At 41.9% G+C, this 143,389-nt stretch overlaps 3 protein-coding genes across 10 annotated transcripts; 2 read left to right on the top strand and 1 right to left on the bottom strand.

The window, feature by feature from the left end:
- Positions 1-2,739: 2,739 nt before the first annotated feature.
- CKAP4 (cytoskeleton associated protein 4) lies at positions 2,740-11,029 on the bottom strand. The gene is made up of 2 exons (XM_055808533.1): positions 10,547-11,029; positions 2,740-5,868 (listed from the first exon to the last, which is right to left on the bottom strand). Exons 1-2 carry the CDS (start codon positions 10,907-10,909, stop codon positions 4,537-4,539), a joined length of 1,695 nt encoding a protein of 564 aa, XP_055664508.1. The 5' UTR covers positions 10,910-11,029; the 3' UTR covers positions 2,740-4,536.
- Positions 11,030-17,636: 6,607 nt separating this feature from the next.
- TCP11L2 (t-complex 11 like 2) lies at positions 17,637-34,230 on the top strand. 7 transcript variants are annotated; one of them, XM_013299073.3, is made up of 11 exons: positions 17,637-17,987; positions 20,726-20,854; positions 22,840-23,009; positions 24,245-24,380; positions 25,332-25,452; positions 26,177-26,397; positions 27,334-27,470; positions 28,455-28,642; positions 29,967-30,148; positions 30,909-31,081; positions 31,617-34,230. In XM_013299073.3, the coding sequence occupies exons 3-11, from the start codon at positions 22,874-22,876 to the stop codon at positions 31,859-31,861; spliced, it is 1,539 nt and encodes a 512-aa protein (XP_013154527.1). In that variant the 5' UTR covers positions 17,637-17,987; positions 20,726-20,854; positions 22,840-22,873; the 3' UTR covers positions 31,862-34,230. The 7 variants fall into 7 exon arrangements, with proteins under 7 accessions (XP_013154527.1, XP_013154526.1, XP_013154531.1 ...); XM_013299072.3 differs by having other exon boundaries at positions 17,637-18,089; XM_027786634.2 differs by having other exon boundaries at positions 17,638-18,089; positions 24,248-24,380.
- A 2,911-nt stretch (positions 34,231-37,141) lies between these two features.
- Positions 37,142-119,131, top strand: POLR3B (RNA polymerase III subunit B). Of its 2 annotated transcripts, XM_055807224.1 has the most exons (28): positions 37,143-37,290; positions 38,616-38,648; positions 41,032-41,088; positions 41,174-41,238; positions 41,737-41,812; positions 44,914-45,014; positions 48,548-48,639; positions 49,853-49,970; positions 50,992-51,100; positions 58,776-58,898; positions 60,377-60,493; positions 60,970-61,104; positions 66,614-66,775; positions 70,078-70,278; positions 71,332-71,494; positions 73,472-73,625; positions 75,631-75,705; positions 76,487-76,585; positions 81,016-81,143; positions 88,057-88,266; positions 90,125-90,283; positions 91,726-91,843; positions 93,505-93,647; positions 104,548-104,651; positions 105,522-105,688; positions 107,948-108,061; positions 113,660-113,833; positions 118,601-119,131. In XM_055807224.1, the coding sequence occupies exons 1-28, from the start codon at positions 37,219-37,221 to the stop codon at positions 118,728-118,730; spliced, it is 3,399 nt and encodes a 1,132-aa protein (XP_055663199.1). In that variant the 5' UTR covers positions 37,143-37,218; the 3' UTR covers positions 118,731-119,131. The 2 variants fall into 2 exon arrangements, with proteins under 2 accessions (XP_055663200.1, XP_055663199.1); XM_055807225.1 differs by lacking the exons at positions 105,522-105,688; positions 118,601-119,131 and having other exon boundaries at positions 37,142-37,290; positions 113,660-113,797.
- Positions 119,132-143,389: the final 24,258 nt, after the last annotated feature.

The following is a 143,389-nucleotide window of genomic DNA, read 5'->3' as shown; positions in this document are numbered from 1 at the left end:
AAGATATATACTGTGAGCTTGCAATATGTTGTATGCTGGATATTCTGGAGAGGTTTTGCGGTGTGAGCAAGCAGACAATACTTTTTGCTTTGGTGTCCAAGGCAGAATTGCTGTTTGAGCATCCTAGGTCAGTGTCAGATCAAATGGGTTCTTGGGAAAAGAAAATGGCTTTGCGTGCTGTTGGACCATCTCATGCCAGGATTTACAAATAAGTGTTGATAAAGTCCTGCGTGTAAGTGTTCTGACTCAGCACCTCTGACACGGGTGGCTATCTGTTCACGGCTGGCAGAAGATGACAATGACCAGGACACACAGCAGGGGCAGGGTAGTAGCACCGTGAGAGCACTGTGAGGACCAGTGAGGATTAGCATCTCACAGTGCTAAATATACAGCTGATACTAAGACCAAGACAAAACCAGCCACAGCTTCCCCCTCCCTAAACACCTACAAACTGAGCAGGCGACACAACAGGCCGGGGACCAGTTACTAGCAAAAGGGCTAAACCGGGCAGAGTGAGCAGGAGTCGCTTCTAAAATCAGCCCGGCACCGGCTGGCGGTTTTTCCAGGGGGACGGTGTCATGCAAGGCGGGTACGAAGGAGGGTGCACGAGCCGATGCCGCCGCCGGGCCCGGCGGAGGGAGGTGGGGGCGCAGGCGGGAGGCGCCAGGCGGGACCCCGGCCCGGGCAGCCCGCCGCGAGCCGCCTGCCGCGCCGCGCCGCCGCCACCGGGGGGCGCCCGCCGCCGCCCCCGCCCCGCCCCGCCAGCGGCACGGCGGCAGGTCACCCGGCCGGTGGCGGCGGTACCGGTGTCCGTCGCACCTGCGCGGCCGCGCCGCTGCGTGCCCCTGCGGCACCGCCGCCGGTAACGCCTCACCCTCCCCTAGCTGCCGGACGGGCTCGTCCCTGTCGCAGAACAGCCCTCCGGGGAGTCGAGGGTCCTTCATTTCTTTCACGCCTCTTTTCCCTTCCGCCCCCTCTCCACTTTTCTCAAGCCTAAGCAGGCGCGATTGTTCAGTCTCTTCTTTTCCTAGACATTTTACCTCTGATCATCATCATTTTGCTCTTCGAGAGTCTCCCCAGCTCCACCACAGCTCTCCTGGTGCCCCAAACCGAGCAGAGCCCGTCCCTGGCCCCGCTGCGCAGAGCCGAGCGCCCACACCAGGACCTTAGGCTGTGGTGGTGCGTGTCCATCTCAGAAAGCCTTTTCTGCTGTAGTCCTTTAACTTCTCTGCAGCTTTGTTTACACTACCAGCTGAGTTGCACCAAATAAGATGGCAAAAAGACTAAATCACTCATCCATGTGTTAATAAAATTTCTAACATACGCGTTTAGGCCACCAGAAAATTCTTCTTGCTCTTACGCATTGTTCCACTCGAGGCAGCGGTAGAAGCCCTGCTGGGAGAAGTCCCTGCAGCAGCAGCTGCCGCCCAGGATTTATCTCCACCACGTCCCCCAGTGCAGCTCTTTGGGCAAGGCCTTTGCAGTGTGATCAAGTACTCAGGGCCTCAGGGTTAACGGCTTCTCCATTTACAAGATGAGAGCTGCAAACGAATACAAATGTTAATGCACCAGCTCAATCAATACCTCAGCAATCAGGTAGACAGTTTCGGTTTAAGTTTGTTACTATAACAGCGTGTTATTGATAAACGACTAATAACGTGAAAGAAGATTGGCAACAGAGACTATGTCTTGCTTGAGACCTTCTCCGCTGCTTTACTGTGAAGTGTTAAGAACAGCGGTAAAGAGCAGCACTAGGACTGGATGTGCTCTGTGAGCATTTATGAGGGAATTAGGAAGTGTTTGTGTTTGATGAAATTGTCAAGCCAAATATAAAAGCTGAACCTCCAGTCCGCCAAAGGATCCTTGTCATTATGCCTGCCTCCAACCATATCACTATTACAGAAAACTATTATTCTTATTTAGTGAAATAAGTAATTTCAACAGCTTGCTATAAAAATTTAAGATACTGGAAGCGTAACTAGTAATTCTTCATTTAATCTTTGAGTTCAAATGTGGCCCAGCTGCACTGCTGTAGCCTCTTTAAGTTTTCTCATCATGCAGCTACTACCCTTTAAAGCCAGCATGCTCACAGCCAGCTTGTTGTCAACAGGTTATATTGAATCTCTTTTTCATGGAAAGGCTTGTGTGCTCACCTGTTTTGTTACATAAGTTATCTAGTAACAGGGATTACCTACTTCTATGAATTTGGCCTCGGGAATTGCTAGCACATCATGATGCCCATACTCTAGAAATCACCCTTTCCCAAACTTTCAAAAGCCAGGCATCCATCATGAAGATAGTATCAGTTTATGGGCCTTGAAATCCAGCATTCAAAGCTATGCAAAAGCAGCAGCCACTTTGGAAAGGTTATGTAGGTTCATACTGTACATTATTTCTGTTCTACGTGCTTTAGGCATTGAGAAAGTCTTACCAAGGCATTGCTGGCAGTGTCTGACATAGCATTCATTCATTACATAAATGAAGTATTTCACACCTCACAACTATCGTCTTGGACTCCTGAGCCTGGTGTCAGCACAGCTGCATTGACCCGACTCAAATCCTATTTTCAAGAGTTGGTCCATAACTGCCACAGGAAGGAGTGCCTCCATGTTCCCCTGCGAAGGCTGAGCCCAAGTGCAGGGCTGGGTTACAGCTGGTCCTTCCCCCAAGGCCCTTCCTCTACCCCACTGGCAGCACCCCAGGAAATGCAACGTCAAGTAAGCAGCAATCAGAAAAAGGTGCAAAGAATATTCCAAATGTTTATTATGTATTAAAAATACCGCAAATAAGCCATACAGTTCATTTCACAGTAACCTAAACAACATTGTTCAAAATTTGAGAAGTCAACAAAGAACAGTGCAGTTCCAACAGTGACAACAGTGACCTTAATGCCGTGGGTCCCTCTTTCTTTGCCAGCAATTCTTCCCTGCTTACAGTGGGTACAACACTAGACATGGTTTGGGATCTTATTTACCTAGGAGAACTCCTTTTCATCTGTGCTGTTCCCACAAGCACACCACTTCTGGGAGGTGCTGTTTTTAGGAATTCTTCTTCTAACATAGCCAAGGATCTGGCTAGTGCAGGCTGAGGTGGGCATGATGTCCATAACCTATTTGCAAGCTACCTGTGTGCAGACTCCTTTACCAGATCTTTGGATAAAGTTCAAAAGTAAGCTTGAAAAGGAGGGATATTAGAAATCCTTTCCAAAAAGACAGAAAACCAAGAAAGTTCCATGAGAAAGTGGTTTTCAAATGAAAATCTAGAGAATTATGGTACTTTTTCCTCACTCTCAGCCAGTTCCTAGAAGGATCCTTTGCTACCAATGCCCCAGGCAGACACCCAGTGACAACAATGGTGAGAAGAATCAGGCACCAAGTCCTGAATATGTAACAAGACTTCAGGTCACTGTCACCTGTGTGAAAACTTGGAAATGTATACATCTTAGAAGCAATTCTGCTGATTTCATGGTGGTTTTCCCCCTTGTGTGTTTTGGAGTGTACTATTACCATCAGCATGCTTGCTACACATGGAACACAAGAGGTACGGTTTTAGTCCTTCTCCTTCCTCATTCAAATTCGTTGTCGTTTTTACAGAAAATCCTGTATCACAGACAAATTAGGCCTTTCCAGGAAAGACACAACTTCATCATGTAAACAGTCCAAAAATACAACACAAATATTACTGTACCCTCTTGAAATCAATCCCATCCTTCAGGTGTCCCTTCTAAGCACTGATCTTCTGCACCAGCAGCTCGGGATACTGGCAAAGGCAGCTGTGACCAGAAAGAATGAATCTCTCCAGCCATGTAGCAGAACACCTCTCTCAGGTCTTAGCCCCAAGCAATGCCACTTACCTCAAACCTTCCTTTCGGGGGGTGCAGCTAGCCCCTTGTTAGCTCTGTGGTACAGATTAAGGACTCACGAAATACACTACATCTCAGCTGATGCCTGGTAAACTGACTCCATGGCTGAGTCCCAAACTGCAGAAACGGATGAGTTGCTTCAAACCCGGTCTACACTTAAGTTTACAAACTTACTGGTCAAAACAGTTCAAGATAGGGATGTAGTTTTGTTCATTTGTTTCCTAAACTAAAACATACCAGTAAAATTCTCAGTGTGTACAGCAGTATGTTTTTTGTACCAGAACAGCTGTAGCCCTTCCGTGTGGGCTATCTAGTGTCATAGTGTGAAACACCTTCATGCCATTAAATATGTGCCCATGCTAACAAGGCTGTAGTGCCTTAGTTATACCACCACAGTTACAGCGGTACAACTTTTTAATAGAGAAGACGAGCCCTTAGAAACTCCACCCCCAACTAAACTCATGTCTTCTTAAAACAATTTAAAACAAACAAACACAAAACCACCAAAAAAACACTACACAAAAGAGAAATAAAGGAAATAAGCAGAACTGTCTCTATTATTAAAGTATTCTTATTCTCTTTGGAGGTATCAAATTGCTTTTAAAAAGAGTAAAAAACTGGGCATACAAAAGCCATTCTCCTTAATCCATTATTTGCACAAGGAGCACCGCTGCCTAAACTTTTTCATGTATTTTTTCTACTTTCACAAACAACCTTTCCAGATCATTCCTCAGGTCATCTATTGAGCTCTTCACAGATTCCAAGCTGTTCTCATTATTTTCAATTTTCACTGAGTAGGAAACTAAACTATCCACTGCAGTTCTTATCATTTTCAAATCGGAATCAACCTGGCTGACAGAAGATCTCAGTTCATCTACAGAGCCTTCCACAGAAGAAAATTTTTCAAGATAGCCTTGAGAATGTCCTTGACCCGTTTGAAGACTCCCTTGATCTAACAAAGTACTAATTTGCTTCTGGACATCCTGAAGAGCACCAGCAGATGGCAGGTCACTGATGCTTCTCCTCAAGTTTTCCACGTCATTGTACAACGAAGTCTGTGATTCACCAAGATTTTTCAGAATGTCTGTGACTGAAGTTATGTCCATATCTGAGATTCCCTGAAAAGCAGTAACGCTTTGCTCTAGGGTGCTGAGCTTATTCTCATACTCTGCCTCCTTCGAAAGGAAAGATTGCAACTTTTCACTGTTTTCAGCAGCAACAGAAGTTAGAGATTCCAGGCTGTCTTCTATGTGCCTCAATCGAGACTCCAGTCCTTCACTGTTCTTCCCAAAAGTTTCTAACGCTTTTCTGAAGAGTTCATTTTCTTCCCATTTGTTGAGGTCAGCTTTAACTTGCAGTAAATCTTCATCGAGTCTTTTAATGTCACTAGGGAGCTGCATGATAGAATCCTCAGCTCTCAGAACTTTCTCTTGTAAAGCTTTTAATGAAAGGTGTTCAGTATCCGCAGCCTCTTTGAATTTCTCATGTTCTTGTTTGAGGTTGACTAGCTCTTTCACTTCAGTATACACATCAGACTCCATGGAGTCTATTGTACTTTTCAAGGTCTCTATGTCCTTTTCTTTGGTTTTCATGGACGCTTGCATCTCATCAAAAGCATCTTTTAGCACCTTAATTTCATGTTTATAGACATCTGCCTCTTCCAGTGAATCAACCTTTGCTTTCATACTGTTGATTTCATCTTGGCTCCTTTGCTGGACTTCAGTGAATACAGCAATGTTATCGTTTATAGACTTGGTTAGCTCTGTTAGTCTCTCTTCCACTGTGTTTTCCAGAGATGTGAAGTCTCGTTCCCTTGCATCCTTCACCATGTGGATGCCATCAGACAAGTCTTTCAAAATTTCATTTTGCAGCTTCTGAAGCACTTCACTGATCCTGTTTATTTCACTCTCCCCTTGTTTAACAGCCTTCTCGGTAACCTCCTGCTTCTGCTGAGTAATTTTCATCATGGATTCAAATTCTCCAAATGTGGCTTGAAGGGAACGCACCTAAAACAGAAATCCACATGTTTAATACTTAAAACTTCATCCTTACCTACATCCTCACCTTTTGTGGCTAAAATCCTTATGGCTCTTGTAACCATATGAAATTATCTGGTCACCCTGCAATCCTTCATGCTCCACACCTGAGGTGACCCTATGACATACAGATACAGGAGGCACAAAAAGCCCAGCATCTAGAGCCTTACAGCTCTATAGATACATCCATCTTCTGCTGAGGATCCTTGGCCTCACTGACCTGCCACAGATGATCCAGAAAATCCATGGAAGTGAAAATCAAACTCAGATCTCCAGAGTTTGCATCCAGACCCCTGAGCCATTTCCCCCCTGTACGACTGCTGGTCATACAGGCCACAAGTCCATGAAGGAGGAAAGGGATGGGTAAAAAAAAACCTAAAGAACATCTGGCATCAGTTTCTGAATACAGAAAAGCTGGGATTAGACTATAGCAGGCAGTAAGACCCAAGGCCAATTCCTGAACATGAAAGAAGTTCACAGGAGACAAGAAAGAGTAATGGGAAAAATTAGGGGGAAAGGGGAGCTGGGAATGGCTGGGGAATGGGAGCTGTAATCATGACACTTTGCTGCTCTTAGACACCAATGGAGACACAGCTTTCTTCTTAACTACTTTCTAAGATAAAAAACATAGAAATGCTTTAAGGCTTTAAATACTTAGTACCTCATTATTCACGCATGAGAACACCCACATGCTCTTAGTGAACAGGGGTACATGTATGTACTCAGGCAGCGAACAAAGCCATAGCAGCTGCCAAGGGGACTGACTTGCATCTGTCTCAGGTTAATGCAGAAAGCTGTTACCACTGGATCAGGTATGCTATTAAGCTTCCCAAGTACAAAAACTGTCTTTACAGTTGGGTTTAGCTGTAGCAAGAGCGAAAAGGTCAAGGGGTGAGTGGCTGCCACATTCATTTACTCTTGCATTTAAAGGTAAGATCCAGGCCAGGGAAGCACGCATTACTTAATTTTGAGGCCAAGCAGAGTATGTCTCAGGACTGTGAAGAAGGCTCTGTGTGTGTGGGGGTTGTGTTTTTTTAAACTTTGTAAAGCAGTGTAAGCACTCCCACTAGCTGCAACAGGAATCCATCACGTAGAAAATACCACAAGGCTTTGGCAGGATAGCAAGTGCTGAGTAATGCATCTCGCCTTCCCTCACGCTACTCCTTGTGTCTGAGTGGTACATTAATCAGTCATGCCACATGGGTTACCATGTTTAATGATTAGATATACAGCTGGAGGGGTGGTTTTATTTTATAAATAGAAGTAAGTATATTTTATATGTTCTTAGAAAGAAATATACAGAGCTTCTTTTCTTTTTAACTGAAGGAGGCTCTACCAGTTCCCAGTCAGACTCTAAGCCTAGAAATTATTTTCAAAAGACCTAACAGACTTACTGACTAGAAATTCAGTTATTCATATGTATTTTTGTAAGACTAAATCCTGGCCAAATCCTCCCTGGTCTTCACGGAAGTCTACACTGTGTAAGGATTGCAGAGTTTGGCCATGAGACTTACTCTTGCCTCAATAGATCCCCACAGTTTTAAGAATGCTCATAAAGATGACTTATTTTTTCCCCCTTCTGTAAAAAGGTTTGTAATGACTTTATGTCCCCTATACTTGTACTCTCTAGTGTTCACATACGAAACTAGAAATGAGGTAAAGGGTGGGGAGGAAGCAGGTGATACTGCCATACATATTGCAGCAGGGCACCAGCCATGATACTGACTTACCAATCCCATTTTCATTACATCTTAGCTGTTATTCACTCTGATTTTCTCCACACAGACAGCTTTTTCTGTATCGCTATAAACAGACTTCGGAAATCTAGAAGACATATACAGGGAAGTTCTTCTCCCCCTCTTATGAAAATGTATTTTCTTTGACACATTCCAACCAAATCACCAAATTTGTATTTGCAACTAAGCATCTTCAATTGTTAGTCTATGAAAAGGCATCAGAAATGGCTAGGAGAAGTTGCAAAGGGCCAGGTCTCTGCTGCTATGTTTGACAGAGATAGATCCCACCCCTCTGCAGTGGAAGTACCTTACACCTGCTCCTCCACTGCATTCAGGCAATGCCTATGATGTTAACTTGAAGCTATTTTCCTATACTTCCAGCTAGGCCAGCCACTTGAAGACCGGAGAGCTGTGACATAATAAAAATGGACTGGGGTCTTCAAATTAGACCAGCTTCTAGTCTGATCTGTCCTAACCAAGTGCCACTGGGGCCCAAAGCAAAACCCTTGCACAACAAGGGTAAAATTCACAACTTCAAAGTAGTAGTTCATATTCACTACACAGTTGGTTTGTGTGTGCACCTACGTGCAAGTTTGCCTGTTCAGTGTTCATGGCTGGCAAGGTTTGAAACCATTGCCCTTGAAAGGTTTACCATCATAAATAGCACATAAAAATATATCTATTGCTAACAACTATGTCTTCTCTAAGTGGTCATGCTATCTTGTGTTTAACCACGGAACAACTTTGGCCTCTCTGAGGATCGTTCTATATTAAAGACCAAACTTACGTATCATCTCCTTTCTCTTCCTATTGCTGATGTGTAAAGCAGATGAGCTTATATAACACACACTCCTGACAGGAGCTCTCTGCAGTAAAAGACTGAAGGGCAAAGCCAGTTCCGCACAGCAGCCTGCGCTGATGGCCCTCTGTAAGTACCATGCAGGACCCTGCACTTCCATAAAGCAATGAAATACAGCCTGGTCTCCTCTTCCTCAAGTATATTCTTCGTAAAGACAACACAAACCACAGCAAGCAAAGCTTTCAAGGGTTACACCGAAACTATGTGTGATCTCTTTCCCCCACCTTCCATTCTTGCACTACTTTATGTCTAACATCAGCCATCTGCTATACGCAAATAAAGTTTCAGTTCTCCTTGAAACCAACTGTTTATAAACTTCTGTTATATACCTGTACCCTAGAATACATAACACCTGCTTAGGATTTTCTGCAATGACATGGAGATGGGAGACAGCAAATTGTACCCATACCTATGCTTGGAAGGGCTTATACATTGCTCATACACCTGGGTTCTATAGTCCTGTATTGTAAATTTAGGTCCTGCATGCCCTGTGACTGCAATTTCTTCTTTCCTACAAAGAGTCTGTAAAAATGCCTTAAAAACTAGGAAAAAACCACAACTCTTGCTAGTTCAAATCATGCCCCAGCCATCAGTGAATAAAACCCCCCAGGACTTAAAATCAGGTTCAGAAACAACACGATAGCCCTGGATTTTACAACCCCTTTCCCCTCTCATGTGAGTTTTCTTTTTCTTCTTTGTTGTAAGGGAGGGGAAACACCGAGACTGATCCTACAAACTCCACGTGTGCAGGCTGCCGTGCTTCTGGGATCACCACAGAACAGCCAGAGGATCTCTGCCAGCGCACATCCCACCATCCTGTCCCCCCACTGCCGGCCTGGGCCCGAGCTTGCAGGGAATACAGGGAATCTGCATGGCACACTGTGCAGAAAGCCGTCAAGCTGAGACAAGAATTTCCTTTCCTTTGATCCGACTGAGTTGTAACTTTACATACTGCTTTCCAACCTATTTACCTATACCCTAGACAGGAACTTGATTATGTTGATGATATGCCTCACAGATGTCATTTTTAAAGGGTTTAGGTACTCTAAGCCATATCCAGATGGACAGTGCTGTTTCTGAAACTCTAGCTCAGGGGCTAATAAGGCCAGAGTGAAAAAAATGAGGAAAATTAGCATTTCTTTCACTTCACTTGAGCTACACCCTTTGCCAACAACTTCACAGCTCTTCTGCGATCCTGGACTGCTGTGGACACTCTCGTTCCCTTGGCCGGAGGCAGCAGCAGGAATGTGGAGGGCAGCACACGGCAGGATCACCGTTTCTGGCACGGTCTTTGCTGTTTGCTGAAGCTGGCACGTTTCGGTTTTTAGAGCACACGGGGATGTTGAGGCAGGTTCCTGCCACATTCCAGATGTGCTGCCACACCAACTCCCTCTGCACGCACATCTGACCACTCGACGTGTTGACAAAGAGCAGCCCACCGGCCACACTCAGTTTGAAAAGATTTGCGGGAGTCGAAGACGTAAAATTACCGCCAGCAAGCTCTCGAAACTGCAGGTCTGCACTGCTGCCAACACGTAAGCGTGCTGACTGCATTACATAAAATGGCTTCGCGCCCAAGCCCTGGAAGAGCGAACCAGGCAAGGAGCGGCTGCGGCCGCCGCTGCCGGCTGTCCCGGGGTCCGCCCCGCCCCGCCCCGCCCCGCCCGGCCCCGCTCGGCGCTCCCTGCCAGGGATTTCTCGCTTTACCGTGGCCACGTCTGCAGGCGCGCGGCAAAGCGCGGCCCAGGCTCGGTTTGTCCCTGTAACGCCGCGGAAGCATCATTCACGGAGCGAGAGGCGGCAGGCGGCAATGGGACGCGCTTGCTTTCCCGCAAGCCGGGCTATCCGAGAGCTGCGCGGCTGCTTATTTAAAGGGGTTAACACCCCCCGTTACTCCCCAAGCAATTGTTGGCCCCCGCCCCCCCAAGCAATGCCGAGTCCCTGACGGTCCCCGCGCCCCTGCTCGCCCTCCCGCCCGCTGCCGGCGCCGCCACCGCGGAGCGGCCCTGCGGGTCACCCCGCCCGCCCCCGGCGGTGCCCGGCGCCGCGCTACCTTCTGCACCACGGCGTCCAGGGTGGCGGCCAGCTCCTGCCGCTGCCGGCCGGAGGCCTCTCTCTCCCGGGCGCTGCGCCCGACCTCCTCCCGCAGCTGCCGCACGTACCAGCCGGCGGGCAGTGCGGCGCCCAGCACCACCGCGGCGCCCAGCAGCAGCGCCCAGCCGCGGCGGGGGCCAGCGCCGGAGCGGCCCCCCCCGGCCCCCGCGGCGGCCCTGCCGCCCCGGCCGTGCGCCGCCGCCGCCGACTTCTTCGCCGCCGCCTCCTCGGCGCCGCCGGCCTGCGCGCCCCTCTCGTTGGTGGCGGCGGCGGCGGCGGGCGGGCTGCCCCCCTTAGGGCCCCGGTGCTTGGCGGCCGACATGGCGGGACGCCGCCGCCGTCGTGCGTGGAGCGTGAGCAGCGGGAGCGGGCGAGGGAGGGCGGGATGGAGGGAGGGCGGCGGCGCCGGCGGCCCGGGCAGCGCCGCGCTCTCCGCCCCGCCCCGGCCCCCGCCCCGGGGAGCCGCCACGCACACGGGGACGGCCCCGGTCCCTCCCGGGGGGAGCCGCCACGCACACGGGCTCGGCCCCGTCCCGGAGGAGGCAACGGGTGGGGGAGGGCGGGCAGCCCCCGCCCGGCCCCGGGCTGACAGACCCTCTCCCGGCCGGGGCAGCCTCGGCCACGGCTGCCCGCGGGACCCGGCCCGGGGGTCTCAGGGCGGGGTGGGCCGGGCCTTCCCCCCTCGCAGCCCCGGCGCTCAGGTGTCCCCGCGCCCAGCCCGGTCCCGCTGCAGGTTTTCAGTTCTGGTGGCAGAGCGCGGCGGGCTCCTGCCTCCTGCAACTTCTGCTTTGCTTGTGATTCCGGCTGAAACGACTGCAGCAAGCTCCAAGAGCAAAGCGTGGGGAAAAAGTTGTTGCCTGCACACAGAACCGCTCCGCTCTGCTTTTAGTGCCTCTAGAGCAGAGACTTGGCACCAGGCTGGTCCCTCAGGCACACAGCAGTGCCTCTGGGTTTCACAGACCGCTTTGCCCGAGCACACTCGGTCGGGGCTGGGAGCTCAGCACCGAAATTCCCGGTGGAGCCTTCGCACTCCGGGCATGCTCTTTTGCCTCACCACGTCGGCATGAGCCCGCTGCCTTCATCTTCCCAACAGAGCATGTCCCGGCACAGTTCAGGAAAGGCTGAGCCGGCCTTCCCTGCCGTCGGCTCCAGCTAGGGCCTGCCCGGCTGCGCAACGCAGACCCGTCGTTTGATCTTCGTGCTCTCAATTTTTCTCCTGCTAGTAAGAAGGCAGATTAGAAGGAGGTGGGAGCTGACTGATTTGGATATGCCAGCAAGAAAAGGAGAGTGGGGAAGGAGGGAGCAAGGCAGATCAAAGAGGTAATTTCTTAATCACTGATGGCTTACAGGGAAGGATTTTTTGTAACACGTAAAGTTGTCCACACATGCACAGTGCAAGGCCAAAGCGTGTCACTGCATCTGATTTTTGTAACTATAGGTTACAATTCGAGAAGTGAGTCATAATTTTTGCAAGAAAGGACTGGGGCATATTTTTTTTTAACCTTAATAGGTACATTGCAGGCAACAGCAATACAGACTTCTTCATATACTAGCTGATGGAGTACATTGCACTTGCATTTGCTTGACCTTCTTCAGTTCTTGAGCCCTCCCATGCCTTTAGTTCTTAAGTTGCCCAAGCTGATGTCTTGTTCACCGCTTCATGTGAAACTGAAAACAAGACTTATTCTCCTGCCCAGAAACTGTTTCATGAGTTGCCTGAAGATTCAAAAGCAAGATACATACTAGAAGTTGCTGTTTCAGTTGGTAGAAGAGAGCTTGCAAGGAGCTGGAGTCTGCATGTTGCAGGTGGCTTCCGTGAGGCACTTGAACCCAGAATTCTGGAGGTAGGTCAAGTGTTGTAACAGTGTCCAATGTAACAGAGTTTGTATTGAATAATCCTATAATAAAAACATGCTAATAATCTTCTTCACTGCGTGGTCCCCACACTTACCCACGTTTCAGACAAATGGAACAGAACAGAACTGAATAGTTCCAGTTGGGAGAGACCTGCAATGATCATCTAGTCCAACTGCCAGACCAATGAGGCCACTCAGCTTCTACCACTACCTTCCTCCTATCCGAAAGATGTGCTGAGTAGCTAGGGTATCAGGATGGACTCTCAAGTACTTCTGAAAACTGTCTTTCATTTCATTACAAGATGATCAATGAACAAAGTAAGCCGATCCCTTATTGTCCCTTTCTTTCACAATTACTAATACCAGAAAGGCTTACATGGTAGACTTCTATTACTGCCTCTGTCTCACGTTCTCTCAGAGGGTTCATGACGAGGATCATGCAAAGCAATAATGGATTTAGACCTGGGCTGAAAGCAAACAACTGCTAGATAACCAGTAGTAATGGTGGCAGTTTCAAAAGGATTTGCTATTTGTTTTTTTAAGAACAATGCAATGAAAAGTTCTTGGCAGTTAGCTTCTCCCTTAGACTCTTTTTCTGTATGTTTATGTATATCTTTATACCTAAAGCTAATTTAAAAGCCTGTATCAAGTTTGTATCTGTTAATATTTGCTCATATTAAAGATCTGTGTGGGATGAATGACAATTCTGTTCAAGACACAGAGTCATGAATGAAAATAATGCTTTAAAGCTCTACCAGGGCTTCTGGGCAAGGATCTTACACATGTAGCTTCAGTGTCTCTAAGACACAAAAAAGTTAGTAGCAGCAAGTTCTTTCCAGTTCTGCACCTAGGCTGCTGAACTGCTGGTGCAAATTTATTTCCTTCTTATGCTTTTATGTTATACTGAAATGCATCACTTGCCAAAAGTAACTCCATGAGTGGAAGTTCATTACATTAACATGCAACCTATAACTCCTTGCAAGATAAAAGCTTGAGGTGCTAATGCATCTTTTTCTCCATTTGATTACAGCAAGAAATCAAATCAAGTTTTGTCCTGGAAAACATTTTGTTTTCTTGGTCTTTCCTTTGATTCCCAGCACTTTTCCAGCACCTTTTTTTTTTTTTTTTTTTTTTTTTTAGTAAATTTTAGGTTGAATAGTCTTAGATGGCACATCTTAAACCTAGGCAGGATCGCAGCCCCTAATGTCAACCGGCAAATCCAGCTCCGTTCAATACTTCTGCCAAGATTTAGGGTGAACCAAACTGTTTGGTCTACAGATGGTGTTCTAGTCAGTAACTACTAGCATGGTCGATAGAAGGAGAATTTATAGCTGATTGTCTCTGACATTTTGTCAGCGCAATCCTATAAAATGCACAGATCAGAGGTCAAAAATCACTAGCTGAAGAGGATGCTGGCATGACTGCAGGTTATGGATACCACAACAGAAGTTGTTTAGCAGATTGTCCTGAACCTAACAAGTAGTGAAGGTCTTGGATAGGGTCAGGAGGTTGTCTTAAATACATCCCAGAAATGGCTAGAGGTGATGGATGGATGGGGGGGCGGGGGGGGCGGCGGGGGGGCCTTGCCCTGAAATGTAAGAGGGACCTCAGAATACTCTGTCCTCCTCAATACCGTGCGAGTACAAATCTTCAGCAGCAAACAAACCACCTTGTGAGGGCTAGAATAGCAGAGTTTCCACAGTAAGCATCTAGCCACAGCCTTAGCTGTCTCATACTTTATGGTTAAGTGTCTCATATTTCTGTTTAGGAAGGGCTTAGAAAGGCCAGGATTTGTAGCAGTAACCTAAGACCTAGGATTTTAGCTCTGAAGCTGTTTATGCAGTTTACCATAAAAACTGAGCCATATGGACGTTACCAGAGACAATAATCAAAAGGATCATCAATGTTAAGCATCAAGGGATGTAAAGTTTCAGGTAGTAAGGCAGCATAGGTAATGTCATACCGTTTCTCTTCCAGCTTGGCTGTGACAAGGAAAATGTTAGTGATGGACTAGCCAAGTCTTTTTCTCACCAAGGAACCAATACAAACTATTTATGACCAAGAGCACCACTCTGCAAACAGCTTCTCATTGTGTTTGACACAGTGGGTCAAACTTTATTTCCTACCCACAGAAAGACAGACCATTAGTGCTGAGGGGAGTGTGCATTAAGAATTTGCTGAGGTGATCAAGTAGCTAGGCACTGCAGACTGGTGCAGCTGGGGAGTTCAGTGATTTATCGTTTTCTCTCAGAAGTTTCAACAGTCTTTTTTGCCTCTGTGAATTTGAAGCCAAATAGTTTGGTGGGGAGAAGTAGCAATCCTGTTTGCCTCTCATAAGACTTATTTCTCCTTGGAATTCAGGAAACTCCACAGAAGAGCAAGCTGAGAAATCATCCTTACACCTGCCTTGTAGACTTTTTTTTCTTGCCATTGAGCCTATTATCAAATCTGGGCCTGATGGTCTCAGTCAACCCAGAGTCTTAACATCCATCTGTTAGTGCTACAGCCAGTCTGCCTGGCTCAGTTATTAGGATTAGGGCAAAATATCTTGTGACTTCAAGTTATGTTTTCAACTTAGTTGTCATGGGCCTTGGTGTAAACAGTAACTTGCCTTACCCTTTCCCTCTCCTCCCACTCTAATCATCGGTTAGCCACATACTGGGACATTTCTGATCTGTGGGGCTAAATGCAGCTGCATGTCTTACTCAGTAGCTGCATTGCTGTTTGCTGGGTAAAGCACTGCATTAATCTTATGCTTTATTGTCTCCGCCAGTTTTACTGGTAACAGTAAAGACAGGGTATGAACTAACTTGCTGCAAAGGCTGAGCAGAAACTAGTCCTTCCTTTCAATTAACAGTGCTTCTGTAGTGAAAGGCCAAGAATTAAGGCCAACTTGAGACAATAGTCAAAATTCCAAATTTGTACCCTTTTGCTGTTTAACCCCAGCCAGCAAGTAATCATTGCACAGCCACTCACTCACTCCCCCCAGTAGGATGGGGGGAGAGAATTAGAAGAGTAAAAGTGAGAAAACTTATGAGTTGAGATAAGAACAGTTTTTATCAAAGGCCAAAAAGGCCTTGGCTCTGGGTGAGCACTACTCAGCAGTAACAAAAACATCCCCCTATTATCCACACTGTTTTCAGCACAAATCCAAAATATAGCCCCATACTAGCTACTATGAAGAAAAATAACTATCCCAGCCAAAACCAGCATATACTTGCATGTCTTATATAAAAGACACAAGGACACTGATCTTCTTAATTGAGCAAAACAAATTTAAAGGCTGTACAATTATTTTCCTGGCTGACATTGTGGAAGACACAGACAAAAAGTAACAAGTGACATTTCTCTGTGGATAAAGTCTCCACGGTAGGTAATCTACTTCAAGATCCATATAATGGCCTACAGCTTCAATCAGGAAGGAGTTGAAACCAAAAAGGAGGTTAAGTGCTGAGTACTGCAGTAAGTCTAACTTACTCTTGGCCTTTGGACTGAAATCTTGAAGCATGTCTTTGGTGCCCCAGCTATATATACAGATGCACATCTCAGATATATATATAGATAGAACAAGCTAAGTACTTAAGAATGGGACCCAAAATAGCTGGTGTGCTGTAGGAGAAGGGCACTGCTACACCTGAAAAATAGAAGTTGTTTTTAAAGCCATCCCTTTCTAGAATTCCATCTCTTATTTTGTGGTGTAGGGTGATATCCCTGAGAAACTTTTTCCTTTAAAGTTGATCTTTCATATAAATGTTTAGAAGCTATTTTAATTGGTAACGCTGGGGCATCCCTTTACCTCCCTGTGCAAGCTACACCACTGAGCATCACAGGTTTCCGCAGTTGCTGGTCCATGCAGACAGCACACAAAATGGACCCTGAGTCACTGACTCTGGTGTGTGCTGCAAGTAGTCTTTGTGCAGTTCTAGATTATATAGCTGATTAATTAATAAAAGGAATCATCAGCCATCATAGCAAAGACCAGAACTCAGGTTTCCCCCATCTTTCAGATGTCATTTAAGCCAAAATGGATATAAAAAAAAATAATAAATAATGTCCTTGTAAGTGAAAACAGTCCTGTACCAGGCAGTCCCTCTGTACGCCATCAGAGTCTTCTCCAAAGCTTTTATTGAGCTTCTCTCAATTGTCATTGCCATGCAACATGCACAAACTGGGGCGAAGTAGTGCAAACACAGTTATTTAAAACATCGTCTTCTTTATGGAAGCTATCGGATTAGGCTGTTTGACTTAATCCCATTTAATGTCTCTGAAGGCTGGGCTGAGTGGCAGGGCTGACAGATGCTCCGTGTTGCTGGGAGCAAGTGCTCCCACTCAAGAAGGGCACTTGGCACTTGCGTAGCCAAAGTCCCTTCCCTGCTTCAAGCCCTTGCTTTTATAGCAGTTAATATGACCTACAGTGAGCTTTGGTCTGCACAAACGCATCATCTCATCTATCCCATACAGTCCATCACGTGTGCTAAAGATTATTCGCAGGAAGGGGAGCTCTGTGTCTTCATGACAAGCAAGGCTTGATTTAGTTAGCTTCTGCCTCAGAGATGACTGCCAAGGTTTTGCCCTCCATGCTTCCTGGTAGGTGAGGCAATAGTGGCACGTAACTCCTGTGACAGGGTGAGGTGATGACCCTGACAGGTACTGCTGGCCCAGCGGCACGTGAAGCTGCCCAGTAGCCAAGGTCAATACAGCAATAAGCGAAGTATTTGTAATGATAGTGTTGTACTGCTTCACGCTGCATTCCTCAGTGGGCGCTCAGCAGGCCTCCTGACACCACAGCCGTGGGCAAGGCAGGTGACTAAGTCCAGCACAGTCCTGAGTGGCACCCCTGAGGCTAAGATGGCGCGGGGGTGGGCAAGATGGCGGGGTGGAGGGGGCGCCTCACCCCCCGCATTGAGGTACTAAGGAAACCGGGGCAGAAAAGCTCGTGGGGACATATTTAAAGCCTCGCTGGCAGCGCAGTGATCAGAGACGGGAAAATACACCCTGAGGAGTGCCACTGCCGCTGCCGCAGCCCCTGGCGAGAACGCGCTCCCTCCGCGCCCTGCGAGGCCGGCGCGTCGCCCCTTCCCCCGACGCGGCTCCGGGGCGGGGCTAACGCAGAGACCCCGCCCCCGCCGGGAAGGGGCGGGGTCAGTCCGCATCGACGCGGCTCTTCCGTAAACACCACCCAGCCCATCCCCCGGCCTCCCCCCCGCCTCGGCAGGGCCCATTCAGCGCGGGGGAGTCCGCGGAAGCGTCTTTTTTGTCCCCTTATATTTCTCCCCGCTTAGTGCTCGGGACCGGGCAGAACGAGGAGACACGGGGTGTGTCTGCGGGAATAGGCGCAGGCTGATCCAAGTCCCTCGGGCTCGCTCGCCGTAAACAGGCAGGAAAAGGTTACCTGCCCCCCACCCCCGTCAGTAGCAGAGGTGGACGCGCCCAAGGAAGACACTAATAGTCCGGACTGGGTACATAAATCCGGGGGGCTGTTTAAAGCCCCGGTGAGCGCTGTGGAGGAGGGTGAGGTGTTGCTGCTGCAGCCGTTCGGCCGTGGTGAGTGACCTGAGTGAGCAGTGGCTGAGCTGCGCCGTCCGACGACGGTACTGTACGGCACACGGCTCGGTGTTCAGGCACGTACAGGCCATGAGCTGCGGGGTGAGTCCGGGTCCGAGCCGGCGCGGGGGCCGCTGCCCTCCCGTGCGGTGCGGGTGGCTGGGAGGTGGCGGGCTGGCGCTCCGCTGCCCCGGTGGAGCTCCTGCCGCAGCAGGTGGGTTTCGCAGCCCCGGCTCTGAGTCTGTAGGGCACCCCTTGCCCCGTGTCTCTGGGGCTGTCTCCGTCCCTTAGTGACTGGTGTCCGCCGGGACGGTCTCTCACGACGGACGCAGCCGCGAGCTTCCCCCCCGCAGCCCCGCTCCAGCAGAGCAAGGGCATCGCGGTTCCTTCCCCGGGGCGTGCGAGGCCGGGACCCGCGGCGGCGGGCAGCCGGGCTCGCCTTCCCCCGGGCTGGCAGAGAGAGGGTTCCCCCTTCCCTTCTCCCTTCCTCCCCCCCGGGCCTGTCCTTGGAAACGCTGTTTGTTTTGGTCGGCGAGTGCCAAACTCCTGCCTCTGGCAACTGTTAAAAACATGGGGCCGGGGGAGGAGACGGACAGCGAAACAGATGGAGGAAGAGGAGGAGCCGCTGGCGGCGGTGCCGCTCCCCCGCGCCCCGCCGACAGGAGCTGGCGGGGGAACGGGGCGTCGGGGACGTCCCCGGCGACCCTTCAGGGGGTTGTGGCCCCTCGTCACAGCCCGGGTGGGGGGAGCGTTGCCAGAATGTCCGAGGTGTAAGTAACTCCCGTGGCACCCACCTTGCGGGATGCGTGCTCACCTCGCTCTTACCTAGGCATTTTTAAGCCTTCATCAAGACAAGCCTATGTGTAAAGGGAAGAGCTGCGGAGCTAGAAAGCCAAAGGAGTGAAATGTCGGCTGTAAGCTGTGAAAGATGAGGCGTGAGGGGATTCCGTAACTCTTAACAAAGGTTCTTTTCTGCTCCTGTGCTGTGAGTGCTGACAAAGGTGGAGTCAGTGAAAGGGAAACTCGAGCCCAAATGAGATTCAGTTGGTGCCAGCTTGAAGATAGTAAGGATGTAAACCCAGCAGAGTAAACAAAGTTAAGACATTTATAGTGGTAAAACTAGACAGAGCACTTTAAAAGTGTGCATGGATAGAGATACTTACTTGAACAATGCAGAGCTGTGGAGAAACTTTCCTTGAAGATGCTATCTGAAGAAAAAAACCCTTCTGAACTTTTCCCCTTAGGTGCTTCATAAAATAACTTCTAAAACAAGCCTTCAGGAATAAAAAGCATGCTTGTGCTCCTTCAAACTAATCTGATCTTGCAATCTTGATCAGTTCCAAGTGAATGATCGCTGGGTGATGTGGTTGACAGTAGAAGTGGAGGATGCCTTTAGGTATCTACAGTATTATATTCATTGCATCTTTACTAAAAAGAAAAATCCCAAACTGTCTTAATTAGCAGCAGAAACCATGATAATTTATTTCTTCCTTGGTAAATTAACTGGAATCTTGGGTTTTGTACATTTTACAAGATATTTTTAGCTTGGTCTTCCATTTAGTGTTTATTCTTAAAAACTGCAAAATAGTGCTGATTGAAAGAAAGCTAACAGGGCAATGAAGCCCACTGTGAAGGTATCCATCCTAATGTAAAAGTAAACATCAGGCATTTTAATGCAGGAAGAGTAAAGCAAACTGTAACCACAGGGTGACCCTGATAGGTAGGCTATTAAGCTGTGTATTAAAACAACAGCCTAATATGTAATACTTAATGAAGATGATGGTATTGTGTATTCAAGGTGGTGAGTTACAAAGGTGTTGGAAGGCTAAAGGGCTTTCTGAAATTTTTACTTGGGCATTGTATTAATCTAAACTTAAAATTACATGTGAACTTGGCCCTTCATTTGTGAGAAGCTCTATGCTGCCTACAAAAGTATAAGGAAAAGCAGCTATTCCAGTGTATGAGATATATATATATAAAATGACTAAATAACTCAGTTGCCTATTGTTGTAACTAATTAAAAGTGCCCTTTTTGGTTGTACTTCCTTTTGATATGCTCAATTAAGTTTTTTAGCTGTTGGGCAGCAAATTTGAAAACTGTAGATGACATATTCCAGATTCTGCTTATGTATTCATGTATGTTTACTTTTGTGCTTGCTGCCTTGTTTTAACTTTAAAAGTTAGAATTTAGCAGTAATGTTATGAATCTGCAGAATATGCCCATTCTTCCTTACCATTACATTTGAGGAATCCTGGTAGGAAATGTATTACTTTAAGGCAAAGATTGCAATGTTTTTTCAGTGTGTCATCTCCTGTTACATTGTTGAAACTTCTTACTTAAATTAAGCCTTCTGAAGCACTCTACTGACAGCTGTGCTATCTGTGTGTGTAAGAACAGGTATGGTCTCAGAACATCAAAATATGTCATGGGCCTCTTTGAAATGCGAGTATTTGTTGCCAAAAGATGCTTTGCTGGGAATAGTATGTAGAGACTTAATATATTTAGAATTTTAATTTCTACTTTAATGATTTGATTTTCTTGGGAATCAAGATTGGGATAGAAAATGGCAATGCTGACTTGCCTCCGTGCCTGATTTGGTACTTCTGTTAGGAGCACCTTGCAAATCTGAATATTTATTACAATTATCATAGTAACGGTTAAGAGGAAGTTCTTGAAATTATGTATAAATTTTGGGGGGTTTTAATGGTCATTCAACTTCAGTGTTCTTAACATCTAGATTGAAGCAGTAGACGCATCTTGAAGCGCTTATACTAGCAGTGACTTACAAGACTTTTTGGGCCAGTACACTGCTAACAACATTAATAAAATCTTTCGATGGACCACATGCAGCATTAACCTTTTGGAGGTTAGTAGTTGGGATTTTTTTTAATAAAAATAAAGGACATCTTTCTTGTGATTAAAGCCTGGAAGTAGTGTTCTGATGCTGATCCGGAAACAATAGTGGGAGGGTAATAAAGCTGTGCAGTCTCTGTGGGATTACTGTATTTGAGTGCTTCCACATCAAGAACCTGGAGTGTGTTTGACAATTAGGTTACTTGTCACAACTAGTTTCTAGTTAGTGGTAGCTTTAAGATCTGTCATGCAGATGTTAATTGAAGAAATAGTTTGACTCTTCTGTAACATTAACTAGTGACTTATTTCTAGTTGTAACTTAAATACAACTTCCACACCAAAAATCTCAGCCTTTTTTGTTTTCTAGGTTCTCTTGCAATTCTCAGTCTTGTTTAGTCAATACTGCTTTAAATGTATGCTTCTTTTCAATTGCTTCATAGAAATTACAAAAAATGCTTTTCTAGTAAGAGTTATGATGTTAAAGATCACAACTAATGCTGTAAGCCTTGAACTCATGACCTCTATATCCTGATCAAAAGTCTTACTGGTTTCTCCAGTAAGGTAATAAACTGTCAGCTGTGTTCTTGCTGATGTGCCTAATTCTTTTCACAAAAAACAGCATAAAACATAAATAAGGTGCTCAAATGCATCCCCTTTCCTCTTAGGAGAGGAGGAAGAGTAAACATACACTTAAAAAAATGTTAATCACCTCAGTTAACAGGGGAGTACTCATCAGTGTAATACTTCATCAGGTTATAAAGGCCTGTTTAGGATGAGCTGGTAGCCAAAAAATGAAATGCTCTAAGCTGTAACTAGGTGCCAGCATAAAGAAATATTCATTCTTACTCCCTTTTGTGTCTCTTGACCCAACAATATGTTGATTCACCTAAGTACACACAAAGATCACCCTTTTGCTGCCAAAAGTGACTTTTCCAAAGTTCAACAGTTGCAAAATGCTGTTTTTCTTGCCTGCTGAAGTTGATGCAATTTAATCATAAATGAAGTTGCATTACTTACACTTGCTAACAAAAAGCATTGTTGGCTATGTCCCTTCATAAAGTCTACTACAGAATGCTTCATGGCCATAATTGAAGATGGACAGCTACTTTTGGTATCTGGGCCAAATTCCTTTGGTAGCAATTACGGCTGACTTCCAGTTTCTCATTTTAATATGGTTATGAACATATTTTTCACTTCCTGTCATACAACTATTAATCATCTCTATCACAGTATGCAGCTGTTCATATTCTCTGCAGTTGCAGATTATCTTCCTGGGAGGCAGTTTCTTTATGTGGACAGAAGCACTATGGAGCATGACACTTCTCAGTATTGCTGTGTATGCTGAATGTAATGTTAGTGGCTCAGAGTTACTGTTTGACTTGGAAACCCCATCTACCCTCATCTGTATGAAGAGTAATTTTGAGGTTTATGCCATTGTTGATCTGATTCTGAGCAAAGACCCACCTAAAGCAGCAGGCTAGAATTTCAGCTGTGCCCTGTCAGAAATGTAGTATTCTGAATTATTTGCCTGTTCTCCCACAGCAACTTTTATGTTTGCTTCACAGTTGTTACACTCCGTGCAGTCAGTTTGTGGAAGGAAGCTAATTGCTAAACATCACTTGGTGAAGTTGAGAGGGGGTGGGGATGGATGGGTATGGTATCATCATAAGACGCCTTTACAGACATGGAGAGCTTCCAAAACTGACAAGCCACTTTACGGGTTACTGTGGGTAGTCTTTCTTTAAATATAACCAATTTACAGACTCTCTCTAACATAACCATTAAGGTATGAAACAGAAGAAGGTACAAAACCTTCTTGCAGAACAGGTGTAGTTTGTTAATAACTGTGTGATTCTGCATGTCAGGCCAGATTCTTTCTGTACCACCCTTTTAAGAAGGCAGCTACTTGTTCTTAATTAATAATATAATGATCAGTATCTGACTTTGAGACACAAACAAGTAAGTGTTGGTTTTATGGGAAGTTATTTGTCTTTCCAGGTCTTGTTTACTGTAGCAGCTACAGTGAATCAGAATGCCGCTCAATGATGACCAGAACAGTGATTCAGATTCTTCACGCCTCTCTGAAAGCACAGCTTCTTCTAGCGACTCTGAATATTCAAGACAAAGCTTTAACAGTGATTCTTCAAGCAAACCCAGTTCCCCAGCGTGTAAGCCTATTTCAACCTTACATGCATTGTGCATAGACAGATAAGGCTAACTTATCTCATTTCTCTTTGCTGTCATGGGTAGAACCTGGGATTCTGAATCTCTGTTTAAGAGTATTAAGAGAAAAGCATGGCTTTCTCTCTGCTGTGAAGCAGTGCATCTCCTTGTGTGTGGAACACCACCAGCAGCTGTATCCGTGGGGGTCTCCCTGTGCAGTCCTTCAGAAAGTGTAAGAAAAGTGTGCCACCATGGACATCCTAATCTTGAGCTAATCTTGATGTTGGTAGCAGTTTCCCACTCAACCAGACACTGCTTTGTGCAAAAAGTGGATTTTTTTCTGTTTGCTCCATATGCTTAAAAACCTGTAACTTACAGATTTATAATATCACATTGTTACATTAAATTAATCTCAATTTCACATTTTTCTTTCGTAAATATTAGCATCAAACAGAAAAACACACACACTTGCACAAGGACAGTATTTTGAGTAATGATAAATAAAACGTTGGTTAAGATGTGCTTCATGTTCATGTCTGTAAGCATTCTCAGACCACCTGTACTTTTTAGCATCTAAGTGGAGTCTTACATTAAAGCAAACTTGTTAGTGGAACTGCTGTTGGCAGCTGGCTCTTTGTCTTTATTACCAGTCTTCAAAGGCTTAATTCAAAATACTAAATTGAATGACAGGGTTTAGAAACTTTGGGAATTTACTCTTGCTTTTCAATGTTGTTGTTAATTGTAAAAAGGGAATGTAACTTACGATGTATCTGCTATGGAACATAAGTGGGGGGTTCTCAAGTCAGTAGCTTCAGAACCTTCTCTACAGGTAATAAAATGCCAATATAGGCATCATGTGTTCACAGTTATAATGGACATCTGGTATCTGTTACTGCCCATGCTTTTGGTCTGGTGGATGTTACAGAACAGTAAATAGGCAATCTGTTGAATGCAAGATCCTGTTTTAAAGAAAAAAAGATATCATAGTTAAGATGTAGAAATATGAAATTGCTTTTCAAAATGTTATGGGGCTTGGGTGGTATTACCCACACACACCCCTGATAAGCTGGGAGTTTCCTGAGTTAGTGTTTTTAGAAGATATAAAGACCTGGTAATCCTACGTTGTTTCTACTAGAGTACTAGACTCTACTTAGCAAGCAGAGCAGTAAAACTTCTAAATATTTTCAATGGCACTTATCAACTATAGTTATCTGGCTTGAATTGATCTTATTTGTTCCAGCAGCAAGCCCTCCTAAGATTACTACATTTGATGAACTGATGGCAGCTGCAAGAAATTTGACAGACTTGACTCTAGCTCATGAAATTGCTGTAAATGCAAACTTTTGCATAAAACATGATGACTTACCACAGAACAGGTAAGAGCCTGAATTTTGCAAAAAGCAGCACTGGGGTTGGGAAGGGGGGAGAACAAACGGAGCAGCAAATAAAAAAAAAAAAAAGCAAACAAAAACCCTCAAAACATGTTGGGAAGGCTACAGATTTTTATCCTGCACCTCCAGGTGTTGCTGTCAAAGCTATCTTGCTTGGAACAAGTGTTGCAATCCAGCTGAGCTGATATACTGTCTTGGAGCATATTGCTCTGTCTTAAATGTCACGTGGAAGATAAAAGGCTACTGCAATATGAATGCTCATAGTGAAGATGAGCATCAGTCTGTTCTGTGTAGTTCCAAGCCCTGTGGAAAACATGAATGGTGGCCTTCTATATTGTTGTATGTAGTAGCCCATTGGTACCACAGTGATAAGAAGATAGAGGTCATCATGAACATAGCTGTAATATTAGCCCCAGAAGTGATGTGAAAATACCTGGACATCCAGAGGAAGTAAGAAGTAACCTCCCTAATGTATGTAGCTAAAATGCTCTTGCTTACAGACTTAAATTAAAAATTTAAATGCTTAAAAATTACCTTGGTCTTTACTTTGAGAAAACTTACATCAAAAACCGAGGTTTTTTAATTGCCCAAGTCCCTTAACTGGTAATGTCTTATATGACAAAGCACAAAGCTTTCTCAAAAACTCTTCTAACTTGGTATGTTAAGTACTATGGATACAATTTCAATAAGGAAAGGTAATATCTCTTTACCTACATTGGAACTGCCAGCACCACTTTATAAAATACAGGGCCTTTAGGAAAGGCTTGTCAGTCTAGGCCATGTTTTGGGAGCTGATAATCCACAGCCCAAGAAAGATATGGTTGCAGGGCACAACAACTGGTGAGGTGTTGTGTGATCAGGTAAATGTAAAATACTTTTACCAAGGATGAAAGCCAGTTGGGAGTCTTTTCTGTATCTAATTGATTTATGCCACAGCTTTGCAGGCACAGTAAAACAAATTGTACATGAGGCGTTTTGGGATCATTTGGAATCGGAACTGAATGAAGATCCTCCAGAATATGAACACGCTATCAAACTCTTTGAGGAAATTAAGGAGGTAATGTTCCTCCTCTTCTGCACCTCAGTATTGTTTTGTCATCTTAGGTCTGAGAGTCCCTTACTTCACTGAAGGGCCTGCGAACTCAGCCAAGCCAACACTTTCAAGTTCTTTCTTTTAAGTTGAAGCCATGATTATTCAGAACTGCGAACAGGTGTTTATTTATAGTATATTTATATTAACTGTTAATATGGCCACACACACAGTGGCATATCTACTCAGGTTTCATTGTATGGCTGTTTGTTGCCAGTCAGCTCATTTCTCAAAGCTTCACATCTACTAGCCTCTTTCCAGCCACACACTGTGAGTTTAGGGCATAAACAGGAATACAAATGTGACTGCATCTGCCCGCATAGACTTTGTGCAATGATCATAAGGGAGCATACAAACCTTCAATCCTGGTACAATACTAAGTCTTTCAAAATTTTAAGTTAGTAAATGTGTGTTTTACAGGGCAGCTTCCCAGTTTTTGAAAGTCTCACTGTTGACACGCTTTCTGTTTTACTGGCTTTGAGCATTTTTGCAGAAGTCTGCGATCCTTTTAACAGTCCTTTTTTTCCCTGCTACCTTAGATAATGTTCCGTCTTAATGTGTCTTGTTATAGTCGGTCAGCTAAGTACACTTGACGTTAATATTAAAATCTTACTTCATGTTGACTAAGTTGTTTGGTTTTTATTGATAAGCTCTTCATTTTCTTTTCTTTTTTTTTCTCCCCCTACTTTAGATTCTTCTTTCCTTCCTGACTCCTGGAACAAACAGGATTCAAAATCAAATTTGTGAAGTTCTAGATACAGATCTTATAAGACAGCAGGCAGAACACAATGCTGTTGATATTCATGGGCTAGCTAACTACATCATCAACACTATGGGAAAGTTATGTGCTCCAATAAGAGACAATGATATAAAACAGTTAAAAGCAACAGACAATATCGTAGAATTACTGAGGTTGGTATTTGGGTGTGAGTTTTGGGGTTTTTTTTAAGAGTAAAAACCTCTTCTCTGAAAGACTACTGGATAGTGGAAGAGGGTGTTGAAGTCTTAAATTGTGTCAGTTCACATAACACCTGTTCCCAAACCACTGGAAAACTTATTTTTATACAGAAATATTGAAGGGGAAGAGCTATGACATACTGATCAGAATACTATGTGTATCTCTACTTTATAATAAAATGGGTAGAATGCATAAATCAAACACTACCAACTCTGAATATCAAAGCCACTGAACAACAAAAAATGCACTCTTGCAATAATGTGTGTTTCAGAACCTGGTTTTTTTTTTCAGTCTTGTCCGTCCTTACAAAATCTAAGCAGCACATTTGTACTGTTTCTTCTTGAACTGTTTATTGTGTGCTTCCTCTAGGAGGCCAAACTGGGTTTAAAATCTCTTTACTAAAGATCTTTTTACCTGAACTTGAGTAAAACACTTGCATAAAAGGGCAGTTTACTGCTCCTTAGTACACTGAAATATTAAGAGTAAATGGTGGTGGTAGTTCTGATATTTCATTGCAACTTGGATCATATACAGGGACCAAAGCAGCTGGCTCAGAAGGATTGTTTCTCTTGGTGAAATTACAGTGACTATAAGGTTAAAATCTGTTCATTTAGGCTGAGATGTACCAATCGGTATAGTTCTTGAAAACCCTTCTCTTTCTGTTACAGGGTTGTAGCACTTAGCTATATTTGTCAAGCTCTCTGTACTTAATACAATGCTCCTTCAAGTATCCTGAAAGATGGGTAACATGTCTGTTACACTGAAATACCAATGAAGGAGTTTACTTCTCCCAGAATTGAAATTAAAGTACTAATGTTTGTGTACCTCGTATGTGTTGGTTAAAATCAATAGACTATTGTAATGGTCAAATCTTAAATTCTTCCTTTCAGACAAATATTCCGTGTTTTGGACCTGATGAAAGTGGATATGGCAAATTACACAATTCAAAACCTTAGGCCATACCTTCAGCGTAATTTGGTGGACTATGAACGAACAAAATTCCAGGAAATTCTTGAAGAAACACCAAGTAGGTATCATGCTATATTTTAAACTTTTTTTTTTAAAAAAAGAACTATTTAAAGACATGCTATAACACCTATCAATTGTAGTTAATTTAGAGGAAAACTTCAATTTCTTGTCTGGATCTAACTAATGCAAATATTCTTTGACAAGCAAGCTACCAATGGGCAATTGCTTAACTTGCTATAAAGTATGTTTATCTGTAATCTGGGGTGCTTTCAGACACATTTGTATTTGCTAAATAGGTCAGTATCTGAAAGAAAAAACCTACAGTGGTTCTTTCTGTCTGGAGGCAGAAGCCCTACACGCTGAAAGATGAGACTTTATATCTTTTTGTATGCCTTAAGTAAATATGTAAAACCAGTTCACGTGCCTGGAAGCTGGAAGGGACAGGATCATTATTTTAATAAACAAAAGGCAGGCTCTGAAAAAAACTTAGATGATGCAAAGTCAGCTTGATCCACTGTTACAGGTTTTGTGTAATATGGCTAAACATTGTTCAGGAAAATTATTTTCCGGGAAGAAAAAGTAAGCTTACTAACATCTGGGGCAGGGGCTTCTAAAATAGGAACCCTGAGCCATTGATATGGCCTGCAGCGTCTACATAGGTAGTCTGAGGAAGAACTCCTTAAAAGCATTTCATTTGCTGTTAATACAGTTTATCTCCCTTCACCTCTACCTTGCAGCCTCCCTGAAGAAGGGGAAAAAATGCTTTGGGATCTCGGACTTTGAGGCTTTTTTTTAACCCCAAAATCTTGGCTGAAGCTTAACAATTTGGGTTTGTACAAGCTAGCTGGAATATTAAGGTGACCAATGGAAAATATTGGTGGGAAAAAACGAGGGAGAGAATTTACGTGTGACTATCCAGCTGTCCACTATGTTTAAATCTTCAGAAGTTCAATATTCCTGTTTGTGTAAAACTTTTTTCCTCCAGGTAGTGTTTATTTTGATGAAAGCATGCAGTAAATCTGTTTTGATTTGCAATGCTTAGGTGCCCTGGACCTCACCACAGAATGGATAAAGGAATCTATGGAAGATGAATTGTCATCCGTTTCTGATGAATCTTCATCATCCCCTGGTGCTGACGGTAGTTCTAAACCAATTATTAGTCCTATACTGGTGCTAAACAATGGCTACTTGAAACTGTTACAATGGGATTATCGCAAAACAATTCCAGAGGTAAGAAAAGTATTTTAGTGTCTTCAGATTTCTAGCTGTATGAAACCATCAGTGTAGTATAATAATCCTGACAATATGTGAAGTATTCTCTTGCACTTAACTATCTGAGTAATAAGTTTAGAGCATATGCTAGTTCCTGAAATAGGAGATGGGCATGCCAACAACTAGAAAACAAAGCAAAGGTTGTTTTCCCTCTTTCCAATCATAGTCTGCTCCATCCTAAGAGCAGACTTGGCCATGATCAAAGGTGGGCCTTGTCCTGACAGCACCTGGGCTTTCTGTACTTCTGAGAGAACTGACTATAGCATCCTGTTTTCCTAACAGCAGCATGAATTGGTGGGATTACTCTTGCTTTAGAAACAGGATCAGTAAAAGCTTAAAGCCTTCTAAAATAGATATTCACCCTTTCTCAGTGTTCAGGGTTTTTTCTCCTCCAGCTCCTGATTACTGACCTCTGCAACCTTCCGTAAAGCCAATTTGAAATTGGCCATCAGTGAGGGCTAAAATTGGTATCTGCAGTGAATTCCCTAGCTGTACTTAGGGTGGCCTGGCAGAGAATTTGCTGAATACATGGGGATACTCATAATGCTCTTAGTGGATGGAAGGGGAACCACCTTATTGCCTTCCTTCTAACAGTTTTGAGTAAGAGCTACATACAGGTATCCTCTGATGGATCTAGTTTGTTATACTATGAAATTACTGCCAAACAGTTGAATGTTAATGCCCCTGTGCTTCTCAGTGATTTAGTTAGGATGAACTCTTTCTAACCTAAAATATGTCACTCCAACCTATATCTTGCTGTGGGAATTACATTCTTGGTACAATCAAATGGCTTTTTGCCTGTAGCAGGCTATGTGTCACTCGCAGAACCTGCTCTGGTGGTTGAACTGGTGGTTGTCATGCACAGTTGTTCATCAGTTACAGATTATGCCATTTTTCAAAGGACAGCTAAATCCAGAAGACTTATTCTGTTTGTAACCTTGATCACCACAATGTCCTCTGGATCCCCTGAGCATTCTACGTCATGGGTTGAACTGCTCGGTGTAGATTTCTGTCAGCAGTGATGAGGAATAAGATGCAATTCTCAGTTTCTTCTGCACTGGAGGCATTACCTTTCTTCCTGGCACAGGCTTACTTCTGGTACTCGTACATAATGCCACTTTGTGCAATACTACATATTCAGGGAACCTCAGCTGCTGTCTCCTGCAACTTTGCGTATTTGTCATTAAAAACATTAATGCTTCATGGCTAGATCCTATATCTGTCCTTTTCACTGCCTTTCTCCCTCCGTATTCCTAAATTAGTATTATTGTTTCAATTCTAGACTCTAATAACAGATGAAGTTCGTCTTCAGGAGTTGAGAGAAAAGTTCAATCAATTAAAAATTGTAGCTTGTATTTGTCTCATAACAAACAACATGGTGGGTGCAGCAATTGTAGATGTGCCTGATTTTGCTGACCAACTGAAAAGGATCTCTGTTCCTCTTCTTGAAGGCATGAACAAGAAGTAAGGCCTTGTTTTTATCACTCTTTGTATTTTTTACCAATAGGAAATAGCAGGTGGATATGAAAACTTTTGGAAACAATTAAAATGTCATAGCCAATGCTTGTTAATGATAGGAAGATACAAAACTTTAACAATTTATATCTATATTCCCTTTACAATAGAAGTCCACTGTATGTTAGGCATATGGTGTCAAAAGCTATATTTTAATGAAATCTTAATCTTGATGTTAGTCTACAGAATTTGCAGCCTAGTACTAAAGTTCATTCATATGCTCCTAATACTGGAGAGACTGTGGCAATGCATTCACTAAATTGTCTTGTCAATTGCTTCAAACTTGTAGTTTAGCTACAGCTTAAGCTGTTTGGCTGCCTATTTCTGCTGCCACATGGACTACAAGAAAGTCTGATGTGATCTGAAAGGCTGTCTCAAAATAATTTTCCACTCTGCTTTTCCTCGTGAAATGCTATGCATGTGGCCCAGAAAAGCGCCTAAACATAAGGGCAAAGTTAAATGGTGTCACTGCTGCACACTTGAAATAATTGTTATTCAAACAGGGAAAAAATTAATGTAGTATTATTATCCAATGGAGATTTGCCCTGTAGATGTACATAAAGCTGCAAAATCAAAAGATAACTTTTCTAAATTCTCATATTGCAGAGAGCAGGTTGGAAGTAAAAGGGAAAGGAGACAAGGCAGGTCACCTTACAACCTATGCTACAGAAACTGCAAAAGTTAACGCTTTGCTCTTTCTTTCTTCCAGAACTTTTGATTTGAAGGAGGCTCTGAATGCTATTGGTGTCCAGATTTGCAGCAAAGTGAACAGGTCTCTAGCTGAAAGAGGTCTTCCTACTCTTAATGAAGAAATGCAGAGTAATTTAATGGGTCAGATTGCTCATATCGTTGAGGAGAATAATCCTGTCAGTTCCTTGATTGGTGAGTAAGATAATAAATAACTGTCCTATTGTATGTGTCTGTAAATAAACTTATTTCCAGCAAGCTTAATCAGCTGAAACCACTTCCTCGCTGCAGTAAAATAGTGGGTCAACTAAGAGTAAGGGAATGTTGTTTACCTGTAGATGGTGTTCTCGGTATGTTGCAGAGCATGGTTAGTCACTGCTAGAAATAATATAAAGTGTCTGTACAAACAGGCCTAGACATGTTAGTCTTTTGGAGAAAAATTTAGAAGAATGAGTAATATTCAGTCTCCCTTCTGTCAGTTCTGGGTTTAAACCTAGTGGGTTTCTCCTTGGAGTCTACTTTGTATTAGGTAATTGTTGCAGCAGATTTATGCTGTGTCCACCCTGTGGGAGCCAACTTTAAGAAGCTTTCAGTATTGTTTCCCACCACAACATGGGCTTGGGAAAGAGTTGGATTTTTTTGCTGTGCTGGCGTACAGGGTGCTTACAAAGTCTGTGTGGCATCATCTTGGTTTACATTTGTTCTGTGCATACTTCATATTCAATTTCAGACAAACGAATCCAGTTCTTCATGAGAAGCTTGCTTGCGCTTCCAAGTTTTCAGAAGAATATGCCTACTATGCCAGGAGGCCTTTCTGTGATTCAGACAGAGATGGAGTATGTTGGATCTCAGTATGCAAGCATTGTAAACTTCAATAAACAAGTGTATGGACCATTCTATGCAAACATACTAAGAAAACTACTTTTTCCTGAGGCACCAATGGGGAAAGCAGAAACAGAAACACCTACCAATTAAAAAAAAAAAAGAGACCTATTTCTGTAACCCTTTTTTGCCTTCCAAGACAGTGATCTGACTTCCCCACTAACAACAGCCCACTCAATTGACTATTAGTGAGAGAGGTATTGTAAAATGTATGCAGATAGCTTTTGAAATTCACTGGATGAATTAATTTCATGGACATACATATTTTAATAGACTACATTTGTTTAACAGATTGTGTCACTTGTAAATAGCCAGTGAGTTCTTAGTTTTCATGGCAAGCATCTATAGTGGGAAAGTGCTGGCAAGGTGTGTACTGTTTTGCCACCATTAAAACATGTTATTTTTCAACTTAAATATATTTACATATAGCAATGCAATTATGATATGACAAAACAATTGTAGATAAAATGTACTGTGCTTACATTGTATTTTTGTAGAGCAACATCTTATAAAACAATTATGTTTCTGAAAAGACTTTAAAGCAAAAAAACATAGCATAACTGCTTTTGTAACCAAAACCAGGTTTATACTAGGCCAAGTTGTGGTACTCCTGCAACTACTGGAACCAGAACTTAGCCTCTGTTACATTAAGGAATGCCAGTATTAAAAGCTGGTTGGAGTGAAGCATTCACCACTTAAAGTAGGAATCATTCAGAACTTCTCAGCTGTAATTGAGATTAATGATAAACACCTAAGAAACATGGTGTCGGCAGGGGAGTGGAGTACATTTATGTATATAATGTTTATAAGCATTTTGTTTATCCAGTGGAGGTGATACTGATCTTAATTCTAATCTCTAATATGTGTATGTACTGATCTTTAATCTTGATGGGTATTAAGTATTTTTAAGTTTGGTCTTTCTGACCTTTATTCCTAAAAGCACTTGAGAGTGACCTTAAAGAGTACCACAGAGCAATTTCCCTTTTTATATTCTGTTAGATGAGTATGTTTCAAAACATACTTTTTGGGTCTGAAAGCGAAAACCCAAACGATTAGTCATTCTTGAAAATGTCTTAGATTCATTTTCACTGAGTCTGTGAAAAATACTGCAGTATTCCTTTGGAATAGGCCCCAATACTTAGTTCCCATTTAAAGCATCAAGAGTCTTGCATATAGAAAATGAACAGGCTTGAAACTGACAAATGTGGAAGTAAACTTCTGTAAGTTTACACAGGCTTTATTTTGCCTATTTCAGATTACTGGGAATAAATACTGCTGGAATACCTATTATAGACATGTTCTTGTCTATGAAATTGAATTGTAATTTACTTGAATGTGACCTTTTTTAATATATTTACCATATAGTCCTTTTAAAATGTCATATATATATAAAAGCTACATGTGGTACAAGTTATATAGCTTGGCTTTAATATTTTATACTACAATTTTTTATGAAGAGACAAAATATTGCCCATAAAAGCTTAATGTGTCACACAAATTGTGTATGTACCTTACTGTGTCTATCATAAAGGTCTAAAAAACTGGGCATTATTAGCACTGTGGTTTTGTAGTCCATTCTTAACAGAGTTGTGAACTCTTATTTAGTAAGGGAAATGACTTCCAGTCAGCTGTTCCTCAGTGTCCAAGGACTTTGGTCACATGTACATGATAAAAAATTCCTTCAAAATGCCTTTTTAGAAAAGAAATATCTCTAGTGCACTTCTGCTCTATCCCTTGTAAAAACTTTGCACAAAATAAAGTTGTATATAAATTCTAAAGGGACCTGTTTCCTGAAGCCTGAAAAACCTGAGAGAAAGGAACTCTTAGAATATAGTAACTGTGCCATTAGGTAAAACAGGCTTGCTCAGATGAATATGACATTTTGATATACAGTTTGAAATCATCAAGACAAGAAATGCATTTCAAAAGCAATTATGGGGAATTAAATCTTAGTGATTTGCTACATCTTTAGAAATACCTGAATTATTTTGAGCTTCAGCCAAAAGGGTTTTATGAACATTTGAAGGTGATTTATAATGTGATTATGAACTTTTTATCATAATACTTTATATGCATTCTATTGTAAAAATAAATATGAAACTGTAGATCTTTAATATACTGGGGAAACTGTCATACTAGTTTTTACCAGTAAATACTCAAAAAATGATAATTCATTGGGGTTTTTTGGTGATTAAAGTGACTTGCAAAGGGCATTTTATAGCATGGCCTATGTTTCAAGTGATTGTTTAATGTATCTTAATTTTTATTTAACGTTTCAAACATGGACATTGCATCTGTTTAATGTTACGTGTTGCATGCTGTTTATGCTACTGTGGCTGAAATGCACTTGCCTCTACTCTGAAGTTGTCCTTGTGAAATAAGATGCCATTCTGTAGCAGCTTTCTTTGTTGAAATACAAATATTTGAGGTTTTATATGCATTAAATTTTGTTTGTGATACCACTGGTAGTGAAAAGTCATTTATGTAAACTTTTAGACGGAATGGATTGTTCACTTCTGAAGATAGATGACCACCCTAATAATATGGTGTGACTTTCTCTAACTTCTAGGTTGCAGCTGGAGTGTAGAGTAGGGGCTTCAGCTGCACAAATTGCATTCAAAACAGTCACTTGCTGAAATCTGATTCCTTGGAAGATGGTTGTATTGGGTTTGCAGGGCAAGGATTTGGTAGTGGCAGGGCTTCAGGGGTGGCTTCTGTTTGAAGCTGCCAGAAGCTTTCCCCATGTCTGATGGAGCCAGTGCCAGCCAGCTCAGAGATGGGCCTGTCACTGGCCAAGGCTGAGCCAATCTGCAATGGTGGTAGCGCCTCTGGGATAGTGTGTTTAAGAAGGGGGCAGGGGGGGAAACCCCACTGTGCCATAGAAACTGCAGCCAGAGAGAGGAGTGAGAATGTGAGAGCAACAATTCTGCAGACACCAGGGTCAGTGCAGAAGGGCAGGAGCTTCCCCTGCAGCCTGTGGCGAAGCCCACGGTGAGGCAGGCTGTGCCCCTGCAGCCCATGGAGGTCCACGGTGGAGCAGATACCCACCTGCAGCCCATGGAGGGCCCCATGCCAGAGCAGGTGGATGCCCGAAGGAGGTCATGACCCCATGGGAAGCCCATGCTCGAGCAGGAGGACCTGTGTCCCTGCAGCAAGAGGATCTCAGACTGGAGCAGGTTTGCTGGTAGGACTTGTGACCCCATGGGGTACCATGCTGGACCGGTTCCTGAAGAACTGCAGCTCATATTGGAGCAATTTGTGGAGGACTGTGTCCGGTGGGAAGGACCCTATGCTAGAGCAGGGGAATAGTGTGAGTCCTCTAACTGAGGGGGAAGAAGCAGCAAAGTGGGATGAACTGACTGCAACCACCACTCCACAGTCGTCCTGTGCCACTGATGGGGAGGAGGGAGAGAAAACTGGGAGTGAAGCTAAGCCTGGGGAAAAGGGAGGGGTGGGGGGAAGGTGGTTTTAAATTTTGGGTTTATTTCTCGTTATCCTACTCTGATTTGATTGGCAATAAATTAAATTTATTTCCCCCCGTGTTGAGTCTGTTTTGCCCATAGTAGTAATGGCTGAGTGATCTCTCCCTGCACTTACTTTGACCCACAAGCCTTTAATTTTATTTTCTCTCCCCTGTCCAGCTGAGGAGGGGAGTGGTAGAGCAGTTTTGGTGGGACCTGGAGTCCAGCCAGGGTCAACCCACCACAGGGGTAATTTATTTAAAATTAATTTTAATATTGCTTTAAATTCAATTTAATAGATCCAGATCTCAGGACTGGAAGATGTTGCAGGGGGAGGGCTATGCCTGATCTCCAGAGTGGTGAGCAGCAATAGAGAAAGAAGAGCAAGTAAATTGTTCGCTGTCTTTTTGGCTGCAAAAACAAGAAGCATCAGAGAAAAGTACTCAGTTTAAAACTACTGAACTGTTTTATTCCCAACAATGTGTAGATAAGCTGTGGAACATCTTGCCCAGAATCTGGCACTATTAAAAATTTTTTTGTTGCAGGAGAATTGGACAACATGTAGCCAATGGCTGTTCTTTTTCCCCTTCTATGATTTTTAATTAAAGGTGACTGATGGCTTCATATTGCTCTCTTTTTAGTAGCATTATGCAGATTAAGTCTGCACAATTCAGTTGGTCTTAAAGTGTTAGCTGTATTGCATGTGCCTGGGTCAAATGTGCTGAGAATATGCTGAAAACATGATGTGGCTTGGAATTCTAGTATTTCTAAAATGACTGCCACTTGGTCATGCCAGGATTTTGATCTTTTGTAATCCCTGATTTTTTTTTTTATCCCTCTGTGAACAATTTACCCCCAAAGTTACACTCAAGAATACCTAAAAAGCATAGTGCTGAATTTTCAAATCTGTAAAATCAGAAAAATTTGCTTCTAATAAAACTTTTTCCTTTTTTTTTTTTTTGACAGTTATGCAGTAGGAACAAACATTTTGGAGTAAACTTACGGCTGAAAGCTTGTGCTATCTGATAGAGCTTAGGTTTCCTGTAAGCGATAAAAAAAATCACAAAGAACTGACTCCAATAGGTGCTTGGTTTGGAAAGGGAAAAAACTCTTAATCCTCTAACTACCACTGTTAATTTATTAAACTTTTCTATTGTGGAAGTAATGATGATTTCTGATTACATACTAACCACAGCTAACAGACCAGGCTGCAGGGTAATGGGGTCATCGGACTGAAATAGCTGCTTGGCGAGCATGTAGTTAGTTAGATGGAAGTCCATGTGGGATGCAATAGGAATTAAATGTATTAAACAAATGCTCCATGCTGACTGCCTGCTTTATGCAGTAAACTGTATGGAAATGGCCTGAAATGTTGCTACTCTTATGTTTAATGTTGGCTTTTGTGTCCAGGATGTCTGGACCCCAGACCAAACTATTCATGAAGAATCTGAGTGAGTGCAGATGTGTGTGTCCAAGTGCTATTTTTACACTCTGCTTCTAAAATGTACTTAGAAATTATTACATATGAACTGGCAAAAACTTACCATCACAGGAATTTGCAAAGATCAGTAATGTTTCTTTTTTATCTTGAACTGGAGGTGGTGAGTAGTCCCCTCTGTCACTGGGATTCTGGTGTCTGTAGCAGCAGCAGCAGAGGTGGCAACTGGCCAGAGGCGGGAAGGCCGCAAACGGTGGAAGGTATCAAAGTCCCCTACGAGGGGCGCGGGTATTGGGAGGCGGCGGGCTTAGCAAAGCCCTCGGCCCCCTTCGTGCACGCGTGTGTGTGTGTCTGTGCGTGTCTGTCTGTGTCTATCTGTGTGTCTGTCCGTGTCTCTGTGTGCGTGTCTTTGTGTGTCTGTTCACTCCTTCCGGCCCTCCGTGGGCCCAGAACCTTCGGGCGCGGCGCGGCGCGCCGGGAGGACGCGTTTGGCTGCTGCACCTCCGGTCCCTCGCCGCCAGCCTCCGCTGTGCCGTCCCTGTCGGGCTAGGATGGAGGCGCTGGCCACGGAGCTGGGGGCCCTGACCCCGGAGCAAGCGGCGGCTCCTGTGAATACGGTGGAGGTTAGCGGCGGGCACCGGCCGACCGGCCGGCGGGGAAGGGGCGGCAGGCGTCGGGCCGGGCCGGAGGAGGCTGGGCTGGGGGTGAGGTGAGGGGAAGGCGCCCACCTCCCCGCGCGCATGCGCAGAGCCCCCAGCTGTCTGCACAGGTGGCCGGGGGGCTGCAGCGCCCGCGCGGCGGCTGTGGCGCGGGGCGGCTGCGGCGCGGGGCGGCTGCCTCGCTCTGCCCGTGCCGCACGAGGCCGGGCCCGCTGGGGTGCCGTCTCGGTGCCCGGAGTTTGCCGGGGCTGAGCCCCGCGGGCGAGAGCCGAGAGGCCTCAGCCCTCCCCGGCGGTTCCGGGGCAGTTGCCTCGTGTGGGGAGGGGGAGGAGGCGGGGGCGGTGTCAGGTCCCCGTGGCTGGACCGCGCTTCTTGTGAGGAAAGAGCTCGTCGGGAGCGGAGCCCGGGAGCCCCGGTGTGCTGCCTGAGGTGCTGTGCGTGCTCCTGCACCGTGAGGGACAGCGCTACACCACAGCTGCAGCACTGCCACGTACGGCTAAATGTGAATGCCAAACCAGAATTGTGAGGTGCCGATGTGCTGTGAACATTATAGTATACGCTTTTTCTGGAGCGACCTGGTGCAGCCTTGTTTTGTGCTGTCTGGGCCTCGCCTTTGCCCTCGACCCGTTTCATCCCAAATCTGTGGGCGGTTCCCGATGCCACTGAGGAGAAGGAAGTGGGGCTGATGTAAGGTGATGTGCCCTGTCATCATCAAAGAATGAATGGGGAAACGTTTGTAGGAATCTTGGTGTGCTTACATTTGTCAATACTTTGTTTAGATAGTTTTGCTGAATCTGCCACCGTTTGAGCGCTGGTAGGTTTTACGGAGACACATGTCTGCAAGTGCTACTCCCAGGACTGATGTATTTTGTAAAGTAAAAGTTGTAGCAAGTCTTTCCTTTCTAGGAATATAATTTACAGTGTTAACAGCACAAAAAAAAAGTTAGTTCTTCTTAAATGAGGACATGGTAGTAACGAATTTTCTAAGAAATACATATTCTCACATAAATTGCTTTTAGAAAAGACAATGCCGTGTTGTGTACTGAGAAAGTATTGCATAGCACATATGGCTTACTACGATGATCCAGTTCATCTCCCTATTTTGTTTTTACTCATCTAGGTTGGCTTTGGACAGTTGTTTGGTTTTTTTTTCCCCTAGATAGAGCTCAGTTTAAATAATGTTACTGTTTAAAAATAATAATTAAGAAAAACGAAACAAAAAAAGCTCTAGCATCGTAGATGTTTGGTCACTCTTTGGAAGGATATTTCACACTGTTTTTTGTTTTCAGGAAAAATGGCGACTTCTTCCAGCGTTTCTAAAGGTTAGTGTTATGCACTCATTTCGTGGCATGAATATTTTGTCTTCTTTCTAAATTCATGTGCCCCTCTTCTAGCTTTGGCTGTTTCCCAGAATACCTGTCCTTACCTTCTGTGTGGATTTTGCAATTATTTTTTTTTCATTCCATGCAATTATGGATAAACTTATTACATAGATTGATTTTTTATTTATTTACAGATGAATTTGTGGAGGTATCTTTTTTAGAAGTTTGCATTTTTGTGTGGGTGTTCGCAATGAGCAATGTATATATGTAATGTTTCCAGATTTTTTTACTCTTTTACTGGCACACATAGACCATATTCATGGTCTTTATATAAAACTGTGGTATTAGGTTTGTTGTGTTTGTCACAGGATGTGTATAACTACAAATCTGGATTCTGCAGAGGCTTGAATATATGTATGTCTTCCCTCATGAAGTCAGAGCTTGATTGAACTCAAAGATTACTAGTGTCTTAATGTCAGTGCTACTCGTATAGTATGGAATTAGTTGAATAGCACATTTCTATATAAAATGCCATTGGATGTAATAACAGGACTAAAACAGCTGGAAGTGAGGAAGGAGAAAGGCAGTAATGAAAATTGTATCATAAAGATGGCTGGTAAAGTCTGTGATGTGCTTAGGTACCTTCAGGGAATTGCAGTCACCTCTGCGCCCGTCATCTGTCTGGAAACGTTGCCCACTTCAGCAAGGTGGTCTCACTTCGTCATTCCTTTCCTTCCCAGTTTCAATACCTGCACTTCTCTTTTTGTTGCACCCTTGAGTGTTTGATTGTGGTAGGAAAACTAAGTTCAAGTGTCAGTTATGGGTTGTGTATGTTTTCACTTGGTTCGGGCCTGTGAGGATGCTTCAGGGCCCTAATGAATCTGGTTTCTGTGTCTCTCCCAGCAACCATGTGAACTTCCATCATGAGCTTGAGCTAGTGACATTGTCTGAATTCCTGAGACTCTGAGAAAGGGAGGGCTGCTGATTGTGAGGTGCAGTTTGCCATGTGCTTTATACCAAGTGTATCCATCCCACATTATTTCCAGCCAGTGAGCCCTTTACTCTGGGGCTGCTGGTGGTGGTTGGCCTTTCTGTGCGTGTCGGTTTATTCATGCCAGCAGTGATACAGTTATATAAAGCTAATGTTGTGCATTACAGTTTCTGTGGTGGAGTTTTCTTTCAGTAATGCTGTTCATATCGCCTCATAAAAAAAATGGAAGGAATACGAGCCTGATTTCTAGGCACTAATAAATTAATAATATTTTCTTGCCTATGTCATATGATGTGCAATGTTTTTGTAAATTAGGGAAACTTTTGATCTGGAGTCATTCCTCCTTTGTCTTAACCCCCAGAGGCTTCACTGGGCAGCTGGATTTGTCATTCTAAGCTTCCTATTTCTTTCTAATAATTTCAGAATTAGCTGTTGCCTATCATGTGAACTATGTAAATATGTGTTTTCTGTATGAAGTTTGTAACATGTTAGTTGTCATAAGGTGTTTCAAAGATTAAAGCCCTCTGAGCATCTAAGCATGTGTCTCAGTATCAGCTAACACTCTTTCCTTTTCAAGGAAATCTTGCACTGTGGTTAGGATAGTTACACCTTTTATTTCTGCAAATGCAGATCTATTAACAAAATGAATGCTTCTCTTAGTATTCTTTCAAGCCAAAATATTTTTTTTCTGTAATCCCTGATCGTTTTACTTAGTATCACCCCCCTTCTTTTGATTGCTGTAAAGGCCTTAAACTTAAATCTTTGAAATACACTGTATCAACTCATTACCTGGGGAAATGGGTACTGTTTATTATGTGTGATACTACCCCTGGGCATGTTCTCGCTCTTCCTGCCTACAGATGGAACTCAGATTTCTTAGGCGTGTCCTGCCCTCCTGTGACTTTCCTTGCTTGTTAACTTCTGTTTTTCACACCCTCCTTTTCTTCCATCTCCCCTGTCTCATTGGCCCTCCCTCTCATTCTTCTTTATGCCACCTGCTCTTGTTGGGTTGCAGACAACTTCTTGACCCAAGCAGCACACATAGTCATAATTGTACTATAAATGATTAAAATTATTTCAGAATAACAGCAAACTGATAAAATACTTTGACTTGCAATGGCTCTTGTTTGTTTTATATGACTGTCAAAATTTATTGGGTGTTTATACAGTGACTAAATTACTTTTCTGACTCAAAGAACGATGACAGCTCTGGTGTAAACCTGGAAATGTACATTGTAGAACCAGACCAATCATCCAGGCACTTCTCAGAACTTTGTCAACTGAAAGAATTTAGCACAGATCCAAAACTACTTATAAATGCTTCTATCTTCTGCCTTATATGATTAATGTTATTGAAGCTAATTTTGTTTGCTGCATGTGTGTATTTTCCAGGTGAAAGGACTTGTGAAGCAACACATAGACTCATTCAACTATTTCATCAATGTAGAGGTATGCTTTCTTGGTGGAAAGAGAGTGGCTCTTAGTACTCAGAAAAGGCACATGATTCTGTTGGTTTTGTTTTTTTGCCCTCCAGATAAAGAAAATCATGAAGGCCAATGAAAAAGTTACAAGTGATGCTGACCCAATGTGGTACTTGAAGTAAGCATGAAATGATTTCCGTATCAGTAGTAGTGTGCGTACTATCTCAGGGGTTTGTTATTGTCTATAAAGTATTTATAGGCACTTGTGTAGGTATAAATCAAGAGAGTATTTTCCATAACTTATCTCTTACTTGGAGCATTGAAAGATGGGAGGATTTAAAGAATAATCGTGTGAAGCAGACTTAATAGTCAGCTGTTAACAATACCTTATGTCAGCATTCTTCTGTAATTTAGTCTTTTTGGATGACAGATGGGAGTTTCTTTCTGCCTGTTTGCAAAGGTAACCTGGGGTTTATTGCATGTGTAGTTTAAATTTTAACTAACTAGAACACAGCTCAAATACAATGACTTAGTTTGGGAAAAATGATTGCTCATTATTAATCAACCTACGTTCAGCAAAGTAACTTCATTTTTCAGTATATGTAGGATTCTGCTTCTTTCAGGTCACCTAAAAATATTTGGCTCATTGCTCATTATGGAACCGTTTGCATTACAGGTACCTCAATATCTATGTTGGGACTCCAGATGTGGAAGAAAGCTTCAATGTGACACGACCTGTATCACCTCATGAGGTATTAATGTTTGCATCTCTCTGTTTGGTCTTGGAAATGCCTTGGCTATTAACTGCATATAACTTTTTAATTAATTTTTTTTTCCTGACTTGCAAATAACTAGTCAGTGTTTCATGGTGCTGTATTTGAGTGGGTTTCCATGAAACTAATGAAAAGTACTTCTCTTGTGTAATCTTGTGGCTCTTCTTATGACAGAGCTGAAGTCCTCACACTACAGTGTAGTGTTTTTTGATGTTTTTATTAACTTCTTTTTAATATTAACCTTGCTACTCTCTGCACCCTGGGTCACTTCAGTCTCCCCTTCCCTCACAGTCATCTTTGGGAACATCTCTCTGATTTTTTGCTCACAGTTTTTAAGTCTGAGTCAGAGACTAAAAATGGAAACTTTGAGCAGAAATAGATGGAAGTTGATAAAATTACAGGAAACTTCAGAAGAACATTAGCCTTATGGGGAGTATATTTAACTACTTTGCACTGCTGTAAGCATATAGGTTGACAAATGGATTGTGTGCTTCTGCAATAAAGATGCCTGTTGGAGAACAAGTGCTTCTCTGACTGAAATCAGTCTGTTGCTTTTGGCAGGATATAAGTTAGCTTCTATACATATAAGAATATGTATAAGAAATGCATAAATTAAGATGAGATTTGAACCTTTTAGGATCGTTTCCAGGACTCTATAGCCATACAGTTCCCTTCAGAGATTGCTCAGAAACAAAGTCTTCCTCTCCTGCTGCTGTGCTTTGAGATTTATACCACTGCAGCAGAGGTACTGACAACCACTTCTGGCCTCAGAACAGGAACTGAGCTTGAAACTTGCACTCATTTACCTACGTACAGCCTGCTGTCAATGTAATAAGTCAATTCATATATCAGATGTTTTTTTCCGTGCTATATACCCTTGATACTTGGATTGTTGGTTGTTTTCCATGTTGTGTATGTGGCACGCTTTAGACTCTTACCGTGAAATACATTCTGTGCTTTGGAGAAATTCTGTAAAAACAAGCCATCTAGTGGCTGCCTCGTGTGTATAGCCACACCTGTTTCCAGCGACCTGACTAACTCCTTTAGTTTGATGGAAAGATTTTAAGTAAGGCCAATAACTCAGCCATCAACAGTTCAATTAGATGTAATACGGCACAGCTCACGCATTTTATAAATGTGTAGTTAACATTAAATCAGTATATATTGAATGTGCACAAAATGCAACATGATTTTATTTTCTTTCATATGAATGACATTGCATGCAAAAAATTTTGTGGCCAATAACTCATATGCAAGAATCCAGATATTAAAATGCTTGCTTACTTTAAAAGTAAAGTGACTGTATGTGCAGAAGAGGAAAAAATAAATGTTTCCTAGAGAATGTTGACCTTGAATTTAGAATAACCTATTCTTGCATCTCAGATATAGCCTTACTGATCCTTAACGCTAGTGCATCATTTCTCAGTTTTTTTCCATGTGTTACACACATGTGAAGGCCATAGTTATTTTCTTAAATAGTGTGCTAATAATGTCAAACCAGGGATGTGATTTAAAAAAACAAACCAGAAAGATTGGATACTCATGAGTATGTCATTACATTTCTCTGTTAGAGGCTTATGAAGTTCCTTCCCAAAGACACCTAAAATGATCAGGTTTTCATAAGGGGCTGAGTACATTGCCTATCTTCAACTAAATTTGGGAGGGTTTATGTCCTTGCTTTCCTCAAAGATCCACTCATGCCTGTCTTTTACCTCTAGGCGTCTAATGTAAGGGGAGTTACCTGAAGGAAGGTGATACAAAAATACAAGTGCTGGCCTATTAGACTGTGTAATTCTTATTTTATATCTGTGTCTTGCATGGACAGAGCATGCAAAAAGAATCTCAAAGCCTTTTTTCACCCAAGTTATATTAATGAAGCTATCTGAGACTCCTTCTCACACAGTTCTTACGGGAGTTTCAAGAACTATTCACACAGATGAATTTAAAGTAATTAGAAAATGGAAATGTTCTCAAGTTACTTTTATATTCGATAAAGATGCTTGGAGCACAATGGGACCTAGTTTCCTACAAATCACAGCTTGAAAACTGCTGGTGCACATCAGTATTTTATTACTGGAGAAGTAGTTTACTTCTTAATATGAAGAGAAGGAGCATTCAGTTTGCAAAGATTCTTGAGGCATGTTTTTCCCATACAGTTGCATCTTTAATACACAGCACAATCTTTATTGCATTTATTAATGTATAGTCGATACACTGAAAGACTATAGAACCATAAATGTACACGTCTGAATACTGATAAACGTATAATCCTGGAGCTCAAGGGTATTGAATACTCGGAGAGATCACAAATGACCTGCTGCGAGTTGCTCTGTTGTATTCAGCAAATGCAATAAACCTTGGCTTGCATGACAATACACAATACCTTAAGGGCTAGCTGCAGAGTCATAGAGAGAGATTGGAGATAGCAAACCAGAAAGCTCAGGTTAGAAATGGTTGAGCCTTGAGCTATATAATGTCCTAGATATATATATCCTGCTTCTCTTGCCATGTGAGGGATTCGCAAACAAATTCTGGGAATCCTTACAGGAAGTGATACTGTAGTGAGCCTTCTGTAAGTCATCTTTAGAAAACAGTACCGTACAGTGAGATCTGCTCATTCTGTTAATGAGGTAGTGCAGTGTCTCTCTTAATCTCGTGTGATTCCTTTCTATCAAACTTCTTATGACAGCAGTACTCTTCAGCTGTTTTGAGTCTTCATACAGAAATGTCCCTAAGCTGAGCGCTGCTCTCAGAGGCTATGGTGTAGTATGGTCTGTGTGTCAGCTCTGCTGATTAGGCCTGCTTGTTTAATTAAACAGTTTAGAAGTTATGCTCTGCAGTGCTATCCTCTGAAGATCTGCTGGCTGCTCTTGAAACATCACAGTAATTGTATTTGGGGTTTTTTTGGTTTTATTTTAAGCAGGAGACTCTGTGACACATAGTCCAGGTACCATTAAGAGCTTGGTCAAGCTTTGTTTTGCATGATTTCTTTGTGAGGACTTACAGGTGACAGGGATAACACAGGATATTTTCAGAGAGAGTCTTCAGCTTGTAAGCCAACGTGACTGTTCTCCTTTTAGTGCCGCCTGAGAGACATGACTTACTCTGCCCCGATTACAGTGGACATTGAATATACACGAGGTAGCCAGAGGATCATACGCAATGCATTACCCATTGGCAGGTAAGATGTCGTGTTGGGAAGAGTTTTTACTGCAAAATAAATGTAGGCTGACCTTACCTCCTTGTTAAAAGAAACAGTGAGCAGGCAAATCTTGAAAAGCTGTACAGGATGTGGTTGTTATGTTCTGTAATAAGATCTTGTTTTGCAAAAGCTTCTGGAAATTTGTCTTTCCAAAGAAGGATGGATATAAGGATGGATGTTGTCTGTGCTTGTACTGATACAAAACCAAAGAGGGAAATACAGGAGAGAATACTCAAGCTTCAGGTTGTGTTATTGCAAAATGAAAATAAGTCATATTTGCTTTGTAGGCAAATTACCCACTCTTTCACACATAATATGTGGATATACATCTGTGGAAGTTGGATGGTAAAACCAGTAAAGCAAGCATGGGTTCTTCTGTATGAGGTTAAGCTCTCCTTTAAAATTGATTTGGTTTAGAGCCAAGGCTGAGCTTTGTGGGTAAGTGTTGAGGATTTTTTTGCTGGTTTTGTTTTTCTAAAGCCTGTCAAATTACTTGAGGTTATTAGTATTGTGAAGGACATCTGATTTCTTAAAGAAAAAAATAATGTGCCTTTTGGAGAAAAACAAGCTCTTAACCATACCAAAAAGGCAAAATTCCTGACAGTGCTAGCATTTATTGAAAGCAAAATTGCATTTGAAAGGCAATAAAGGTGTCTGTCTTTTGTAGACAGAGTTTCTTAAAGACAAATGCTGCTGACTTTAAAGGTCAGTGCCTTACAGAGATTGTTTACTGTGTGACTATGCATCTTACCAAAGTTGGAATACTGGCAGGAAAGAGAAAATAGATATTTAAGGAGCTACACTTCTTGCAGTGAAATTTTAAGCTGTCATATAAAAAGATACACTTCAGCTCTGTCAATAGAACATGATAAATGAAACTTCTGTAGCTGTAGTCAGTTTATTGCTCTAAGTAACTTTTTAAGAAAAGTTTTTAAAAGACCATCTAAATTTGAGTCCTTTGAATTATTTTACAGTGTGTGCTGTAGGCAAAGAAAAACGTTAATGTGTGTTTTTACCAAAATGGTTAGCAATTTGTATACAAAAGACAGTACTTTAAAGGGTAAGTTATAGCTAAGAGAAGCACAACAAAAACTAGTTAGTTGTCTACATCTCTCTGTATAAAAAAAAAAAAACCAAAAAAAGATGGACTGAAGAAGACTTGTAAAGCCTCCATAATATACTGAAAAAGACTAAATTACTGCACAGCACTAGTGTGTTGCATCTTTGCATCTTACATTAAGGCCTGTTCCTGTAAATTCCTCTTTTTCCTATGAAGTAAGGTCATGGCAGGAAAAGCACTCTTCATTAAGAAATGAAGTTCTGTCATCTGACTGGTTTTAAGGGCATACATGCAGAAAATATTTTTGCTGTTAAAAGCTTAATATCCGGTTATTATTTCCATGGGGAATAATTTTCCTCCTCTATCCCTAGTATTATGCTGGGTTCTTTTTGTTGGGTGAGTATATACAATGTTCTTGTTTGATATGTAGTTCAGACTGGGACAGCAGAGCTGTATGTTCTTTCATCTCTTATTTCTGTTGTTTGGCAGAGTAACTGATAACCTATGTGTGTTAGAAACAAAAAAAAACCAGGGCAATGTCTTTTTGTCTTTAAAAAGGAAAATTTCCTTTGAATGCTTCATAGCATTCCAAATTTATGCACAGAAATTCAATAACTTTATTTTCCCTTTTTTTTATTTTCTTCCTGTTCTTCAGATAATTAAAAAATCAGATTCTGTCCTCAAAAGGAGAATGAGTTACTGTATATAATGTCTAACATTAATTGCAAAATATTTTATTGTTCACCAGTGAAATAAAGAATACATGCTTGGTGAAATCTGTTTCACTGGAGTTTTCAGTTTTGGCATTTACATACTCCATTTTGAGCTTTCTTTTGCCAATTGGTTACTGTTTCTGATATAAATAGCCAATGCATTAGGCTTATTGTGTGTGTGATACAAGATTATCATATGAAGCTTCTTATCTCTAGGAAACACTTTCTCAATGAGATGACTGAAGCAAGTAGATTATCTGTATAGAGCACTGTAGTGACAAGGTAGCTTTTTATTCTCTTCAAAAATAAAGAATTTTGAGTTCCTCAGTTTTCTTTTAAGATAAAAGAATATAAAAATGGTCAAGAAATTCAAATAATTGATAAAATTTGCATACAAGAAAGGTAACTTCATTAGCAAAAGCTTCCTACTGTTAATTTGTGTTGGAATAATTCTGAATTAAGTATCTCTGAGGTTGCAAGTAGTTCCGTAGTAGAAATCATAGATAAATTTTGTCAAAATATGTCTTAGCAAACACCTGGCACATAGGTCTTACAAAGACTGTGCACCAAGGAGTGAAATTCTGTAAGCTGGACCAAAAGTCCACTTTTTTGTAGAAGAGACTAAAGGGCTTGGAGTTCTTTTGGTAGTTGTAGTGATAAGCTGTTTTCATCTTGTGCAAAATGCAGCTTTTTCTTTGGAAGTGAAATATGTTTTCTTTCAAAAGTTTTAATGAAAAATCTGAGAGTGGGAAGCTATGTTATGAAGCTGACTGTAGAAGTCCACTTTTAAATAATAACTGCAAAATCATTGTTGGTTAGTTGTTGAATAAGCCTAGTTGAATTCCTAGTAAGACTGCAATGTAAACACAAAACCAAATGAATGTGAACACTGCATTTCATCACAGGGTGACAGAGTAATTCAGGTTGGAAGAGACTTCAGGAGGTCTCTAGTACAACCTCCAGCTCAAAATGGGGTCAGCTGTCTTTATCCTGTTAGGTCTTGAAGACCTCCATACATGGAGACTGCCCAGCTTCTCCATGCACTTTATTCCACTACTTGAATGTCTTCATGGTGAAGAAATTTTGCCTCCAACCAGTCTGTGCCTCTTTAGTTTATCTGCTTTTTTTCCCTCCCTAAGCATAGAATTTGTATTTAATTTCTTGGAATAATTTTCCACCACTTCATGTTGCTTCACAAAATGCTTGCTGCAGGCTTCTGTGCTAAGACACTAGAGAAATCAAGAGCTACTACTGGGGAAACTTCATGCCTGGGTTATGTGTTAGAGGCACTGTCTATCTGCAGCCGTAAAGTGTCATTGTGATGTGGGAAATCAGGTCTGAACTAGCTTTTCCTAATTAAAACTGGTAACTGTGGATCTGCAGTGGTGTGGTCTTCAGTGCAGACTGTACTGTTTTTGGGGACCAGGAGTCTTTGCACTAGTAGTCATTGGTCTTCGTGACTGTGCTTGTCCTGGATGCCTGTAGTAGCTGCATAAAGATTGAGTAGGAAGTCTACAGTTTCTGTCAGTAGGTGTGCAGTTTCAGGTCTGTTTTCAAACTACATGTTCAATGAAAAAAGGTGGGATTAAAGGAAAAGCCCATTGTTCGTTGCTTGCATGTGTTCTAATTACCTTAAATGTGTTTTCTTCGGTTTCTTCAGCATGGGTTTTGTTCTGAACTTGGCTATTCATATTTTTCTATCTGAATCTAAAGTAAAAGTGTAACTGCTTTTCTTGCAGAATGCCTATAATGCTGCGTAGCTCCAATTGCGTTCTTACCGGGAAAACTCCAGCAGAATTTGCCAAACTTAACGAATGTCCTTTAGATCCAGGTACATTTGCACTCATGCTCTTTCTTTCCCATCTTTACTTTTAATTTTAAATGTTTTTTAGCAAAGAAATACCCCATTGGTATGTTTCCTGCCACTTTGAAGTTGCTGTGGGAACTTCTCAAGTGTATGCTTGTAACTAAAAGAACTTGGCAGGCTTTTGAAAGTAGTAAGAAATGGTGACAGCATGGAATGTTTGTATTTTCAGAGGAGTTTTCAACCACAAAAAAAATAGACCAAAATTTTGAGAAAGTTGAAGAGTGTATATATAGTATTGTACAGTGATGTGTTACATGGGAACAAAGGTGGAGTTTGTTCATGAAAATGAAGTGAATCAGGGGAGAGTGAAGTATAATGGCGTCCTTCAGGAACTCTCACTTGCTGCCCTTTTAAAAGTAAGAATAAAGTGTTACATATTAATATTTGAAATGTAGAGAGGAGATGAAGGATTTTAACAAGCAACTTCTTTGGGTTTTATCTGCCGCTTTTGAAGCATGCGCTGGACATGTACCGTGCTTGCTTGTGATGGCAAGGGACGGTGACATGTGCTGTGCTGGAGGCATTAATAGATAGCTACAGTCTAAGAGAGGAATCTGACATGGCTCATGTGCAGATTCCTTAGATTGCCTTAGATACAACAAGGGCATTAAAATGCATTTTAAAAAGTAATGCAAAAGAAATTCCTCCCCAGAGTGCCAGAGAGAGCAATTGTTAATTATGGAAGACTTTCTCTTTCTTTGTTACCAGGCATCTGAAATGGCTGGTTCTTTTTTGATATTTATATTTATATTATATATTATATATTATAATTTATAATATGCTTTTCTGGCAAGCAATTTTTTTACCTAATTTGTAGAACTAATAATTCTATAACATCTTTTAATAAGTATGGTTACCTTACAGGTTTGTGGGTTTTGTACAGCTTTTACAGGTTTTGGTCTGCCTGTGGGTTCTTTCTGTTGAAATCTTTCCCAGATAAAGTGTTAGATCTCAAATACTATGTGTGAGCTTAGCAAAATTTCTGTTTAGTCTAGTGGAATGTTTTCGTAGTTATGACAGGTTCCACACAGGGTTTGCTCTTTACTCTTATAAGGGAGAATTTACTCTTCTGTTTTGTCCTTTGTGTACATACTGTTTACTTTCTAATAATTTATATTTAAATTAATATTGAAGAAGGTGCAAAGGTACTGACATGCAAAATCTTTCTATTTAATAGGTGGCTATTTCATTGTTAAAGGTGTAGAGAAAGTAATTCTTATTCAAGAGCAGTTATCTAAAAACAGAATAATTGTGGAAGCTGATAGAAAGGGCACAGTTGGCGCTTCTGTTACCAGGTATGGTAAACACCTATAATTACATAAAAGAGATAAAATCAAAGCTTTAGAAGGTCATAGTTGTAGTTGTAGGAGCTGTGTAGTTTTTCTTCCTAGTATAGTTTAATGGGAAAAAGCTGTAGACATTCAATGCCCCTGTCTTGCTACTGTCATTTTGTATGCTAAAATATCAATTCCATGATCAGTTAGTACAGTATTCCCACAAAAATAAATCGAAGTTGCTCATATGCTTCAGGGTTCATCTCAGACTAGGAAAAGCAAGATCTAATTTTTAACATAAAGCTGCACTTCCTAACCAATGGTATTTGGTCTCATTTTGCAGCAAGTAACATGAAGTTACTGCAGTAGAAATTGGATGTAACCTTTTGTCTGACTAAGTCAAACTGGTGTGAAAGCTTTTAAAGGCAATTGAGAAGGAAACAAAAATCTATGTTTTTGTAGTACAGGAATTACTGAAAATGGCAAGGTAGTCTAAATTTGGACCTTCCTCTTTGACTAAGTTTTATTTGTATTTGTTTGCCTTTTTGTTTTTAAGCTGCCTGCTGGTATAATGTGCTTGTCACTATTCAGTGGGAGGGCTGTTTTTTCTTCCCCAGAAGTCTCATGCGTCTCTCTCCTAGCTACTTTACTGTTCCTCAGTAAGCCTAGATGAGGTTAAACATACAATACAAAATACTGTTATCTCGTTACTGCTGTTGCCACAGTATTTGTGTGCAGTTTGACCTTGCTGGTTACATCCAAGTTGATGATAAAAGCATGCAAAGATGATTTTGAGAAGTACAGGCTTCTGTTTGCTTAAGTTGAATATTGACCTTCCCCATCACAGGTGATAACACCCTATTACCTTGGAGTTATGGGGTGATGTCTGGCTGTTTTAATACAATTTTTAAGAGGAGAAAGTGGGATTAATTCAGCTGCAAGACTGCTCAAGCTTGAGAAGTTTTTTTATACAGAAGGTTCTTGGAGTGTCAGTGCAATCTTTCTGTTGGACATAATATTTCATTTTTTTTTTTAACTTCAGCTCCACTCATGAGAAGAAGAGCAGAACAAATATGGTTGTGAAACAAGGAAGATTTTACCTGAGGCACAACACTCTGTCAGAAGATATTCCCATTGCTATCATATTTAAGGTAATCAGCTGTTGGTTTGAAGAAAAAGAAAAAAAGCTATGCTGTAGCTCAAGAAGGAAGGTTGGTGGCAGCACCTCTCAGAATTTATTATGTATAGAAGGACTTGGCAGGACTTAGAGAGTGTTAGCTTTTTTTCCCCTGGGAAGTCATCTTTATTGTACAGCAAAAAGAAAAAGTGCTGCATTTGTCTGCAAGGAGAACATTGCTGTGCCAAGACAAATGCCTGCCACCCCTTACTGCTTTGTAAGGTCCCTCTGCACTGCTCTCTGTGCTCCTGTTGCTACAGAAAGTCAGGTTTTGGTTTCTTTTGTTGTGAGCTATGTAGCAAACTTGTGTTAAGGGTCTTCATTTCTGGGTTTGCCCCGCTCCCCTGCCCCCACCTCAAACTTTTGGACTGCAAAGTCGCTCAACACCCTGTGTTTCAGGTCTGGGGACATGACAGCCATGAGCTCCTTATACATGACTTCCAGTCATAACTGTAAACAACACTGATAGCCTCCGGGGAAGGCTTGCAATTCTTAGACCTATTGCTAAATCCTTTAAGATTACTAGAGTGGCTTGCATTTTTTGGCACTTTAATTCCTTCCCTTGTGAATGAGCTCAGCCTCAGTCAGAATGCTTCGGAATCTCTGAATCCCTGCTTGGGTCAGGAACACTCACTAGTATCTTAAGTGCGGTGACTGCCTGGGCAGGCATCGCAGCTTTGAAGAGATCCCTGGTGGGGCTGACAAAGGGCCGTGAGAGACATCCACCCCTGATTCTGGGCAAGAATTGAGAAGTATTTGTCCTGCCAGCTAAGCTGGTGGCGGTGTCATGCCTTGGACCTCATAGCTTGTGAAACTGCCAGAACTGCTTTCTTTTGCCCTCTGCTCCTCTCTTTGATTTTAATTCACTCAAGGGTGCACACAACTGAAGGCATAATGATGACTTTTCCCTAGCTGCCCGACAGGACTGGGAGCAGGCTGGTAGCCCATCTGTCTGTGGTATTGAACACGTGGGCTACAGCCAGTGAAGGTGATGAGTGGACATGCACTGCAGGGCTGCCAGAGAAGACAGCAGAGCATGGCCAGGCTTTTAGGCTAGGATCTGTCCTCCCAACTGCTCCCTCCTGTCCTGTAGGCTTCACTGCTGCCGGTGGGTTTGCAGCCTGGTGCCCTGTGCGTGCAGAAGGAAATTGGGCGGCAGTCCTGGAGGCACTTTTCACAGGGAGGGTGGCTTAGGGCACAGAAATGCCTCTGACTGTATCTAGCAAGTAAATCCTCCATCTCCCTTTACCGTCTTCACTGTAATGGTTAACGCAGCACACAGGAGGTTTGGGAGCGTAGTAGTCACTTGAGGAAATAAACTGCCAGCAGAGGGCAGCACTCGCTCACAGCATCCAAACGGGTTCTGCCAGCAGCGCTGATCTGCTGGTGTCGGCAAGTACGGGGTTTTCTGTATTACCACAGCATTTTGGCTGATGTAGAGTTTTAAGAATCGGTTTTCTTATAGCGAGTGCTTTGGGTTTGGTACTAGAAAATAGTTTAATAATTGGATTTAGACTTGAGAAACAAATGTCTGTTGTCTCTGATTAAGCTAATCTCTTCAAGTAGCTGGAAGTGATCATCTGGTTTTAGTGACCAGTGTTAAAGGAGGTTGAGAAATTATTTGTGTTGAGAAATGCACATAAAAGTGTCAGGATTCAGTTCACAACTTTTCTGTTGCAGGAAAGTGTTAATGTGGCTCTTAATCCATTTGCTCAGAGTACCAAACAGCTGGATTCCACCTTCACTTACAGAATTTTATTACATTTTGTCACCCCCTGCTGGTACAGATAAATACCTGCTCACAGAAGAGTAACTGCTCAGGGTTATTAAGTCTTTGGAGGTGGTTGTTTGGGTTCTTTTTAAGCAGCATTGTACGACTATTTGATCACCTTCTGACAATGCTTGCTGTAATTATCCTCCTGTCTATATGTATCTTTTATATTCCAGATGATGTGGCATATTTTTTTATTTATTTATTGAATAAGGGGTTACAGTTTTTAGAAGCTGCTTGCTGTAGTGCTTTAACCCAGTTACAAACTAGCTGCACCCGCTTTTAGCTATTCTGAATGTTCCATTCTTGACCGGCACTTAACTGTACTTGTGAGTGATCATTTTCGTTACCTTTCCTTTAATAACATGTGAACTTCAGGGTTCTTCTGTTCACTTTTGATGAGTCTCCAGCTGGGAACTAAAAATGCCAGAGAATCTTTTCAATGGATTATCAGGCAGGCACCGGCCTCTGATCTTTCCTGCTTTCTTGGGCATTGCTGTAATGCAGTATTACTTTATTGTATTTAACTACTAGAAGCAAGCTTGCAAATGCTGTAGCCCTGGAAAATCCCTAACTTAGGAATCTCCATGTAGCGTCAGCTCTCTCACATGGCAGTTATACGTAGGAGATTTGTTGGAAAAGCAAGGAGAATAATTCCTTTCTGCTGTCACCCAAGCCTTGGGCATGGAGCATGGGTCTTCCTTGTTACTAGTAAGTGTTCTGCTTCTTGTAATTTAGAGATACACATCTGCAAGGGGCAAAGTTAAGCTGTACAGACAATCTAAGGTCTGAAGTTGTGGTTGCTTTTGCATCCTTAACTTTTACTGTAGCAACTGCTTGTAGAATTTCCAACTGAAAAATAACCAGAGAAGGCAATGACAAAAATCTATTGCTGTGCAGTTTTTCCCAGACCAGTATCCAGCTGCAACCAAGTTCCACAAACCTCTGTGTTTTGACTAAGAAAATGACTGTAATTGGTAGAGGACTGCTATCCAGTTTAAGGGCCAGCTAGAGGGGAGGTTTTGTCAGGAGCTGAGAATCAGCGGGAGAAGGTTGGGCAGTTTTGGATCGTCTTCTAGTCCCAATAGCTTTAAATGGCCCAGTGTTCCTGCACATGACTTAAGATGTAGGTTAGGTACAGAAAATCATTGTAACTTCGTAGAAAAGAAAGCAAATATTGGAGATCTGTGATCTAATGTGGATTTAAAGGTACTGCAACTGTAAAGTGCAGGTATACTAATATTGCTTAAACATCTTTGTCAAAATCAAGGGCTATGAAGTAGGGAGTGTTACAAACACCACCCGCTGACACAGCTGAGGGCTAAAATTCATAAAGAGCTCCGTAGACTAGAATCTTGAGAGCGCTTTCCTGTTTCAGGCATGAGTCATGGACACAGCTGCATACCGGGACAAGACCTGAACACACAGCAAACATACAGCCTGTCTTTCTTTCCTTTCGTGGTGAGGAAGGAAACCCAGGTTCATAGGCTGTGCGGAGAGGTGGAAATAGTTTGGATCTGAAGGTCCCTTGATCTGGATAGGTGGGGAGGCTGGACTGTGTAATGTCACCCTAAAGAGGGCATCTGCTGTGCAGTTCATCCTTATCCATAGTCTCTTCTAAACCTCAAGTCTGAATGACCTTGTTCTGCTGCTTGGCTTTTCTGCCATCCAGACCTGTAAGGATCTTTGTGATTGGCATACTTGGAGATTTAAGAGCTAGTTGGGCTGAACACATGTAAGTTGTGGTTTTGTGAAGTTTAGCACATTGACCACAGCTAACTGCAATTTGATAGGCTATAAAAGGCGACGTCCTGGCACTGTTCTAGGGCAGACTTGAAGTGTCCGTTCTTCAGATGCGATGGAGTTAGTGCTTTGTGTGGTAATAGCTTAAATACTTTCCCCCTAACCTTTCTTCTTGAAAGTGACAGAAGTATTTGTATGGCCGCTTTATATGTAAATGCAGGTTTTGGTTTGAAGTAGTGATTTAAATTGGACAGTTTTGCCCCCAAAGTATGTATTTGTTGAGGTTTTTGAAGGGTTGTTAACTGCCTTGTTACGGGAAACAGACATGACTAATTTGCTTCCTGCTTACTGGGTAAGGCTGCTTCATTAGTTAATACACATGCAACCAGATTGGTGTTTAGGGTGTCCTGAGTTGACCTGCAGCCCCAGGAGACCTTGTTTTAGCTGTGTGGTAGTTGTCCACAGATCACAGGGCTGTGTGAACTGTGTGTAGTGGGTTTTTTGAATATGTCGGGCTATGAGCTATGTACACTTTACCTGGGGTGGGGGGGTGGGGGGGGTGGAGCTCAAGCAGGTTTAGGTAGCAATGAGCGTTAGAGGAGGTGTGGAATATTTGTGTAGTACTTAAGGGTGTTTCTATCCTGAAAAACGTTAGGGTTATGGGTGACGTCATGCTGTGGCTTTTGCAGGGAACTCACTACATTGCAGGGTTTAGAGCTGTTTTAAGGTAAAGGCTATTTTTCTTTTGGGTTTGTGATCTTGGTTCAGTGGACTTGAGTGAGTCCTGGGAGCTGAAGTAAATGAAGGTTGCATGCTGCACCAAAACTAGTTGGAGAAGGAAGAGAATTATAAGTAACCTAGGGGGACTTAAAGTTGAATTTTACAACCTGAATCACTAGGTGAAGTATCTTTAGTTTATGTGGGAGCTATAAGGAGCTGCTCTAGGACCTGCGGCAAAAGGTTTGAACAGCAGATCAAGTTTCATTTTTACAAACCTGTGTTAGCCTTGGAGCTGTTAAGAGCAACTCTAGTGAAACAGCTGAATGGTGGTCTTACTGGATCTGCAGAATTATGGGTTCCCATGGCTGCAGTTTCATAACTTGTATATTTTGAATTATGAAAGCTCCAGACCAATTCTCTCTGTGATGTCAACCTTGAACTTCCCTGACATCTTTTTAATCCAGTCATCTGCCTGTCTCCGTTCTGTAATTTAGCCTGATGGACTGCAGAACTGCATTCTAGGGAAGTGCCATGGAAACGCCTAGACATCATCATTAAGGCAGGAGCTGGGGGAGGAAGAGCTGGGCTTGCACTCTGTCGTGCACATTCTGTCATATGTACGTGTGTTTGCGCACACACACATTTTGGGCAGCAGGGACATCCCCAGTCCTAGGAAGCGGCTGACCCCAGTTGGACCACTTTGTCCCACTTGAACACAGGAAGATCTGAATATTATGAATGATTGCTTTGACTTGTCTGTCTCATGTCCGTTGGCTACTAGCCTTCCAACCACGCTCTTCAACAGCCTGCTACTGTCTCCTTCCTCATCCCCTCATCCTTTCACTGCTACTGTTAAGGTATCCCTTTGCAATGTCTCCTTCGCCTCCACCCCCCCACCCCCCAAAAAATTAACCCTTTGTGGCTTTGTCTTCCAATCAAAAATAAACGAGACATCTTGTCTCTCTCTTTTTTTGTGTGTGTGTCTTTGTTTTATGTTAATTCACTTTTAGTCGGCTTTGTCTTGGGATGGTAAGAACAGGACACATTCCTACTTTGAATGTCATCAGTGTTTCTGTAAGAAAAGCAACAACCCAGGAATATTTTGTTACTATCCTAGTGGTGTTACAGGCTAATTCTGGAGTACCTTTTTGGTTTTGATTTTTTTGTGGAAGTACAACATCAGGGCCAAATTTACTAGAAGAGCAAGTGTTAAGATTACAAATCTATCTGATACCAGCATAGGCTGTTGTGTTCCCTGTTAGTATTGCATGTAGGTGGAGTTGTGTGTGCAGCTCTGCCTGTGATTGTTGAGAGTACAGAGGAGACTAAATGGGTTTACTTTTAGGCTGTTGTATCAGCACATCTTTTTCAGTTATTTGTCTAAGTTTTAGTCATTAGTCATAAATCAATTTCCCCCAATTTGCACTTATCGAATAATATAACATGTATTGTTTGGTGGCAGACCCCAGCCTTGCCAACACACAAATTCAGATTCTCAAGTGAGTTTGCTGCTAGACTTCAACTAGAAATATAAATGGGCCTAATGATAAGTCCTATTCTCATCTTGCTGTCGAACTTCTGATCAGAGAATTCATCACGCTAGAAGAAATCATCAACCTTCTTTACTGTTTTTTGGATTTCTGTTTTTTTTTTTAATGGGCAAAAGAGCATAGCAAAACTGCAGGTTGACTTTTTTCCCCCTACTTGTTTTGTTCACTTTTTACATGACTATTACAATCTGGTTGCCATCCTAAAATTAACCTGGTGGACAGAAGTAGGATGATATCTTATCAGCTTGTATTTGATGTGCTTTAGATAAATGTATTCCTGGTATATGTGCCTAGAATGGCACAAAGATTCCTTTAATAAAATTTTGGTCTTCTGTAGCTGAGTGCAATATGAATATGAGTGTATGAATCCGATTGTGGTTCCTAAACTGGTTTGCTGGTCAGCTATTAAGTCCTAGACAGGTGGGAAATTACTATTGTGAAGCTTTCATGCTTTTGTAGATTTTTCTTATGAGTCTGGCTATCAGGTCATTAGGATTTTTGTTAACTTCTCTGCTGGGGTTTAACTACTGTGCAACCTTATTTAAAAGGGTGAGTGAGCATAATAATATTTGAAAAACAGAGATCTGAACTACAGAAATAACACATGGGCAATTTCTGTTTCTGAAAAGAGCCTTGAGATCAGAGGGGTGACTATTTACTGGAACACTCTTATCTGGTGAAGTAACCGTGTCTTGATTTGGCACTCAGGTCCAAGATGGTGATCTGTGCTTTGCACTGAAAATGGGCATGTTCTCACACTCTTGTGGGTGTGCTACTTTTGCACTTGTCTGCTGAAAAAGAGAAGAAATTAAAGAAGAAAAGATAAAAAAAAAGCTGGATACTTCACAATCAGAGCAACAGTTTTGTGAGGGGATAGTGTTAGCTAGGTATTAAGCAAAGTGATGCCCAATGAAGGCAGTAAGAAGGGAAGGTATTTATGTATTTTGGAGGAAAATGTGACTTTTTGGGACACTGCCAGTTTTTAATGAGGACCAGAATACTAGGGTCTACATAGGCCATTATTTACAGTGGTCTTTGTGGCAGGCACTTAGAGGAATAATACGAATACAAACGTAACTTCCTCAAAAAGTTCTGAGAAACATTATAACTCAGCCAGAAGAGGTTTAGTGAGATTATTCCGTTTCTTGATATGGCAGAGCTCCAGGCAAATGTGTGAAGAGGGGAGCTTTAGCACCATCTGGAATCCACAAAGGCCTGCACTGCTGGCTGCCACCTTGAAACACTTACTGATAGAGAGATTTTTCTAAACCTGTTAAGCACTTTCTTAGTTTATTAAGCTTTTTCCGCAGTATAAAGTCTAACAAGGTGTCCAAGGATCAGTGAAATAATAGGATGGCTTTCAAGTGGAATTGTGTAGTGAAGTCATCTTCTAAATGCAGAGAGCTGCAAAGGAGTAAATTATAAATGTTTCTCAAATAGGACGTGCTGCATGGCAGTCAACTGAGTTTACGAAATTGCTTGTGGTAAGAGATAGCATGTAATCTTTTAAGAAATTTCACCTTCCTTTATTTATTGTAGATTCTGGTTTTCATTGTTAAACATGTAGGGTTGTTACTACCTGGTATTTATTTTTTCTTAAGAAAAACCATAAAATTTAACTCCTGTCAGTGAAGGAAAAAAGGCTCTCCAAAAAGTGTGTGTGTTCCTGCTGCTTATCAAGATTTCCTTTTAATGTTCTTCCATAGCTAGAATATGTGCTGCCAGTGCCAGATGGCACAGTTTCTTAGAGAAGAACTAGCTCTTGCTTAGTAGTAATGCAGACAAACAATACTGAATTAGCATAAGCAAATGTCAGTGAGTTAACATAAAGCCTGTGCTATTTCTGTCTTTTCTTTTTTTCCTAGGCCATGGGTGTTGAGAGTGACCAAGAGATTGTACAAATGATTGGCACAGAAGAACACGTGATGGCTGCATTTGCTCCTAGTCTGGAAGAATGCCAAAAAGCTCAGATTTTTACACAGATGCAGGTGTGTCTTTTCACATGGCCAGAGGCCATAAAATATAAAGATGGTGGGTATTGACCATTTTGATGTGTTCATGCACTTTGTGTTTTGGGGTTTGGTTTTTTGGGTCTTTTTTAGGGGGCAGGACTTGTCAAAAGCGAGGCTTTGCTCTCATTTCCTGACTGAAAAAAAAAAGTCAAGAAACACTTTGTTTTCAGAAGCCCAGGGTTATGTTTTAATGTGTGCGGCAAATAGCGATGTCCATAAGATTAGGGGGTTTTGTTGAGGATGATTCCCATTTTTTAAAAAGGAACTACAGGCCTCATTTTGCAGAAGCCTTACTGATGTGGACATGACCATTTCATCATGTGTAGGTGTTCTCCTCCAATTCTAATCTCTTGTATAAAGCCCACAATAATAGCCACCCTCTGTCCTGCTAAAGACTCTCCAGAATTCTCTTCAGCTCATGTGTACTTTTTTAAATTAGCCAGAACACAGGCCATTTTGCTGTTTTCCATCATGTACATATTAGTCTGTTAGAAGAAGCTTTTGAAGGTTGGTCATAGTTCTGCTATTTCATTGTAAACTTTAGCGACTCCTTCTGTGTATGATGTTAAGTAACATGAACATCTTTCTAGTTTGCATCTTTTGGGGCTTTTCAGGGTTAGAGGTAGTATAGAGGCCTCCTATTTCAGAGTCAGAAGAGTAAAATGGTGATGTTGGAGGAACATGGAGAAGTTTGAAGCATCTAGGAAGGTAGAAAAACTGAAATACAGAAGTTACTCTGTGCAAGAAATGTCAAACGAAATTAAAAGAGAGCTATCTGGAGAAGAAGGTAACAATGGAAAGGATAGTCTGTCGTTTAGTTGAGAGGGTGATTTTTTGGCTTGAGGGGCATGGCTTCATTTCCAGGCAGGAACTTCCTGTGTAGACCTGAATGCTTTCTTTGACTCATCTGGCCTTGAATTCTGCACATTGATTCAATTTCTTGGACAACTTGTAAGAGAGTAAGAATCCATTGATCATTGCAAGGTACTCTTGGAGACAGATGTGGATGCCACACAGTAGCATTTGTGCCTATTAAACAGCGAGTGCCACCTCATGGGCTAATACTGGAATGAAACTTAGCAAGTATACTGAAGAACTGGAGGTGAAAAGTCAAAATAATAAACTAGATATCTTTGGAATTTCTCTAATCTTTTCTCCTATATCTTTACAATCCTTTCTTTTAATATTGTAGTCATCATGCTCTTTCACCACTTCCCATTCCAGATGTTATCAACGTATGATAAACACAATGTTGTATATTTAATTATAATCAAGTGTCAATTTTCAATTTATTTTTTTATTGTGTTTGGTATTTTGCACTTCGCTTGGAGTTTGTATCATCTGCGACTAGTGAGATTGCACTGACTGAGGAATACACACAGATCTCTGTGTGTGTATATTTATATAGGTTACAATTCTACTATTAACTCAGGTTAATTCCCCACCCTTGACAGGCCTTGAAGTACATTGGAAACAAAGTACGAAGGCAAAGGATGTGGGGAGGCCCAAAGAAAACAAAGATGGAAGAAGCACGAGAGCTGCTAGCATCAACTATTTTGACCCACGTTCTTGTATGTAACTCTTTTTTTAAAACTGGAGTAAATTTGTGTGATTATTTACGGTGTGAGCTTTGTTGGCAGGGAAAAATGTCTTTGATTGCTTTGTAGCTAAGATAAAGTAAATCACCCTCAAAATAAAGGGGAAGATTTGAATTGAATCAAAAGTAATCTTCATGAAATGCTCTACTGTTTAACTACTTAGCATACTACGCATTTTTCTGCATAGCCAGGCAGTATCAGCTATTAGTTCAGGACCTTATTCTCATGACCTATACTTTATTCTGATTTGTTCTCATTTAACAGCCATTTCAGTGTCACTAATGTATATTACCGTTAGCATTTTTAAAGAAGGTAAAGTGCACAAATCCCTTTCTTAACTCCCCAGTCAGCCCAGATTACCCACTTATTGAAATGGATGTGTTTGAATAAGAACTAAGGAATTGATCCTGAAACATCAGTGTGTTTTACTTTTGTTTATTTGTTTACAGGTGAAGGAATTCAATTTTCGTGCCAAGTGCATATACACAGCAGTGATGGTGCGCAGAGTAATTTTGGCTCAAGGAGAAAATAAAGTAGATGACAGAGACTACTATGGAAATAAACGTTTGGAGTTGGCAGGGCAGGTGAGTTCTTACTTCAGGTGCTTTTTTTTGGGTTTTGTTACTATCTGCTTTGAAAAGATGCAGAATAAGGAGCATCCTTGTCTTCCTAACTTAAGCGGGTTTCCTCTCATTTTATTTTTGCTGTTTTTTCTGTGTTGACTTACAGATATGCTTCCCTGACTGAGACTAATAAACTATATCCTCACTTCTGTGTTGCCTCTTTATAGACAGAGTAGTGTAAATATGACATCAGTTCTAGTTCCATTATAACACTTAGTGCCAAGAAGGCAGCAGTAAAATCCATCTTCCAGTGTCCCCCTTTAAGCATCTGGGTAAGGGAATAAACTGGGGCCAAACCAAATACATGCCTGCGTGTCAGGTCCAGGTTGTCCCACTGTGGAGAACCCAGCTTGTGTAGCAACTCACAGAACAGCCACTCAAGTCTCCTGTACTTTGCAGAAGCCTGTAAGATTGCTTATTTGTTGTCAACTGCCTTTCTAGCCTCTAGAGTAGCATGAATTAACTAAGTGTTAACTAAAGTTAACTTGAGCAACTAATCGAACTGGATTGCATGGACTACTCTGCTTGCAGAATTTTGCATTGAGATAGAGGCAGTAACAAAGGCCTGTGAAGGAGGGAATGGTTTGAGGTGTCTGACTGGCACCGTTCTTTTGCAGAGAGGGTGGCAGTTCACAGCTGTTGGCCAAACTACATTCTCCTAGTGCAGTGGGAATTTGCCTATCAGGTAAAGGAACTGCTTAGTTACCATGGCATGGATTTTTCCTTGCCATGCGTGGTTATTTGATTAACCAGTTTAGATTATGATGGGGCTTCTTTGCTGTGCTCTGTATTAACTTAAGTTGGGGTTTTGGCAGTCAGTATCATCTTGTGTTACTGATCGTGCAGCAGAAGTTCAGACAAGTATACGTAATGCACCAGGTTGGAGAAGCTATGCATTTCTGCTCCCCACATCATTCGTATTGGGATTTCTGTTGCAGCACATGTAACAATATCCATTCTTTTTTGTTCATATCCAGTGGGAATTCTCATCTTACTGTACTTTTTTAAGATGTGTGCTTGCATGTTGTCTCATATTCCTGTTCTCTTTCCCACCCTGCCTTGTCCTCCATGCACACATGTGAACACACACAGAGCATGCAATCATTTCAGAATAAAACCATGCACTTTGCTTCCTAGGTTTCTGAAGAAACTAAGACAACACTCTTGAACACACTCTTAAGCACAAATACAAGGGAAAAATACTCTTAACCTGTTAGGAAAAAAAATAATCTTTCTTCAAATTAATATGTTTACTGTTCGTCAGACTTGTGTGCTGAAGCAGAACATATTTCTAAAGTGTAAGGAGTAGTAAAAAAGAATGCACAATATTCTAATGGTTCTAATGTGCTGTAATGTTGCTGTATTTCAGTATGACAGTCAGTAATTAGTTGTTGCTTTGTCATCGTATTGTTCTTATTTAAGTGTATTGAAGGAGTAGTTTGATTTTCCCTAATATTTTTAGAGACAGAAAGTAGAGCAGGTAAAAAGTTTTCTACAAGCTGTAATAAAAAGGTGTCTGCTCACACAGATGTTAAAGTAATTTTAAATTAACTGGGAAGAGGTTTTAAATGTAGAGGATCATCATAACAAAGCCAATACATATTTTTTCTACGTCAAGGGGAACTGTGCAGAGGGGGTTGTAGCACTTGATTAAGAGTAGTTCTGGCTCCCTTGTGATATTTTAAAAGCTCATTTCAGGCTGAACACTTGAATTCCTCTCTGCCACATTATTGGTGTAATATTAATTTGATTGGACAGAATATAAAGTCTTGAGATTTTTTTTGCCAGTTTGAGTTTAGCTAAAGTTTGTGTGGATAAAATGGTTGGTGGTTTGTTGGGGGTTTTTTTGTTTGTTTTTTTTTTTTAATGCCAGCATGTTCCTGGAATAAAAATCCTGTTGATTTAAAATTTGAATAAAGAAAAAAAAGAGATTCCCATGCGAGGAGAAAAACATAGCAGTCTAAACAATGTAAAGACATAAAAGGCATTGTGTTTATAAAAATGTGTGAAAACAATAGCTGCTAATTTCACACCCCACGGGACAAGAGAGTATGAAATGTGCTTTAGCTTTAGATAACAGAGTTGTATCCACTAGCCAAGCTGGTTTACAGAGCTTTCTCTTAGTCTTTCTGCCACTAGAGGCTTGGTAGGCCAGGTGCCAGCTGAGGTGTTAGCAAAACCTACCGATTTCAGGCTTAATCTTTTCACCTACCTTTTCTCTTTCCTTAATGTGTTCATTATTTGCTAAGCATTACTCTGTTCTTTGTCCTCGGGATTTTTTTGTTGTTGTTGTTTCTAATGCAGCTTGCTTTGTATGGGTGAGATATGGAACAGCACCAAAATCCGGCACCCTGGAAAGCAAGGGATTTCTACCCTGTGACAAAAGAATACCGCCTTGACTTCAGAGATTGCCTAATCCCAGCTGTTCTGATAATATAATTAAGGCTGCCTAATGTCTTTAATTTTGCAACCAGTTTGTGTGAAAGGGAGAATTTGGCACTCCACAGGCTTAAACGCTAAATAGCAATCTCAAGGCACCTAATTAGAATTCTCTGACATTAAGCTAATTGGTGAAACTGTATTTCAGCAGCTTAAGTTCTTTATTAATTTTTCTTAGGATTTTCAATGAAAATCAATTGATGAGCTGTCAGTATTTTATTTTTTTTCTTAAATATAATTTGCTGTTTAGTGCTCTTGTCTGAAGCGGGCTGAAAGGCCCTGGACTAACTATGAAATCCATTGAATATTATCATTGGCATTCCATCCTTTTTCTTTAATCTCTTGCTCTTGACCTAAATAATGTGGTTATTGTGAGATTCTGCTTTGCCAGATAGTCAGAGCTCTGACAGACCTAGAGTCTGTGAGTGAAATTAGCAAAGTATGATGCTTTTCAGACTGGCAAATAGTAGGAAGTTGGTGTATTTGGGGTGTAATTTACTTTATTACTTCAGAGAAGAGGAAGGATGGTGTGGCTTTATAATGCCTATGGTGTGTGGAATTAGGGGATTTTTGCAATTTTATGATCAAGAAATCAAATGTGAAAGTATTTTCAGAGTAAATTTTTTTAAATGTTCTGTTAATGTTTTGCTAAATGTTTGTCCTGCTTAAACCTGTTGAGGTCAAATGTATACCATGATTGATTTCAAAGCGTCTAGTTCTTATTTGACAGGACTATCAGACGTCTTAAAACTGTGCACATTACTTCCTTTTACTTTTCCCCTACTTTTGAAATACTTCCCTCATAGTCTAGTTTTTGGAGACTCCAGTGGGTTTTCCTTCCTAATATGATGCTGCATAAAAGTTGCTTTTATTTCTGATGGAAATCTGATTTAAATGAGTTGTGTCATTGCAGGTGAGTTGCAGGTGACTGGGTTTTTTATGACAGGGTGTCACCTTGAAAATGTTAATGGTACTACAACAATCAGGAAGGGAAAGAGCCTCTGTAACACCTTTTCGTGCCAAGTGAGGTCTAAAATATCCCTGCTTAACCAGTTTTCAGCAAAACTTCTCTGTCCAGATTGGAAATAGGATTCCATTTTTGTCAAGGGTTAGCATACAGCATGTGTTATCGCTGTGGTTTTACAATTTAGTGACTGATCACTAAATATTCCTTATGTCTTGTGGAGTAGACTGTCAAAAATGATCCAGTCTTGCTCTCCATGAAGACCAGTGGGAGCATTTTATTGCAAATCAGATCTCCATCTTGAGTTTCCAGGTGCTATTTGTTGCTTTTATTCTAAAATGCATTTGTGATGCCAGTGAAAAAGGAAGCTTATAATTTATTTAGCTGCTTTATAGTGTCATTTGCCAAATGCTGTAGTCATCTCAGCTGGGGTATGTAGGTAGAGGAAAGTAAGCGAAAGCTAGTGGTCCAACCCAGTGAGAGAGGCATGAGTCGTTTGCTTTCTTCTTTCCAGAAGGTGAGGAAAAGTTTGGACTATGATGGAAACAGTTGAAATTCAGTTTAATTCTGTACATACAGAAATTAAATTGTGCAACTGACTCCAGAATGTCTTAGCTTGTGGTAGCTGAATACCTAGCTTGTTCAGCCCTACAATGCTTTGTACACTGGGAACCACCATTTCTGGCATTGGTAGCTGCTGCATTTTTATTTCTTTTGACACTTGGAGCTGCTGTAAAATAGAGTCCCAGGACAAGACTGCCAGGCTTTAGAATTGACACTGCTTGCTTGCAAGCTAATCATCGTGAACACTTAAAATGTATCATGTAAAGCAGATTTAAATGTTTTGGGAAGCTATTAGTGTCTGCAAGGAGAGGTTGAGCAAACGGCAGAAGCAAAGCTTGGATTGGAGAACAAAAAAAGTCAGGTCACAAACTTTGGTCACCTTTTCATTTTATGGCTATTTTAAGAGCTAGAAGTAATTAGTGTAGATATGCAGGAAATAATTGGTTTAAATTGCAGCACTTTGAAGGGTTGTATTGCTGGGCTTTTTCCAGTTCAGCTGTGTTACGAAGCTCCTTTGCTTAAGCTGTAGATTTATTTTTTTTGTTTGTTTGTTGTTTTTTTTTAAGGGAGAGATGTGGAAGATCATTGCACTTTCCAGATAGTATCGCTTGTAGAAAGGGATGTCAGATGTTGAACCAGGTGGACTTTCTGTGAGTGTAATTGGTTTTCCATAGCTTCTGATTGGCAGAAGGTAGCAGGATGAAAGTGTATATCTGAGTGAGGAAGTTGTCTACATAACCTGAGATGTCTTGCCAGCTGTCAAGAGCACAGATTGCTTCTGAGCCCCTAATAAAGTCTCTTTAGTTCTGCTTGTCCAGAAGCAATGTTAACTGTGCACCTTTTTTGCGTCAGTCTGGTTTTCCACACTGTGCACTGCTTCCAAACTCTGTGCTGCTGAGTTGCTTCCCCTAACGGCCACTGACAGTCACTTAAGTGTCTCTCTTGTCTGTTTTAGTAGCTCCTGGGAAGGGGCACTTTAAATAGCCTTTTTCACTTTTAATAGTAAAATATCTCAAGGTAACTGCTCACTGAACTGCTTTACTGCAGTTATTCCATCCAGTATTAGAATAGAAGCTGGTCTTGCCTCCAAATCTTGTGTGTAATTCAAGGTTGTACATTTAGGGTATTAAATCTTTAAAAGAGTTTGTGATTTTAGGAAGGAAGTAGATCAGCAGATTAGGGAAAACAGTTAGTAAAAGGATAGCACAGAGATGGATGGGTGTGCTAAGATATTGTGAAGGAAGAATTAGAGCAAACCAAAAAGAACGTAGACCATTCTACTTAATTTGCTTTATGTTATAATTTCTCCAATACTGCACTCTAATAAGGAAAAAAAACTCATGAGAAAAATACCATTTGAGAAACAGAGAGGGTATTTTTTAACTTAGAAGAAACATAACGGTAGAAGTATTAAATGTGTCCCTGTCACCCATGTGTCCCCCATTTCCCAGTTCTGGAAAAGTATAATTTTTTTCCCTTAATCCAATTGGTTTGTATTTCCAGCTTCTTTCTCTTCTGTTTGAAGATTTGTTCAAAAAATTTAACTCTGAACTGAAAAAGATTGCTGACCAAGTAATCCCAAAGCAACGTGCAGCTCAGTTTGATGTAGTGAAGCATATGCGTCAAGACCAAATTACCAATGGCATGGTCAATGCCATCTCCACTGTAAGTATTTTTGTTTTCATTTTAGTAGGTAAAGTTTTTCCACCAGAGTGAATGATGCAAATGTGTAAATTTTCTTCTGATGACTCTACTATCTTTGGTTGTAAAAACAAATCTATTTAACATTCTTTATAGATTAAAATTGCAAAAGTCTGTCATGAGCAGGACTTTTGGAATTCACTGAAGGATCATTAATCATCAAATCAAACCACTTTTTATTTCACCATTTATTTCAAAGTTTTATTGTGTGAGAAGCAATGGTAGAAAAAACCACATTTAAAATAGCGATCACGTTTGTATTTATCCAACTTGCTGTCTTCTAGGTTCTGTTTGACTATCTGGCTCATGCTATTTTTTATTATCTGGCTTTAGCTAGGGTCATATTACATCGTATGTCCAAAAGGTGGTTTAAAAACATCAGGAAAACATCATGAACAGAAGACAACTGGGTCAGGGGGTGGGGGTGGGTAGGCAAAAAAAACCCAAAAAAAAGCCAACTCTAAAAAGGGAAGCTGAATTTTGAGCTCTTTAAGGGCGGTGCCTTTTTATTCATATGAAGTTGCTAGTATGAGCAAATTTGCAGCATAGAAATTAGTGCTTCTCTGCTAATGATACTGAACTGTTTAACAGGGAAAACTGCTACATGCTGTATTATAAAAAAAAAAACCCAACATAATTAAGCCTTAAATATTTGTCTTGGCTAGGTTTTAGCCTGTGTCTGCCTTCTCCTAAACAGATATTTTCATTTTTTCCAGCAGAGAACAAAAATACAATTACTAACTTTGTCTCTTACATCACACATCTGCAAGAACAATTTGTGAGGTGGTTCCTGAAATCTAGCTACTGGCTTGTAAATGACTTTGAAATCCATTATTTTTTTTAAGAAATTAGATTAGTCTAAGTATTTTAGTAGCTGGTAAAAGTTACGCAACTTAATTTTTAATCTTTGGAACTCTTGAGGGGGCTTTTCTGCCTAGCATGAAACTGAGGATTTTCTTCAGTTCTTGTGAACAAAATTAACTCCACAAATTGCATCCAAAACCACTACCAGTCTGTTACTTACAAACCCCAGTGTTAAAGCTTATCACTATTTAATTTTATGAGTGCCCCAAATGTAGTTAAATCTCTTCAGTGCACGTAACCAAAACAATTGACGGATTTGTTTCTCTAAATGCTAGTGCTTTCTTCTAGCCAGTGCCAGTTTTTCCATTTGGACTGACAGAGATAAATCTGCAAACTATTCAGTATGTATTGTAAAGTCTTCCTTCTTCCACTGTCTTTGGACTTTTTTTTTACTGCCACATAAGCAGTTAAACACCATCTGCTCTTAAGCATTGAAAATAATTTCTCAGGAACAATGCCCAGTGCATACTATTCAAGAGATTAAGCAAATACCATAAAAATCATTCTTGGAAACAACAATCTCCAATTTCACCAGAATGCTTCAATGATAGTCTCAAAGAGCATTGAATAACTCAGTGGATTCATAATTACACCAGTAGCATGCAAAAGAATTCACAGCACTACTGCATTAACTGTACAGTGATGTTCAGTGATATTCGCTGTAGGTCATCTTTTTACCCTGAAAAAGACCAGAAGAGAGGGTAGGTCAGGCAGCAATGCCACAGGCCTAATAGACATTTCAGTGTCTGCAGAATCATCTGATGCCACTTAAGGAACAACTTTCAGGTCATTCATATTCATTCATAACTTCCTGCTCAGTAGGAAGTTACCTGCTGGGGATGGTCTCACAACAACTGTGGCCCCAGTCTGGATTTTTGGACAACATTTAAAGGAGTCAGTCTGTCACATCCAAAGCACAAAGAATTTTTCATATTATTTCTTCAGGCAGTGTTTCTACCTCCCCTTTCCTCCAGTCTTTGAGATTTCAGTCTTCAGGGCAGTGAAGAAGAAACCACATGCTAGTTTAGACTACAGGTGCAATCATTTCTAGTGTGAGGAAAAAGTACTCATTTATTGTATTCTTCCACTTATTCTGATAACTCCTGGTCTTTAAAGAATGAAATGGTTAGCAAGTGAACCCTTCCTGAGAAGGCTGAGTGAGTGGACAGGTTTCTTTTGACTGACTTACTGTTGGTATTATGACTTCCCACTTTCTGTAACAAGGAAAAAAGGGAAGTTCTGCAGACTGTTTGGTGGTCTCTCCAGTAGAAGCAAATAGCAAAATCATTCGGATGAATGGTGGTTCCTTGCTGTTCATCATAAAATGGAATTGTGCTGTTAATGTATAAATAAAGAAGCCAAGCAAATCACCCTCTAAAAGAATTTCAGTGCAGTACAGCAGGTGAGCTTCAAATTTTTGGGTAGCGTTGGTGAGCTGAGTTTATCAAAAAGGCTATAGGAATTAGCTGAAGGCAGTCCTTGGGGAAACCATTACTTTTGAGATCTTCGTTGCCGTCGGACTGACTAGTAGCATGGTGGCTGGGATAAATAGTAGTAATTGGGACAGAAACTTGGTCTATCCACTGACTCATGTGCTGGGAGCTGTATATGGAGTAGATGTTATGAAGCCAAAATTGTAGCACCAAATTTCAAGATCTTCCAGTAGAGATTATTAAATCTGCTTGGCATGGAAACATAATTGTGTCCTAGAACATTCTCTGAACTCCTCTGTTCTCCTAATTAAAACCACAAGTGATACTGCCTGTGACAGTCATGAAACATGAAACCTCTGACGTATGTATGGATCTTGCATTTCATATTTGATGTAATCTTACCAGAGAAGTTGGAGAGACCACACTCTTTGGTGAGAAGACAAATCAGTGAGTCTTTTCCCTCTGGATTCCAAAACAAAAGGCTTCATGGAAGTACAGGTAGCTTTGATGTCAGACTTCTCCAGCTTAAATGCCTGTGTTTCCTACAAAAATAACAAAGCACAAAAAAGGCAGAGCTGAAAGTTTGTGGGATCTATTGTAAAAGTGTATTTCACTCAAAATACTTTTTTTTAGTTTGAAAATACTCAAAAACATCTATAATGGGAGAACAGAAAATAATTTAGCTAAATTTGAGTATTGATTTACCTGTGAGGGACACATGATGAAGAATCTTTGTGTGATTGACTAAGTATCCTCTTGTCTGAAAGAGCAGTTCTTTTGTTTCAACTTTTTTTAGTACTTAGTTACAAGTATGTTATAACTAGTAGTTCATGTGCAGATAGATAATTGGAAAGTTGTTCTATATAAATGCAAAGCTTCTCATTCTAAGTACTGAAAAAAGACATGTATTGTCAAGACTACGGAGGGATAAACTGCAATAACTTTTGAAACGTTCATTTTATTCTACAGGGAAATTGGTCTCTGAAGAGATTCAAAATGGACCGCCAAGGCGTGACACAAGTATTGTCCCGCTTGTCTTATATATCTGCTCTGGGAATGATGACTAGAATCTCTTCTCAGTTTGAAAAGACAAGGAAAGTGAGTGGTCCTCGATCACTACAGCCATCTCAGTGGGGGATGCTCTGCCCATCTGACACTCCTGAAGGAGAGGTGAGGAACTTACATTTTGCTTTCAGTAGTTCTTGTCCCGAGAAATGGAGGCATAGGTGATTCTCCATAAGAGGAAGAAGTCTGATGAGGATGTTTCTGGAGAGAAAAAATATCCTCAGACTGATAACACAACTTCTATGTCTTCTCACATCCCATCCATTTACATCCTGATCCTCCTTACTAAATTGCCTTTTTTCTCCTACCTCAGTGGAGTGGCTGGAAACTTTTCAGAAATAATTTGGCTGTATGAGAATGACATGGGGGCTCCCATTTTTGCATCAGAGCTACTTGTTCTCTTTTGATCAGAGCAGAAAGAGAGGAGTCCTAAACTCTTATCCCTTTGTTCAGTAATAGATGTTCTGCTTTGAAGTTGCAGCATCAACCTGCAATTTTTCTAGAAACAGGTATTATTACTATAGAAATGGCTTTAGCCTTTAGCTTGAGGAAGAGAAACACCTTTGTATGTTTTGCTTTTAAGACATCAGCTATTTTAACCAAATGATTGATGCTGTCTTTTTCTTTGTTTTCCTTTTTTTCTTTTATTTCGTAAAGAGAAAGTACTGGAGGAACTCTGAACTGGCATAAACACATAGTCAATATGAGCTAGTTATCATTAAGCAGCTGAAATAAAATTGCACTGTATAAGATATGTGGATATTTTCCATTGTTAGAATTTGTGTTAGAACATACAGGATATCTAGCAAATCGGTAAATATACTGATTTCATATTTCTATTACGCTTCTAAGTTGCTGTTGCTTTGAAGAGAGAAATATAGGGTTATACATGGTTGGTTAACTTGAGAACTACAACTTCATTGCCTATATTTTTATTAGTTTGTAAATGCTAAAACATTACATTTCAACCTGATACAGAAAATTCTTCCTTTCTTCCCTCCTCATTTTCAGTGTAGTTAATTTGTTTCATTTCTTTCCCTTTATCCTTCTGACTTTTTTTTTTTTGTTGTTCTTAAGTATGGTTTTTGGAAGAAAAAGATAAGTATAGTATTAATACTTTGGAATAAAATGGATAAAAGATGTATTTTTTTATTTTAGGCATGCGGTTTGGTTAAAAACCTTGCCCTCATGACTCACATTACTACGGATATGGAAGATGGCCCAATTATTAAATTAGCCAGTAATCTTGGAGTTGAAGACGTCAACTTGCTCTGTGGTGAAGAACTTTCATATCCAAATGTGTTCCTTGTTTTCCTTAATGGTATGTTACTTTTCAGCAGTCTTGACTCTGATCTGTTGCTGATAGAGAGTTAGGCTTCAGAAATCCTCCAGCAATTTTTGGAGCAGTCAACTGCAGATGCCATTCTCCACATGTAGATAATTCCATCTGTAAATATTTTGATAGGGTCAGGCAGAGTAGGCAGGCCAGGTGATGGCCCTTAGTTGTCTTAAGCTGTGTCCTTAGAACTCTGCTTGCAGATGTGTGTAGTTGGGAAATTGAAGCTTGCTCAAATTTCAGTACTGTTTTGAAGTACGTTGCATAAATAAGTACAAAAATATGTACGTTCTATTACAGATTTGTTTGGTTTTTTCAGGTGCTCACTGAATGAGGTACCATTCATAAATACTTCTAAAAGAGAATAACACTGCTAAATTTGTAATAAGTTAAGTTTACGAATTCAGAGCTTCATTCACAGAAATTATTTAATTTTAATGTAATCTTTACGTATTTATATATATATTCATGCAAGTTCCTTTAAAAACAGGAAGGAAACATCACTTGTTTGCAAAGTTTAGCAATGCTGTTCTCTTTAAAACTACCTTTTAAAGGGCAACTTCTTTGTGAATGATGAGAAAAAATTAGACCTCAGAAAATAGGCCTCTTTGTTAAAGGGGTGATTTGGTGTATGTGCTTTGCATCGGCACACTTATGTTCCTTTTACAATTGATCTTTCAGTGTTTCTAAATCAACAGGTACTGTGATATCAGATTCCAAAATACTGATGTTTTAAAAAACTACAGCTGTGATTTAAAAATTGCCTTTGTCAACAGCATCCACTTCCAGGGACTAGCATTTAATGTCTGTCACCATGAATAAATTCTCCATTTACCTTTGAATTAAACAGCAGTTGTTCTTCAATCCTGTCTTTTACCAGCAAGTTGAAAGTAGCACTTGCCCAAACTGTTTTCTTTTGCTGTGCTTTTCTGTAGCAGTATGTTAAAAATAAGGTTCAGTGAAACAACGTGCACTCTCTTCCATCTTGTTATATGGTCCAAAGGGGAATGCATAACAGAAATACTGGACTTCCTTCACAAATTTGGCCTGTAGTATGGAACAAGATAGTTATGCTCCCAAATGTCAATGATCTAGTATTAAGTGAGGCAAAACAATTTACTTTCAATCTACTACTGTGGGTTTAGTTCATAAAAAAATTTCAGGCTTGTGGATGGCTGACTTGATTCTGATTTAAACTTCTGACCTGAGAGGGCAGAAAATCTGTTAAGTACAAATCCTTTAAGCTATAAAGACCTTTTTATTGTCTTAGAAACTCCCTAAACTGTCATGCTTTGTTTCCTCCTTCAAAGTTTTGTTTAAAATGATACCATACTTAGGGTTTTTTTAATATATATTAAAATTGCTTTGGTCAGCTGACTCTTTAAATTAATTTTACTCTCTTGTTTGTTCATCATGCATCAGAATACTTATGTATGTGCTAAAGTGCCCTGCTAAGATAGCAATAGCTTGTTGAGCTAAGTTCCTGAAGGAGGAATTCTAGTGCTGTTGTGAGTGATCACATATATAAAAAATACCAGGTCTTTCTAAAATTTCTGACAAGGCAGCAGGACAGTTCCTGGATCTGTTCTTGGAAACCTTGGATCCATTTCAGTACAGGTGAAACTGCAGGCTTCAGGAGTATTGTTTTCTTGTACACTAATTGGTGAATGGGCATCTGAGCAGAAACATATTTGAAGATGGCTGGATGAAGCATGCCATTTGTCTTATGAAGCTATTTAGAGGCAAATAGATGACCTGTGAAATTCTGACACTTTTTTTAATGTTTACTAAGAGAAAAAAAAAGCCAATTCTTACTCATGTCAGAAAAGGGAAATTTTATGATAACTTATTATTTGCTGGAAGTAGGACGTACTTCTATACATGCTAGATATGATCAGAATTTGTAAGTAGGGTTTTGGATATGCAAAGAATGCACTATGAATTTATTCACTTTCTGAATAGGTAACATCCTTGGTGTCATACGTGATCATCAGAAATTAGTAAACACATTTCGGATAATGCGTCGAGCAGGTTATATCAATGAATTTGTTTCCATCTCTACAAATCTTTCTGACAGATGTGTCTACATTTCCTCTGATGGAGGGAGGCTGTGCAGGTAAACATCTTGTCAGAATTATCTCAGTCGTGAACTTACTATAAACACTGTTTTATTCACTGTCAATACACTGGGCTGACTTTCACAAGTACAGATTTAAGCAAATTCAGTAGGGCTTGAGCATCTCTTTTCTCCTTAAGTAGCCCTCATTCAAAACAGGCAGATTTGAGAAACATAATATATAGTCATGCAACTTTTTTTTAAAAAAAGCCCAAATAAATCCATTTTATCTGTGAACAAAAGTAAAACCAAAATATTTCTTCTATCTTCTTTGAAAAAAAAAAAAGAGGGGGGTGATGCTAAAGTCAACCTGATTGGCAACTCTAGTAACGTCTGATGTCCTTGGAGTTTTTTTTTTTTACTTCCTGTGAAGTGAGAAACAAGCAGCCACTTGCCTGATATCCCATGGGTATGATATCACATTTTAGAATGAGAAGTTACTCTTTGTCTTCAAGGGCCTTTACTTCTGATGCAAAACTTCTTCAGGCATGTATACCTCTTTGCTATAATACCAAGAAGTATGTCTCACAATTTTGGTTTATTCCATTGCTTATCCTTAAGTAGATAGGGAATTCAATAAACCTGTAAGGAAGGTCTCTACCTTGAGATGCTTGTGCTGTGTATTAGACAGAGGGAGTGCCTGTATAACAGTCATGTCACAGAGGAAAGGAAAAATAATTGGGTGGCTAAAATGAGAAAGAGTGGAACGTAACAAGATTCTGAAACAGAAAATCAGGTTGATTTTATAGTAAAGGCTAGAGACTCCAGTAAAATTATGGCAGCACTGTGATAGACTGTTTGCAAGTAAAACATCTCCCGGCCCAAGTAATTAGCCTAAAGAACAAGATATAAAAGATGAACAAAGCAGAGATTGAGAGAGGCAGAATGAGTTAATAAAGATATGCATATTTTAGCATTGACTAGCTGCGTGCATATTTTGTGCGTACTTCAAAGAAACAGCAGTCACAGCTACAGCTGGCATTTCATTGTGTTCATTAGTTGAATCTCAGAGCATGTCGAATGCAGTTTGAGCTGGAGGCTCCAAAATAGTACATGTATAAACCATCAGCTAATCGTATCTGGTCAAGAGATCCAGAGTAGAGGCATATTCAGTGGCTGAGAAATCACTTTTCCAGTCAGGCCTAATATCGGCCATTCTGCAGGTTTGGAGATGCAGCAAAACTTCTGATCTGTAAAACAAAGACAAGTGAATCATGTGGATTTCCAGGAGTTTACCAAGTTTGCTTTGTGGCACCCCCCACTCTGTGATTGTTCAGATACCCCTATTAACCGTTTAAAAGTACTCATTAGTCTTCAAACAGTTATTTAGACTTCAGAGTGGAGTCTGCAAGTATAGTGTAGCTATTTGCTGCTCTTTATCAGAGCAGCTTGTCCAAATAGCAACAGCCCTTGACGTTTCATTCTTGCATGCCATCCTTTGTGTCAGTGTTTTTGTGTGGTAAGGAAGCCTTCAGAGATCCATGTGCTGTTGAAATTTATGGATTCATCCGAGGTCACCCACAGTAAATACCTGTACTTTGCATCACATAAGTAACAGCAAAATACATTCTTGCATGTGGACACTTGAGCAAAAAGTGTTCGCTCAGTGTTGTATGAAATCCTTGCAATATCCGTAGAACTTAATGCTGTTCTTAGCTTTGTAGATTGAGAAATCTTCACTCTTATAAAACTATCAACAAAATGTGTAGGTAAGACATAAAAAGTTAGTTTAAAGATTCAGGGGGGGGGGGGGAAGAGAGGGCTTCCTCCTCAAAACTGAAGTCTTAATTTTTCTTGCACGCTTTTTGGGTACTTCATAGACAATATGCCAGTGCAGGATAATCTGTGTATCAAACCAAGGTCTGAATAATTAATTGTATTTATGTGGCTATATCAGTTAAAAGTGCATAAGTTTTAAAAGTGGTTTATAAAATAGGTTGTGTGTAGGCAGGGTTCTTACTATGAGTTAAGTATTTGCTATGATAATTTTTTTGTTTAATTGTAGACCCTACATAATTGTAAAGAAGCAAAAACCTGCAGTTACAAACAAACATATGGAAGAACTTGCTCAGGGATACAGGTACACGATTCAAGTAAACCATATTCATCTTCGCTAAGTAAATACTGTGTGGAAATATGTCCATCAGTCAGTATTTCACAATCTTTGGGTTAGCTGTGTAGAGGAGAAGTCTACTCTTTCTATAAATTAATAGTCAGCGTATTGGAGGTTTTCTGTTTAATGTCAAATTAAGTCTGCTGTTGTTATTTTGTTACTGCTATGAAATTTGGTCGTTATGCAGAATAAATATATCTCACAGACTCATCTTTCTGCAAGTGGAAGGTCTGAGGCACTACCATCCTTCTCCTGACTGAAGAATCAAACACTTTGAAGGAATATCAACTTGACCACCTTAAACTGGGCGCATTCAGAATTAGTTTTGAAACTTTTGAAACTTTGCAAATTCTTAGTTTGAGTGTTTAAAAAACCCACTTTCACAAAAGCGTTTAAATTTAGCTTTAACTAAATGTTGGGAAACCATCACAAAAACTTACTAGATTACCCTTATATTTGCCTACGTATATAGTGATGATGAGTACATACAGGAAGATTTTATTTAGTAGTTCAAATAAGTAACATTGGCCAGTCAGACTGCGTGAAGCAGTGAATGGGCAAGGGGATTAATTTAAAAAAATAGCTTTCTTTAAATATGTAAAGTGTGCAGAACTTTTCATGTAGAAGTATTTCTGTAGTTTAACTTCTGCACATTACATTCCTTCAATAGATGTATTATGTAGTTTTATTCTTGCAAAAATTTAAGAAAAGGCAGTACTTCTAGTGTAATCTTTTAATTTAATTGTAGGAATTTTGAAGACTTCTTGCATGAAGGCCTCGTTGAATATTTGGATGTGAATGAAGAAAATGACTGTAACATTGCACTATATGAACATACAATTAATAAGTAAGTATGCACTCAGACTAAACACTAGTACAGGAAAAACTTTCATAGGGTGATTCTCTGAAATGCAAGTGTGTTGATAATGTTACTGTTTCCACATATGCATACTGTTCCCATGCTAATGGTTGAAACAACTCCAGATGAAAGCTAAAGAAAGAAATCTGTTTACAACATTCAAAAGTATTCATGGGACAGTTAGAAAAAAAATTATTTAGCTTTTGGGTTTGGGGCGATCTGTTCCTGCTTCTAACTCTCAAAACCATGATGTACTCAAAGGTATATCCTTTTATTTCTCTGGATGTGGCTTTTTTTTGTTCTAATCATTGGGCTGCTCATCGTAATTTGACACAATAGGAATCCAGAAGGCAAATCGTTCCATGTGTTAAATGATGATCTTAGCACATCCTGACAGTCATTTGGAAAATCTCTCACGGCTGTAGTGGGACCCTAGACAACCAGCTTGCCTTTGACTTTTGGAAGTATAATAGGCCCTGATACAAATGTCTGGATCATTCCGTGAATTCTTTACCACATATGTTAAACCTATTTCTGGTATGTGATCTTCATTTAGAAAGTGTGGTGGTTTGATCCTGGTTGAATGCCACGTGCCCACCAAAACCACTCTATCACTCCTCTCCTCAACCAGGCAGGGGAGAGAAAATAGAACAAGAGGCTCATGAGTCAAGATAAGGACAAAGAGATCACTCAGCGATTACTGTCACAAGCAAAACAGATTCGACTTGGGGAAAATTAGTTTGATTTATTACCACTCAAATCAGAAAAACATCTTCCCCCCCACCTCTCCCTTCTTCCTGTGCTTAACTTAATTCCTGATTCCTCTGTCCTCCCCCAAAGCAGCACAGAGGAATGGGGAGTGGGCATTATGGTCAGTTCATTGTTTCTGCTGCTCCTTCCTTCTCACAGTCTTCCCCTGCTCCAATGTGGGGTCCCTCCCACAGGAGACAGTCCTCCACAAACTTCTCCAACGTGAGTCCTTCCCACAGGCTGCAGTTCTTCATGAACTGCTCTGGCATGGGTCCCTTCCATGGGGTGCAGTCCTTCAGGAACGGACTGCTGCAGCATGGGTCACAAGTCCTGCCTGTTGTGTGCTTCAGTGTGGGCGTCCCACGGGTCACAGCTTCCTCAGGCACCCACCTGCTGTGGCATCTGAATATCTGGCTGTGGATATCTGCTCCACTGTGGACCTCCATGGGCTGCAGGGGTGCAGCCTGTCTCACCATGATCTTCACCTGGAGCACCTCCTCCCTTCCATCTTCGCTGACCTTGATGTCTGCAGAATTGTTGCTCTCAATAGTTTCACTCCTGTCTCTTGCTGGCACAGATTATTTTTTTCCCCCCTTCTTAATATGCTATCGCAGAAGTGCTACCACTGTCACTGCTTAACTCTGCCTTGGCCCGTGGTGGGTCTGTCTTGGAGCCGGCTGGCATTGGCTTCATTGGACGTGGGGGAAGCTTCTGGCATCTCCTCACAGAAGCCACTTTGTAGCCACCCCCCCAGTACCAAAACCTTGCCATGCAAGCCCACTACAGAAAGATTTCCAGATATGTTGTGTTTTCCACGTATCTGAAGGACCTGGTGCTTTTTTTTTCCCCTCTGTCTTGTCGCTGTGATTAAAGAGCCCACTTTAAAAGAAGGATTCTTTTAGATTCTTAAGTCCTCCTATCTTTCCACATTTTAATGTTTCTCCGACAATATCCTGTCAACTGAAGGCTGCATATAAGATGTTAGAAGTTATCTCTGTGAAATGTTTGATCAGTAGATTTACATAGAAAATGCATTTTCTAAATATTCTGTCCTGGTCAAGTACTCCTGGAAGACAACAAAAATACATAATTGATTTCAGTGGAGCTGGGTGACACCTTTAGTTGTCTTTAACCTTTACCAGATAAAATGCATTAACTCTGCTAATTAAATTGTATTGCTCCTGGCCAAGCTTTTAAAGACTTTATCACTTTAAGAAATTACTCTTGCATGCTCCTGGCTGGCTTCTGCATACATAAGCAAAGAAGAGCACACAAAATTGCTGTCATTCGTGCCAAAATTAAGTAACTTCCACAAAGCACCAGAACTGAAAAGTTTAAGTTACAGGACATGTGATTCAGCTAGGAAGATTAATGGCAGTGTATCACATGAAATCACGATTTAGTCAAAAAATAGGAGATGGTAACCTTCTGATGGACTAGTGTGAGGAAATGACTCCACAATAACTGCCAAAAAGCTTAGGAGACTCTTGTGGTGTCCATCAACTTGTTTTGAGTTTAGCTTCAGTGCTTGTAGTTAGTGCCATAAGTATCTGAGCTTGCACCATGTGAGCACATTGCTCCTTGTGTTTAGTAATGATATTCCCTACATCTTGAGTAGTTGATGTGTGTACCCCCTTTCCCCAGCTGATCATGTTGCATTTTAAATGGTGTGACCATGTTGGTACAACTTGTTCTGGTAATACAACTGATATAATCCACCATTGTGAAGTATTCAATTAACATTCCTGCTTTTGTAATGTAGGCTTCTTTTAGCTACAGTATCCTCTCTTTACCTTTCCAATCCAGTTAGGTGGTTTTTTTATTGGTGTATTTGACTCTATGTAATGTGTTCACTTTCTGCCTTACACATCTGTAACTGATTTTCAAACTCACTAGGTTGTCTTCCTTTCTTGGGCTCTTTTCTGGCAGTAGCATTTTGACTTGCAGAATTTGAACTGCTGTGTGAAGTTTGAAGGCCTCTCATCAGAGCACTATGGAATACTTTCTAAGCCTCTAGGATTTGTGTATGTTGCATCTTCTTTGGTTGAAATGGGATTGACTTCTATGGAAAATACTTGTGTTGAATACCCTATCTGAAAATGTATATATGTAGTTCCATGCTCTAGTACTTTCTGAAGAAATTAGCTAACTTTGCTATCAGTAAGTCTTAAGCCTCTTGTTTTATTATTTGAGAAGAGTCAGCAGTTCTGTAAAGTTCTACAGAATGGGGGAGCAGTCTGTGCTTGAAGTTTGCTAGCAGCTCTTGAGAGCATTTTGCAATTACTTGACTGCAATTGGGATTCTACCATTTGCATTTTCTTAAGACAGGCTTCAATTAACATAGCTGCTTTTTATCAAGTGGAGAAAAATAGTGGCTATCCTCTTGCCAGCAGGTTATTTTTAGGTGCTTCAACCATATCTGTGGTTTATAGATGGATAATTTCACTAGGCTTGTTCCTCAGGGTTTCCAGATTTGTTTTGGTTTTCATATTTCATTTTTTCCAGTAGCACATACATTGTTTCTGTAAGTTCATCTTCAGTCTGTATGTACTTGTGGGTAATTCCTCAGCCTTTTTGAGCTTGTGATGCTTTGCCATCTTTTGAGTGTTGTCATAATAGAGATTGTTCCAATCACTTCCTTTGCAAGGTCTTAAAGTTTAGTAATCAAATTAATTTAACCAATTAATAAGAGTCTTCCAAGAGAAGGCAGACATTAAGGATGGGATTTTCAGAATGCAGTGGGTTTAAGTGTGTGGGAGAAGCAATGTATGCCTAAACCCAAGCTCTGTGTAATAATTCCAGAATACCATGAAAGATATGATTTGGATAGGTTTAGTTATAATTTCTTTATTTCAAAATTTCCCATTTCCTAGTTACTTATCTTGATTTAAATTCAGATCTGCTCTAGCAAAACTTTATTGTACACTCCATCTTTAGCTATTAGCCACTCCATTTGCTCCCAGTGCATGCTATGATATAATTGTTTTTGTTGAGCATGAACTTCCTCCTCTGAAGCCTCATGCCAGGTAGAATGAATTTTGCTATCTCTGTCTTTATTGCTTGTCCTTGTCTTTTTACTTCTCATCAGTACTGTCTTTTAACAACATAATCATTTCCAAAATATTTGCAGAGCTTTTCAAATAGTGTTTTATTATGCCATATCACCTATGGCACTGGATCTGTTTTGGGCATGTTTTCCCTCTAACTGATGTTCTATAACTGACCTTGGAAAACTAAAACTACACTTTTATGTTTTTTTCTATACCTAAATCTGTCTTGCTCTTCCTTCTTCCACCTCCCCAGTGGATTTCCAGATCTCTGAGATCAGTAATTTGATGTGGAGGACTCTCGTTACGTGAGAAGACATTCCTTAGGGCAGTTTGGGTCTTACTGTATAAACTGATGTTTTACTGTCTTACTGAGCTCCCTCAGGTTGTTGTTATCTGGAGGCTTTTTCTCCATGATGGAAATTCATAAACCCTTATTTATTTCTTCTTCATTTCTTTTCATGTGGAAACTCTTAATGAATCCATATTTTGAGGTCCTACTGACTTACATTTTCCTGAACAGAATTCAACTGAAGTATTATGAGATACTACTAAATTAAATAAAGTCTAGTTAAGATGTTAGTTTACAAGCCAGCTATAACTGGTACTCTTTCTTTTAAGAGATACAACGCATTTGGAGATTGAGCCTTTCACACTTCTTGGTGTCTGTGCTGGCCTGATTCCATATCCTCACCACAACCAGTCCCCAAGAAACACTTACCAGTGTGCCATGGGGAAACAAGCAATGGGTAAGACTTTTTTTTATTCAATATTGAAGCTATGTAGCAGAATTGACAAAACAGAGAAATACTTTCTTACCTAGTTCACATAAAAGCTTTGCTAGGAAGAGGAAAAGAGCACTTTAGCTCTGAGAGAGAAAGAATTTACCTCTGAAAGTTGAAAAAATTAAAAGGCAGAAGATACCAGTCAGTTTTACTTAATGGAGACCATATCTGCAGGACTTAATACTTAAAATAAAAATTGAAGAAACTGGGGCACTGTTGCTTTTTTGATGATTCTCAAAAAAACCCAACATGACTTTCAAGTTTTCAGTGTAGCTGCAGGATTGGCAGAGTGGGGTGGTTTTAGGCTGCAATGTGCTGTGTGTTTTCAGACAGAGTTAAAAAGTACTCACAAAGAGAGAGAGAACACGGAGAGAGAAGAATTTTCCTGAATAGTTGAGTAGGTGCCCTATAAATAAATAAATAAATAAATAAATAGTTACATTGACATTAGAGACTAAGAGGAATCAAAATGTGAAAAAAAAAGTGCTTAGTTACTTGAATACTTTCTGCAGCTGTGGTATAGATTTGGGGCTTTTTCTGTTTTGGATATTGAGGGCAAGTATCAGCTTCTCAGGAAGACAACTGAAACAAAATTAATTTCATGATCACTTAGTTCTCTTTACAAATGTGATAGCTAGTCATTAAAAACCATCCATTTGCTGTTGTGGGTGATTGACACTAGGTATGTCCTTATCCTTCCTTTAATACACAGCTAAACTAGCATTAAAGCATCCAAGTCATATGGCCCATGATCAAGGCAGAGCTGAGTCCCAAGAACCTGACCAGTAGCACATCAGTACAGACAGCTGTATTCAGACTTGTGCTGTACATGCCAGTTTTATGTCTTGTATTGATGGCTTGCTTGTAAGTTGAGAGCTACAGTAGAACAACTCTGTCATGAAAAAACTACTACTTCTGTCATGTTTATTAAACCATTTGTTTTGCACTGTGTGTTCGAAACGGAAACACTGCACCTTTTGTGAAACTTCTCCAGCAGAATTAATAGCAAAGAAACTGCCTTGTGCTGAACTGTCATGTTCAGCACATCAAAATAGCAGAAAATAGCAGCAGATGCATGTCTTCCATTTAAATTAAAGAAAAAAAAGGTGGACAGGGAGAAGGAGCGATACAATCTTTTTTTCCTTACAGTTCTCCCCCATCCCATTATCTTTCCCCCACCCCCGAGTCTCTATTTTATGACTATTAGTCTCAGAAGGTTTGGTTAGTTACCACACACAGTTAAGCAGGATCAGTGTGTACAGAAAGCCAATTCAGTATCTGTGGAGTTCTTTTGTAGTTTTCTGTGTGAAGGTTTTTTTCCCCGTTTTGTTTTGAGTGTCATTTGCAATTCATTGTCTGTGTTTTCTGAGGTTGGTGTATTCAGCTGCTTTGACCCTAGGTCTTGCACATTTAGCTCCTTGGATACAATCCTCTGACGTTCCTGCTGACGCTAGGAACACAAAAGCCGTTGAATATCTTGAGCAATAAAAAAAGCCTTTGTTTCAGTTTGTTATGACAAAACACCTGACTCAAAGAATAAGCAGCTAGATAAAAGTACATTTTAAAAGTTGGCACATGACCTGAGCTATATTTCGCTCTGCCTGAAGTATCTGCAAACACCTGAAGCTTTTTGTAATAACTGCTTAAAAACCAGCCGCTGTAAGTGGCAGTATGTAGGGACAGAAAAGATTTATCTCTACCCTTACTGGTCAAATGAGACCTAGAGGATATTGCTGAATCATTACACATACTTTTTCCTGTTTTGTATTTATGAAGAGATGCGATGTAGTGCTTCAAACCCCCACCTTTAAGTAACCACCCACTCATCTTGCTTTTTTTCCCCATACTGAAATTGCAGAGCGGCTCTTGGTCCAGCATTGCCATGTGGAAATCCTCATGCCCAAGTCTGCGTGTCATTCTCTCAGCTGTCAGAACCTGGGGGCATGGAGGGAGCCCCGAGGCTCAGGCTGGGAAAGGGCCTTGTGCTACTCCACACTGACCCCTCTGACTATATCACAGGGCTGTGCCGGCAGCTTTGGACAGTCTTTACTCTTTTTTTTTAAGCAACGTTAAACTAGCGAGAGGTGTAAAAGCACAAGTAAATGAGGGTGGACATCAGAGCTTGCAATGGGTCTATAACCCAGTATCCCTGACAAGTGTTAGGTATTAAAATAATAATGTTTCTGCAGGATAACATTAAATGTCCTGAAAAGTACTTCCCTTGCACAGGCAGAATGAGTCATCTTGTTGGAGGACTAGGGCTGCACTTAGTGAGCAAACTGGTTTTCAGTGAAATGAAATCGAAATGAAATCCTGCTATTTTGGCTTAGATAATTTACTGTGTGTTGGAGGTTGAAGTGTAAGACTGAGAGGAGGTTATGATTAAGTGGCAGCTGCAAGGACCTCAGTTGAATGTTGACATCTCAGTGCAAAGTTAACAGTTGTAGCTTAAAATCTGAGAACTATTTAAGATCAGAATGTAAGAGTCTCTACTGTTTGCATTCCATTGTATTGCTAAAATAATGTTTAAGAGGATCAGAGGCTCCTACAATTAGAGAAATAATTCTCAATGGAGCTTTTCAATTCCATTAAGACATAGAAAATCAGTCAGTTTTACACACTGTACCTCTGTGACTGTGAAACATTGTGTAAAAGCCTAATGTAAGAAATGAAAACATACGCATTTTCCTGCCAGTAATCCACCATATTGCACATATGCATCTGTGAAAGCGGCAGTGTGGGTACACAAAGCAAGCTGTACGCTCTCACAGCCCAACTGTGCACTGCAGTTTCAACCCGAATGTCATAAGGCAAGTCTTGAGTAAGGAAAGGAGAGTATAGGTGGTAGAAAGTGTTTGGGGGGAAGGTGGTAGGTGGACAAGAGCTTTGTTGCAGAGGTTTATGTTGAAGCAACTTCTTTGATATTACAAAAGAACCTCTCTTACTGTATCATGTACGTTCTGCTTTGCTTCTGTGAAATAGCAAAGCCCTTTATATACTGATCTGCCTCATGCCATAACCAGCTGAATGTGTTAAAACTGACTAGAGAAGACAAATGTGCTTCAAGGAACTGGGTGTTGGGGTTTGTTGAGTTTTGACAGTTGTGAAAGGCTTGTTGGTGGGCTGAGAGCTAAAGCGCTCCCAAATTCTGTACAGCTAGCCTATTGGCAGAGAGTCGAAACAAATGTCAAAGCAAAACCGGCTGTTGCTGGTCATCACAGCTGGACCTGGGTGCTTTGTGGCCAAGGCTCAGTTCTGCTGCTGCTCTTTGAGGAGCAGCATTTGTGCTTTGTGACACTGTATTTGTGCCAGCTCTTCTCTCCCTGGTAGCAGGCATAGAAGTGCTGAGACAGAAATGAGCCAGACTACTTCCCCCGGTTTACCCGTAATCTTTTTAACTGACTTCTTAATCTTTCTATGGTGAAAAGAGTATTTTGAATGATGAACATTCAGATCACTTGATAAATGTACTGAGAAAATCTCTCTGAGCTGAGTTAGAGCCCCCTCTACCAGGTTCAGTGCAGTGTTTAAAAACTGTACGCCTTTCCCTGTTGCTTTGTGCTCATGTAAAAGACAGAGTAGTAGAAAATCCATGGCAAAATCAGCACAACAATTCTTTTCTTGGCATATGCAGTAATAGCCCTTTTGGCTCATCTCTTAAATAGATTGATTTTTGTATTCTTGTTAATTTTGATTATACAGTTTAATGTTGCTGTAAGTAATGCTCCAGAGAATTGGATAAACACTTATTTTAGCTGGCTGATTGTTCTGGTGAGTTCTCAAAACTATCTTCATCAGAATAACAATATGCCATTTATGCTAAATATCAATAGAGAGCATTTTTATAGTGATTACTTCACACTGAAGGATGGTCAAATGATGCTTTAAAAGAAAAAAAAAACCACCAACTTGTCAAGAAATGGAGGAAATGGAAAAAAGGAAAGAATGCACATGTACATTCACAATATACCAAGCACTGAGAAAAGCAAGAAAATTATCTTCGTTGTATCCAGGTCAAGCTTGTGTGTTTTGCTTTAAACAGGGCTAATTACCAATGAAAAAAAATTGGTTCATGCTGTTGGGATAATTATAAATGTGGGTCATTGTGGGCAGGGTTTGTTATGGTGAACTGTAATTATACTTTACTTTTGCTTGGCTGTTTGACTGAAGCAAACAAGGACTCTGTTCTTTCAGACAGAAAACAGAAATAAAGCTAGTGACTTCCTTCATGTCAACACCCACACAGAGGTCTCATCCCAACACACCAGTCCTCAGAAGAAGAGGGCTGCTTCTTAATTTTAAATAAGCAGATTAATAAGCAGATTCTGGTTTAAGGCTGTGGTTTGTTACAGGAGTCGCGAGAAGGCATTATTTGTATAACCATTAAATTGTAGTAATTAGGACAAATATTGCTGATGTATGACATGCTTTTTGGCTAATTTATTTCACTTGTGCTCTTGAATCATTCTCTAACAAGCTTCTTTCCTGCTAGGATATCCATCATTGATATATATATATATATATGTTTTCCATTTGATACAATACAGCATTCAACTCCTGAAGAATTGCCTAAGTCCAGTTTATTATTGAGGCTAAAAATTTCAGTAGTGTCAGTCACTCACGTATCTTGGTCTGATACAGACAGTTACAGTTCCGTTAGGCTTATCTAGACCTCTGATGAAAATGCCAGCTCTGAAATACATGAAGCATCTGCGAGAGAAATAGTTTGGATTACCTGAAATACATAAAAGTGTCATCTGTAATCCTGATATATAGGGGACTTCCACAGATTGCAACTGGGGTATAAAGCACAAGTTTAGCTGTAATCAGGTGCTCCAGACTTCATCCCATCTTAGCATCCCCGACCAGTGAACCATATAGATGCATACATGCATCTCAGAGGAGGAAAAAAACGGCAAGCATTTCAAAAGTGGAAGTCTGCATGGCTTACTCGGGAGAAGATTTCTCTTAGCAGCAGGAAATTCCATGAAACTTTTAAGATGAGCTCTACAGCAGACAGCCTATCATGAAAGCACACAGACTATTCATTCTAGGTGCAGAGGGGAAAAAAATGGCCTAAACCTCTAAGTTTTTAATTTGGAAGTAATTTTCCTAGCTGTGTAGTGGGAAAAACAGCTCTTTTTATCAAAGTACAATGAAAACAATACTTAGGCAAAGAGAATGACAGAAGTAATGAGGCTTCAGATGGTGGCCCTTGCAGGGGGTGATTGGGAAGGTCTTCGGTGTTGATGAATCCAGGCCCTACCAGCTTCCTTCTTACTGGAGACAGAAAATACTGCTCAGGGATGATTAATTTTCTCCAAGAAAAAGTCAGAAAAGCAACTGCTCAAAAGCAAGAGAGACAAGTAAAACCTCTCAACTCTACCAAATCTTTCTTGCTGTTTGAAAATACTGTGCCCGTGGCTTCAATCCACTTTCTAGAGCCAAGGAATGTCCAGGTGTGCAAAAGGCAGTTAAAACAATTTATTTTCAAACAGTATCTGTTGAGCTATCTCCCTGTTCTTGTCCTTGGGTAAGGGTAGACCTGTGGTGGTTTAGGAGGGAGAGCTTAGTGCCAAGGACCGGATAGGTCTTTGGAAATGCCAGTGATATGCTGCCTGGTTTTATATATTTGATTTTCTAGACATTTTATTCAAATGCAGACATTTGGAAATTGCAAGTAGATAGATGAAAAACATGAAGCTGGCCTCCTCTAAGAGCAGATTTGTGTTCAGCTATACTTATTCTGGCTAGGTGAAGTCTTCATTATGCACTGGCTGCTTTGACCTTTCCTTGAAAGCAGCCAGCCTCTGAAATTGCAGGAGAAAATGGAAAGCGTTTGCAAGACTTAGATTCTAAGTGCAAGTATTGCAGCATATTTGGCACTTAAAACTTTAACTTTTCAGGTTATAATTTCTTAATTGCTTAGAGACATAGCATAGTCCTGGTACACCAAACTCTAATAACATATGATTGCCTTAACTTTTGTTCTGCTACACAACGGTTTATGTTTCCCTGCTGGGCGTTAATTATTTTTTCCTCAGATTTCAGAAGACACTTTGGCAGTCTGATGGGACAGGGCCAAAAATTTCAGTCTCAAGCTGGGAGGTCTATACAAAGGGTTGAATTCTTAACCATAAATTTAAAATTAATTTCATGTAAAAAGACAAATATATTGTGAGTGAACTTCTACTGTAGTCTTTCTAGCAATGACACCTCTAATTTCAGAAAGTAAATCAGTCTTGGCTGCTGCTAACTGTATGCTTTGTTCATGCTTTGTGACATTCTAACACAGGCTGCTGTTGAACTAATTATTGCCCAGAAAAGGAAGGAAATATGATGTGGAAGATGCAGAGCTTGATCCACAGTTCCTCTTGAACTCAGTGGGAGTCTTTCTATTGATACTCATGAAATTTTGGATCAGGTCTATGGAACACGAGTTCAGCTCTCCAAAAAAACCACCTATGGCTATTAGAACAATAAAAGCAAACTTCATACTTGCAGTTTTATTCAGTGCCATGATTAAAAAAGAAATCTTACTTGTATTCGGTCATATAGGACCTGACTTTGATTTCTTTTGTTGTTGATCTTGTATTGATGCTTAGGTTTTCCCTGTTAAATTAAAAATAAATAGTTCTTTCTGGAAGCTTAAATTAAGAAGCCTCTTACATCTTTATTTAAATATAAGAATGTAAAGTTGTTTTGGTCCATTCTGTTATGATTCCTCTCCCCTCCCCCCTTCTTTTCTTGAAGAATTTAGATGAAATTCTTCCGTTTGTCATTTTAGTTGGTTTGCATTTTGGTAATTTTTTTAGCCAAACACATCTCTAGAAAACTCACTAATGCTCACACACATTTGTTTTTCTTTTACATGCAGGTACTATTGGATACAATCAAAGAAACAGGATAGATACTCTTATGTATCTCCTAGCCTATCCGCAAAAGCCAATGGTAAAAACAAAAACAATTGAACTAATTGATTTTGAGAAACTGCCTGCTGGACAGAACGCCACAGTTGCCGTGATGAGCTACAGTGGTTATGATATTGAAGATGCTCTTGTCTTAAACAAGGCCTCTTTGGACAGAGGTAAGAACCATCAATTCTTTCCCACTTCTCTAGTGTGTGTTATAATAGAATTTTTTTAATAAACCTGTCCCATGATGTTATCCTATAATAACTTTTATTGCAGTTATGAACAGTATATCTCCAATTAAGAAATGAAATTCCAAAACTGCTTTGAATTGCTTTTATTTGTTTTCTGCATAATAGTGATTCTAATTCTGTGCTTGCAATAGTGCGTGAAGTTTGCAGCATGCGAATAAACTTCTGAGTATGGGTATTACAAGAAAAAATGACTAAATTTTGACCTCAAAGGAAAAAGTGTAAATGGGTCCTTTTTGAAAACATTTAATTTACAAAAAAACTATTAGATAATCTGTTTTCTGTTGGGCTTGCTTTTTAGATGGTTACCTGAACCTCTTGTTCATGACTAGCAGAGGGGTCTCATTATTTTCACCAGTAACAAGAGCAATAGATGAAATTATACTTCTGAATGGATTTGGGAAAGGAACAGAATGCGTGGCAGTTTGTGTCATTGTGAACTTGATGCTTTGAGGGAGCAATACTAGTATTGCCTACTTTCTAAGAGAAAATAATAGTATTGTCTAAAGCAAAATAATTTAGTGTTTATTTAGAGTTAAACTAATGACCCACTTCCTTAAAAAAATAATAATAAATCCATGCAGTGTATTTTAAGTAAAAGTACATAAGCACCAAATAGAAGGTAAGTGAAACCCATGTTGGTGCCAGTCTAGCCTGTCTCACTCTCTCCATAATTCTTCGGTGCATTATGTTAATGCTGCTGGGAGTTAGAGGAGAGTTGCCTGAAAACTTAGTCTCTCTTCTCTCTCTTTTCCAAATAAATTCCGTTTAGAGAAGACATAGTGCAGTGTGTGATCCAACTGGTTTTAGTTTTGGGTGGCCAAAATCAGATTCTTCCATCACTTTATCCCTCCCCCCCACTCCCTTCCTCCTAGTTGCTAGGCAGCTATAATAGTATTCCTAGACATGTATCTTTGGCATTAATGTGTGCCGCATTTAATTTATGCCTCCTTTTCTAAAACAACAACAGGCATGATTTAAAACTGAATGTTTTCTTTTCTGGTAGACTGGTAACATTTACAGGGAGAGCTGTAGTGCTTTGTCAGGAGTTACTTGACATAATCTAAAGATACAGATACACTGTAAGTGGCTGCAACCATCTTTCAAATGAACTAAAATAACGTAGGGTTATTAGAAAGGTTTGCTCTTGGTTGTCTGTAATTCTAAATGTGATGAAAGCATTTCATATTGTGGCTAGTTGCTGTACTTGGAGAGAAATTCCAGCGATGCTACTTTTCTCATCTAAAACCCCAAACAAACCTATTGATAACAGTATATGTAATCCAGAATTCTTTCAGTTGGGGAAAAAAATGAGTAATAGGGTGCTTTATATGAAACAGTCAGTATGTTCCTGGTAGGCTAGCTTGTGTCAGCTACAAACAACAGTAAAAGTTCAGGTTTCTTAGAACTCCTGAAAGGAAGAGGTGCTGTTCTCATCCTGTTACAATGTCTTCTCCTATGTTATGTCTCCCTGCGGACCACCAAAGGTAAGAGAAATGATGCGTGCATGTGTGTGCAGAGGTATAGAAGTGGATTAGCACAACTTCAGAATTGAGCTGTAGACCAATGTCTAAAAAAAGCAGTATGCACAATCTGATTCTTAAACTGTGAGCTACTAGGTATCCATGTACAATGTTACATGTATTGAAGACAATAAATAATTTAAATAATAAAAAATATATTCTGCAGCTCAGCAGGTAGATCAGCATTCTTGTTTTATTCTGATAATGTGTTATGAGGAACCTTTGAACACCTAGGCAGATGAATTTGTGTTACATTTTAGGTTTTGGAAGGTGTCTTGTATATAAGAATGCCAAGTGTACGCTGAAGCGTTACACAAACCAGACATTTGATAAAGTTATGGGTCCGATGTTGGATGCAGCTACCCGTAAACCAATCTGGCGCCATGAAATTTTAGATGCTGATGGTATCTGCTCTCCAGGTACGTCAGACTACATGTTCAGTCATGGCATGTTCGTAATCTGAGGTAGAAATTGATGTTCTGTTAATATTCCTTGTGCACTTTGTTTTATACTTACTGTAATTATTTTTTTCTTGAAGGTGACAGTACTGTAATGGAAAACTTAAAAATGTTAGTTTCTGAAAGCATCGTGATACTAGTCATTGAGATCTTTTTTGTGCATGAGAAAAGAGAGCTTTATATTTAAGTGGAGCAGTGAGGCTTTAACAGTGTGAATCTATTGAAGCATTAAAACTTGTATTCTTATATCCCCAAACTGGCAAACTTTTAATACTGTAGGTTTTTACTGTTTCTCTCTCATATGTTCTGTCATTGTTGTTTTTTAAGAATAGATTCCTTACTATTTTGGTCTCATATGTCAAAATCCCCTAGCATGTTGTCAGTTAATGCAGTTGTTTGAGGAAGTAAAACCTCGTGGTTTTAACACTTCAGAAATATGTTTGGAGAGAGATAAGAAAATTAATACAACCACATTTAGTTATGAGAATAGGTATATAACTTCCCTGTGGAAATAAATTTGAGAAAGAATCTTCCCATACTGTCGTCATTGAATTGGGAAATAGCTTAATAGATCTGCTAAGATCTAATAAGGAAGGTGCTGTAAAAGGCAGTAAACTTAATTCCATTATAGCGACACAATTGGGTCACTTTTGCTCTTTAACGCATCACAATGGAGCTTTCAAAGTTAATTAAAAAAAGAAGGCAAGAATTTTCTGAAGTATTAGGATAGATAGGACTGGGGCAGACTACAGACTGCGGCTGTTCTCAGCATGTAGGTAAAAACCTCATTGAAATAGTTCATGTGGACAGAAAAGAGACATAGGCTGAGGTTCAGTGTAATTTTGTGGAGGAGGCGGGAGGCAGGTACTTGATGTGCGTTAGTATCATTGGACATGCTACTGATCTGGTTTTGTAAGTGAAGGGCAGGATAAGGGAATGGAGGGGAAAATGTCTGATGTACGTGTGAGACCAGAAGCAATAGGAAAAAGAATTGCAAAGAGAGGCTGTAAGTAGTCTTGCACAACTCATTGTGGAAGAGATGTGATGTCCCAAATTTAGGTGTGAATTTCTAAAATTTCTCTGTTAGTGTTGCGTGTTAATTTTCATCATGCTTACGGCAGATGACTTCAGTGTTTTTGTGTATTCTGTAGACCCAGGGTATGTTGAATAGCTGTTCTCATAGTGCACCCAGCATGCAAGCTGTTCCGTTTTGGTTTACCAAAAAAGCTAATTTAATGATTCCCTTACCATGCAATATTTAATAAAATAACTTGACATACTTCCTGGACATGTTCCTCCCAGTTTGTCTTCCAGCTTACCTCTTTTTCAAAGCTTAAAATGTATTTCTAACATAGGTAGCCAGATATGTTTTCATGGTACTTTTTTTTTCTTGTTCTTTATAGGTGAAAAAGTAGAAAATAAGCAAGTTCTTGTGAACAAATCTATGCCAACTGTGACCCAGACACCTCTTGAAGGAAGTAGTGTGCCTCAGCAGCCACAGTACAAAGATGTGCCAGTAACGTATGTTGCATCATAACTTTATAGTTGGGGAAGGTTTATGGAGGAAAGGTATCTGAGAAGACACTCAATTCTAGAAAAGTCAAAGGAATAAACTTCCCTCTGCAAATTAGACCTAATTTTCTAGGTCTTGAGTTTTCACAGGATTTTTCAGAGCCTATGTTATTTTCACAAGTGCCTAGATACTTAATCACTAGTAAGTTAGATTCTGACACTTGAAAGGCTGGAATTGCAAAGAGGGGGAGGAACCCTCCTGTAGATGTGTGTAGAGTGGAGTCACTGAGCAGGTTCCCAGGAGAAACAGAGGAGAGACCTAAGACAGTGGTAGAGGGGAGTGGAGTCGCTTACGGATGAATGGAGAAACAGGAGAAAATGGGATGGCAGAGAACACGTGTACTTAGTGAAGAGGCATATCACCTCCATACTAGCTCATGCAGAAAATGACCGGTGCTGACTGGTGCCCAGCCTTCACTTTGTCAGGTAGGAGGCCAGGAGGCGGGAGGCCTTCCTACCTCAGAGGCTGACAGTAGCTTATTCTGGCCACTCCAGTTAGATCCCTTTAGCAAGGCACCAGTGAATGGGAAAGGACAGTCAATGAGTTTTTTCTCATCCTGTCCTTGAAGAACAGGAGAAGGCTTCCGAGGTGAAACAAAAATTTTGCATTAAATGTAAAAATAAATAAATACATAAGTAATGAAGTGTTTTTTCACTGTCTTGTGAAGAATGGCATTGACAGTTTGGTAATTTAGCAAAGAGCAAGGCAAACAAATTGGTACCCAGATTAGAAAGGCAGAATTAGCTTTGCTGCGCTTCTGTGTGTTTCATAACCAATAGAAAGCTCTAGGTTTACTCCTACAAGTTAATAATAATGAAGTGAGGCAACAGTGTCATTATCAAGAGGAAAGAAGCAATCCTGCTAGGTAAAGACATGGATCCAGGGCTCTTGAGTTTACGTGTCATAGTTTGACCATGTCAGCTACCTGAACAATGAGACAAAATAACCTCCTAAGTAAGGTACTAAAATCTGCTCTACCCTCATTCTGTAATATATAGAAAAAAGCTGATACTGGAATAATTTCCTCTTACTCTGTCACGCCTACCTGCTTTTCTTTTTTTTTTTTTTTCCCCACTCTGTCCAAAAATCTCTGCATCTTGGACTCTAGAGTTCATCTCTGTCTGTACCTCATACTGTGTGCTGCCCTTGGTTCATTTCCACACCTGCATCTGATGCATAGTTTCAGTCAAGATATTATGCCTTAATTTTGTTCTTAAATATCCATGGTATATTCCTGAAACTCCCTTCTTCAACTATAACTCTGTATTTTGCTTTTGTTTGTTTAACTGAAGATCCAGAAATCTGCGATATACTAGGAAGCTTTTTTTTCTTCAAGAGGAGTCTATGTGACAAAAAAATACACCTTGTTCTTTACAAGTTTGGCTTAATTCTCCCTCTGGTTCTATTATCTCTCTTAAGCCTTTTCTTTTCCAGAAACATACCATACTCTGGAACTTTATGTATATATAATCTTTGCTTCATTGGCATCCCATATATGAGTTCTGTGAAGACTACAGTTTGGCCAGAAGCTTGCCAATACCCAGATACTTGCTTGTAACTTGTGTTTGGTTCATAGATTTAAAACTCATGTTTTGTTTTCTTGTACTAGCTACAAAGGTGCAACTGATTCTTATATTGAGAAAGTAATGATTTCATCAAATGCAGAGGATGCTTTCTTGATCAAAATGTTGTTGAGGCAAACTAGACGTCCAGAAATTGGAGATAAATTTAGCAGTCGTCATGGGCAGAAAGGTAAGCTACACATTTAATAAAAATAAATTTGAGTTGGGTATGCCAACTATATGTATATAGTATCATCATGCATGTTTTCACTGATTGGTTTGGATCTTTTATGAATGCAGTGGTAGAAGACCATATCCCTTTTTTTGGTTAAGTTCACCTAATTTAGCAATGTTGTTTCTGGAACTGGGGAGAGGAACTAGCAAACACAACTCTCTGTTTATTTACGAATCTGGAAAATACAGTTGTTGCCCATTTTAAACAAGAACATGGTTTTGAGGTTTGGTTCAGGTTTGTTATTTTTTTCCCAAGTGTGTGTTTGGTTTTAGGTAATAGGTTTGTCAATGGGTTATCAAGTGAGAGATTGGAGGAAAGAGTCAAAGGGCTGGTTCTGAATGGACAGAAAAGACCAGAGATGGAATGGGATGTCTGCCGGTCATCTGGGCAGACATACTGCTCTGAAGACAAGACTGCAGATACATAGCCGAGAACCATGTTGTAAAAGGGAAGCAACTTAGGAATGCAACTTGGAGTGTACCAGCAGAGACCGGAAAGAAGGGGAAAATGTTTGTAAAAATGCACTTGGGACATGATCTGGGGCACCTCTGGATCTTCAACCTGAGAAATGAAAATGGGTACCTACTAGGAAGCTTCTTGGTGGCATGTAGCTCTCTAGTGTTGATAGTAAGATGAAAATCAGGAGCCTGTTTCCATATCTGTTGAAAAAAGAAGTAGACTGCCTTTGACCTTAACAGCAAAACAATGTGACTTGACCATCCTCTCTGAATCTCAGAGGGCTGGGAGGTGTGGGAAGGGTGTTAAGAAAGATGTGACTGAAAACAGTCTGACTGTAACTGACTTAAAAGCATGTTTTGATCCCATTGGTCTCAATGTGGGGCAAGTTTTGACGTGTTTTGATCTGTCTGTTCACTTGGAAAATCTAGATTTTTAGTGCTTTCAGCATACCTTCTGCCTTAGTGCTGTGCTGAACTTATTAACTGAACATTGTCATCTTGTTATATTTTTAGGTCTTATTTTGGTTTGAGAATATTGCTCGGTCTTGTCAGGTGAGGAGGCAAAGAGGTTGATATTACCAAATCCTTTCCATTACAGCACATACGCTTCTTTCCTGTTATTGAACAAACGTCTTAATAGCTACTGGAACAAAAAAATTGTTATTGCCTTGCTTTGATTTCTGAGGAACTGGAGCCAGAGCATTGAGTGAAAAACACACCAGCATTTTGCGTCTCATAACACAAGTATCCGCTAGGTCTGTGTGGAGGGCAGAGGGAGGGAACTGAGGACGTAACGAAGGACACTGTTTAGATTTGAAACACTAATACTTAAAACTAGTTGTAGTCAATGAACTTTGCAGTAATACATCAAATTACAATACTAGCTAAGGGACATCTTGCAAACAAACTGGCCTTCCGTGAGCAGTGTTCTCTTTGTCAGAAGACACATGGAAGAGAGTGCTTTTTGTTAGGTGGAGCTCCCTGAAAGTGTCCCTTTCAGCACTTTGTGACATGGTCCCACTCTACTCCCAGCATCATGTTGGGTTTGACCTTGTTGAATGACAGCCTGTGTTCTTCAAGCAGAACCAGAGAACTCTGTGGGCAAATATGCCCTGGAGTCAGTCAGCAGAGAGCTGATACTTGCACAACATCTGCATGTAGATCTGCATGTAGAAATGTAGATTTCACTGAGCCAGTGAAAAGAGATGAAACTGCAACAAATGTCACCAGTACACAGACAGTATCCAGCTCTAGAGCTTTCTTAGATGAATCTTATACAAGATCATCTCCAGCATATTCAGTGTCTTTGCAATTGGAAGAGGTATGAAGAGCGGTTGCTTACAGATGGACCCCAGGCACAAGTAAGAAGTATTTTTTTATAGGGCTTCATGCCACTGTTTACTTCTTACTCACATGTGTAGCCTGAAGTCAAACTTGACGTACTTTATGACCTTCTGGGGTTATGAAAGTACGTAAGCATCAGTGGCAATGAGATGGTCAGGTGTAACTGAAGTCTAAGACTGCATCCCTGTCATGAGATGCAGAGCTAACTACAGTAATCCTCATTTCTGTATTCTCCAGATTTGATGATCAGAACATCTACCTAAAGCAAACCTATCAGTCAACAGAGGTCAAGTGGGTACAAAAGGCAGTAGTTGATCATAATGTCAGCCGTTACCAAATGTTGCCTCAAGTTTGTGTGTGTTTTCTATGGAGTACAGTCAACACAGGCTTTCTCGCTACATACAACCAGCTCTCTCCAAGATCACACTTACTTCCACAGCGTCTTTCCCTAGACCCTTAAAACTGGTTCTTGAAACTATTCTAAAGAAATTCTTCCATTGTTTCTGCTGTCATTAAGAAATAGAAACTCTTCTGATAAGCACTGAAACATTTTTCCTGATAGTATTTTCAAGATAGCTTTTGATCTAAAAATAGGAAGCAATTCTCACTGAGTCCCTAGGTGATTTGGAAACCAGTGCCTGTTGAAGGCTTAAAAAAAGTAAAGCAGCAGCAGTACATTCTTGACTTTCCTCTTAAAATTCAGTCTAGTTCTTGCACTACAGCCCTATAGGATAGTTTGGGCAAGTGAGGGGGAAGATCATTAGCTTTAAAGGCAAACAGAAAGAGGTGAACAGTTGGAGTGGTTCAACTGCTCCATTCCTGCCTTCTCTCCAGGAAGATTCTCCTTCAGGAAGATTTTGTGTAGAGTCTCTTTCAAATACTTTTTAAATTTCATACACAATGATGATGTGCAGTGTTTTTAAGCCTATGACCACTTTTAGAGCAAAGCCCATTTCTTCATGTATTTTGAGCTTCCTCTCATTAATCCTTTCTCCTTACAAATGGCAAGCGTAATTTTATTTTGGAAGTTATTATTTAACAATACAACCAGTACTATGCGGGACGAATTCTCTTACTAGAATTAAAAAAACTAAGCCTACAAATAATTTTAAAGAAACTGCTCGGTTAATCATGAAAAATATTTATAGCCATTTGCATGAAAAATTTAAGCAGGTAAGATTTTTCTCCTAGTTTGGGCTATTGATGTGCACCTATTGAAATAGTTGAACAGGGCATAAATGGATTGGATTTTCATACCACTCCAAAAATCAAGAAAAAGGGTGCTCCACAAATCTAGAACCATCAGAAGAGAAGATAGAAGTGGAGGAATGACAGAAGGAAACAGAATTGTATCAAGCAGGCTGCAATACGGCTTTAAGGAGCAGAGGGCCACTAAATGCACATAAGGCATCACACAGTCTAGAGCAAGCTCATTTTCGAGGTCTTGAAGGACAGACATCTCATGAGTATTTTTGCTACTCGTGAACCCCTGATATTTGTGGTCAAATGCAGAAAAAAAACTAATACGCACTGTACTGGAATCTGGTGGTATTTTCTTTAATATCCCCAAAGCCGCAGGAAGTTGGTAGGTTTTTTTCCCCAAAGTGAAATACCTGTGGAAATCCCATGGTAATGAAAGACAACAACCTGAATGCTGTAGAGAACTTTGAGGGTGCTCATAATTAAGCTTGGCATTGCATCAGGTTAGAATGACTGATTCCCCATTTATCTGTGATTTTGGACCTATCATAATAATAAACCAAACTCCCATCAATTATTCAGAATAGTGAATGCCCTTTTAGCTTGGTTTTGAAGATATAAGTGGGAACATTGCAACAGCAGAGTTTTCAGGCATGTGCTTGTTAGCCATCCAGTACATCAGTCTGTAGTAACCTCTTGTGACTAAGGGAGCAATCATAGTCTAAATTGTTACATACTACTAGGTTATGTTGCCTTCCTGGTAGTAAACCAGGCAGTTTGCTGACTTTTAGTACATTATGGAAAAAAACGTTACAATAAATGGGAGAAAGGAGAAAGGTGCTTAGTGGAGAAGATACATGTGTTAGATTAAAAAAAAACACACCGCCAAACCACCAAACCTGAAAAGAACAGTGGAGTTCACTGTTGTGCAGCTTTGGTATACAGTGAAGAACCAGATACTGACGTTAATGTTAGATTACAGGCAATTGTAGAACTGAAAAAAAGGCATAAAAAGGAAAGGGAAAATCTCCTTTGCTAGCTGTTTAACTAGTATCATCCTCCTCTGACATCAGATCAGGGAAGGATCAGTCATAACAAAGGAATATAGACAACTGTGAAACAGAAATCATAATACTAACAGTTTAACATTTTCCGTTGAGAGAATTTTTAATTAGCCCATAATTTGTTGTCTCATCTTCATCTGAATGCAAGCAATTACCACTTCAGGTTTAATTTGTGAGTGTTAGCTTTAAGCCCATCATCAGGCCACTTAAATCTATGATGAGCTTAAACTAACAAGTACCTTGATTCAGTGAGGAGAGAAAGCATATTTCTCTCTGTACTGTCAGTCTTTGCTGTGTAATATTTTTATTTTCTAGAAGGAATGCATGAAGATGAGATTTGATTTTGTGGAATTTTAGTAGTAGTTTCAAAGTAATAAAATATTTGCTAAATAAGAGATTGCAGAAACCACATTTCTCAAGGTTTTTTTTCCTGGACTTTTTCCTCAATTCCAAATTGATTTGTATTTCTAAGCTATACTTTGTTGCTGGGGCAGAAGGAAGCAGAGAAAGAGAATTGGAAATTGTCTGGGATGCGACAGATTAAATCTCACAAACCAGCTTTAGCCTTTTGTTAGAGAAGAGCCTTTCATTAAATTTGTAGGTAGATTTTGCGGGCCTCTTAAATAATATAGATCTATGCCACTGCCTCTGTATTTGCTACCTTCTTTGTGTCCTCTCACATGTCAACACAGTATTGGCAAGGGTCACTGCTTCTGGCCTGTCCACCACACCCTCTTTTCATGCAAGTCCGTGTTTTAAGTACACTTCTTCCAAGCTGCCGGCAAAAGCTAGCCTTTCCTTCAAGACCTGTCAACAAAGAAGTATATGGGAAGAAGGAAAGAAAAAAAACACAAAATGAGGCCATCATGTTGTATTTTGAAATACAAGTATTTTGCTCTGTTTCAATATTCATCTTCAAACTGGAAGTTGCAGTAAGATCTTTGGGGCTGGGATTGTCCCTTTAGTCTGTAAAGCCCTTAACCTTCTACTGTCTCACAAATAAACAGCTACCTACCAGGGAAGATTTATCCTGAGCTGTAGGACTTTGTTTTAACTATATTGCATTGTATATTTTCCAGAAGGATGAAGAAACTTTTTTTGTTAATTATTTTATTATGTAATCTTGCATTCTTCAAGCAAAGTCATATTTCAAAGCACAGAAGGCTAAAGGATTTTTAAGCTAAAGAAGCTTCATCTGAGATCCATACAATCTAAATTATTATATTTCCAGATTTCCTCTTGCTTTGCTACAAGTCACAATGAGGAAAAAGTTGGACTCCTTTGATGTGAAAAAAAGCAATATAACACTTCTCTGAAAGAACATTTCTCAGTCTCTCATGTGAAAAAGGATTAACACCTCCAACAAAGGTCCTGTAGATCACAGAACTAAGCAGCAATACTGAACAGTATTCCTGAGGAGTGGAAAAACTGTATTTAAGCAAGAGATTGTTTGAACTGGCAAACAGAAGCTTTTTAATAGCTGAAGATCTAAGATAAAGGATTAAACCTTTCTGAAGTATCTGCACTTAAACAACTCTAAAGACAAGGAAGGGAGTTTAAATTCATGAAAGATGGTCTTTGTTTTCCTAAATGAACCATGTTCTTTAGTGTCAAAACAAAATCCATTCACAGCATTGTCAACTACATAAACTTCATGACAATACCGCTTATCTACCAAAGTCTGACCTTGCTTACTTTTCAAAATTTTTACTAGTATGAGCATCTGTCTTGTGCTTGCCTGACTTAATAGTTGAGAACAACTTGTCTTTCTGCTTTTAATGGGCACTTTTACAGCATGTATAAGCAGAACATGTAAAGTAAGATGTTAGTTTTAAATAGCTACTTGTGTCATTTTCCCCCATGTTACAAGTCAGACTTAGTACTTTATCTCAAATAACACATCGGTGGATTTATAGGAATTAAAGGGTTGAAGTGGCATTAAAAATAATTTGCTGTTATCGACTGCAGGAATGTGGGATGATTAGTAGTTATTAGCCATCAGGAAAGGTAGGAATTTCTTACCTTATTTTTATCTTCAGAAGTTGGATGTGAGAAAACAAGTTGTCAGAATGCCATTAAAACTTCTCTTACCATTTTTTCTACTTATTTTTAACAAAACTGCTGCTTAGCTTGCTGTTTTAAGAAGAAAATTACAGCATTTTTTTTATCTCAAGCAGCAAACAGGTAACCTTCTGACCTTTTCAGTAAATCCTCAACTGAACCTCTGAAATTAGGGTGATTTAGCATTTTATGGCACAGAATAAAAATCTCTAATTCTGTTTCCAAATAGTGTATCCTGAACACACATTTTATTAAGCTTTTGACTCATTCAGCCATGTGTATTTTGTAAAGTTCCTATGGTTATTGTTTTACAATAGCTGCTTCCAGAAGCATTGTAAGGGTTTCAATTAATCAGCTCTTTGTGTGCTTCAGACTATGCAAATTTATCACATCAGACCATTCAGCAGCTCATGGGAAAGCAGTGTACAAACTGTATTGTCTTCTAGCACCTCCTCTCATTTAGAGTGATGTTTTTAATAAGAAAACTAATCAAGTTTACTTATGCATTATTTATCTGTTAATTTTAATTCTGTTCTTTACCTCTTATGTCAAATGGGATGTAGCAAGTGATATGATAGATCAGTGAATGATTCAATATTGAACAAAGCTTATGTGATGCAGCACTTTTTTTTCTGGATTTGTTTTATGCTTAGTTAGTCAACACAGTATGCAATTAGAGAGTTTTGAAGCAGACATACATTTTTTGTTTAGCTTTACTGATTTTTGCAAAACTATTTGTCACTTGTCCATAATATACAGCGCTGTGTTATAGCTACAACTTCTCTTAATTATGTGACATAGTCTGATTTCTCAAGAGTATTTCCAAATTCTGACCGATCTGGTAAATCTAAAAGAGATGCCTTTCAAGTTAGTCTTAGCTCTTTTACCACCATATCATTAGAATAAGTAAACAAGCACATTTAGTAATTCGCTGCTTTTTATCTTGCTGATAGAAACTGGTATTACTGCTGCTTCTATTCACTTAGTCTCCTTTGCTCTCTAATGTCCCTCCTGCTGGTAGTAATTAGTTTTCTATATTAGGTTGTTTTGACTTATTTGATGATTTTTTTTCATTTGGCATGTGTGTGTATAGAAAGCATCTTATCGTAGGCCGGTGAAAAACTTTCCCATACTGTTGTGTTTTGTCCCTGCCCCCTCCCTGCCGCCCCCCTTCCCCCTTTGCTGAACTGCTGTTTTACAAGTCTGTGTATGTTCATGTTTTGTCAGCAAACGGTAAAAACAACCACATAAAAGATACCAGTTCTGGAACCTGAATTTCTCCTGATTCGAAAAAGAAATTCTTAAAGGACAAAAGTACAAGGGTGAGGGGATATTTGTGCTGTGGCAGGGCCTTGTGGAGGTACAAGGGTGTTGAGATGCTGGCCGGGTTGATGCAGATAGTGTGTGAGGATGGGGGCCATCATGCATAGTCAGAGGGCTGTCATTTATTGGCTGGCATACAATAGCATTGAAAAACACTGCCTATGGCTGTTTTATACTTGAATGTTAAACCACTGTAGATTTCTGATTTAAGTTTATTCTAATTCAAACTGTTAACCTTCCAGTAAACTGCCATGCCTATTAATCTTTTTTTTTTTTTTGTATGTGTGTGTGTGAGGGTTATCTTAAAATTCTAAAGTGACATGAAATAGATATATAAAGTTGGTTTCTTTTCTAGAATTTAATTTGCTTTTCAACTGAAAAGAATTGAGATGTAGCAAGCTGATGGATGCTTTCTTGCTCAAATATACAACCTTCTTGTTACTCCACATGAAAAAATTATACTTACTTTGTTTTGTCTACAGCCTTTTCTGGTTGTTAATGTTTGATTCTGGTCCTAGATGAGAACTGCAGAGCGCACTGGTGAGAGCAGATTCAGGCCCACTGCAATATAGCGTTTAATCTGAAACTGTATTGCTAAATTTGAGATGTAGCATATGAAGATTATGAGAGGAAGTGAATTGAAACCATGTTGTTTTGTATGTCCTGTATGAATGCTGAGGATCAATTTTCATGTGATGTCTAAATCATTAACAATTAGGAAATCTTAATAACCTGTAGTAAGAGCCACAGAGCAAAGTTACTTACTAGTTTGAGTGAGTCCTATTTATGAATATTGCAGGGGGAGTAGCTGGGCAGCTCAGTTGTGAAATGCAGTTCGTGCTTGGACAGAGTAACATTTGAAACTTGAGGCTGTCTTAAATCCAGCCTCTTCTTTTCTCCTTTACTGTTTTATTACCCAGTTGCAAGTGATAATTCCACTTACATGGATTAATTCACTTAATCACTTTTTCGCAGCCCCTCGGCAATGCAGAACTGCTAGGCTTTTGCAGCCCTGCTGCAAACTCTGGCTCAGCAACCAGGGATGAGAAAGAGTAGCAAATTCAGGAGCTCACAGTGCAGACCTGTCAGTGTTAAGTCTTTTAAAGAAATTCTGAAGGCAAGTGGCTGCAGAATAAAATCAGGTTTACATTTTGAAAAGAATCGCAGTTACTTGCTTTTAGAATTAGCATTGTATATGGGAAATGTGTCTTTCAGCTTTTTAAACAGTATTTTATGAGAAAGAATGAACTTTATTAAAAATAAGGGAGGAAGAAGCTTCTCTGTCCTGTTCTCTAAATATACACGACATGCTATAGATCTGTTAAAAATGCAGCAGCTTCTTACAATCCAGAAGCTTAAAATTGAGGTTTTATAGCTTTTTCTTTTTTCTTTTCCCCCTCTGTAAAATAAAAACTTTATAAATGGCCTAGTGAGCTTCACGTTGCTGGATTCTGTCTAAATATTTTGTTTTTAACTTCCAAACTCATTATGCTGTCTTTGTGTTAACTTGTATTAAAATCTGTCAGCTATGACTGGTCTCATAACCACAGTCAGCGGACCAGAATAAGTTAATTATTTACTTGTGTCACTAGTGCTCTTCATCTAATGAAATGCACAGCTGTGTTAGATCTGCAGTTGGGTGTGTAGGTCCCATTGTTACACAAGTCAGCGGAGGGTAGAAGCCGCTATGATGGAGAGCCCTCAGTTCTTTCTGCTGTTCTGCCTTTCTGTGTCGATTTCATGGATCTTTTATCATTCACTTTCACACAAAACAAACAACACAGTGGCTGTCTGCTATGGGAACCAGCTTGGCATATAAAAGGTTTTCAGAGCCTAAAGTAATTTTAAGTTAGCTAAGATTTAATTTTTGGCTTACAGGTGCCATGAAGTCCAGATGCATCCTAATGCTTTCTTAGAAGTAAATGTGAATAAGGCAAAATGTATGTGCCATAATACGTATATAATAAAGTATCTATCTATACAACTTTAGGATAAAAAAGCTGTGCACACAAGAGATAGTGGGTTGGAGTTTTTTCGTTTTCAGCAAATGATTACTGCTTGGCAGTGAGAGGTAGAAGAATGTTATTGATTTATCATAATAGAACAATAAAAATTAGTTTCAATAGGTTTAAAGAGTAAATACACCACCACCCCGCTTGCCCCAGATGCTCCAATCTTTTTTTTTTTTTTTCTTTCTTTCTTTTTTTTTTTCCCTCCTCCCTTCCCCCATTCTCATTCTGTTGACTACTATTCCATACACCTATCCCTGTCTTGCTTGGACAGTGGAAGAGGAGCTCCCTCCTGAGCAGACGCCAATATCCCCCTGTGAACTGGCTGGTCGGGAGATGCCTTTTTAGGGATGTAACCAGCACCCTCAGTCTTCCAGGAGCCCCCTCCACTCCAGGACTGTTCCCGAAACATGGTCTGGCAGTTGCAGCAGGCTGATCTCAAATAGCTTGCAGACTTTTTCAGCTCTAAGGGCTTCTGGAAGAAATTGTCCAACTGAAACAGTGGCTTTGGTTCAAAGGAGTATGGGCTTAAGCAGCTGCATTTTAGCACCTGAATTTGAATGTTAGATCTCTTGGTCATTTATAGCTGCAGTATTTTGATCTGCAGAATGCACTGTAGAAACAATTGTAAGAGTTGGAAGGAAAATGTTGGGATGTATGATAAGCTATTTTAAATGAGTTTTCATGTTTCTCTTTAATACTGATGGTGACTGAAAAAAGCTTCCAAAACTTTTAAAGGTACAGTTTGTGTTCATGGACTAACAAAATATAAGCATTCTGGGGAGTGAATTGTACTTCACAATTCATCAAAAGCAGTCTTTGCTCAGCAAATGAATACTACCTGAAAAAATCTTTGGGCTTGTTTTTTTATTTATTTTATTTTCCCCTACTTACCTCTTCTCAGTCCCTGTCAAAGTCCTGACTTGATTTGGTTTTATTCACAATATTTAACGAAGATACATATGATAAACAAAGTTTGAATCAATAATAATTTTGTATGTTCAAAGACATACTGTAAGAGGCCCAATTTCTTCATTTTTTTCCCAGAAAATTATAGCATCAGCTTTAAAAACTAAGTCTGCCTTGAGATGTTCCAGTCTGACTGGTCAGAAGTTTCTGGTTGCCTCTGAAAACGGTATCTAAAGCTTTCTTCCCTAATTTGCTAACTCACAAATCACAGGGAGCATTATGTAAGGGTATGCTAATTTTGCCAGTCCTGTCACAAGGGCTCTCTTCTAGCCTGCAGGTTGTGAGCACTGGTCATGGTAATGAATCTGGGTAAAAAGTGATCCATGAGAAAGAGAGGAGGAGGAAAACACTGAAGAAAATCTGGTGATGAGCATCAGCCCTGCTGGTGGTTTGCTGTTTGTGAATTGAAATGTTTTCTCTTCTGCAGGGGTGTGTGGACTGATTGTTCCCCAGGAAGACATGCCATTTTGTGATACAGGAATCTGTCCAGATATCATAATGAACCCTCATGGCTTCCCCTCACGTATGACGGTTAGTGGTTATGTTACAATTAAAGAGACAGTGTCCCCCAATAGGGAAAGTGAAGTAGATTAGCCAAAAGAAAAAAAAAAGTTTGAAACATGGTTTCACTGAGGATATTCTCCAGTCATCATGCTATGCACTTGCTGTTCTATGAGTATTCAGCCCTCTGTTTTGCATGTTTTGAAACATCCTACTGTAAAAGGAATAGAGATGCAGATCTTCTGTATAAGCTAATAGCAAAGCAACTGAATACTTCATTTACACTCTTTCTGTTTGAAAATGTCTTGCTCTCCCTCTTCCTTCCCTATTGGCTATGCCCACTAAACCGGCTGGGCCAGACTGTTGGGCAGAAGTTGGAGAGGAGTTTCAGTGATTGTTCTAGACCTATATAGCTTGTTACAGTACACACGCCTCCTTGGAATTGATGCAAGTCTTGCACCTGTGCTGCAGGGTCATGCTAAATATCTCACAGCCTGGCCTTGATATGGGACCTCCACTGATTGCTTGGTGTAGCTTCTGATCTTTTTTCTTTCTTAACTTCTCCCTTTCTGGTCCCCCACTGCACTGTAGAGTGTCAGTCTCTGAGGCTCTTTCCTAGAGCAGAAGGCCACACCGGATTGTGCTCATTTTCCAGACAACTGGAAAAAAATGGAGCTGCCTGACTCTGGACCTTAAAGGTTTTCCCAGACCCTGTGATCAGTCCAGTTTTCCCCCTTGTTACAGGGAGTACTTGCTGTTCTTGGGCTTCTTCCACTCCTCCCATTGCATGCAATAACCCAGGCTGCTGTCCCGGACACTTTGCCTGGCTACCTTATGCTGTGACCAATACAGTGGCCCACATTAGCAAGCAGGCTGTTAACTCTGCTTTTCTTTGCACAGGTAGGAAAGTTAATTGAACTCCTGGCTGGAAAGGCTGGGGTCCTCGATGGCAGATTTCACTATGGAACAGCTTTTGGAGGCAGTAAAGTTAAGGATGTGTGCGAAGATCTTATTCGACATGGTTATAACTACCTAGGGAAAGACTATGTAACGTCTGGTATCACGGGGTAAGAATCTGCTGTATAGATTTAGATGTTTCAGAAGAGCGGTGAAATCCTGTTGAGACACAACTGAAAAGTCTTCTCATGTCTCAGAGCTCAAAAACTTTGTTATTTCCAAACTGCTCTGTGAGATGCAGGGAAGGGGCTGAAGAGTGGTGCACTTTTTTTTATTATTATTTTTTTTTCTTAGAAGTATTTTGTGGTTCCACACTTTAAGAATTATTAGTATTTGTGTGGCTGTAACATGAATGGCCCTTGCAGTAGAAGTTGGGAAATTTCATGCGTACTACATGACAAAACAGGTAAAATCAAGGTTTTCTTTCTGAGAGATTTTAAGACATTTCAAGTTTCTTTTGGCAGCAAATCTTATGTATGCTTAGAATCAGATAAACATTTTCACATTGACTTTAATGGTACTGTAAAATACAGATTTTGAGGCAGGTGTCTGTTCCTTGGGAATATTTTATGTGTGCTCTTTTTTTTTTTTTTTCCTTCTTCTTCTTTCAATTACACAATTATTCAGTCTGGCATAATACTCTAATCTGCAAACTTCCTGCTGTGTTGATCGGACTGGCTTCTGAGACACAGAGTTCAAAGAACGTAAGATAGTTTAGGAACAGGAAAAGGCCATATGGCTTCACATGCCTGCCTTCCAAAACGTATCTTAATCCTACCTTCCTGCTATTTTTATTATCCTCCCGGTCCCCTTCTTCTCAAGGAACAAGTTAAGGTCTCTTTTTAAAGTTTTTTTTAAAATACTTCTTTATTTTAATCGCTTTATCTTACCAACTTATTCCATATGCTGTTTCTCTTTTTGTTTCAGAGAGATTATTTTGTTTTCCTTCACCAGTCCATATTGCATAAATTGTCTATAAGTATCTGGTGTTTGAAACACTTTAACTGATATGTCATGGTAACTTTTAACAAATCTGACTAATCTTGTTTCCTAGGGAGAATAAAATCATCTAGCTCTAAAAATCCCATCCCCAAACTTCAACTTTGTGGTACCCTATTTAGAGACTTTGCTTTAGGATACTGATATTCTTCCAAGCAAATTTCACATGCTTAATTTGTTTATTACAAAATCTGAAGGCAGATTTCATAACAATGTGGAAGTTTGCAAATTCCAAATGTCTGGTTAAGTTTAATTATTTTCTTCAATAGGCAGCTTTTGGAATAACACTGCCTCATGTCAGTAATGACTCTGAATGGGAGGTGCAATACTGTTGTCTCCTGCATGCTTTTACATTGCACATACATTTTCTAAAAATAAATCAGTGACTGTGCTGAGTTTGTGTTAAATATGGTCATTCTTAGTGCTGAAGGTGGTAACTGGGAAATGACTAAGTGCTTTCAACTGTTGCTTTCTGATCTTTAGGTGCTTATGCTCTTACAATTGGGGGTGTTTTAAACATAGAAATCTTTAGCCATTACTGCAGCTCATAGACTGAAGTAACACCCTTCGTACTGCTTACAGATGTTCCCAAGCTGATCCAAGTGCCTGAACATGGTTCTCAAGAGCCTTTTTATCCGGCTTGTCTGAGCCTCCAGTGCCAGCCAAAGCAGCAATTTTTGTCCTACAGATACAGCTGCTGAGCAGTGCTGCATCAGCACAGCTGCTCAGGGAGGGCTTTCATTCACCTGAATCTTAGGTTGTGCTTCAAAAGGGTGTGCACGGAGAATTAGTGGATGGGAAGACTCAAGCTTATAGTGTGCCAGTGCTAAGCTATCCATGCAAACACAAATTCCTTAAAGTGCTGCTATAAAAATGATGTTTTGAGCATTTCTGCTGCCTGTATTTGTTTACCTATATGCTTACCTTTGTGAAGGAATGTAAATAGAAATATCTTAAGTCACGCTTCAGGGTCTGACACATTTACAGTATTTATTGGTTGCTAGTGATGCTGTTGAAACACTCCAGCACAGACAGAGGAGGGGCTTAACGTGGTACAGCTGAAACACATACCTGCAACTATATAGCATGTCTGTGCAGTGTATGGCCAGAGTTGAGGAGCTTGTTCCTCACTGGGTGGATATGGCAGTATGTTGTGCTGAAATTGTACTGCTCTTGTGTTCAGAAGGATTCCCTGTGGGGTTTTCAGACTGATTGCCCTGAAAGCCCACACACGTTTTTCTAGGACTCATGATTCCTGAATTTGTTTAAAATTCTTTCTCTACATGAAACTCTTGTCTCTCTTAAGGTAACTATGTGCTAACTGTGAATATTTGTTTTGGTTTGTTTTATTTTTTTTTTTATTCCTTCAGGGAACCTTTGGAAGCATATATCTATTTTGGCCCTGTGTATTACCAGAAACTAAAGCACATGGTGTTGGATAAAATGCATGCAAGAGCTCGAGGACCAAGAGCAGTGCTCACCAGGTATTGTTACAGGCTAAACACAAAATTCTTGTGTACATTCAGAAGTGTGCCCACCTGACTGATGGGTGTAAAACAAAAGTTTGTTTACCTTTCGGTACTTGATACAAAATGCTATTGCCAGTTAATACCCTGTTACAGACTGAAAGTAGGCTGTGTCAGGTTCTGAATGTCCAGGTGTGCTCTGTGTGGTCCAAAACTGAGTTTGCTTCTCAGACTTCTGTTAGCAGTTGATAAAACTACCATCTGCTGATTCACAGTGCACATTGTGGCCCTTTCCTGTCAGATTGCTCATATCATAGGTATTTTAGGAGGATTTTTTCTTTAACTTTTGTACTTTTATGAAATCAGGTATGAGTAGAAGGAATACATTTCTTCTAATATTTCCACATCCTTAGGTATTCAGCAAGTTAATATTGATACAGCCCATGTCTTCACCTGTCAAGGCAAAGCAAATGCATTGGCCTTAGCGTGGTGCAAACAAACATTAGAATAATCTGCATCCCTGGTGTACTGCACTTTGCCTTGCAGACTCTTCCATTCAATTCTAAAACTGAATTTAGGGTTGTATGTGCCAGTCCACAGTTATCATTCAGTACCAGGCAGGAGAATAGCATTTTCACAGTAATAAATCACAAGAGTTACAGACATGCCAATGGTAAATCTGCATTTTTATTTGCCCAGTTAAAGGTATGTCCTCAGTTCCTTTGGAATCATGATCATTGCACTAAGTCTGAACTTGGTTTTCTCTCCAGCAAAAAGGTTGATTACCATGTTGATGTCTTCTGGTGTCAAATTTTGAAGTCAGGCAGATAAATGTACTCTGAGTAATAGGTAATATAAGCCCCTGGAGGTTGGCTTATATTATCTGCACCTTTGGGGAATTTGAAGCATCCAGCTTTCGCTGATGTTGCTTACCTTTTCTCCTTAAAACCAAGCTCTATGGCTGCTTGCACTGATATTCTAAATCGCTGATGTTCCTGACTTAAGAGAAACAGTTTAGTGGCACAGGCTTTGCTTTAAGGAGGCTTCTAGTGGGTGGATCATTTAGTTCACCTCTCTACATCACAGTAGGATTATTTTCTAACTCTTGCCAGCAATTTAATTGCCGGCTAGTCTTGAGTACTCTAGCAAAGATTGTTCCAAATGTCCAATGCCAGTCTTCCGGAGACTATCATGTACGCTGTTTATACCTCACCTTCCGCATGGCGGTACTCTTCTTTTTAACCAGTCCCTTTCATACTCTTTTGAGATGCAAGCATAAAGTCATGTCTCTTCTGCCCTTACTCTTCCCTATAGCAAGCATGATTCATATTCTTTAATTCTTAATTTACTTTTATGCCTCTTATCATGTACTGATCTACTTCTCTTGCCTTGCCTGACCGCACACCAAGTTAGCAAGTCTGTCCTCTTAATAGAGGCAGCTTCTGCCTGTTGTACTATTAGAGAAATGAGGGGCCGGTCTTTGTTGTACCTTATAGGGAAGTATCTTTCTCTCTTGCTTTTCATTGCATATTTCCTATGCCTTTTGGCTTTGCAAGCTCATGCTGTTTCTAGGACAAAGTTGTCTCACACTTGCCATGGAAGTAAATGCCAGTGGTTGAACTGGGAGAGAAATCATAACAAGTTTTTTTGTAATACTTGGCTGAACTTTTCCACCAACAACATTAAGAGCAGCAAGTGTATCACAACCATTATTTCCTACCACAGCTGCTTGCCTGTATGAACATAAGTGATATTCCCAAATAATGGGCTGTCTGCCCCACTTCCTGTTCTTCAGTGTGTTAATCATGGTATTGATGCTTTACATGAAAATAAAAACTCTCTGTCTTAGCTAATGGCGCATGCAGTTGGTTTACTGGAGCTCCTAGCTTACCAAATGCCTTGATAGGCTTTTGTATTGTCTCCCCAACTTCTCAGCTCTTTAGAAATACTGAATTTAAATGACACCCAAATCCCAAGTCAAGGTAATGTTTACCTGTAAGGATGTAGGTGGTGTGATTTCCCCCACCCTTTCTTTGAATTTTTTGTTCCAGCCAGTAGCATCATGCTATGTAGCTAGGGCTCTTTATTTGACTTTCAGGAAAGCTAGTGGATGTTCAATTGATGCTGCTTCTTGACTAGTCTTTTAGGAATTTTCTTTTTTCTCCTCAACTAATTAAACATTTGTTATTGCTATCACCTCTGCTGAGAGAACTTTGCCAGCTTTCATACTCACTATTGTTTTATCCATTGCACTTCCTGGAGAGTAGGTTGCCTTGATTTTTGCTTTTAAAAGTCATCCTGCAACAGTTTTCAGTATGGAATTTGGCTGTTATTGTCTTGAAATGCATTTTGGCCGTCATTGTCTTGAAATGCATTTTATTATATATTAAATGTACCTTAACTGACAGAGCAAAGCTGTATTTCCATCTGGAATAAGGCAGAAGACTTGAGTTTCTTCAATGTCACTGATTCTAGGTATTGTTCTGACTAAAACAAGACTTTGTAGAATTGCAAAGCAGCACTCTGTCAGCACAGTCAAAAACCACCAGGATGTCGCCCTCTGAATCGGTATTTGTTAAATGAAATGCAATATTTAATTTATTTTGCCATGAGTAGTTGACAATTAATTTAAAGCATAGTTCTGTTCATGGTGTTGCCTAGATACCCACCCTGCTAAATCTTTTTAATAGATAAACTGCTTTTAGTTTTCCTTACAAGAGATCAATATAAGCTTTCTACATGCATAATTGTTTTGATGGACATTGTCAGAGCTGCCACCTGTGTGTCATCTGAACTTATCAGATATGCCAGTTCCTATTGTACTGCAAGGGACTAGTGTGATAACACTGGTCAGGGCTCCTTTCAGCACCCTAGGGCTGTGGGAGCATGGTACATCCTCTTCCTTCAGGCACTGTTTTTCTAAGTAACACTCCACTTCTTGGAGATCAGTGTTTCAGCCGACGACTCAATTGAGAGTTAGCCACTGGTTTTCCGTAACAGGCACAAGGGAGGTCTGCTGAGACCTACAAGGCCCTCACTGGCCAATGAAACGAGGAACAGAGCCATAAAGCTGAAGCCACTGTTCTTCTAGAAAATGCAGAATTAGTGCCAATAAATTCTTAATGTGCTTAAAAACACTGAAGTTAATTGTTTTATGCTTTTTCCTAAATGCAGCTGTTAGATAGTATGAAGGCCACTTGGCCTTATTATCTTATTTAAAGAATCACTATGTTTTAGTTAGCATTTAAAAATTTTAAGAAACTATTTTTTTAATATGAAAAATATCTCCTTTTAGTGGTATTCCCAATCTTATTTTCAAGGGTCTGCTTTGTTTTCGGAATGTTATATTTAGAATAAAGAATGGAAGTAGTTGCCCAGGGCAACAGCTGCAGTGTACATGTGTATCGCGGAAAAGGGGAAGCACAAATGCTTTATAAATACTGGTTTAAACATTTTAAGCAACCTTTGGTGTGAGGAATTTTCAAACACGTGAGCCACCAGAAAACTGATAAGACTTAGGGAGCATAAGATAGACCCTTTTCAAAGGCCTGATCTCAATATTGAAATATTTGGTACTTTAAAAAATTACTTTCTAGGGAGGGAGGATTTTGTTTTGGTTTTCTTAATGAGGTAATTTTGACAGTGGGAGTGAAACACTTAAAAGCTTAAGACTCAAATTGGGGTTTTTATTTTGTTTTAGGGGGCTTTATGTGGGTTTTTTTAAATGGTATTTCAGCTGCCTTTGAAATCTTCATCCTGTATCTGTTGGAAGACCCATGGCATATCAACTCTTAAAGGGCTGGAGTTAAGAACCCATCATTTTTCCAGAAGTTTTATCCTCCCTTAGTTGGATTGGGGCCTTATTGTTGCTCAGATTTATAAAGCTATTTTGTCATTTTATTCTGTGGAACAGCACTTGGTGAAACTTTTGAAAGTAGGCTTGTGCATTAACGAATATTATAGAAGTCAGCTGGTGAAAGGAACTCAGGCACTTGTAGCAGTGCAGCAAATGCCTGTATCTTTGGAGGCCCCAACTGCTTTTAAAATCTGCCTCTCAGGACTTCAGAAGAGAAACTGCATTCACTGCAGGGTTAGTCCTTTAAAACAGCATCTGAACAGTGATGGTGCCATCGTCTGGGGAGGGGGCCCTAGGGAGTTTAATCAGGATGTAAACAACTTCTATCCATTCTCCCAACAGTGGGAAAAATAGAAGGTTATGTGAATGAAAAGGACGATTTGAATTACAAGCAGATTAGTTTTAATGTTCCAGTGTGGTCTGAGTAAGGGAAACTACTTCCCCCTAAAAACAAATACAACTTGCATCTTTAGAAAGTATTCTGGTCTGATAATTAAGTGTGTTTTTTTACACTTGTTACAAAGGCTTTTATAAATCCTATTCTCTGAGTTGCAATAAATTGGCAAAACCTATTTTTAATATATTTAGTATACTTAACAAATCTGATTGTTTGAAATAATATAAACAAAATATACACCAAACGTTATGGGCCAGATCTGTCATTGGATATTCTAGGTGGATTACACTGCTACAGGTCTCAGAAACAGTACACGAACATGGGGTTTCACCGAGCAGTGAAGCCTCTTATGGTTGCCAGTAACATTTTTTTAATTCCTTCTCCTTGCTGTCACTTTTCAGGGAATATACTAAGATGGAAATAAAATGCATGAATTATATTAATCCTTTATAGTTCACTCTAATATTTGCAACCTAAGGACTACAGCATTGTGCCAGTATATGAGAGTAGAACTGGTACTGTACGAAATTGCAAGTTTGACAAACCAGAGGGTAAAAGTTTTGACTGTGTCCAACAAAAAAACATTGGCTTAAACAGTCATAATGTTAAATAATACCTTGCATTTTTACCTCAGAATCTTCAGTGTATACTTACATTGCTTAGTTAAAACTTTCCTTTAGCACCATGAGGACAGGAAGTCTTTCCAGGAAAAAAAATTAGAATTTGATTTGTGTTGAGGAACTAGAAAAATGGGAACATATACAATATGAAAATTAGTCTATTAACCCTTAGATGTGAAAAAAAAAACCCCTAGATAAATGTTACTTTAAAAAAAAAGCATGATTTCAATAATGAGTTAGTAATACGTGTACTGCTTGTTTGCTGCTTTGTTTTGGTGTTGTCTCCCAGGTCAAAAATAGTTTTAAGAATTTAGTCTTAACTGTAGTTCGGCCGAAACATTAGCTTGATGATTCATTCATTAGCTGCTCAGTATCATTTCATTTAATTAGCTACAAACTGTAATGAATGTCTTATCAAAAAAAAGTACCAAATCTGTGTCCAGATTGTCTTGGATACTGTTCAGTCTCTTTTTGTTTTCACTTACTCAGCTACATTTTGTAAGGTAAAGAATTGTGGCCTGACACTGCAGACACAGAACTACATCATATTGCGTAGTGCAGGAGCAAAGATGAATTGCTTCAACTTGAATAACACATTTGCAAGATCAGCAGCTCTGGTTTGTAGAAAGCTGTTGTCCATTGAGTCTGTACTATTCCCACAGTTTGGAGACAGGCATTCCTAGAGTTGTAGAATGTATGGTCTGGAATAATTACTACATTTTTTCCAAATATTTCTTTCAAAGGCAACCCACTGAAGGTCGATCCCGTGATGGTGGTTTACGTCTTGGAGAGATGGAACGGGATTGTTTGATCGGTTATGGAGCCAGCATGCTTTTATTGGAGAGACTGATGATTTCAAGTGATGCCTTTGAAGTGGATGTTTGTGGACAGTGTGGCTTGCTGGGGTACTCTGGCTGGTAAGTTGTCTGATGTAATGCTTTTTGTAAATCATGGTGTCCCCTCCTCACTTTGTGCACCTGACATGTTTCATGTTTTCAGAAAACCTCTTGACCTCAGGTGCATGAAGCAAAGAGATAGAGAGTAAACATGCCTCTATGTAACAGAACTTTGCCCTTGCTTATAGGATTTCTCAGTTTTAAAGTGCTCACAGACACCGAATAACAGTCCCGTGCATCTTAAAACCAGTGTCAATGTTCAAAATTGTTGTTTGGAAAACAGGGGACAGGGGATGCTTCTTTGTTATGGTCTGATTGAAGTTAGGACTGAAGTGCATGTGTAGCCAAAGGGCCAGGAGTCTCTGCTGTGGTGGGAACACAGGTACTGTCTTCCAGAGCCAGCTGTGCTTGTGGGAGGAGGGCTTACCTTTGCTCTGTCTGCTGCCTTCCTTCCACCTTGCAGGGGATTAGCAAACGCCCTGTCCTGTATATCATCAGTTTTTTGAAAAGGGGAAAAGCTGTGTCGATGTATGTGACTCTTCTGACATCAGAAATAAGACTACTAGCTAGGCTAGTCACAGATCTTCCTGGTACAGTCACATGTTGAAGCTCACAAGGCTGAAGAGAGAAAGCGGGCACAGGAGAATGGGAGAAGGCGGCAGCATCTCCTGCTTTCTTGTTCTCTGGCTATGGAGTTCATAAGCACACGCATACCGCTTTCTTTGACTGTGCCCCTCCCAAATGCCTTTTTCTTTGTAGTCTTGTAAAACATGCTGCTCCTCTCTGAAGCATCAGAAAAATGCACCAATCCCATGTTGGAGCCTGAGAGACAAGCAGCTGCCTGGTTGGAAATTCAGCTGGCTTCTGCCCAGCTGCCTTGTCCCTGAGGAACTTACCTCTAGGCTAGCAAATGGTCTTGCTGTCTTACTCCAGGTCCTAAGCCAGTATTGAGTTTATCTTGTGCAAACAAACTGGTTTTCCATGTAGGGGAAGCATAGAACTGGATGTCAAAACTATGTGGAGCTCACCATGTGTAACACTACGGGCTTTGCTCTAACCATCTTTTCTCAACAGTAATTTTGAGATCCTAGACTTAAAGTTGCCCTGTAGCATGCTGTTACTAGAAGACAGGGAAACTTCTTTTTATGTTCTTTAGAGGTGAGGCAAATGTGTTGCTTTAGCTTGGTTTTGGTTTAGCCAGGCAGAGAAACAGACTTGTGAGACCAATGGGAATTTATGAGATACAACATTCTTGCAAGCTTTGTGAAGACAGGTGATCTGGACTCCCACTACTAAGGGAGGAAAAAAATAAATGGTGCAAGTTCAAGTTACATCTTGGATATCGATATCAATCTATTGGGAGAGGCAGGAAATTGGACTTTATTCACTTCAGTGCTTTGAAAGTTATTTTTTTTCCATGATACAATGAAGGAGGAAAGTAAGGTGTGTTCTCAGTTTGTAGATGTGTAAAAGGGACAGCTACTGTTTCTGCCCTTGGTCAGACTTTTCTTCTGAAGCATGTGGCTTCTGGCCAGAAACCAATCACCACATTTGTCTGCTAACAGCAGCAGCAGCTCTGCTCCTTGTGGAGCAGAAGTTCAGGCAGAGGGACGTAAACACGTGAAATCCAGAGGAGAGATGAGGCCTACTCTGTGCAGCCTATTGTGGTTGGTGATTTTTAGTTGGGTGTTGTCCTGCTGGCTTTTGTGCAGTAAGTATTTTTGAAAGAGTCCTGTTTTTCTTGGGTTTGTACTCACTGTATGGCACCAGTGGGGCCCTTTTTGGATCCAGGTCTCTTTAAACTAACACAATGCAAATAACAGTTGAAGGAAGTTATCTGAAAGAAAGGGCATGTCATAAGTCAACCAACCAACCGCTTCTGCGTAAAGCATTGCCTTAAAAAAAAAATCACATGCAGTTGTAGCTCAGTCATTTTTTTGTAAGACCTTGGATTTCAGAGCAGTCCTTGAAGATTTTCAGAGACCACAGGAAGTAAGGGTGCCTTGAGGAAAATTAGGAATTTGAACTTTAGAAATAGTATAATGTATTATTTTTAAGGTGTTGTTAGTGTAGTATTTCATGTTTGAAGTTTGTAACAAAGTTTAGTAACTCTTTTTAAATAACTGTGAAAGAAACTGCTGTCTCAGACAGAGCCAGACATTCATTCAATCTGTTTCTGTGAAAAACTGTCTGATGTGTGAGAGTGAGTAATCGGTAAGAGGTGGTTTCTGCTAAAGGATACACTGCGTCTACCAGTAGCTGAAACAAGTGGCCCTATCATGTGCATCACAGTAGAAACCAAGTCATTAAGAGAAACTTCCAAACGGGTCTTTTCAGTGATTCTGGCATTAGTAAGACATCACTGCAAGAAACCTTTTAGAAGAAAACTGTTTGGTGGCTAGCATTAAGGGAACTTGTCTGGGAGGAAGGGCTCATCTTCCTTAAGACAAGGAGTAACCACTGGGTGTGTTCTGCTGAAATACAGTAACAGCAAACCGGTGTTGGGGCCTGAACTGGTACCTTCACAGGGGAAAGAGACTGTTGTGGCAGTGACAGAATTTGTCCCCATAAAAAATACAGTAGAAACTTCCTGTGATGTACCAGTTTTATTCAAATTTTCTGACTTTGCTGTTGTACAGGTGCTCAGGGGCAGGACTCTGCTGAAGGCAATGAGCAGAATTTGGTCTTTTTTTGGTGATAAGAAGTTACTCTGATCTGTAGGGTCTGAGCGTTTGAAAATATACATGAAGAAGAAAATTTTCTGGTCCATATTCAGCCTTGGCACAGTTGCCTTTTCCTGTGCAGTGTAGTGTCAGTTCTAGTACCAATTGATCTTTCAAGTGCTTCAGTTGCTGGGATCTGTGTTTGGCAGAGCTTTGCGCTTACTGTACCTTAACCTTTCTGAGTGATCCCCACCATAGTACAAAGCTGGCCCAGAATGGTGTAGCTTTGAGCCTGGGTGTAATGGGCATTCTTTGCTCCTCAGTCCCTAGTAGCTGTAATCAGATGTCACAAATCTGCCCGTAGGAGAAAAGTTGTGTCTCCATCAGGCTTCCACGGCTTGCAAGGCTGCTTCTGTTGAGAGCAGTGGCTTGCTGTGTTATCAGTGGAAAACTGCTTCTGTTGAGGTCCCTTCCCGCCACTACAAAAATTTGGATCCCTATAAATTTGGACTAGAGGGGTAGTTATAAACCTGCAATTGAGATCTGTTCTGTTTTAAAGGCAGGCTAGCTGTAACGTTTCCCCAGTGTAACAGCGTCTACAGGAGAAGCCAGTTGCAGGGAAACACCTAATTCAGTCTACTGCCTTCTTAATGCCTGTAGTCAGACAAAGGTAAAGTAATTACTGGAAATAAGTGAAGCTTCATTCCTCATCATGAGTGGCAGAAATGTAATTAAGGCTTCTGTACCATTGCTTAAAAGCTTTCTTGATTTAAAAAAAAATAAAATACATCAAGTATGGACCATGTGAAGGTCAAGGCAATCACAGTTTCCTTGGAAAATCAGCAGCTCTTAGACATGCCAAGTATGTCTGTAAAAGAGAAGTAGCAGAATCTGAAAAAGTAACTGCAAGACTAGTGCCAATTCCCATAACCAAGAGCCTTATTAACACTAACCAACTTCATTGGACCAGCCCCCGTTGACTTCCAGATGCCCTAGGTCAAGTTCACTGGTAACAGAAATGAGTGACTAAGCACTGGCTTTATTGCAGGTGTTGACTGTCAGCCTTATTCTGTAGCACAGAAGCGTGTAGGAATTTTTCTAATTCTTCCTTAATTGAATCTTCAGATTGTTATAACTTTATGCCAAAAATACAAGTTTGAAACACAGAAGAAAAAAAGAGCTTTGTTAGACCATTAGGAAGTGCTGGGTCACTCTGCATTCCCAAAGGCCTGGGTTTCTCAACTTTGAAAAACCAGAAGATGGAATATAAAGGAGAATGAGGAAATAGAGAGGTTGGAGACTGATCTTTATAAGAAACGTTTTTAATTTCCTTTGTGTGTACACAGAGTATGAAATTAAATGATTGAAACAGTTGCTACCTCCACTGAATTTGACTCCCAATACTGGAAGGTGGCTAAGTGACCAGCCTATATATTCCTTATATGGTCAAGGTTATATCTTTATGACAAAAAAATCCCTTTCCCCCAGAAATTTAAGATCATTATTTGATCTCTATCAAATAAGAGCAGAGACAATATGTGTTAAAGCAGTTTTACTGTTTTCCTATCTTGACTAAAGCTTTGGCTGTTCACACAGAGAGATGGAAGACGAGAGATGCCTCTTTTCTGGAGTATGAACTGATTTGAGACATTATAGGGTAAAATTGCTTATAAGGAAAAAACCTAAGCGTGAACCTTCTTCCCTCCTGCTTCTTTTGTGTGTGTGTGTGAGAGAGATGTAAAAGACAGAAACCAGACCATTAACCATGTTTTCAGAAATACTTAGCTGTGTTCACCCCCTTCCGTTATGAAATGCTGAATTTGCATTGGCAGTTATGTGAGTGGTGAAGTCAGTCCTGTTAGCTACTGAGTATTGTGATTCTCCTCCAAAAAAAAGTGCAGGTTTAATATTAAGCTCCTATTGGCTTCAGTCAAATAATTTAAGGGCTTAAAGTTATGACTTAAGCACTAAAATGTGTCTCAAGCACTTGGCTCTTTCTAGGACTGAGCCCAGTGTTTAAATGCAGATGGACAAAGAAACCAGTGGATGGTGGCAACTGTTCTTTTTTTTCTGCAGAGCTTCGTTTATGCACCAACTCTGACCTTCTTTTTGTTTGTTTCCCTAGGTGCCACTACTGCAAATCATCATGCCATGTGTCTTCTCTGCGTATACCTTATGCCTGTAAACTCTTATTCCAAGAACTGCAGTCAATGAACATCATACCTAGGCTAAAACTGTCTAAGTACAATGAATGAACAAGATGAAAAAGATGGGAAAAAGTACTTTACAGAAATTGAAATCTAGCATATATAACTGGAAGATTTAGTTGATGAATAACTCTAAAACCTGAGCGGGTAGAAGGGAGATGCAAGACAGCGTAAGAAATCTTTCTTACATATCCTACCTGTTGCGGGGGAGAATCTGTCAGTAGAATACACTAGGAGCAGTTCTGAAAGCCTTGATTAGTCTGAGTGAACAGGACATGTAGGAATTGTGGATTAAGGCCATGATCCAGCAAAGCACTTGCATCACTTCAAACAGCCTCATGCTTGGATTTGAAAAGTGTTTTGCTGGACCAGGGCTTGAGCTGAGCTAAGAGGTTAAAGATGTTTTCCAGACCAGTGTAATATGAAAGACTAATAAATGTTTTAACTAATACTGTGTGAATATGTGTTGATGGTTGGGTAGGGGTGGTAAAACTTTCTTATAATGTCTAAACCGTTTTCCTATTCCTAAAGCATTTTGTTAAAACATTAAAATTTTGTTAAGTACTGTCAGGCTTAGCTAAATGAAACTATTTTCTTGAGACCCTGAAATCAGACGTTTTGTGTGGAATTTCAATATGCAGGTGCATTTGTGTGCAAGCAATGGTGTGATTATACAGTCAGTCTGCTTTCAGCTAAACCTATGCAGTTTCCGTGAAGTTCAAGGGAGGTGACTGCGTATGCAGCAAGTGCACGATACAGCTTACAGATACCCATTCCATTCCTGCTGAGTGTAGTTGGTTTAATGATACACTGGCCCAAAGCCCTGGAAAGATGGGCTGCAAACACTAGGTACTGATGCATGCTGTCCTAGGACTTCAGAACTTTTTTTAAAATATGGGAATAACTGTAACTTTTTTTTTAGGAACAAGACAAAAAAGGGCTATGAAGAACAATAAATCCTCCGCTGACAGTGAAGCAGGTTTGAATGACCTGAAAGGATTGAGAAAGGGAACAGCTGAATTTCTTCATGAGATCTAGGACTTAGAACTGAAACAGTGAATGAACTAAGAATCACTCGGTACCCTAAAGTCACTGGAGCCTTTACTCAGCAAAGCATATGGTTAACATTTTAAGCGAAAGAGTAGTCCCACTGAAGTCAAGATGAAATATGTGCACGTTCAGGTGCTTCAGAGAGAGGCAGCACTCTAGATCAGTGAGGATACAGAGCACTGCCCATCATCTGAGATGCTCTTTGGCTCCTGATGTGGCTGAATTGTGCATGCTGATCCTGACACTGTTCTTGCAGTCATGTTGCTGCTTTCTGGCTGTTTAAGAAGCACAATATTATCCTGAGGCTTGCTTTTTAAGCTTCCATAAAAATGTTTAAACTAGTATTTTTATCTTTGGGCTTACAAATCAAGTCTGAAGGGATAGATTTTTTTTTTTTTTTCATTTTATTTGTACTAATGACAACACAGATGCCAACATTTGGCTTGGAAAAGCTCTTGAAGCACCTCTACCAGATTCTGAGCAGCTTAGGGTTATTTACAAGGAGTTATAAGAGAGTGTCATACTGCTTCAAACAAGGAAGCAGTTAAGCAAAAGCCCCAACCAAGTTACTAACCTTTGCTTTGCTCCCTGAGATTGCCAAAGGGAGACTGGGTGCACCAGCAGAGGGAGTGAGCCTCAAAGGCTACAGTCTGTGGGTGAGGGAAAATTTGGGCCTGGATCAAGGAAACAACAATACTGAGGATAAGGTGTTCTTGCTAGCTAGTCCTCTCTTAAGTGGCCATCTCTCTTAGATGGTCAGGGCTACGGGACATTAAAGAGTAAGCAATATGTATAGTTACACCTGTGGAAATTTAAGCAGACACAGCAGAGATGGAGGAGGAGCAAAGGAGGGTGCTCATCTGTAACCCTGTTGAGGGACTAGGTCTACGTGCAGCCCTGAGGTTACCACCTTGCAGCTGGTTTGCCTCAAGCTGATGAAAGCATGGGGATGAAAGGCTTTGCAAGGGTAAAGGAAATCCTCTGCCATAGCTGAAGTTTAGGAAGAAAGGGTGAGCCTCAGCAATGATGGGCCCAGTAGAACATAAAAACTAGACATGTTTGGCAGTAAGTGAGGGACATGTACTATCAGCTATTCTGGTGCTACCTACGTCAGTTCGGTTTACACATCGTTGCTGTCTGACCTAAGCCTGTGCGCACACTGGAGGCTTATTTGAGTACAGATTGAGTTTAAAATTATTTTTACTTTTTGCTTGTCTTTAAGAGGCTACCCATGTTCCATTCTGATAAGACACTAGAAAACAATCACTTGACAGTGGAATAAGCATTACAAAACCAGCAGCAGAAATGGAACAAACAGCTATGGATTTCTGGAATACAGTTGATCAAAGTGGCAATTCAAGGAAGGAATCCTGCTGCAGCTAGGAAAAATTATGATGCATGGACTGATGTGGTAAAGTACATTCTCAGAACCCCAGAGTTGTCAGACTACTTTCCTCTGGTGAGCCTCATCTTTGCAGCCCTTTGAATTATCTTCCTAGCCAACCTCCCCTCCCCCACTTTTTATACAGTGAGTGCCTTCACAAAGAGGTCTTAAGTCAGCTAACGGCTGTACTGCTGTAACTAAATTTGCCCAAATCAACCCTGCCATGACTCTGTCTAATTGCTGAAAGAGATACAATATTCTGAACAACACTTGACAAAACCTTAAAGCTTTAGCTGTGTCGGTTGCTAGAAAACTGCCATAAAGTTTTATTCCATTGCAACTTCTTTATCTCTTGTATTTAGTGTCCAGGGGAGACTTTCTAGAAATGCTATTCAGCATGAAGGTCACTAGCGTTAGTCCCAGCTGAAATGCCAAATACAGTCCACTTTGTGAGATACCTAGGCGTGTGTGCTGATGTTGGGAGAGGTATCTAACTCTGTATAGTATGTTTAAGTTGCCATTTACTTTGCAGATCAAGGATTAAATGCTATTAAAAGGCAGAAGCATTTACAGGCCTACAATTCGGTAATCAAGTTATTATTTCACTGCAAAACAAAGACATTAATTAAAAGTTACCCCTTCAAACACCGTGCGTATCCAACTCTACTGTTGTCTTGTGAGAAGCAGAATTGATCCAGGGACGGGTGGTAGGATGCTGTGGGGCAGAGCAAAGCACAGGTCTTTCAGCCAGTTCTGGAACTGTGGGCAAGGCAGGTCACTTGTTCAGGAAAACAAATTCACTTCAAGTAATTTACATAACCCCTACAAGGGTTTTACTTTTTTTTTTTTTTTAAAGGTAAATGCTTCCAAACATAGAAACTAGAAAAACAAACCATAAAGAAAAATGGAACCAGAGTGGCCAATTTTGGCATTCAAAGAGGATATAATATGGAATATAGGCATACTGAGATTTAATAATTTTAAGATGTGGAAAGTAAAGGGCTCCTGCTAAGCACAACTGGTTTTATTTGTAATGTCCATATCTCATTAAGAATTTTGTTTACAAAGAAGCTTCAATGCGTGCAAAGAGACCTTTTAATTCTTTGGACAACCTACTTGTTGCGTAAGCAGGGAGGAAAACCAATGAAAACCATAGGCCCATGATGGTGAGAAATTACCGTATGTCTTTTCTCAGGTTTTCTGATGGTAAAAAGAAAAGTATATGTGTGTTATAGCAAAATGGGAGTATATCATAATGAAAAGCCTAAAAAGACTGAAGAATATTTCATCGGTGATAACAAACGACAAACTAACGAATAGTGCTGTACGTCTGAAAATGGGTTTGCAAGCCCCGCTCAGAACACCTGCGAAGCCTGACGGCAAGAATAACTGGTATCATGCAGCAGTAAAACCGGAGGGGCTGAAACTGTGTGTGTGCTGCCTTTTGAGGCTCTGGAGGGCTAGGATGGCCCTAGCATGAGGGAGCACAAGCCCTGAGATGACCTGGCTGGTGGCCCTCCCGCAGTGACCCACAGGAGCACTGTGAGGAGACGAAGCCCTCCTCAGCTGTGTCCCAGCACAGGCACCTCTGGGCCGTGTCACGGAGCTGGCTCAGCACTGCCAGGAGGCCCCTCCATCCGGCCTCTCCTCCCGTTGGAGCTGAGGATTGTTTTACAGCCCGCTGCCGATTCAGCAGGGCCACGGGGCACTTGATGAATTCCCTCCTTCGAAGAGGACGTGACTTGCCCAGGGCCACTGAAAGACCGTGCCAGAACTGGGATCAGGACTCCGCAGTCCCCAGGTGCCAGACACGTGCTTGCCTTAAAAATGAGCACTTCATCAAACCGTAAAATCCAGCCAGATGGTGACTCTTTGCTATTATTTGGGCCAGTGCTGGGAGGCTTAATGTGTGCAAGGCACGGTGGAGATCTGGATTCCAGTTTCTGTGTCTAAGGCTCAGAAGCCCAGAAAATGGATCCATGTTTTAGACCTAAATGCTGCTAGAAATGAGCGTGTTTGAACCCAAGTTTTAACTTCAGTCCATCCCTCTCATGAAATGTTTCCATCTCAGCCTGGCCCCACCAGTTTCAGTCTGGGGGGGGTCATTCTTTGGGAAGGGGCAGAGAGGCACAAGAATAAGGACTGGCTGCTTTCCTGTGTACGTGGCCCCGGCCAGACTCTCTTCTTCCAGATAGCAAAGGCTGCATGAATTTGCCAGTGGATGCGTTTTGCCTCTTGGCAATCATTTAAGAACTCACTGTATGGACCCAGGAGGCAAATACACCCACTCTGCCTTCCATACGTACAAACGTATGTCCCAGAACACCAGAACTCTCAGCTGAACCCTCTAAACCCAGGTCAGAGCCAATACAAAGATTTTTTGAGGTTAGATTGTTTTAAAAAATGGTTTATATGGCTTTATTCTTGTCAAAGTCAACAGCAGAGATTTCTGTTGGCCACTCCGCGAATGGACTTGGACCTTTGTTCCGTCTTCCAAAATACCCTCCCAAGCTTGTGAGTAGCCCATTCCTTTTTGCTTCTTGCTATTCGGGGAAAAAAACCCAAACCGAACAACTATATATTTCTCCTAATTACAGTTACCCCTTTATTTGTGTACTTCCTGAGACAGGTACCTCTGAGGCGGTTCCAATGACCATGTCTTTTTTCCAATAGCTTCATTGTGCATGTCTTTGTCCCCTCCTCCCAGTCAGTATATAAACAGCATGTTAGTTCCAAATCAAAAACAATTCCCTGCTGCTAACTGCAGCAGAGCCTTTGTCTTTTGCTAGCATGAGTTTTGGGGAGCTACTTGACCTATGCACATGCTTTACCATTCCAGACAGTGCATGATAGTTATTGTCTACTCAAACTTAACAACAAAACATAAACAGAAAAATAACTAAAAAAAAAAAAAAAAAAGAAAAAAAAAAGAAAATAAATTGGTGTGCTAAACAATAAAGTTCTAATTCCTTGCTATAATTATGTTCTAATAATAGAAATGGTTTTCCCTTGAACTCCTAGTGAATTGGAAACTTAAACTCTGCGTTCAGGCTTTACCCTGCCAGTCAGAGGCAGGCACTGAAGGTAATTCTTCGTGCTCCAGGCAGATCAAAAGAAACTCATTATCAGTCGGTCATCTAAAAGGATATGACAGCTTCACATCCAGTTGTTCGGCAGCTTAGATGCAGTCTGGAATGGATCTTTTCTGTGTCTGTTGTCTATAACAGCTTTTAGGGCTGGCTCTTCTTCCAACACACAGTACAAATCCTCTGGTAACTAGTACCAGCCACACACAACAAAAGCCAGCTAAATCTGGTGCAAGCTCAGAAATTGATGACTGCTTGCCCTTTGCTCGTACTCAAGTCAGCAAGAGTCTCCCAGGCCAAGCGTTCTGGGCGGCAGCCCTGGGAAAAGGGGTTCTTCTAGAATCCTGTGGACACTACTATGCAGAAGAGTGAATTCCCTTCCTCGGTGCAGACCGAAGCTGACCAGTGTGAACAAGTTGTTTTCACTGATTCCTTTTGGCAACACTGGCACTGCACTTCTCCGTGAACCTGAGAACTGGAGCCAAGCAAAATTCCCTTCACAAGGCCTTGATGAGAGAAGATCATTTAAGGCTGACCTAGCTTATCTTCGACAAAACTTGGCTTCAGACATGCCTACAGTTAGAGCAAGCCAGCTGCAATTCATGTTACTTTTCTTTCAAACTAAAAAGAAGGTGCCCCCTGCCTGGTGCATGTGCAAGCCATCATTTGCATGCCGCAGCTCTTCTGCTCGTTTTCTCTCAGATACCTGCATATGTGCCTGCCCCAGCCACTTTCTCTCAGTGCTTGTGTCAATTAAAGCCTTTTGAAGGAATTGGTGCACGTGTTTACCTAGGCAGCCTTTTGATGTTCCTCTTCCAGTTCCTCCATCTGTCAGCATCGCGCTCCCCAAGCACACACACGGAGTTGATTCCAGAAGTCATCTGTCAGCTTACTGCTTATCCTGTCCTTCACCTATACATACAGCTTCCTTAGGGGTGTTAATATATGTTAAAGTTAACGTTTCCTGTTGTGATAATAAAGATAACTAAGTGGGAAAGGGAGCCAATACAGAAACAAGATCCTTCTCCGTTTCTTCCATGGGATTTGCCCAGTAGATTAAGGTAGCAGAAACAGAGGAACAGAGCTGGGAAGGAGGATGGACCAAAGTGTGGGTTCATCCTGAGAGGAGGAGCCTGCTGGCTCAGGCAAGCAAGAAAATATGGAACCACTCACAGACTGCAGTCGCTGCTAAAATAATGAAGTGTCACTGTGTGTTTGGATGCTAGCAGCAGTCTTACAGTCTGCGCAGAGGTACATCGGATCCAAAAGGACCCCCTGAGTCCCTGAACTCAGATCCCTGGTATTGCAGACAATTGTTTTACATTAGTCCTTTTGCCAGCCATTCACACTTGTTCCTAAAACTAATGCAGGTTCTTGTGCCTGATACTCTGTGGGAAAACTTCTCTATAACGTCATCCTGAGATTGCCTGAGATATTCCAGATAAATTGATAACAGTTTATACTTTTTTGTTCTTATGCCAACGGTTTTCTTTTGTTGAAAAAGATGCTTTTAGTGTTTACAGCCAAAATGTTTATGTGAGAGTGTAGTAGTGATGTTCAAGAGTCTTGTACCAGCATAAGGAGCTTCTTATGGCAAGAAAAGTTTACATAGTCACAGCCTACTGGCACGATCAACTGCAAAGTGGAATACAACAGCCATAGAAACATGTTTTTGAAAGAGCTCAAATTATCTGGGTGGTAAGTCGATATGAACTGTCATACTTCCACTCTGCCTCTGCTTTGCTAAACCATCAAAAGAAACTCATTATCAGTCAGTCACCTAAAAGGATATGGCAGCTTCACATCCAGTTGTTAGGCAGCTTAGATGCAGTCTGGAATGTGTCTTCTGTTCCTTTTATGACCCTGCTCATCTCTCCATGCATGAGCACGAGTTTGTATTCTTTCTTGAATGAAGATGTTGTTCCCTTCACAATAGCAACAGGGTCCCTCTCCAGTAAAAATACATCAACTGATACAGTGTGGGGTTATACTGTTTACTTTCTGGCTTCTAGACGTTCTGTGTAGGCAAGATCCTGGAGCGAAAACTCCCAATTGTATACTTTTTGCATCCTTGCTGAGACCCGCCCTTTACTCGGTGTCAAATCAGATGCTGCAGCCTACATGTAAAAAAAAGAGGCTAGTGACTTGCAGCGCTTCCATCTGTAAACTGCCAACCCACAGCACAGGAGGAGATGCTCCACACTTTCACAAGAATAAAGTACTTTATTAAGTGTCACATGGGATATCCACAAGCACAACATGCTTTTCAAGAAGGTAAGCAAAACCCCAACAAGTAACAATGGCTGAGCTACGGAAATACGCCAGGGCCATCTGACACAGCGAGGGGGGTTAGGTAAGCCACCTAATTACTTCGTAGTTACTGGGGGTTACGCGTACCACCATGGACGTATTCCACAAGAATGTGGGGACAGGAACTGATCTGGAGAGGGAGTAAACAGATTGCAACAGGTACCTCTGGTCTGACAGAAGTGCGGCTGCTGATCCTGCCCACGCATCGCCACCTGCAGAGAATGTACATCTTTGTGTCATGTCAAAGGAGAGCCCCAGCCTCTTACACGTCCAGGCTGTGCTAACCCCCGTCCTTCTCACCCCCCGAAAAGAACATGTCCCTACCTTCACACATACTGTATTTTTGTTTTGCTTATCTCTGGGACATCGGCAACGCGGAATCGGCTCCCTGAGGCTTTAAACCGGTGAAGACCGGCCTCCCGGCCGCGCAGAGCCTGCGAGGGACCCCCGGCAGCCGCCGCTGCAGGTGTCCAGCACCTCCGGAGATCCGGCCCTGCCCGCTGCCGCTGCCGGCCCGCCGTGCCGTGGGGCGGCCACCTCCCACCGCAGCGGAGCGGCGGCGAGCGCCGCGGGGTGCCCGGTGCCCGCGGGGTGCCCGGTGCCGACCCCCCGCTGGGCCCGCACCGCGGCCGGAGGCCATTCGGGCACCAGGTAACGTCCCCGTTCACGGGCAGCTCCCGCCGCGCAGGGCAGCGTCTCCTGCTTTTTCAGGTTAACGCCGATTTCAGAGCCCTCGGGGACGAGCCGAGCCCAAGGCCAGAAATGCCCCTCGAGCTTTCGCGGGGCTCCTGCTCCCCCACAGGATCCGTGCGCACCCCGGAAAGGGCCGGCAGGTCTCAAGGGCCCTTCACCCCACGGGCTCCCCTCGGGGCTCGCCCACTGCACAGTGAAACCCTGGGGGAAAAGGAAAAGGAGAAGGAGAAGGAAGAGGAAAAGGAAAAAAATAAAATCCTTAGAAAGGGGGGAAATGCCCCCGGTTTGGCGGCGGCCATCGAAAGCATCCTTTCACGCATAGCAAGGCCCCGGGGGCGCTTGGCGGCGGAGCTGAGCCCACCCGCCGCACCGACAGCGCGGGAGCGCCGGTCCCGCCGGCGGCTGGGGGCCGGGCCGGGCAGCGCCCCCGGGGGGACAGCGACACGACAGCCGCCCCGCCCGGGCAGGTGGCCCGGGGGGGGCCGCGGAGGCGCGGGCAAGGAAGGCCGCGGCGGGGGCCAGCGGCCCTCGGGCGGAAGCCGCCGGCAGCGGGGACCGCGGGCAGCGCCGTCGAGGGTCGGACGCGCGTCGGCGGTGGCCGAGGTGCCCGCCGCGCCCGCCCGTCGGGGCCCCGGTGCGCTGCCGCCTGGAGCAGGGCCAGCCCGGCGGGACGCGAGTGGTGGAGGGGAGGGGGAGACGGGACGTCCCCGCCGGGACAGCCGAGGGGGTCGGGGGAACGCGCAGCCCTCGCTTTGCGTTGGAGCTGGTTTTTGGTGGGGTGGGGGCAGAGGGGACACAAGTGCCAGCTCCCCGGGCCGTGCTCCCGCCCGTCCCCGCGCCCGGCAGGCGGGCAGGCGGCTTCCTTGCCGCGGCGACCTCAAGTGCTTTTCAGTCGCCGCCGGCCGCGGGCTGGGTTTTTGCGCCGCCTCGCCCCGCTATTATTTTTGCCGGCCCCCTCCTCAGGCACACGGGGCTCCCCGCGCCAGAGCTCGGCCTGGGGGTGGGGGGGGGGGCTGCACCGCCCGCCCCCCGCAGACACCCGTCCCCGTCCGGCAGGGCCCGAGGTGCGCGGGGCCGTCCCTGCCGCCGTCCCGCCGGGGGACGCGGGGGCACGGCGGAGCTTCCTCTTCAGCAGCCTCGCCTCTTGTTTCAGCCGTGTGGGGCTGGTGGGTTTTTTGGGTTTCTTTTTCCGAAGGGGAGAGGGAAGGGGGGTAGTCTGCGTGTAGGGCGGGGAGGGGGGGGAGCAGGGTGGAAAACGTTGGCTCTGTCCATGGTCAAAGTAATTCAGCTATAATCCCCCTTTCTCTTCCTCTCCTGGAGCTCTATTCATATTCTAATCACAGCTTTTCCTCCCCTAAACCAGCCACTTTTATCAGCGCCCTAGCTTTGCACTTTTACTTCCACTTCCAGCACATACAACCGCGTGCAGAATAAGCAACTTTTTCAAGCCTCCGTCCTGCCCCCCGTTCCCCCCGCAACGTGCTAACCCGAAGGGGGACCCTCGCGTCCCCCGCCTAAAGCTGGAGGGGAGCGGGGGTTTGAAAACGCACCCGTTGGGTTCCTCATGTCTCTTGGTACTCGGGATCGCCCCCCCCGCCCCGCTTTCCCCCCGGTCGCACGGAACGCTCCCCGGGACAGCCGCCCCCCGCCGGCGGGTCGGTGCCGGGGCGCCCCCAACCCGCCTTGCCCTCGCCCCTCGGGGCGGCGGGGGGACGCGCAGCCCCTGCCGCAGGTCTGCGGTGCCAGCACCGCTCGCCCAGACACTGGCAACTTCTCTCTCCCCTCGCCCCCCCTTCCTTACCCACACACATCGCCTCCCCACCCCCCCCCACCCCACCCCCCGCCTATAAACTAAGCTTACAAGATATTTGGGAAGCTGTGCAAGCTTCCAACGCCATGTGCCCGCGAAGGATCCCAACCCAGAGCCCATCGGGAGGAGGAGGAGGAGGAGGAGGAGAAGGAGGAGGAGGAGGAGGAGGAGGAGGGGAGCTCGGCGTCGCTGCACGCACACCCGGCAGCCCCAAAGAGCACAACCCCAAACCTACTGCCCGTTTGAAGATCTAAGCCAATTTTGATCTCGGGCTGTAATGAGCCAAGGACCTTGGGTGGGGGCTGGGGGAGGGAAGGGAGGAGTGGAAAGGCCTCTGGAACTTTAAATAAGAAAAACGTTTCTAATGCTCTAATAGAAGAGGGAAGTCGAAGTGTTGGGATTGCGTAGATCTAAGGCCCCCCTTTTTGGAGGAAAGCTTTTCTTATTCAAAACAGCATCACAATGGGCTTCACATTGAGCCTTGCCACATCCCCATCTGAGTAGCAGCCATTCATCAGGCTGGCTGGCCTATCAATGACATTTCTCCCATCAGGGCTTCTATAAAATGATGCTTTTTCCCATGAAACATCCGCAAACATTTTGACGGGTCTGGCTTTGCCCTGCTGGATTACGGAGTGTCCCTCTCTCCCGCGCTACACCCCCCACCCCCAACTATCTGCCTCTGCCCTCCCTCCCCACCCCCTCGCCACCCTGCTCCCTCTCCCCTGCGCATCTCTGCGATAAGGGCTCTCCATACCCCGGGACCTTGGGGCTCCCGTCCCGTCCATGGGAAGAGCATGCATTGCGGGTTGCTGGAGGAACCCGATATGGACTCCACAGGTAAGTCGTCGTCGTCACCGTCCCCTCCACAGGCAACGGGCTCCTCTCGCCAGCCAGGGAGGATCCTCAACTTGACCGCGGCGGCGGGGGCAGCGGGGGGAGCCGCCCGCATCGCCGGCAAATGAGCCCGGGCGTGTGCGGAGGAGCGGGGTGCGGGGGCGACGGAGGGGGAGCTCTGGCCCCTGGGCTGGAGCCCTGCTGTTGCACTTGCAGACACGATGGAGCAGAGGGTTGTTTTTCCCTTTCTTTCTTTTTTTTTCTTTTTTTCTTCTTTTTTGTGGTTTTTTTGGGGGAGGGGGGAGGGGGTGGGATTTTTTTTTGGTTCTTTTCTCCCCCTTAGGCTGCCGGCCGGCAAACAAACTTCCCCTCCGCTTCTTGTTCTAGGCGCTCGCTTACGTTTGAGCGGAGCCTTGCAAAGAGGCGAGAAAACGAGGTTGCTTAGGGAAGATGGTCGGTGGGTTAAGGCGAACCCAGAACCGAGGTCGTCTTGTCCCGGCAGGCAGAGCCCGGGCTGGGCTGCTTTGGAGGGGAGTTTGGGGCAGGGCAGGGTGGGTCTCTGCCCCCGCACACCCAAACAGTGACTTGGCCGGGGGGGGTGGGGGGAGAAGGGTGGCCGCAGTCCCACCGGCCGCAAGCGGGGAGAAGCCCCGGTGGACGGGCGCGGCGCCCCGAGGGCCGCAGCCGGTGCCGTCGCCCCGCCGGCGGGGGACGCGGGGCGACGGCACCGGCTGTCCCCGGGGGCAGGGCCCAGGCCTAGGTCTTCCCACGGCGGCTGTCAGCGGCCACCTCCCCGATCATGTCCCCTTCTCCCTAGCCCTCTCCCGCCGGCCGTGCCCGCGCCCCCCTCCCCCTCCCGCCCTACGAAGCCCGGGGTCCCACCGGCCCTAACGGCGACGCTCCATGCAGCGGAGGGCAAGCGGCGGCCGTTGCGATTTTAATTTATTTTATTAGCACCGGAAAACACCCCCTCCTCCCCTCCCGCCCTCCCTCCCTCCCTGCCCAGGCGTTTCCCGGGTGGACAGCTCGCCGGTTAGGTAGGGGACGGCCCGGGGACGGTCCCCCGCTGCCCGCTCCTGCCCGGCCCCGGTCCCTGGCGAGGCGGCCGGGGAGCTGGGAGCCGGGTGCCCCGGCCCCGCCGGAGCCCGCAGCGGGATCGGGGCCCTCCCGCGCCTCCCCGACGGCCGCGGCGGGCCGCGTTCCGGCGCTCCCCCGGGGCCTCGCAGCTCCGTCCCGGCTCCTCCGAGGCGACCGGGCGGCGGTGGTGCGGGCGGGGACGGGGCAAGGGGCGGCGGGGCAGGGCAGACCTGGCCTGGGAACCGCTTCTCTCCCCGCGCCCCCGACCCGCCAAGGGCTTTCCCATCCCTCGGCCCCGACGCGGCCCGAAGTGCATTTTGTGAAATTTAAATACTGGTTAAAACCAAACAAACTAACAGGAGAAGGGGAGGGGAGCCTGCCCGTCCCTGCTGCACTGCGCCTGCGGCGGTCCCGGCGCACCGGGAGGGCTCGGCCCCGCGCCGGCCACCGGCGACACCATCCGGGTTCGGGCCACGTTTACTTGCCGGATCCCCAGAACAAAACCCGGGGGGGCTGTTCCGGGGATAACGTGCTCGGCGGGGAAGGAATCGTTGTGTTCAGGTCAGAGCGTGTGCAGGAGTTACTAGGGTGTAAAAGAAAGTTGCACTTCCGTCCAGCGGCACTGCCGAGACGGAGCCAAGGGCACTGCCGGCAACTTCTCGTTGTGGGGAGTAACGGGGCTTCAGGGAAAGAAAAAAATCAAAGCAAACCAAAAAAAGCCCCGCGTTTTGTATCCCTGCATCCAACATTGTCCATCCTCGGGCTGAGCCCCCGTGCTATTCGTTCCTTAAATTTAGTATGGTTATAATAAATGGCAGCATGGTTGATTAAGATAATATTAATCAGAAAACACTTTACCCTTGCTTAACAGATGGCAAGAAAAGTGGAGCTTTGCAGTTGTCTCATTCAGATACCTTAACCTCCCTTTCAGAGGACTTAATCCAATTAGCTTTTCTCCTGAGTTTCAGTTGTTATGTAAAGATCCTTTTGCATTGTGGAGAAATATGGCTTCATTGAAAAAAATCAGTCATGTTTTAATTTATCCTTAGCAGTTTTTCCCTAAACCAGCAGGATAATAATAATAATAATAACAAAAAAAATCAACCATGGCTCTAATTTTATGGCAGGGGAATTGGTTCCTTCACCTCCGCGCGGCAGCGCCGGGTGCTTCCATCGAGTTGAGTTCCCGTTCCCCCAACCCAGGCAGTGACCCACGGGGGCTGTCACCGAGCCTACACCGATTTCTGGCCGTCTGGGGGGCCGGGAAACATCCACCCCAGCCGCTCCCCGTGCAGCGCGGGGCGCCGGGGGTGGCGGGGGGTGGGTGAGTGAGGGTGGCGGGCGGCCGGCGGGGCAGCGGCAGCGCCCGGCCCCGACGGCCCGGTCCGGGCACGGCGCGGCCGCCCGGCAGCACCGGCAGCGCTGGAGAGAGCCGCCCTCGGAGCTCTCCCGCTGCCCGGTGGCGCCCGATCCGCGGCCGGGGAGCGGGGCACCTACCCGGGGGGGCGCCCGCCCTTCTCGGGAGGTTTGCGGCATCTTTCCTCGCACCTCTCGGCCGCCGCCGTTAACTCCGCCAGGCGCCCGCCCCCCCCCCCCCCCCCCCCCCGCCGTGATTTCCAAAGCCCGTAACTCCCCCGAGCCGGGCCAGGGGAATTCGATGTGGGGCACCGAGGGGTGGCCCCGGGGGTCGTCTCTGGCTCCTGGGACTCACAGGAGCCACCCGCCGCCTGCCCTGCGCTCGGCCCGGCTCTCCCCCCACACCCCGCCAGCCCCCCGGCACCTCCGTGCCCGCAGCCTGCGGGGGGGCCGCTACACCGGGGAGCCGCCTCCGCCCGCGGCAGGGCCCGCCGGGGCCCGAGGGAGGGCGGCGGGGCGAGCGCTCGGGGCCAGCACCGGGGAGCCCCGAAGGGCGGCTGGGGCGGGGGCGTGAGGCTCCGCGGGCGGCCGCGAGTGTCGGTAACAGGTTTCCACAGCCGCAGCCCCCCCTAGTGACACCGGCCCGGCGAGTGCGGGGCGCTGCCGGCGGGGGGTGCAGCCCCGCGGTCGGGGTGGCGCGTCCCGCGGTGTCACCGGCCCGGTGCCCGGCCCCCCACGCCGCCCCGGCCCGGCTCTCCCCAGGCGGGACCCCCCGCCGGGGTTTCGGGGGTGCCGCCCGCCAGGGAGCTGCGTACGGGGGCGTGGGGCGGCGTGGATTCCCCGGGGGGCTGCCACCCTCCCCCTTGCCCCCGCACCGCTGCGGGGACAGGAGCGAAGGGGACGGAGGCGCTGGCTCGGAGCGCAGCGGCTCCACAGATACTCCTCGTTATTCCAGTGCCGGGGCCGGGCGAGAGCTCCACTGGTTTCGAAGTGCTGGCTGGCTGAGATCCCTGGGACGTGAAGCTGGGGCTTAGGAGCGGCTCCAAAGCCCATTAAAGTAGCAGAAAGCCTTTCCGTGCTTCAGGGGCGTGGGGATTAGGCCTTAAAGCGGTTTGTGGGACCCACAAAAAGCAGGTTCCAGCGCGTTGTGGCGGTGCCAGGTTTCGGTCTGTGTTCTTACCAACGGACAGGCGGTGCGGCACTGGTGGGTGACCTTTTCTATGAGCTTGCCGTTTAAGAGGCGCTGACTGAAGAGAGAATTAATGGCTTTCATATCCTGGTTCAAATAATGAATTTGCCAATATTGATAATAAATACTCAAATGCTAGCTGGGAAAGCAGCTGTGACGGTTCAAAACATATCTATAACGCCGAAGCATGTCATCCTAGGTCTCGGTTTTTTGATCCAGACAAGTGGTTGACTTTGCTGCTGAAAACGGTTTGCTTTGCTTACTGCAACACAGTTTACTAATATAAGAGTAACTTGCTATTGGCATTTTTTCTTACTCTCCGGGAGTACTTTTCATACTCAAGCAAAAATGTGCTTTACATTTGTTTAGTAAATAAAAAAAATCTTTACTGTTCCAAGGTCTGTGTTTATAAAGGCTTTTACCTGCTGAGCAGTTAACATGACCCAGTGATTCTTTTGAATCCTAAATTTGATGTGATATGGACATGCAAAAGAAATACCACGGGTTCTTTATATAATTGAACCTGACTACTTGTCTTATGTCATTTTGTATCTTACAAGATTTCACATATGAAAGAAATGGAACAAAAAAAAGCCCCAAACCCCACCCAACAAAAACGTTTTCTTTCCTGCTGGCCGCGGAGTTCCTGTGGGCAATGTTTGCGCAGCAGAGCCCGATCCTTGGCAGCTCCTTCTGCCTTCAGCAGCAGCAGAACTGGGATTTAAACCCAAGTCCCAGCACTGCATCAGGTCTTTATTCCTGAGAGGGTTTTAATAACTTTGTAAAATCCGTAGGGATTTTTTAGGGAGTTGTAAATTGACCAAAATTACCTTGGACAAAGTTCATCTTCTGAGTCAGAGAAAAGAATGATTTTATGATTTATTTGTCTGCTAATTAATTAATTCTAAAATGCTTCAGAAGGGGGAATTGTGATACGTTTCACTGCTCTGCAATGTTATTTACCTGCAGTAAAGATCTTTAAAAGGATGGAAGGAAAAAGAACTAAAACAAACTTTTGCATAAGAATAGCCAGACAACTATAGGAAAGGATTTAATTTATTTAAATTACAGTTTGGGGTTTATAGTCCTCAAGATTTTATTTGGGTAAAACCCTCATTAAAGAAAGGACTTGGGATTCAGACAGATAAAACTTTTGCCTGTGAGACTGTAAAAAAGCCCTAATCACAGCTGCACCTTTACTGTAGCAAACATCTATCAAGCAAAAGATCTTCTCAAAAATTAGAAGAGACCATTTTGCGCTAAGACACTTGAGTTGTTGTTAGAGCTGTCCCACAGAAAGTCAGCAGTACAGTACCCTGCGTCCAACAGGGTCATTGGCTTGTCTGCTTTTAGAAAATAAGGCTGGTTTTCAGCCACTGGTGCGGTGAGCATGCAGGCAAGGAAGAAGGTTACAGAGCCACAAAACCTGCAGCAACTCCAAATGGAAACACCTTTACATTTACATAGCTTAATTTGCAAGTGGTTTGCAAGTTAGGACAGCCCCATAGGAGGTGCATCCCCTGGGGTACTACTTATATACATAGGATTTCACTATGGCAAAATAAAGATGAAATTGTGGGATCACTGAAATGCGCACGGTGATGAAACATTAGTACCTCTTCGTATGAAGACTTTTAAAGAAGTGGCCTTAAATCCAGCCGGGGCTTGATGGTTCATAACAATGCCTTCAGAGCAGCAGTGGGCTGTCATGTAACTAATACAAATATAAGGTCAGTCCTTCGGGGATACTTGATGTGACATTCAAGTCCAAATAATTAGCTCACAATTCTGTGAGCACTGAGGTTTGTGAATTTTCTGAGTTCACCCACTTGTCTGGTTCCCTGCATCTGTGCTGGATTTTCTATTTGTTTCATTGTGTCTGAAAATGAATACCCCGTACGATCCGACCCTGCTGGAGCCCAGCGCCCCAGCGGCCGGGGGGATTTGATTGCTAACATTCTAGTTAGGAAGATGGATAGCATAAAGGATATTTGATGGCTGAGCGATCCTATAGATAACAAGTGTAGGAAGGAAGAGTGTGTGGTGATGATTAAGCCAGTGGAGGCCCGTGTAGGTTTTTTTAAATTTGTCTGTACTAAAAACATGTTTACACGTATCTTTTAGGTCCTAGAGAATTGTATATATGTGTTGGAGAGTTTCTGTGAGTGTTTAAAACTGTAATACAATTTGCTGTTAGCGATGGGTCCTGATCCTGTGACAGTTCCACAAGGGAAACACCTGTTGGAAATCCATGTGTGTCCCCTAGAGAGGGCAGGTGCCCAGGGTTAGCTTGTAATGATCCCTCCCAGCTGTTGGGAATGTTTAATAACTTAATTGCAGCTATTTTACATGCATAAGTAGCAGTCCTGGCTTGTCTTCATTTGCATTTATTTTCTCTCAGGAGATTTTCAGCAAGAGCAGTTTATTAGATATAAAATACTAGCCGGTGTTAGAAATAGTGCTTAAAGGCAGCGGCAGAGTCTTTCTGGCTTGCTGTGAGAGCTGTGGTTTCTTTCTCTCTCTATAAATAAGTGTTGGGTTAAATATTTTTTTTGTCATTCTTCCCTCTCTGATAAATTTGAAATCAGGAAAAGTGGAGAGGGTTAAATAGAGCTATGGCTCTCACTGCACCCGGCAAGGAAGAAGTTCATTTGCAGCTTAAATTGCCCTAGGACTGAAATGTGGGGCTCGGGGCTGTCTCACTTCCTTCACTTCGGCTACAGTTATGCACTTTGCTTTCTTTTATTGGTAAGTGAGCTTAATTTCTCTGACATGGAATTTGTTATGGGAACTAAGGAGTTGATTCACAGCTATGAGTGATGGGTTTGAAATTAATTAGCAGCTTATCTTGAGCGTTTTTGCATAAGATCCCAATATCATAGTAATGGGAAACGATACTTTTCAGAAGTTGGAACATTCTCTGAATGAGTGATTCCCTGAAACTTAACAGCCCTGGGAATTGGAGGCATTAGTTTCAGAGCAGCAGGCTAGAGATGCACACAGGGATCTCAACAGTTTTCTAGGCTTGCTGTAGTCTGATGCTGTGGTTATCACTCTGACAAGCTTCCTGCTGAAGCTTTGGGTGCTCATGAACTCCATGGCAGAGGCTCAAAGAGTTAGAAATGCAAAATTCTCTTCTCTAAGGGTTTGGAATTGCTTACTGAGATCATATCTAGAAAAAAAAAAAGATTTGCCTGGAAACAAGGACTACAAGTTTTGAGTGTTAGAAGTTATTGCTTTAAGGAATGCTGTTACTCAAAATAGAACTACTTGTTGCTCACCTTCTCTTCTCTTCTTAAACTTTCACTCCTTAGAATAATACTATCAGGCTACCCTGTGTTCTTCAGTGCAGCTATCTGTTTTTACTGGTTTGGCTACTTGGGCAAGACTTACAGACACTCACACTGAATTGGGTAGAACTTATGATATGAAAAATGTCTTACATACAAGTGTAAGTTTGCAAATGAGACCCCTAAGTCAGCAAAACAGTCATGAGCTTTCTGTTCTTGTATAGATCTATACATTCATATCTAGATTGTGCTGAACTTGTAAAGTAATAAAATACTAGAAATCCAGTGGCAAAACTAGTCGGAAAAGCCCAAATGTAGGGGTAAATACAGATATCACTAAATGCAATGATAGAATAATTAACATACCTCCCTGCATCTCCTCTCTGAATCTCATTAATTGCTAAACTATTTCAGAAGTGCTAAAACTACCTCAGCTGCAGCTGAGGAAGGACAGCATGGAGCGGGAGCCCAATTCGTTAGTGGGATTTTATGAGTGGCCATCCTACGCTGGGAGGAACCACCTGTGTCCTGGAGTTGGGTCCCCCTTGGTGACAGCAATGCATACCTAATTTGCAAGGCCCCACAGAAATCCTTTCTACAACCCATGACGTTTTCCAGCATCCTGAAATAAAGGTGCGACCTGCTGCAAAAGATAAAATGCTCCTATGTGTCAGGACAAGCAGGAAAGGCTGTAGGTTTCACTAATATTCTAGGATCTTGCAGAAACAGGCCACTTGTTGATTAAAATTCATGGATGGTCATAGGAAGTAGACCCAATCCTGTCCTTCAAAGGGGAAAAAAAATATCCTCAGCAATCTGACTTGTGTGGTTCCTGCCTCATCTGACATGCAGTTTAACCATGAACACGTGGCAGGATGGCCTAATTAAGCAAATGAGTATTTAATGCTGTTAGCTTCTGCAACATAGCTTGTAGGTACCCTGCTCTTTGATGTTGTTGTCCCTGATGCTCAGAGGAAAGTAAAATCCTCTACCCCCTACAAAACTTAAGCAATATGGGGAAACAGAAATTCCTGGCTGGTCCATAAGGTGATGGTGACCTGATAGATACTGTAAAAAAAATGTGATGCAAGCAAATGTGGAAGGGGAGTTCTGTTCCACAAGTGCGATGTGTCAGGGTACAGCAGTAGCATGCTGTTCTGTGATGGGGGATGCCTGCTCCTGCGATGGATGTTCCCTGGTGCATGGGCTCACGTGGTGGCTAGAGGGAATGGGCTTCTTTGCAAAGTCTTGCCCACCTCTCCACGCAGCCCTTCAGCTCCAGGTTTCTGTGTGTCAGACCTGGCTGAGCAGCAGGCCAGAGAATTGCTGGCTAAATGCTTGGCACCGCAGGGTCAGCAGGAGAGGAGCTGTGCCCGGCACTGTCTGTGAGATGGAGATCCTGTTGGGGACAGATCTCATGCTGAACACGGCAGGTCTGCAACGTGTGTCTGGTGTCTGTAAAAGGCTGCTTCTCCTGGGCTTCTCGGGGTGAAGGGTAGAATGAGCTGTATTTTAGTCATTGAGGAAAATTTGGCCTTGTAAGAGACTATGTGAAATGACACATTTGTTAAATGGCGCGTTGTGTTTGCACACCAGCCTGTGGCCCAGCTGGGCCTCCTGGGCGCTCACTGTGTGACACCATAACACGCTAAGTCAGAGGAGGAGTGCTTAAGAGACCTCCAAGGTTCGTGGCAGAACAAGGCAGCTGCTGGGTAAGATTTACTCCGTGCCTTGTGCAGGCTGAGAGCAGGGACACCCAGCATGGCGCTCTGCTCCTCTCTAAACTGTGCCCTGTTCTTCATTCTTCCCAAGCGGTGGGAATAACAGATCCCGCTGGTCAGATTGACTGGCTAGCACAGGTTTCCCAACATTGGAGCTCACATTCCTCTCCTGAACGCAGAGACGTGGGGACAATACTTGTGCGGGGGCCCCTCTAATGCAAACATTTTTTTTTAAACGAGTTGTGGTAGGGGCAGCAAATGGCCTCCATTGTAAGGAGGTGGGGAGAACTGGGAAGGACTGCATTTACAGAGCAGTTTAATCACATGGATGGAGCAGTGTGTTCACCTCTCCTCCTTGCTGGGTCATTTCCACTTTGAGCTCTGCAAACAGACCGTCTATTGAGCAGTTAGTATTCAGTGCTGAATATTCAATACTAGACTCTTGTTTTGGTGAGTCTTAGGCAAAAAAAGAAGGAGGAAAGAAGACTTCTCTTTTTTCTCATGTTCCCTCCCTGAGTTTGCTTTGCATATCGTTCAGAGGAGACTGGAGGCTTCTCAGAAAAGCCTAGTTTTAAAAGCACTGGTCTACTTTCATAGTACTTTCTAAGGGGAGGGAAGAGACCAGTGTGGAAGGGACTAAATTCATACCAGGTTTATGAATCTCTAAGTTTACGCACATCAGGACTGAGTGAAGACTTTCCAACAAGCACATTTAGGTTGTAAGATAAATAGTATGGAATGCTTGATCTGTATACACAGAATAGTTCTGAGGGGTACCAATCTTTGTGGGACTATATTGTGATGATTTATTAATGTCCTCTCTGCTAGTTTTGGTACGCATATATTCTCTGGGTGCATTCTGAGAGCTGAAAGAAATGATGTTTATTTGTTTCTGTCTAGTTAGTGTCTTATTAGCTTATGAAATGGTTGTGGATAATATAATGGCTGCGTCCTTTGATGGTAGTGAGCAACAGCTAGATTTGGAATAGATGTCCTTAAAGTAAGGAAAAGTGGCCACCGTCTAATTAAGTGTTGTATCCCTTCCCTTTGATTCACACTCTTCTTCAGTCAAGTGATTGTCTCTCTCTTACTGCTATGATTATGTCCTGACACCTGCGTTTTCTTTGCACATATGTGTCTGTCTGTCTTCTCATGTTCTTTCAGTCTGCCTGACTGGATGTTGCTTCTAATGAGAAATATTTACTGGAGTACCTTTCCTTCAGAAGCTGACCTCTTTTCTCCTGATGTAAAAAACCCTCCTCTCTATAGTTACTTTCTTTCCTCCCATCCTTTATTTCTGAGCATGCTCTTTTCTTTGTCATTGATTCTTTTGTTTCCTTTTCTTTTCCTTTTTCACCTCCTAACCAAGCCGCCTTCTTCTCTCCCCTCCCAGAGCCCCACAGCTAGCGTTGCGCGTATCTCCCAGCCATATCTCACATCTTTTCATTTTGTCATCTTTGTGGGCCTGTCTTACTGATGTACTACTGTTTCTGTGCCAAATTGGCCTGTCTGCTGGATTCATCAGCTCCTGAGGCAGAGGGAAGCATTTCATGGGTACTGGATGCAAATCCTGTTCCTTGTTGAGTCACAGACTTCCTGTTCAGCGACTCCGGCCTTGTGCACTGGTGACCTGGAACTGAATTAAGGATTTGAGGACTCCATGTCTTCTCATGCAAACCGGTGAGCTGAGGGACCATGACAGCAGCCAGGAATGTTTAACCCCAAAGCCAGCGAGCAGAAATTTCTGTAGGGTACAAGTATAAGAGACATTGTGATAGGTACCCAGAAATGAAGGCCTTATGAGCTCTCTTGTGTGTCTCACATTACTTTTATAACATAATAAGTTAATAAGATCTGGGGCAAAAAGGGCATCATGAGACGCTGAGATTTCTTCTGGGAGAGAATAGGACTGGCAGTAATCAAGGGGCATGTTTGCATTCCCTTGGAAGGAAACATGGTTGCTAAATTGGGGACAGTGATAGCATTTACACTGGTTCATGCAGCAGACCCTGAAGGGCTGAGGATCTGTAACACGTCATGTTGTGGAAGTATGTGAGGGTACACTGTGCTGTATGCAAGACTGGTGCCTGGAAAATACATGTGTGTGATATCTTACTGATTAAAAGATTGGCTGCGTGTTGTACAGCCATGTAACAAGTGCTGTGGGAGAGCTGAATTGGTCAGGTGCTGGTGTTGCTAGCTTAAATGATCCTAGGTGAAAGTGATGTCACTGCACTGAAATTGGACCAGGTGAGGTTCTCCTTGCTGTTAAATGAGGAATACCCTTGATGAAGCAAAAACCAAGTGGCTATCTACTGGTCTGGTGAAGCTCACTTTTCAAAATGATGGATAGTATCCATGTGTAACTGGGAGAGAGTAAGGGCTGTTCCCAATTAACCTGCATACTGAGTTGGAAATGCAATAGAAATATGATACGTGATTCCAGAGAAAGGAACAGGTAGGGCTTCAGAAGTCTTATCTGATCCAAGTTAGAGCTGCCCTAAATGCCAGAATCAATATGCAGAGGAATTTTGTATTCTAGGGTTCCTGAGGGTGTTTGATCTACATTTGAGATGCAGGTTCTTAATGAGGAATATTGTTCAATAGACTACTTCAATGAAAGTACCACATTTAGATGAACTTCTGCGTAGTATGCAGGGTAACAAGAATGCAATATCTCATGAATTCTGGTTTTCCTATCCAAGTATTCTAGAGAGTTAAAAGATGATGAATTATAGTTCTTTTTGATATATCAGTTTAAACACAGCATGCCAATTTTTTATATACCTTACCAAATGGTTTAGCAGAAAATCAGCACTAGGAGCGAAGACCTGGCTAAACAAAACAAGAGCCCTCAGAGATTCAAGAGAATAATTCTTTGCACTCTTATATCATGGCAAATCTCACGATGCTTCACCAGAATCATGAGTCAAAGAAAAAGAACAAAAACATTTCTGCCAACATCTAGTAAGTGCCCTGTACCGATGTCCATTAACCCTGAAACAGTGCCAAGAAATGAGAACAAAAGAAAAGACTGCAACAAGGGTGCTCGACATTTTCCCCTGTTGGAAATGAAAAAGTTAGATTAGCAAACAAAGCACCAAGGTATCTGGCAGCTTGTCAGTGTAGCAGCTCTACCATCTGCACCAAGGCCATGTGTCACTGTCATCCCTGAGGAGCAGGTCTCTTGAAAGAACAGAAGATGGCTATGCAGGACCAAGGAGGACACTGGCATGATTTCCTGCGGAGCTTGAAGATGTTCCTGAAAGCTCGCACACACTGACTGAAGGATATGTGCCTTGCCAACCGATGGCACTGAATGAGGCAGTGAGGAGCCAGATGAGGCTCTGTGTGGCAGGTCTACCTCAATGGTCGAAGGGGAGCTGTTTTGTGAACCGGGAGTGTTGATGCAATGGAGTAATCAGACAGAACAGCAGTTGGATGACAGCCCTGACATGGCCTCATAAAGCTTCAATTTTGCTATGGAGAGGAGGGAGATTACATCACCTATGAAAGCCTAAATCTTAGGAATTCCCCATGTGTGTGATTAGCTGTCCCTAATAGCTTGTTCTGTTTGATTCCAGTTGATTTTAGTAAGTTTGATGCTTTCCATGGGAGCCAGTGGCACAACGTTACAGGCACACAGTTGTTCACAACACTGTGCAGAGGCCAAGCTAGAGTATCTTGTCGTCCAGGTCTTGGTTTTACAGTAGACTGAAGTTTTGGAAATAGTGATTTTTATTTTTGTTTGCTTTCTTTTAAGCAGCATGGTTCTTTAAAAGCTTTGAATGTGCTGCTGTAACCAGACCTTGCACTGCTCCAGCAGCATTACACTTCTCAGGTGGCAGATGTGCCTGTAACCTGGACTGCTGTGCTGCAAGGTGTGAGAGAGATTCAGAACATGAATCCTGCTTCTAGTCAGAGCAGATGTTACATACAGCAGGTACTAGAACAGGCTTTTAACAGTTTGAGGGTCAAACTTCAGGTTTATCTCATTATCGTTATCCCTGACAGAAAGGGATAGACACTTTTGCCTTTCAGGGACTGTTTTAAACTAGCAATTTGTCTTCTAAGTTGATATGACCAATTGATCCAAGACAATGAAGATAGTTTTCACTTGCACCAGAGAATATATTGGATGTACTGGCTCTTTTTTGCTTTATTTTCATTCATATGGCAGTTGGAAATTAGGTTTGCAGCACACTTAGGGATAGTCAGAGCAGACAGTCTGTTTATGAATTTAACAGCTGTGGAGGTTGGAAGTTCTCTGTCCACAGCAATGGTGCAACACAGACAGCATGAACAGAGGGTTTGTTGGGTGGTGACATATCTCAGACCATGTTCAGCAAGATAAGCTCTGCAGAGAATAGCCTCGATGGGTCATGTAGACCTCAGCATTTATTCTGAGACAGACAACAGAAGAAGCTGTCAGGGCAGTGATGTTTTTCCTAAAAAAGAAAAGATACAGGATATCACTCCATCAACTGAAAAAAATTGTGATAGATATGATATCTGGTTAGTATCATGGGCTAGCAAACTGGAAATGGGAGGTTCCATAATATCCAGTCAGTCTCCAGAGCTTTCGAGGTACTGCTTTTACCAGCTAAATCTGCTGTTTGCAACCACTTTCTCTTGGCTAATAGATCAGATGAGCAAGCTAGCTAGGCTGTGTTGCTGGCCAGCTCAGTACTGAGACACTTGGCAAAGAGATGCTGCAGGAAGGGATGAGTAACTCTTCCCTCTGAGAACAGCAACCAAATAACTCAGAGGGGTGCTAAGACTCTGTATGCGTGACAGGAGTTCCTCCTCTGTCACAGGAACTGTAAAATTAAGTCTGTCATCACTTCTGAGTATTCATTTTTTCCAACAGGTCCCATTGTAAATCCACTAAAATTTTGTGGTCC

This window comes from Falco peregrinus, chromosome 6 (assembly GCF_023634155.1).
Source record: "Falco peregrinus isolate bFalPer1 chromosome 6, bFalPer1.pri, whole genome shotgun sequence".
Taxonomy (NCBI): domain Eukaryota; kingdom Metazoa; phylum Chordata; class Aves; order Falconiformes; family Falconidae; genus Falco; species Falco peregrinus.
This window is presented reverse-complemented; position numbering and strand designations above follow the sequence as displayed.

Excerpts from the sequence above, each read along its gene's own strand:
- CKAP4 (XM_055808533.1), bottom strand. The coding sequence starts at position 10,909 with ATGTCGGCCGCCAAGCACCGGGGCCCTAAGGGGGGCAGCCCGCCCGCC. Across the intron at positions 5,869-10,546 it reads TGGACGCCGTGGTGCAGAAG|GTGCGTTCCCTTCAAGCCAC; the intron begins GTAGCGCGGCGC and ends TTTCTGTTTTAG.
- TCP11L2 (XM_013299077.3), top strand. The coding sequence starts at position 22,874 with ATGCCGCTCAATGATGACCAGAACAGTGATTCAGATTCTTCACGCCTC. Across the intron at positions 26,398-27,333 it reads AATATCGTAGAATTACTGAG|ACAAATATTCCGTGTTTTGG; the intron begins GTTGGTATTTGG and ends TCTTCCTTTCAG. Across the intron at positions 31,082-31,616 it reads TCCTGTCAGTTCCTTGATTG|ACAAACGAATCCAGTTCTTC; the intron begins GTGAGTAAGATA and ends ATTCAATTTCAG.
- POLR3B (XM_055807224.1), top strand. The coding sequence starts at position 37,219 with ATGGAGGCGCTGGCCACGGAGCTGGGGGCCCTGACCCCGGAGCAAGCG. Across the intron at positions 45,015-48,547 it reads AATGCATTACCCATTGGCAG|AATGCCTATAATGCTGCGTA; the intron begins GTAAGATGTCGT and ends CTTTTCTTGCAG. Across the intron at positions 60,494-60,969 it reads CTATTTTGACCCACGTTCTT|GTGAAGGAATTCAATTTTCG; the intron begins GTATGTAACTCT and ends ATTTGTTTACAG.